Source organism: Pagrus major, chromosome 4, assembly GCF_040436345.1.
Source record: "Pagrus major chromosome 4, Pma_NU_1.0".
Lineage (NCBI taxonomy): Eukaryota > Metazoa > Chordata > Actinopteri > Spariformes > Sparidae > Pagrus > Pagrus major.
Genome location: NC_133218.1, coordinates 8392955 through 8537133, shown reverse-complemented (window position 1 = coordinate 8537133; position 144179 = coordinate 8392955). Strand labels below are relative to the sequence as shown.

Genomic DNA, 144179 nt, shown 5'->3' with positions numbered 1-144179 from the left:
CCAGGGGCTACAAGGGGGAAAAATGTTTACATTCACCTCTTCCTCGTTTTATACCGGCATTGATTATGTCAGCGGGAGAAACCAAGTCCAGGGGGGTGGTATGGTGTTAGTTAAGTTAATTATTTCTGATAAACCGGGTTAAGTTGTCGTTCTTTGGTAATGTCAGCTGAGTCGCAGTTGAGCTGAAAGTATATAAGATGAAATATGTGGATGTAATGAATGTTGTAAATTACTTACCTATTTGCAGGGAAGGCAGTGGTACCTGTTCATTGGGACAGCCTGTGTGGACTCTGGCTGCCCAGAGTGTATATAAGCAGTGTATATAAGCAGACTCTCTGAACCTGTGAACGAAAGAGTTTCTAAGTCTGTCAGTGGAGCAGGACTAGGACAGCAGTCATCCACTGAGCTCCTCTGCCTGGTGAAGGTGCCCTTCAGCTTGACATCTCACCATCTCACCAGGTGTGCATCCACCCTCATCTCTGTCAACTTGTCTCTCAGTTGGAGGGGTTGGATTGTGTGTTGTGTTGTGTTGCTGCCCTTCACTTGCAGCCTGTGATGGTTTTCATGCCATCCCAGACCTCCCTCAAGTTGTTCTGCTGAGGAGGTATAACTACACAGAAAAACACAATCTAACCACTGAACCAGTGAGGCTGCAATGTGGACTTCATGTTGATGAGATTCATCAGAATATCTGCGTCCCGTCCTCTACTTCTTAAGTAGATTATTAACCTAATATTCTGGTGAACATCACACATAACTCATAATTCAATTCATTTGTTAATAAGTATAAGTAAAAAGAATAATTAAATAAAAAGTCTAAATTAGCTCATATTGAGTAAAAATAAGGTGAGTCTCCTCAAAATGAAACCATGTGGAACTTTTGCACACTTTCATTTGTTTAATTATTCACAAGTTTGAATGAACGTTGTTTCCCCCTTCACAGATTTTATCACTTAGGCTTACATAAGTGTTACCTCTGAACAGGCCAACCTTTGATCTCTTTGAAATTGAGTAAGGCAGGGTAAAATGCTGCTCCAGTGTCCCCTGCAGATTCAATATTGACGAGCTGCAGCGTGGCTTCCTTGTCCTCCACACAGAGGTATTGTTGCATTCTGCTACCTTTCAGTGAGAATTTTACTCAGTTCAGTTTAAATTGATTTTGATTCAGTGTTGGGTGTCTAGTTTGTTATTGTGATCCTGTTTTTTCTCTTTTTTTTAAAGATGTGTTTTAGTTAAGTTACATCAATTCAGGTTTCTGTTGTGTCACTTTTTTAAAGATTTTATACCTGCTGTAGGTTCAGTTTATTTTGGTTTCATCTTATTTTAACCTGGTTTGCTTAAATGTATTTTTATTCACTTATCTTACCTATTGTTTAATTGTTTTTTGAGGTCCATCATGCAATTTTGAGAGGTCTAATTTGACTTAATTGAATAATAGAATAATAGCTGTGATTCTATGCTACTCCTTTACAGCTGTGGGAAGCCTATTTTGATATTATATGTTTCGAATATAATAATAATAATAATAATAATAATACATTTTATTTGTACAGCGCTTTTAAAAACTCTCAAAGACACTTTACAAGAATAGAATACATACAAGAATACATAAAATCAAGTGCATGGTGCATAAACTCAAGTGCATAGTGCGATAGAGGAGAAATATGTAGTAAAAAGAACAGTGTATGAGGATATGGATCTGTGTAGGTTTTTTGGGAGAACAGGTTGAGTACAGCAAACAGCTACAGGTGCAGATGAAAAGCGAGTTTGAAGAGGTGGGTTTTGAGTATATAGTGCTGGTCACCATTTTTTGTCTATATATTCAGTGTTTTGAGATGTAAAGTATCACAATATCAAAAGAGGAAACTTAGAAAGTCATTTTTATTTGTATTTTATTAGCTTCAAGTGATCATGTTTGCTGACATGAATTTAGACTCTCACCTCGGGAATTGTGACAAAAGAGCTGCATCATTGTCGCCCTGCATGTCCCTGTTGGTTGAACTGTTTGTTGGTTTAGCTGTTGGTTATCTTGTTGGAGGAAACATAATATAAGTCTTTCTTATATATTTACTATACATCTATTATTCATACACCTATCATCATTATATATTATGTAACAAACAGGTACCACATCTGATCAGAATTACTCCATCCACTTTGCAAGTATTGCCTTTATAGCTCTTCTTATGAATTTTGCTGTTCAGTAACAAAGGTCACATCGACTCATCTTCAGGAATGTGGACTTAATTTGACTTTACAGTAAGAGCTCTGAGTCAGCAGAGGCTACAGGCTGATTTGAGGAAGAGTGCTGCTCTTTAATTCACTGAAACTGTATTTTCTTAAGTGATTTAGAGGCATGGAAGAACTCAGAAATCTTGCTAACCCAGTGTAAACACTCTCACTCTTTACTGACACACTCTCACAGTTTGGTATTGGTGTCCCCCCTCTGTGTGAGCCTCACAGCATACGGGCAAAAAACCTTCTTCCCAATATATCAATTTTTGCCTCCATGGGACAGAAAAACAATAATTCTTTTAATTTTAAAGAAATGTATTTGTTACTTAAGCAACTTTAGTTTGCTTGAAGACGATGCATGCTTGCTTTTTGATAGCATCGTGTTCTTTGTAAAAGTTTAAAACCTTTCATGCACGTTTTTTAAATCACATTCGTAATGCTTTGCAATTTGTTATAACGTAATACATGTGACACACCCAAATGCTCATATGCTGAATGCAGATTGTGTTATAAAACCAGCCTTAAAGATCTAATAATAGAAATGTCACACGCTACACAGCAGAATGAGACATGACCGCAGCCTCCAGCCAGAGGCGGTGTCTGGCAAATAAGGCTAAAGCAATGTTTCTTCTAAGCTGATGAAATTGTGCCTTCGTATGCTCGCAGGACAATATGAAGACCGACTATTCTTTGGAGAGGGACACCACACAAGCAGTCTCTTTTGTAAGTCTTCAACAAACAGCAGTTTCCACTGAAAGTTCTGACCTCTTCACATGTTGCAGACATCTTTTCCTCTCCTATTGTTTCTCCAACATCCTGTGTTGTTCTTGTGAATGTGTTTGATCCACTTTTAGAGACTCTGAAGCTGGAATATTGAAGAAAGACACTCTCTCTGCCTCTCTGCCTGATTCTTCCGCTCTCTCTCTTTGTATCTATGACCCTGCAGGAACATGGTTTCAGATGGAGAACTGGATCTGAGGCCTCCAAGACAGAAGATACTAATTTGGATTTGGATGACCCGAGAACAAGCAAATCTTCCACATTCAGAAAATACCACCAGAGCCTTCAGACACTCAAACCCATCCGCTTCCCCTCATCACAGTCAGTGACACTAACGACACACAGCATGTTTATAGACAAATATTGTACTTGACCAGTAGTTGTGACATATTTTACCCATCTGAGAGCTTATGATGTTTCCCTGTCTAGGTCCCACCCTGTGGACAATGCAGGGTTCTTGTCATTTACAACTTTTGCCTGGATGACCCCGATGATGTGGGCCATGTTCAGGAATAGGCTGGACACGAGCTCCCTCAACCTGTCTGCTTTGGATAGAGCCGACACCAGTGGAAAAAGGTCGGTCACTCTCCACATTTCTCTCCCATCATGTGACAGTGCAGAACATTTCACTAATCGGACCAATTCAGGGCAGAGTAATACCAGGTTCTGGGAACGCCGGAGCTAATAGGAAGAAAAGGTGTTTTTTCCTATTAAGGTGTTTTACCGCTGGATTGGGGGCCAACTCAGGGCCGAGTGGAACCAAGTGGAGACAAGGGGTCTCTTAAGGTTATCACCGCTGGTTGGCTGCTTTTTTTCAGAATTTGTAGCGTAAACAAACTGAATTCACGGTGACGACCGGGTCTTAAGGATAAATATAAAGTGCACTGGGACGAGTGACAAGTAGAACAATGGGAGGTAAATCCAGCAAAAACCAGGAAGCTGGCGTAGGAAAGATTTCTTAACTTGTTTTAATGTTTTGTTTTAATGTATTTTAAATGCTTTTAATGTAATTTTTATGCGCCTGTAAAGCACTTTGAGTTGCCTTGTGTCTGAATTGTGCTATATAAATAAACTTGCCTTGCCTTGCCTTGCCTTGCCTAATGACAGGCCTAGTTGCTGAAATTCATATCTGCTAAAGGACAATGTTAGGAAAATTATGAAAACAGAGAATGTGTGTGTGTGTGTGTGTGTGTGTGTGTGTGTGTGTGTGTGTGTGTGTGTGTGTGTATTGTGAGTTTTTCCTGTTTTACTTCAGCAATTAGATAAGAAGGCTGGAAGTGTTGACTCTGATTGTGTGTGCTGTGCAGGCTGCAGAGACTCTGGGAGGAAGAAGTGGCGAAGGTGGGCCTGGAGAAGGCCTCTTTGACTCGAGTGATCCTTCGCTTTCAAAGAACCAGGCTGATTGTGTCCGTCATGGTTGGTATCATCGCAATGATATGCGTGTTCCTGGGCCCGGTAAGTTGATCTGAATTTTGATAAAAACAGCACCAGTGCTTCCTTTATCCTACAGATCCAAAGTTTGTCCCATCACGCTCCTGGTAAATGTGGTGGGAGAGGCTTTTAAAACTTTAGTTAAGTGTTACCAGCAGATTATACTTTAAGTATATTTTTAAGTGTAAAGCTTAAGGATAACAAGTATTCATTATGATGAAAAAGGGACTCCAAGATTGCAATATTCTAATTATTTGATTGTTATATTGATTCGTTAATGCTACTTTATACTGCATAACGTTAAATAGTTTAGTCCAAGGGGCCCAAACCCAACCTAGATAAATGTGGGGGTCATGAGATGATGATGAGCTGATGTGTTCATGTTTGGACTTCAAATCTTAGCTTTTTTGTGAAATACTTAAAGGGGCGCCATGTAGTTTTGGAGAAGAAATTCAATAAATACATTTCATTTATATTATATTTTTACAATATTAATGAGGTAATAATACAAACTCATAAATATATATCTTTTCCATAACTGAATAAACAAGCTGTTCTCAGAGCAAAATAAGGTCCCCAGGACACTGTTTGAAGCTAGAAAGGTGGCAGGGTCCGCCAGTTTATTCAGTCACGAAAACAAAGAGAGTTTGTTTATTTAGTCTGTTTAGGCAAAAAAAAAATCAGTCCATGAAGATTTTTCTCTTCTGATTAAAATGTCTTCCCCAAAACTACATAGTGCACCTTTAATAATAATTTGACCCTAAAACATTAATTTAAATAAAAACCATGTGACACATTTACAGGTCCCATTTGATGGACGTGCTAATAACTCATAGCCATCTGAAACATGAGAAAGAGCCACAACTGGGCACAGCTGTTTTGTTTAAGTGTCACCAGCCAAAAATGTTTAAAAACCACTGGCAGTGTATTTTGTGAGCTTTATTTTTTTACGCTAAAATCTTAAACCAATAAATAACTACAGTTCAAAGATCAACGTAGCAGAGGACAAAGAACAGTTTCCTCTGAACATAAAACTAAAAGTACAAGCGCATAAAAAACATATTGTACGTGAGTACACTGTATTAGTTAATGTATGACATTTTATAGCACTGTTGTAATACAAGTTGTGCTCTCTATATGCGTCATTGCTGAGGGGAATTGATGATGATTTAAGTGGAGGTTTGTTTTTGTTTTACAGATAATAAAACAGACTAGAGATACAAGCCTTGTGATATATGCAGGATATGGTTATAAAGAACAACACATTATTCATATATTTAGAAAAAGAATTGTCACCTATGAAATAACTTTTGTCAAATGTAAAATTATTTAAACCCAAGCAGTGTTTCCTACATTCACTGACATGATTTTTTGACAGCAAGCTACGAAATGCAACTCTTTATCTTGAAGTCTTTATGGGTATTGTCACAGAAGTTTTGCAAGCAACATAGAAAACTGTGGGTTATCCACAATCTACTGTAGCCTGAGACCACTGCCCTGAAAAGAGAATTGCAGTGTATAATCATTCACGCTCTTTCCTTTCAGGCTGTCCTGGTCTACCAGATCCTGAACTATGCTGATAACCCCGAGGAGTCCACAGTGACCCACGGCGTCGGACTGGCCTTCGCTTTGTTCTCCACAGAGTTTGGTAAAGCCTTCTTCATATCTTTGCTGTGGGCACTGAACCTGCGCACTGCAGTCAGACTCAAGGGAGCCTTCTCTGCAATGGCCTATCAGAAAGTGATCTCTTTGCGGGTGCACAGCGGCATTTCAATGGGAGAGGTAACCACTGTCTTACATTCATCAGGGTTAATGCTTATTTGTTGCAGTTACCTGCATTTCTCCCAGAGAGTTTTGCTGAATGGTCTTGAATCATAATATTATGAATAATCCAACAGAATCGCTTTGTTCAATATCTTGGTGGGCAGTAGAATGTAGTCCAAAGAATATAAGTATTTTTAATTGATCCTTTATTTACCAAATATGTCAAGAAACAAGAGTCATTTGTAATATGTCTTAGTTTATGACCTTCCATGATTGTGGGGAAATTCACGTGTTAAGACAGCTTTAGAGTCATAGGCAGAGGGAGAAGAACAACAGTGACTGAATTATAGATACAAATGTAAAACAGAACAAACAAGAATAGTAAGACTATATGCACTATACAGTCTTATTATTATTATTTATCTGTATTGCTTTCTTTATTTCTTTTGTGAGGTACTGTGTGACATCTGTTCTTGAAAGGTTCTACATACGTAAATGTAGTATTATTGTTTTATATTATTATAAACATTCTTTCTCTTCCTCTCTCCTGTCCAGATGATTAATGTCTTGACCAACGATGGCCACAGGCTATTTGAGGCAGTATTGTTTGGGAGCTTTTTGATTTCCGCCCCAGTCCTCTTCATTGTGTGTATCGTCTACTCCTGCTTCGTTCTGGGCTACACTGCACTGACCGGAGTCATCACCTACATCATCTTTGTCCCCGTACAGGTCTGTACATAACAATCTGCACAAACACACCTATTTTCATAAGCAGCATTTCAGCAAGAAATCCATAGAATTATTCATAAAGGTCCAATATAGATCATGATTTGTGTGGTATCTGGGATTATGCCTGACTATTACAGATTACTTTACTATATTTAACCATGTTATACCAGTCAACCAGTCTTTGTTGACTCTTATTCCTAATACTGACCTCTTTAATTACATTCTATTTAAAGCTAGACATATGACTGTAGCTTGTGGTAACAAGTACAGTATATCACAGTACAGTACAGTAGGTCTAGAGTATAGGGCCTAAGGACAGAGGTGGTGTATGCTCAACAGATGGTACAGCCCTTTAAAGGAGACCTGTTATGCTTTGCTCAGAGCAAACTGGGTATTCAGAAAAAGGGCCCTTAAAGAGACATGAGCAAAAACAGAGTGTTTCAGACAGAGGGGGAACACAGCGCTGCTGCAGTGGTCAGAAAATGAGAAAAATGATGTCTTGTTTGAGCGTTAAAGCATGTAAAAACCCCAGGAAGTTCGTCTCTAGTGTCTTTGGCCTGTTAATACTTTCACAATCTTTCTGACTTGTGAACCTTTGACAGTAGAAAGTCCTCTGCTACTCCCACAGGCCCAGCTCATACTCTCTGTGAACATTCCCAAAGAGTGAACAGCTTGTTTCTAGTTTTAGTACCTAATAAAAAAGGTATTTTCTTGCACTTATGAACCTTGAACAGACATTAAGTATCGTACACTTCATGAACTCTTCTGTTATATTTATGAGCAGGGCTTGGGTTCACTCAGCTTTACATGGTGCAGGATTCAGAATCATCAAACATGCGACCTACAGAATTTGCAGTTATCAATCATCGATGCCTCACCTTATTCTTTCTACATATTGAAATGCTACTTGTAGAAAGGTATTTAATGCTTTTTATGTTACATACAGGGTATTGTTTTGTCTGCTTTCAGTTTTTCCTAGCCAAGCTCATTAACAAGTTCAGATGGAAAGCCATGCTGATAACAGATAGCCGTGTTCGCACGGTGAATGAGATTCTCAACAGCATCAAACTTATCAAGATGTACGCCTGGGAGGATTCCTTTGAGAAGAAGATTGCAGGTAGGAAGCCAGGCTGCTGCGTGTTGACTTTGTCATGCAGTTTTTAATTCATTTTTGGACATCACATATGAGGCCGATCATTTATACCGTCTCCTTTCTGAAACACAAACACAATCTTGGAAGCCTTAAAAGTTGAAGGGGAAAATGTTTGCACCTGTACAGGAATATGGAGGTGGTGGAAACTGGCAACGCAGAAACAATATGTTTCAATTAGTTTTTCACACTCTCTACCTTCCACGCCATCTCGCTTACAGACTGTTCCCCCTAAATGCATTCAAAACAAGTATGAAGGGGTGAGCTCTGGTGTGCCGGAAACGGTGAACTTTGAGAACATCAGTTCTCACTTGTTTAACTGGCAGTTCAGCTGTGTTAAGTTCAGTGAGTGGGAGTCGGAGCTGCAGTCAGGCATCGTGCCAGTGAACGGTGGAACTTTCATTATGAGCACTGAACGTACTGCACAGTGAAGGTGAACCCTGAGTGAAACTGAGTTGGTCCAACCCGCCACTCTCCCTCTCCATTTCACCGTTAGGAAAAACATAAAGTTCTAAATATTTACATGGTGTATTTAAGGTCTTCTTGGTGTTTTTGAGCAGAAACTTATCCCTAGTTACTACAGTGAAGGTGCTTGGTGGACAAATATGGAAATCAGCAAAAAACATGTGCTCTCTCTTGTAGGCTTAAGGAAAAATGAGAAAAAACAACTACGGCTGGTCAGTTACATCCAGAATATGAACACCAGCATCACCAGCATCATCCCCACTATCGCTACAGTTCTCACCTTTATTGTCCACACTCTGCTGGGCTTGAGTCTCAACACGTCTGATGTGAGTACCACAGCACTACAACAACCTGAACCAACACGGCATCTGTGTGATTGAAGTGGTTAATAGGAAGTATGGCCTTGTCTGTGTTGTATGGTGTGAGGTAGTGTTTGATCATCCTTCTTTGTTATCACCAGGCCTTCACCACCATCGCCATCTTCAACTCCTTGAGGTTCTGCCTGGCTCTCATGCCAATGACTGTCAAGTCCCTGGCTGAGGCTGCTGTGTCAATAACAAGACTGAGGGTAAACTCTTCTCTTCTCTGCTCAGCAGTTATTGAAGTAGACCTATGATACCTTTCAGTTTTTCAGGGGCCTTAAAGAGACAGGAGCCAAAACAGTCAGAGGGGGGAATATAGTGCTGCAGCACCCAAAATAATGAACCTGAAAATGAGCACAGTATGTCTCCTTTAACATTATTATATTATGCATTACTACTCTGATCTTACATGATGATTATGTCATTCAACAATAGAAGCTGCAGGGTTATCTTACCTTCCATTGATGGATAGTGAATATGATTTTCCCCTCCAAAGCTTATAATCCACAGAATCACATAAAGTTTTTATTTGATCATTATTGTAAGCATAGCCTTGCTCCTGGGTCTATGATCCCGACGGAGTCCTCATAGATCCTGTTGGGGGCCTGCCAAAATATTGTTTGATAATATTTTGAAAGTTTTTATTCTCTATAGTCAACAATAATGTGACATAGCAAACGTATTATTGAAACATATTGGTAAGCTGAATGTTTTATTATCCCTAAGAGACTCTGGCATACCCTCCACCTCAGAAATGCACCTAATATTAGCCATTCAACAACTGCTGCCGACTTTTTTACACATGGCATTATTCATGTACTAGAGGGTCCCTGCTCCATCCTTGGCCTGTAACACATTGAAGACCCCTAGCCTAATTAACAGCTTGTATTGAGTTTTAATTCAAGCTTAGCTTTAATGCTTTAATGCACTTGTATTCAAAAGCAACTTCTTAAGATGGAAAATGCCATTTTTACTTCATTGTGCATCCATTTTTGTAGCAATCAGAGGAATATTGAAAAATATGAAAAATCTTAGAAATGTGATATGTGGCTGTTTCAGAAAGTATTGCTGATCCAGAATCCAGATCCCTACCTGGCGCAGAGGGGAGGTGGTGACTCGGCCATAGTGATGAAAAACGCAACACTGTCCTGGACCAAACCACACTCCTCACCCAGCTCAGCCAATGGGATGAACGCACACAAAGTGGATGAAATCTATGAGAATGAGAAAAGTGAAGCTTTGCCAACCCTGAGAAACATCTCCTTCACTCTGCCTAAGGTGTGATTTACCACTGATAAGAATATCCAGTTTATAAATATTATTGGCTTGTGTTAAGGGTAAACTTATCCACTTTGTGTTATTTCCTGAAGGGCAACCTGCTTGGTATCTGTGGGAATGTGGGGAGTGGAAAGACGTCACTGATTTCCAGCATTTTGGAGCAGGTTGGCTCCTCCTTTCTCGTTTTTTGTTGTTAATTCTCTTTTACCATCTCTGCAAGTCTGATCTAATATTTGGCATTTTTATTAGCTGTTTTTTTTTCTAGTTTTTCTTGTTAATTTTATTGTCCATCACTCTGTGATGCAAATCTAAGTGAAACTGATGCTCTCTATTTATTTATGTAACATACAGCACTTCTCATGGTTGTCTGTTCGTTCTCATTTTTCAGATGCACCTCCTGCAGGGCTCCATCACAGCTGATGGGACATTTGCCTACGTTTCCCAGCAGGCCTGGATATTCCACGGAACTGTTCAAGAAAACATCCTAATGGGGGAACCTTTTGACCAGGCCAAGTAATTGATCACTTTACCCATTGAATAATTGTCATTAGTAACTGCAGATAAATGTGACCTTACCCTGATCAAGGGTATTTCTATTGTCCTAACTAACAGGTTACTCTATTTGATGCTGTTAAAACAATGTTTGAATAGATCTTGTCAATGTTATCTCCCGTGACAAATGTTAACTGGGAGAAAATGTCTCTTATCTTTGTGAGTTTGCCTCTGGCAAGGTTGTCAAACAAGAGCAGAAATGTTAACCCTTAGCTCCAGAAAGATTCTCCGTGTTGTCAGAGATATTGAGAAGCCACTGTGATTCTGCTGACCCTGTGATGAGTTAGGCATCCAGCCGATATTTACGACTGTGGTTAAGCCTACAGTTGTGCTGTAACCATGTGCCATATAACTAGACCCTGCAGTTCCCGCGGTGCTGCAGAAATAGACAAGAAAGAGGCTGTAGTTTGTTCTCATTATTACTTCTCATAAATTCCCAGAAACAGTATGTCTGAGCAAACAATTTCAAGCATTGTTGCCATTGTAACTAGGCAGTCAACCTTTTTAATCACTAATTAGATTAAAGGATTGGTTTCAATAAAACATGGTTTAAGTATTTACAAACAATAGTGACTGCTGCTCATGATTACAGTATATTTGTGTTGTATATTAATAGTCATAAAACACTGCCTATATTCCCCATTTTTGTTGTTTTTCTGTTATATCTGAATAAAATTACCCAATCATGCCAACAAAATGGCTCTGCTAAATACATTGATACATCTGAAATCTTTTGTCCGTCTCCACAGATACGACAGAGTTGTGGATGTGTGTAGCCTCAGACCTGACCTGAAAATCCTCCCATTTGGGGATCAAACTGAGGTAGGAGCTTTTCAATGATTTCTTACAAGTGTAGTGGAACTTTTTCCAACACTGTGGACAGAAACCCCCTGTGGAAGTGTGGAAAAAATTCATTGATGAGAAGGACCACTAGCCTGTCAGTGGTCTGTGGCATCTTAGTTGTGTCTAGCTTAATTTCTTTGCAGATATATGAAAACCCACCTCTGCCAGCGTGATGAAATTAAAAGGATCCTGTGAGTTTTTAGAATAAAAAATTGTCTCTAAGTAATTACGTAGCCAAAAATAATGAGACTTTATCAAATAATGACTTACTTATCTCAAAATAATTATTTTGTTAAAAAAGTTAATAGAATAAATGAATAATGAGTGTGTGCGCCCTTTGCTGCATCTCTCTCTCTCTCTCCCTGTCACTCTTTGCCTGGCCTATCAAATAAAGCCATGAAAAGGCAAAAAATAATCACTTGAGAACAAAAAGACTTAGTGTCAGCAGTCATTGTTTGAGAAAGTTTGTCATTATTTTTGCAATATTAAATCATCCATTTGCGATACCGTGTCATTACTTTTAGATAGAGTCATTATTTTGTGATATGAAGTCATCATTCTGAGATACTAAGTCTTATAAGTCATGATAAAGTTTCTCATTAGAAGGACTTACAGGATATTTTTTCGTCAAATGGCGGAAATTACTTTCCATTCCATACAAGTATAATCTAGGCATCGTGACTTTTGGAAGAAAGAGATTTTAGGTAATTCTTCAGTAACTGTGGTGATACTACTAATCATTTAATTACACAGTGAATGAGTTTATTAAAGCTTGCGTTGAGTTTGTTTGACATAAAGACATGGTTTTGTGGAGTCGCGTGTTTCACCAATTTATGTGAAAATCAAAAACTCTCCATAACTCAGAAGCTTTACTGAACTTCTTTCTCCTGCAGGCTGATCATTAGTCTGTATTATTTAGTTTTTTCTTCTACTAAGTCACTGTGTACCTGTAAACATTAAGTATTACATAAAATACATCATGTTTTATCAGTCTGAGTCAAAACTAATTAATTACAAGTTGAATAGAAGTTAGAGTTTGGCATAACCAAATCAACTCAATTTAGCAAAATTAAAAAGTGGATTTTGAGATGCAGACGCTGATGCCAGTGTTCTAAGTAGCTTTCTGTTGTTTTGTTGGCAGATTGGAGAGCGAGGACTGAATCTGTCCGGTGGGCAGAAGCAGAGGATCAGCCTGGCCAGAGCTGTCTACTCCAATAAGGACATCTTCCTCCTGGACGATCCGCTATCTGCTGTCGACGCCCACGTGGGGAAACACATTTTTGAAGAATGCATTAAGAAGGAGCTCCAGGGAAAATCCATCATATTGGTTACACACCAGCTGCAGGTGGGAAGATAGACTCAGTTTTATTCTTTGGCAATACATTTTTCAAACTCGTACAAGTTTTAACAATCATAGTTACAGATTTAAAAATAAATTAGATGAGAGGATCTATACCATCACATTGTGGTTAACCCTAAACTAAAAGTAAATCACGCAACAGGAGGTGGTGTCTGATTGCTGCTATTAATCTTATCTTAATCATAAATGAGCAGTTTTTGCAAGTCACTATGAGTAAGAGTGTCTGCAAAGTGACATAAAATGTTTATGGACATGTGACTGCTGTTTAGACTGTGTTGGTTCAACCTTTGGCCACAGTGCTGGGGTGGTTTTGTTGACATGGCTGTCCGTCCTCATGTGTGTCTGTCAGTATCTGGAGTTCTGTGATGACATCTTGGTTTTGGAGGATGGCGAGGTGCTGGAGAACGGAGACCATCAGGCCCTAATGAACGCTAGCGGACGCTACGCTCAGCTCATCAGCAACTACCAGACGGAACAGTCCAAAGTAAAGAAACAAACCTACAGTACAAAACTCAGATGTTCTGTGACTCTGCGTTTTTTACCATGTGTCTCACCTTACTTTTTTACGAGCTGTAAAAGCTTTTCACCTGTTACCTACTGTTTTACTAGCTCAGAAACAATTAAAACAAAGTGTGTGATTCAAAGAACAGTGTGCCCTTAATGCCAGTTGTAAAAGAAACAGTTATATCATATACTGTAATAAAATGAGTTATTTCCAAATTCTTATCATTTACAGACTCAGAAAGAGGAGGAAGAGTCAACCCAAGACTTTGCCCAGCTGAAGGAGGTTGAGCTAGAAGATGAAACAGACACAGGGATAGTGAACCCAGGTATGGTCACCAGTAAAAAAAAAATGTTTGTCAGTGTAATTATCCAAGGTACATTATATGGCATCATTTATAATGCCTCAGTTCATCATTCCAGAGCGTGAATATGATTGAAAATAAGGCTGGAGTTCTTTATAGAGTTTAGTAGAAAGGCACGGCAGCAAGTCATGTAGTACACTCTGTAGTATCTAGTGGAAATGGATCCCTAAAAGCAGATACCCAGACATAGATACAGAGTAAAGTGTCATCTGTACAATGTGAGCCAATTTACTACAACCGGGAGGAGGCTAAAGGTAATGTCAGCAGTCCAGCTAGTCATTAAAGGGTGACTGAGTCATAAAAGATATTTTATATTATATCAATAATGTAAGACAACAGAGCTTTGTGAAACCATGCCAGAAAGGACAGCAAAGCCGAACTCCTACTGTCAATATGCTATGATTATGGTAATATTTCAGCATTTTTATGCCACAGTAGAGATGATAGGATTGATTTCAGTCATGTAATTTATATTTCCCCCCACTGTGTGTGCTTCCTTTCAGTGTTTGACATGTCAGATGAAATGGATGATGTTAGGGCAGCTGACCAAAAATGTAAGTCTACAAAACTCATGACATCACAACATTAAATTGTAATTCTGATGCTGGTGCAGGGTCAGTTCAAGCAGACCCTGCACCAGCAGTGCACATTGATTTGATTAGCAGACAAGAGGTGGTGCAAATTCAAACTAGAGAACCAATCAGAAACAATGTTCAAAATTTGATAGCCTAGTGCCCAATGAATGGAGCCTGTCTAGGCGTAGAGCCAGCTCCTCCTGAGCCATCCTAATATGAATTTAGTCAATTCTGCAGTACGTAAGCTTTTTACTGGTAAATATATATTTCAGATGTAACACCTATGTAATCACAAACATTTTGATAACTAATTTAATTACATTTTTTTCTTTAACTTTAGCAGATTACAATGACATCCAATTTGTAATTTCATTACATGTAACTAGTTACTCCCTAACACACTGTATAAACACTTTCTTTACATTGCATTTACACTATTGTAAATGTAGTGTGTCTGGGTCACTGGATCTTCAGTAAAACTACATTTACACCTATATCATTTATAAAAAAAACCTCACTCTAATCCTTTTCTTCTTCTTCAGCTGCTGGCGGTGATCAGCTGGTCAGTAAGGAGTCCACCACAGAAGGTGCTGTCTCCTGGAGAGTCTATCAGCGGTACTGCCAGGCAGCAGGAGGTCTGATACAACAAACACAAGCACACGCCTTGGCATGATTCTATGCAAAAGTACACAGTTCACACATGGCCAGTCCAGTTGATGATGTTTGCCGTGACTTTGTTGCTGCAGGCTACTTCATCACCTTCCTCGTCATCCTCAACATCGTCGTCATGATTGGATCCACAGCCTTCAGCAACTGGTGGCTCAGCTACTGGCTGGGGCAGGGTAATGGGGTGAGGACGATATCTCACACACACACACACACACACACACTTCTGTGTACCTACTGGTTTATACTATTCACAATAGTATAAAATTCATTAATCTTCTCTGTTTTCTCCCGCTCACCAAATAAGACTGATACCCAGGGCGACGTCTCACAAAACGAAAACCTGCACTTCTACCAGCTCATTTATGGCGTGGTGGTGATTATCACGATCATACTTGCCGTCATCAAGTGCTTCTTCTACACTGGGGTCACCTTGAATGCCGCCTGCAAATTCCACGACACCATGTTCAAAAATGTAAGGAGGAAAAGCCAACCGCAAGACTCCTTTAAACAAACATTCACACTTTACAGTTTTAATCCTGGGTACCCTGTGTTTTCATCAGTTTAGTGTTTGGATGATTCTTTCACACCTGATGATGACAGCTCTTTTGTTTTCTTCCACAGATCATTGACAGTCCCATGAGTTTCTTTGACACAACGCCGACCGGCCGCATTCTCAACCGCTTTGCCAAAGATCAAGAGGAGGTGGACACTGTGCTTCCCCTCCACATGGACCCTTTCTTGCAGTTTGTTCTGTTGATCACCTTCACCGTTGTCATCATCTCAGCTGTCTTCCCCCCCATGCTGGTGGCTGTGCTTATTATAGGAGCTTTGTTTACCCTCATTCTCTTGTGAGTCGATACCAGCAGCAATTGTACCAATTCATAATTTGGTATTGTTGATTTCATGTTTAGCGATTTTACTAACATTCATTTTGCATGAATATAACAATATAATAAAGAGGGAAACTGAATATCAGTTGTGATTCCTTTGCAGTATATTCCAGAGGAGCATCCGTCATATGAAAAGGATGGAGAACATCAGTCGCTCTCCCTGCATCTCTCACACCACATCTACCCTGCAGGGCCTGAGCACCATCCATGCCTACAACACAAGAGATAGCCACATAAAAGTGTGAGAGTTTTGCTCTTTTCTTTTCCTTCTCTGTGACATTCATGTAGTACAAAAGCATTAGGTAATGCTGCAGTGTCTCTGATCATTGGCTGCACTGTAAACACTGTTTATTGATTGATATTTGGAGTAAGGCTGTATTTTTCACAAAACCTGGCTTGTGCTTTGTCATCTTATAGGTTTAAAACACTGAATGACATCAACTCCAACCACTATTTACTGTTTCACTCGGGCACACGTTGGCTCTCCTTCTGGCTGGACTTCATGGCTGCGACCATGAGCTTGATGGTGGCTCTGTTTGTAGTGCTCAGTGATGATAAACTCATCAGTCCGTCTTTGAAAGGCCTGGCCATGTCCTACACCATACAGGTGAATTTGGACAGCAGGTGATCGAGACACAATAGACACATTGCAACGGCTGCGGCATGCGTGTTTACCGGCTGTGTTTATGTGTTATCCAGTTGACAGGCCTGCTTCAGTACACGGTGAGGCAGTCGACGGAGGTGGAGGCGAGGTTCAACTCAGTGGAGCGCCTGCAGGAATACATCACGGTCAGACTCTAAGCTTCTCTGCCTCAGAAAAATAATGACACAGGTCGCTTGGCTGCAACCACCAATCGACACTGTCCATTCAGCTACTCAAGAAGAGAACCTGCTAAAGCTATTTAAAAAGAGGCCAAAGAATGTCTTTGGCCTCTTTTTAAATAGCTTTAGCAGGTTCTCTTCTTCATCATGCATTAGCTATCACCTGACACCCCTCCTATCCACTCACTCTAAACAGTTGTTGTTTATTGTGTACAGGGTTGTAAGTCTGAGGCCCCCAGACACATAAAGGAGGCCAAAATCCCAGAGCACTGGCCAAAGTCTGGAGCCATCACCTTCCAGGACTATAAGATGAGGTACAGGGAGAACACACCCATCGTTCTGAACGGCCTCGATTTCAGCATTCGAGCTGGAGAGAAGCTGGGAATTGTGGGACGAACAGGCTCTGGTAAGTTAAGTGTGAATAGGCATTTTATTTTAAGAAAATGTCAAGTTAATTTAGACATATTAAAATGACTGATTGATTGAAGAAAATATTACTTATTATCATAGAGTTGAATGTTAAACGCGCACAGAACTCTGACATATGGTAACGACACTTGCAGTGAGATATTCAAATATGTCTTATTACATAATAAACATATGCGCTAAACCAATAGTCTATATTGTTGAAATGTGAATGTTATTTTCAGTAGGCAGTCAGAGGACCACCACAGGGGTTCTGGGTGGGGTCCTTGGGTCAGTGCAGTCCTGTACCTTAGGCAGACATTAAGCAGAATTAGCAGGACTGTACAGGGAGTTTGGATGTTGCAATAAACTGCAAGTTGAACGTATGTCCTGGACTGTGTATTATTTTGGGAAGGCTTGACATTATTATATTGGTGACGAGGATAAAGAATGGCCACATATGGAAAAATCAATGAGTTTGACCTAGATTCGGATGACTAGCAGCAGCATGTGAATGTCTGGACTTTGTGGCTAACAAAAATCACAGACAGAACAACAACAAGCCATCTTCCTGAGTGCTCTTGCTGATTGCCAATTCATAGATTCAGTTTGCCACAACTGCCGCAAGAGGGGGCACTTGGCCAGAAAATGCCACAGTGCCAGGCAGCCCAGACAGAGCCGGGGATATAAAAGAGGTGCAACACACAGGCTGGAGGACAATGAGAAAGAGGAGGAATATGCCCACATGCTGTACAAGCTGGATGATGAAGAGAGTGGAGCCATATAAAGAGCACGTCAGTGAATGGACATGACATTGAGTTTGAAACAGACACTGGGGCAGGCATGACAATCTTGAAGAAATTCACAACAACTGGGCATGTCTCAGGCCTACCAGCATCTCCCATTGGATGAAGAATGAAGAGGCATTTTCCAGCGCACCATTTGATAATGGGATAATCTACTACAAGGACTCTCCCAGGTAGTGTCTTCATGGCATCAGAGGTGGTGAACCCAAGCTACAAATGGATGGTGGGAAAACATCAGAGCCAGGCATTTGAGGCAGCCAAAAAATGTGCCTTCAGTCATCAGCTGGTGCACTCTGATGATGGGAAGCCCCTCTACTTGTCCTGTGATGCATCGCCAAACAGTGTCAGCGTGGTTTTATCCCACCCAGACGGCAAGGACAGACCAATCGGCTACATGTCACAATCGCTGTCATCAGCAGAGTGGGGCTGTTTCCAGCTCGAGAAGGAGGCGTTAGCCATTATTTTTCGGTCTCAAGAAAGTCCATCAGTATCTGTTTGACACACTGCACCATCATGACGGACCACAAAGCGCTTCTGAGCCTCTTGGGAGAGAGTGAGGGTATCCCACACCTGGTGGCAGCCAGAATGCAGTGACGGGCTTCAATTTTGGCAACTTATGAGTACAACTTGAAGTATAAGGAGGGATCCAAACATTGGAACACAGAGGCACTGAGCAGACTCCCATTGCCAACCACACCCATCACCACACCACATGAGGGAGAGGTGGTAATGCTTATGGAGCACATGAATGGCACATCATTACAGGTGAAACAGATCCGTGACTGGACTGATCCTGTACAGAGTACATCAGTGACTGCTGCAGGGATCCTGCCCCCCACTGTGTACCAATCCAGAAAAAGTTTGTTGTTTTACAAGGGAGACAACAACTCCCATGATCCCACGCTACGTCACAAAGTCATCAAACTACTTCTTTTGTTTTCATTGTTGATTGAGAAACCCCTAGCACCAGAAATGACTTACTGTGATTTAAATGTGTAAATATTAGAAATTACATTGTGTTATTTTGTTAAACCATGACTATACGACTGTGAGGGAAAGCCTCCTTCTGTAGACAATTAGGATTATTATTCATACTCTGCTAAACTCTGTGCTCTATGCTTTGTGTGTGTAGGTAAGTCCTCTTTAGGCGTGGCTCTCTTCAGGTTGGTGGAGCCAGCAGGAGGAACCATCTTGATAGATGGAGTGGATGTCATGTCGATTGGTCTGCAGGATCTGCGCAGCAAATTGTCCATCATCCCCCAGGATCCTGTTTTATTTATCGGCACCGTCAGGTAACCTTAGCTAACTTCATGTCTACACACACACACTGGGTTATTCACGGCTCAACCAACTGTGATAATGTGTGTGCGTTTGCCTGTAGGTACAACCTGGACCCCTTCAATAACTACACTGATGAGGAGATCTGGGCAGCGCTGGAAAAGACCTACATGAAGGACTCAGTATGTTAGCAGTACAATGTGGAGCACAGTGCATTACCAGTATCATTAAAGTGTGTGGTCATGTGTTTTACAGTTTTAATTGCTTCGAGAAGCAAAGGTTACTGTTGATGATACATATCTTGAATAGTAATGTTATCTGAGCCTCTCATTAGAAGTTGCAGCAGTAGTTCTGTTGGAGGATATTTCCCCACTTTGCCTCTCGTGCTTCCATATGGCTGGTTCAAGCTGCACAGATCTTTACACACAGATCTAAAATGCTGCTGCTTTTTTTCTACAGTGGGATCTTCATGCATTGTGTAGCTGTTTCATACTCTTCTCTTCTTGTGTATATATTCCTTTCCCTTATTTCACTGATATTGCATCCAAAAACATGTAGTAATGATATCAAAAACAGTGATCATTACAGAGCAGTCAGAACCCTTCTACCCAGGCACCACCCCTCACCCAAACCATGCAGAGTATTTCCAGCATGTGTGAACAAGCCAATGTGCAAAATATCCTGATCTGATTCTCTGGATATTGTCCACAGATCATATGTGAAAGGGGCTATAGTAGTGTTGCATTGTTGTTGTCAGTCTCGGTATTAGAAGTGCTAAAAGCAATTCTAACACCCTGATGAGCACGACACAGAGTCTCAACTGAGAACTCATCCCAATAGTACCCACAGTAAAGTCAATTAGGGTGCTTCACGTACCTCATTCCGCTCATCAAGGGTGTTAACAGCAGGATTTCTAGTAGCAACTCCTTTGTTTTTGTCTTTGGAAACATTGGCATTTCTCTAAACTCTCTGCTGTTCTCTCCTCTGTGATTGCCACCATTCCAATGAATTGGGAGGTGGTAAACTAATTAATTAAATATTTGGGGCTACCTGGTCACACAGGGAGGGATGTCTGCCGTCTTGTAGAAAATACAGGCAACTACAAGGGTTGAGCTGTCCACATTTAAACATAATTCTAGTAATCAAACAGCTACTTATGAAAAGGAAAATATGAATAGCAAAATAAACCCAAGAACTGAATAGCTGTAGAAAGTAATTTAAACTCAAACAAATCTAGTTTTTTAGCTAAAAGTATTGTTTTTGAATATTGTTGTTGTTTTCTCAGATCTCCAGACTAGAGGAGAAACTACAGGCACCAGTGCAGGAGAATGGAGAGAACTTCTCGGTAGGAGAAAGACAGCTGATATGTATGGCCAGAGCGCTACTCCGCAACTCCAAGGTCTGTACATGTTTCCACCTCTCTGATTTCTTTTGATCTGAATGCTCTCCACGTTCGCTGCTGCTGAACAGCCAGTGGATTACTGCTGCCACAAACTGTATATATACATATGTATGTGTTGCAACACCAGTCAAACAAGCTTGTGATCTTTTTATTCACTTTTGCATTAATTACCTCACCATGGCCGATATCTTTAGCCAGAATGATTACTTTCTTTTTCTTCATATCGTCACTATTTTAAGTTGTCTTGTTCAGTTCAGTTCTGCATATCAAACCCTCTCTAGTCTATGCCACCTTAACTCCCCCCCTTTCCCAGCACAGTTCCCAGAATATATTTTAACATTTCAGAAATATGGTCAACAAACTTTAAGGACTATAATTTCTAACATCAACATGCGCTTACCTACTTGTTAGTTTTTCTTTGTGCTGCTGCAACACTTGAATTTCCCCTCTGGGGATCAATAAAGGATTATCTTATCTTATCTTATCTTATCTTATCTTATCTTATCTTATCTTATCTTATCTTCATCAGAGTTCTGATGTAGATGCATGGTGTCAAAACTTTATTCCTTTAAAGGTGCAATATGTAAGAATTGGCACCCTTTCAAATTTATACTCTAAACAAATATGCATATCGTCAGAACAATCACTATGCTGCAAACTGTAGCTACCGTCAGCTAGCTAGCTCAGTTAGCCGTACAGTATAGACTGGAAGCTTGTAGCACCAGGGGAGTGTTGGTGTTTAAACTGCTAGCACAGGACCTTTGGAATGGGTCGGACGAGGCTAACTGGTTAGCATGCTGACTTCAGTAGATATCCCTACAATACATTAGATATCATAATGTCAAATCTGTTATAACTTCACATTCTGTTGATAATTTAAGTTGATGTTTGAAAGACTCTCAGCTCCTTGTGAAGCAGCTGAAGCATGTTAAACCTCTTCTGTCATCAATGTCCTCATTTTACCTTTCCACAAACCACCAATATGTTGAAACTCTACGTCCCAACTTTACATTTCTTTACGATTTAACTTTATGTGTCTATATGTTTCATATTTCAATTTTATGTAATGCTTGGTCTGGTTAGGTTTATACCCAAAACCACTTGGGTAGGTATATCGTGTTTTGACTTACTTGGTTCTGTCACCACAAACATGCTGAAAATGTCCCAACATCTTGTTAAAAATACCTGGGTATGTCCTGGTCGTTTTGCCATTTTGCCTCGGTATCATGTGACCGCCATCCTTTCCTCCTGATGAGAGAGACATCTCATTCACATGTAATCTGAACATAATGTGATAGTATTGTAGAAATGATACATATGAAATGTAGAAATTTAATGGGTCTGTGGTGCCAACTTGGCTGCTTTTCCAGCCAATCTCTTATCTATACTAACTGTCCCGTTTGTTGTCCCACAGATCATTCTTTTGGATGAGGCGACAGCATCCATCGATGCAGAGACAGACGCCCTGATACAGAACACAATCAAAGAAGCCTTCCACGACTGCACCATGCTCACCATTGCACATCGTATCAACACTGTGATGTACGCAGATCGTATCCTGGTCATGGACAATGGAGAGGTAACAAACAAATACAAATATGCAAAAAGAACATCTGTGTGTCCTGAACCCAGACTTACAGTAAGTTTTTTTTCTCCGACAGGCGGCAGAGTTAGACAGTCCAGCTGTGCTGATGCAAAGACCAGACTCCTTGTTCGCTTCACTCCTGACCGCTGCCAACACTGTCAACACCTGAACTGTAAACGCCACAGCACCACCACACAGTAATAGATGTAACAGAATACAAGATAATCATTTTACACAAGCATTTCTTCAACAATATCCACATATTGTAATCTGGACTACTTGTATCAAGTTAATATAACTGCAGGAAAGTTTTTAATGTTGGTAATGAGTGATGAGTTGCTGAAACAAATACGAGGACAATGTTCTCTCTTAAGGTTTTTCATAGGCATGAATATGAGTGGATATGATCGGTCATGTAAACTGTATTTAAAGAGTATTATTTATTGATTTTCTATGTCTTTGTTTGCTGCCACTTTACCAATTACTACATGTGAAGTTCTGATCTGTCGTTTTCTTATGCACTACATATGCAATACATTTTCAAATAATATTTTATCATGTTAAAGAAATGCATATGGAAAAATATAACTAATGTCACGTAACATGAATGGTAATAAATTATGGAAATTTTTACGTTTCATTTACACTGTGTGCTGTTTGCTTATTGTTACAGGCTACAGGGCTGCCTATTTTATATTAACAGTTGACTACTAACTAGTGAAATCTTTAAGTTGAAGGGGTGACTGTGGCTAATACTCAAGGTCTGTAAATTTGTGGGAGGAATCAGTTCATAGAGGAATTTTGCTGCTACAGTTGCTACATTTTAAAATAGAATTTCACACATACAGTATGGGCATTAAATCCAGCCAGTGTCTTATGAAGAAAAGGGTTTTCTGCTGTGAAATCCTGTTAAGGCATGACGTTCCGTTTAGCTGTGGTTATTGTGTTTAAGTCGTGAGGGCTCGTCCGCAGCCTGCTCTTTCAATCCCTCCTTATCTCTCCGCTCTGCATCCTCTCACCTTCCATTCATAATAAAAACGACGGGAGTACACAATATACATTAAGGCATACATCAAGGTATAAGGGGATGAGTCACCTTTATATAAGCATGTTAAGAGCGCTCCACACTCAAGCCTGACTTTTGGTGCATAGAAATTCAACTTAGAAAGAAGTTGAAAAATAACCTGACTTATAATTTTGTTTATTGCTCAGTTTCAAGTGTATTTAACTGAAATGAAGCAGAATGGATTTATATGAATCACAGCTGTATGGTTAAGAGAGTGACGCAAACTGAGTATGTGATAAAAAAGGAGTGACACATGAACTAATGTTTAACATTCACACACTGGCTTCCTCCCTATGGACATTATGGAAAATATAGTATACCACTATATCTACCTAAAACAAAATATTGCTCAATATTGGATGTGTTACATGTGATACGGACATCCATAATGTCAGTAAGATATTATGATGTCTTCTCCTCAGTGCAAAAAAAGATAAAACATCCAGAAACTGTCTCAGATATGGAAGAATCAAATAGCTACCCACTGCTCAGACAACCAGAGACCTGGCTAAAAATCATACAGGAATATAACAAATCAGGTTTCTTATGTTCCTTAGCTAATCCTGAATATGTTTACATCCAGGATACAACATAACAGCAACAGTATGCATGTACAAGTACTAAATAATATGACACAGCCCAAAGTTAAATTTAAAGTGAAATATTATAAGACGATTATAATTGAATAACTGGATGTCAGGTTGAGTATATTCAGTGCTCCAAATGAAATCAATACACTAGCATCAACAATGTGACGATTAAGAGAAATCAGAGCTGATCGGAGCAGATGGAACAGAACCCCTCTGGCTTTACAGTCTCAGTACAAACTGATACTTTCAGGTACACAACTCCTATCATTTAAAATGAAATGTTAACATGATGGCATAAAAATTATTTCACAGAATCACCTGTGTAGGCAGACTGATAGCAACAGATTTATATCTTGTTGTGTGTATTATAGGATTAATTTGTATCTATGTTGTGTTAGAAAAGAGCTGAAATGAGTGTAAACTTGGAGTTAGATTCAAGTTCCCCACCTTCAGTCTGTGGATACCACCAATATAACAGTCTTAAGTATCAAACCAAATTGTAAACATTATAAATTCAACCAATATGTCTTTGTTTAATGCTGGAAAGATGATGTTTGTAAAGGTTGTTTTTGTGCCTGATTGATCTGCATACCCCACAACTGTAACAGAAACAAAGACTAATTTTAGTTCTAATTTAATAATATTCACAGAGCTACAGATACCAGAAAGTTATTTGGGTCAAAGAGTTGTTTCCCTAGAAAAAATGGACAATCATCTCCAGTACCCCCGTGTCAAAATATAGCAGGTGCTGCTGCTGGATGGACCAAGTTGAGGCCATTGAAGGACAGCCGTCACTCTGCTACCAGCCTGCAGAGGGAGACAGAGTCAAACACACTAAAACTCACATATTGACATAACTGACTTTCAACTTGAGATTTATTTGCAGGAAAACAGAATTCTAGCCTTTGAAATTATAAAAGAAAAGAGTGAAACAAACATGATTAGTGGTTTAATCCATGTTAATTACATCTGTAATTTTGGTGTCATCTAACTCAGGGACGCATGGTGGCACCCAAGTTTTTCTTTTTCCTTGATGATGAATGGAATGATGACATGCCAACTTGAAATGTGATGATTTGGAGCAAGAATATTGTTTTTTTTATATAATCTGCCATATCAATTTATTTATTACATTTATTGACATTCATGTGCTCCTGTAAGGCTCATTCAAAGCTGTGGTCTCTATTACAGTCAGTATCAAAAGTTAGTGATAATCAAATACTGTGGAATCTCACCACACAGTCCCCGATTTCAGACATAAATTCAAGGTTAATGGAATAGGACTTGAGCCATAGAAAACCATTAATTGACCACTTTGTGGCATCGTTACTATATATTACATTTGACAATAATACCTGCCGAACATATCAGTCTCTAATTGCAATACTTAATTGCAATACCACATTTGTTGCAAAGGTTGTGATTCACAGCTGAAACAGAGCAGATGAAAAAACACTCTTCATCTCACTATCCCTTGTTGTTTGGCTTATAATGATGTGCGATCCTTTGACGGAGGAGCTACAGGAGAGAAGAAAGGCCTAGCTTGAAGGAAAACCTTTCTTCCTTACTTGTATCTTGTCATTATAGTTTCCAAGCATACACCCAACAGCTTACATTTCATATGAAGGAGAAATACCAGATATATCTGCCTCAGTGAAAAGCATTAGACACTTTTACAAAGTAAACAACAATAAAACAATGCCACTTTTTAAACATTTGCTGAAATCCTGCCCAAGGGGCTGTTTGTAATGTTATACAAGATGCTTTTGTTTTGAAATACTGCTCAAAATTCCAGGACTGCAAAATGATGCACAGCAGTACACATCATATAAACAAGAAGTCTATGTGAGGAAAATAAAAACAAAGAAAGTTGCTGGTTGTGCAAGAAAGAAACCAATGGCTGTAAGAGCTGATAGCACTGCAGCTCCAGTCGGTGGTGAGTTTCACTGAGTTGTGACCTTCATGGCTGGAGTACAATCTCATATGGAAGATATTCTTGAAGATTTCATGATATTCTAATAGGATAAGGAAGACAACGGTACATCCAAATGAGGGGCCAATGCACTTCAAATCTGAGCATAGCATAAAGTTGTCAGTTTATGTTTCTCCAGTAATCTGTTATGATAATACTACATTTGCTTTTTGTCCAGATATATTAAGGTTTGTTTGCTTGTTTGTTGGACTTTGAGGGTTTAACTATCGAGGTGGAAACAATCATGTCAAAACCTAGGATGGGATGCCAACAGATAATAATCATACAAATCAGCGGTGGACTCCCCTGCGGTTGTCTGAGGGGCAGGGGTGAAAAAGATTAAAAAAGCACCAGTGTACAGAAAGTCGTGATGCATTTATGATGAAACCGTTAAAATTCGAATTATTTTCTTATGCCAATCAGATTTATAGTATAACTACATGAGACGTGGACTCAAGTCATTGTGACTTGGACTCAAGCTGACTCAAGTTACTGTTTTGGCGACTTGCAACTTGACTTGACCGAAAATAAATTATTTGTGACTTGACTGAACTGAGACATAATGACTCGAATTACTTGTTTTTCTTTATTTTATGTTTTCAGTATAGTTTTTTTTGTCTGACTGTCAATATATCACTGTCTAAGAGGGAAAGGGAGAGAATATTATTTGACTGAAATTAAGAACTAAATAAGCTTTTTTGAAGTTATTTGTTTTGTTTGATTACGTTTATTTCACTTAAAGGGGCGCTATGTAGTTTTGGAGAATAAATTCAAAGTCAGAATGTTTATATTTACAACATTACTGAGGTAATAATACAAACTCAGAATTTTTTTTTTTTTCCATAACTGAATAAACAAGCTGTTCTCAGGAAAATCCCCAGAACACTGTTTGAAGCTAGAAAGGTGGCAGGGTCCACCAAATGTAAACATAGTAAAACAGTATGAGATTGTGTTGTCCTTTGTGGTCAGATTGTGTATTCAGTTTATTCAGTCATGAAAACAAAGAGATTTTGTTTGTTTAGTCAATGAAGATCTTTCTCTTCTGATTAAAAAATATTTTTAACCCTTAATATCAATAATTATACAAATTCAATTAACTGTCATACATACACATGTAACTTTTTGGACAGGTACTAATATCTCATCTTTTCTCTCTATAAAGACAGAATATTGCAGGAAAGACTGCAATATTTTGGTGGGGGGCTGACCTGGGAATTGACTTTACTTAATTAAGGACTTGCCCAAGAAGAAATAACTTGGGACTTGCTTGAGACTGGGATAAAATCACACAGGAACTATTAACCATTAAACATTTAGAGGCACACTGCATAACTACTTTAATAGCATGTAGGGCAGACTATATGGCACTGCATGCATTTTCTCCAGTGGAAGTGCACCCTGTACTGGCACTGCTGGGATTTATATTGTTTCCTTGCACATTGTGCCACTGTACAGGACACTAATTCTTTGTGTTCGAAACAATGTAAATAATGTTGCCTTTTATAATATTCATTCCAATGTGACATACAGTAGTCACTCATAACATCAACTCTCGAATGTATCACGGCACAAAAATGTCTTGTGGTTTCACCATGAAGTCTTTTCTACATTTCCAGATATATTATCAGCAGTGTTGTTGAGGGAGGGAGGGAGGATCGGATGCTCCCAGCGGTTCAGCTGGATCAGACATTTGAACCTGTGACCTTTCAGTCACAAGCTTCCTTCTTCTTCCTTCAGGCCAGAGCAGAAAATAATATCAATGGATCAGTTATTATACTGGGCTTGTGTTTGGGCTGACATGCTGTGCTGTATTTGCCAGCTGAAAAGTCTGTTATCAACACATTCTAGGTTTAAACTGTCCCTATTGCAATGCAGCATTAATACACCATGAATTCATCTGAATTATTAACACATTTAAAACATACAAGCAGCTATATTTAGTCAATAACTGAAAAACGTGCGTACATTTTCTTTACTACACTATAAAACATGAAAACACACTTGCATACACGCCTATCATAATAACACACTCCTCACACCCACACTGTGAGGGATGAGCCAAACACACGCGCGCGCAGACACTCTGGTGGGAGGAGCTAAAGCTCGCGCCGCTCTGAGTTTGTCAGTTTGTTAAACACAACGACCGAGAGTCAGTCCGTGTGTGTCTGCTGGAGACACTTTGACACAAAACTATCCGTATTTATTGAAGCACCGGGAGGGCTGACGGGTAAGTAGAGCCAACTCAGTTGTCTGAATGTGTTAGAAAGTGTGTTTACTGTCCATCTCCTCTGCTGTGGAGGCTGAGAGGGAGGGGAGCCACAAACGTACACTTCATAGTGTTGCCATAGTCTTCACGCTGGTCCGTTAGTTTCCCAAACAACCTAAAATAATGACAGCAAATGCTCTACAACTGCATGTAACACCGCCTCATGATTAGTTTTTTGTGTGATTTTGAGGCTAAGTAGCTTACAAGTGGGTACAGTACGTGTACTGTACATGTTGTGATAAGCCGAAGTGCTTTAATGGGGAGCTTTATAAAACTTTGATTAACCCTGCAACGCTGTAAGAAAGCCCCACCAACGATGTTTAACCAGTTAGCTGTTTTTAGCTGTATTAAGCTAGCTAGTTTTAGCATTTATTACAACTACATCCTGTCTGTCTGAATGCAATGTAACCTGCTGGCTCAAAAACAAAGTGTAGCTAGTATTTCCATGATATTCTCCAAGAGGGAACCAGCTAAAAAACAACGGTAATATAGTGAAGTGCATTACAGTTGAGCAGCACAGTCATAATGAAAGTCCCTGCAGTAATGTCACAGTACAGTGACCACATATAGCATTAAATAAATATACATTAAGGTAACTGTCTTACACCAGCTGCTGGTCCACCAAAACTTCATTTAGTGTCAATCAGCTGAACACAGAGTGCTTCAGTTAGGCCTATGTGAATTTAAAAAGTTTTAATCCAAAATGCTGACATTATAGTACCTCAGAAATACCAACCTTTTGTCCCCTCAAAGACCTGAAAGACTACATCCTGTAGGAGATCACTAACTGAAGCAGACTTAAGCATAAATTATAACACAAACATTAGTTTTACAAACATAAAATCAATTTGTCTTAAAATGATCATGTGAAAATTTGGATTAAGTAATCTGCTTTAAAGGACAGGTTCACATTTTTTTTTCAAGTCTGTCCTAATACCATTGTTACATGCCCACATATACAATGATCAGCTCATTATCAAGCTCTGCTGAAGCCTGATTACGAGCCATTCATTTGAATCAGGTGTGTTGGGGCAGGGGGCCTCCAGGACCAGAATTAAAAAAACACAGAAGTGAAGCTATTAAAAGCACTGTAACTTTGAAAATACCCACTCGATCACCTTACTTATTGTGGCCTGGTATTATTTTCAGCTGAACTTTTGAATATTTTTTTTTCACAGAATGAGGACTGTGTATTTGTGCCTCAATCTCTTACATTAAAGTTGCTTTAAGAAGGGATTACAAATGTTTGTTTATAAGGCCTATCTAGTTAACTCATTAAGATAAGCAATATGTATTGAGGCAGGAATTGAGGAGTGACTGAGCAGAGGTTCCAATACACTTTGTGCCTCAAGGCAAAAATAGTTTCAGCATTTCTGAATCTTAACCTCCAGTATAACTCAATAAATTGATGGCCCACAGAGCATCTTCCCCTGTCACAGAGCTGTTTTTAAAGGCAGCATGAAGATGGTCTAAGTTGGCAGGGCTTCTTGAAGAATGCTCCCTCTGAGCCTCACAGGTCTTAGTTCAGCAAGTACAGATTTTAGCAGGATGGGAGATGTTCTCCAACTTCTACTTTGAAAAAAAGAAAGAAAAGTTTCCAAAAATTGAATTCAAACAATCATGTTTAAAGAGATGTTTATTTTGGGCTGTTGCTTGCAGTTGACTGACAGGTATCTCAGGTTGTTGTGGTTAGTTGATAAACCCAAATCCACTTTTAAAAGAAGTCCCTTCAGAAGGTTATGGGTGACATCACTGATGCAGGATTAATGTTTTTTTTAATAGTCTATGCTGTAACTATGGAGCCAGGAGAAGCATGCTGCATTTTATCACTAAACTAATATTACAACACCCTTTTGTATTTGATGAACATGAGTAAAATGGAAAACTCAGACTTAGTGGGAATGTCTGTGGAAACGCCCCATTGTTTAAAAAGCTATTGTGTAGGCTGTAAGGAAGTTTAATTCACAGATCATCATTCGTCAGACCAATATTTAAAACGTGTGAGGTGTCAGGTCAATAGACAGAAACCGTGCTGCTCTGGAGCTCAGACCTTTTTGGTGCCCTGCTTGTCCCTGCTCTTTGTTTTCATATTTCATTAGCGGGGCTAGCAGCATGTAGCATCACCTTCAATTATCCTCCCTGTCAGCGGACTGACAGTGCCTGTCTGCTGGCTTTAGTGATTACAGGCTTCAGGGGACAGGTAATCAGGTCATGGTTACACTGTCACCCTGTCAGACTGCTGAGACCACAGGGAGCATATGCATGAAAGAGGTCTCCCATCTCCACACAGTTATCTCTTAGCAGACTTAGATATCTGGACACTGTCAAGTCTGGAGCATAAATATTGTTGTTTCTTGCAGCACAGTGTAGTGTGTTGATGTTTCTCTTCCTTTAGAGTTTAGCTAAATTATCATTTCAGTAGCTTAGGGATAATGGGTTTCTCTTGTGAGCCAGCAACACAGCCAGGGTTAGCATATTGGACACATGGAAACTTACTTTATGTAAAATGCTTTTGGCTTTTACTTAAAGAGGTCATATTATGCTTTTTGGGTTTTTTCCTTTCCTTTATTGTGTTATGTAGCATTTTTGTACATGCAAAAGGTCTGCAAAGTGAAAAAGCCCAAAGTCCACGCCAAAGGGAGTTATTCTCTCCCACAGAAAACACTGCTCCTGCACTGCCTGAAATTCCTGGTTTGAAGTCTGGCCTTTACTTCCGTAAGTTATGTGCGTCACTATGTAACAGGCGTTATATGAATATATATTTTTATATATGTAAAAATATACACTCCAGTCAATCAGAAGACATACAGATGCTACTGCTTTAGCGGTGGTATTTTAGATCACACTACCTTGCTCGGCATGACCAAACCCTACTATGACTCTGATTGGCTACATCCTGCTTGTTTAGTAATATGTAGCATGTGCAACTCTCACCAAAGATTGAACAGAGGCGAGATGTCTCACTCTGTAGCTAAAACGGAGCGTTCAAAACAGTGTGAAAAGGAATGCTGCAGCAATGCACCATATGAAAAATAATGCGTTTTTTGGAAATAAAAGTATGTAAACCTATTCTACTAGGACCCCCAAATAAAAGTATGAACCTGAAAATTAGCATAATATGACCTCTTTAGTTGGAATTAAATAACATATTTAAGTTTCTCTGCCATCTTATGATTATGAACTTAGCATCATTGTGAGCATGCTGACATGAGCATCAACGTCATTGGTACAAAACATGTCATATCATGTTCCCATTACATGTTTATGACCTAGAGTCATGATGAGACCTGGAGGGGATGGTAGTGGAGTTACAGGTGAGAAGGCTGCTAATTCAGCGACCGCCGTTTGAGACTGCGTTTCAACATTTGTGAGCGTGGATAACCTGGGTTTTCGACAAGAACTCAGGACTTAAGCCATGTTTGTGGTGACCAAAACAGACATTTTAAGCAAAAACATGACTTTTTCCTAACCCTAACCAAGTGTTTTTTTTTGCCTAAACCTGCCCAGACCATAAGGAAAACCTAAAGAATAAAGTTGCAACATAAAGATATGTGAAGTTTTTCAACATATCTGTGATTTGCAGAAATGCACAATGTCAGTATTCATTCTGGTGAATTGGCTGTGCCCACAAGTGGCCAAAAACTTTTCAAGACTGAAGGGCCTACAAGCTAATGTTCTTTCAGCCTTCTGTCCTCCGATACAGTAGATGACTTTATAGCTATCTAGATAATTTAATTGTCCTGGATTAAGAGTAAACCCATTGTGTGTTCTGAGGTTGAAAATTAAACTTTAATGGTTGCCAAGTCACATTTGCTTGATCAGATTAACTTTATGTGCCATGTACTGTACATTCTTTAAGGTACATGACATACATACTGTATATTACTGTGCAATTCACTGAGAACTGTTCATTGCACAATCTCGTGCATTATGGGTACATGCACATAATGTTCTGATTACTGCAAAACCTGGTAAATCTGATTAAGGTATTTCATATCTTTACATTTAAAAGAACATAACTTCCATCTTCCCTTAGGAAGTTAGGACAGCCTATTCACAAAAGGATGTGAGGCAAAGGGACCCAACCATTGGTCATCGCTGCATTAATCTACATGCACAAACCATTTACAAGATTGTGAGCATGTGGTGAAAATAGTGGAAAATATTTGAAACCTGCATTAATAGACATTGTATTCCTTCTGTCAAGATGGAACAGGACACCCTCCAAAGCTTGCAAAATCATACTCTACACTTCTCTGTGTTGTAATGTAATCAGGATGGTAACATTTCTCAGAACCCTGCCCATTTAATCAAATGCACTTTGTGTTTTTGCTCGAGAAATGTGATTCCATGAGTATAGATTTGATGCATACCATTTTGTTGCTGGTGAGTGGGTTGGTTCTGTTTTATGGCATTGTAGTTACTAGAGGACGACCGATAGTGGATTTTTAAAGGCTGATATAATAACGATAGTTGGGAGAAGGAATAAGCCGATAGCCGACTTTGTTGGTGAAAGCTTGACAGTTACAACATAGTCATCTTTATTCATATTTCAAATGTTTTTATTTCTTTTTTGAAATGTATCACTGTCGAAATTTAACAATCTTGGGTATTAACTTTATTGGAACTGTTGAACTGAACATTAGGGCCCCCTCTCTCTCCCCCTAGTCCCTCCCATCCTCTCCGTGATAATCATGATGATTGACTCAGCGTATACTCCATGAAAAATGGTGACGTACGCCTCTGTGCTGCGGTGGACGCTGCGCAGCCATCGGCAACTATCAGAGCAAAGTTCAGCCAATAACAATAGTCTGTAAAAGCACCAATTTATCGGTTTGTCAACCTCTAGTAGTTACTGAGAGGGCTGAGAGTTTATTTAGCATATGACCTCAGTATTAGAAGTAATTAATGGCAGTTAATGTCATGTTGGTTGGAAACTGTTTTTTTTTTGTGTTTACATTTTCATTGTTCCCACCATGCAAAGGCTAGTCCAACATCTGCCTCTTTTAGGTTCTTTGATTGCCTGAGATGGTTGCTTCTTCTTTACATCTGGTACAAGTGATTGTGTTGGTACCAGTATAGTATTAAAATTCACCATTGCCAAAGTTGAAATACATGCAAGGTAATAAAGACGTACAGCATACACTTCATGCGTTATGTATCTAAATAAAGTGGTAGAAAATACATCACCTCCTGTGTAGTGGCTGTGGTTTGAACAGACGTGATTTGCATTGTGACCTATAAAGGCAGGAGGCAGGTTCAACCAAGGTAACCATACCAGTCTCAACCGTGCCAGTCTAACAACACGGCAGCAAGAAAGAAAAAAACAGTGTGATTCAAATGCAATCATATCCAACCAGCCATGCAAGTCAACATTGCATCCATCAATGGTACTGCATCTTCAAGCACTATGTAGCTTTTTTCCGCTACAAGCCAAGGAGGTGCTGCTCATTCTCACTTTTCTTTGTTGATTTTTCTATGAAAGGTTCACCAAATCCTGGGTATTTATAACTGTAAATGTGATGATTGATTGATTGATTTTTTTAAGTAAAAGATATCACTTTTGTGCCACTTTTGTAAAATTAGACACATGCATATTGTGGAAATAAAACCTGGCAGTCCAGCCTGTCAGTTAGGTTCATTTGTGTGGCTGTATGGAGTCCATGTGTTCCCCAGTGGTATTTCCTTCCCCTCCTAGTTTCCCTAATGATAGAATATGTGGGGCCTTGTGGTAAACAGAAATAGCAACACTTCTGAAGGACAGGCTTCTCTCTTTGCACCACACGCTGAAGAAATAGAGGCTGCACTGTGTGTGTGTGTGTGTGTGTGTTTCATTGAGAGGCTATTTCAAGTCCTCCGTGACTGACTGACTGACTGACTTAGTTTTTTCTAGTCAATTACGTGGCCTGCTTTGGCCCAAGCTGATGCAGCCTGCTCCTGTGTGGACTAATGCATTTCTTATCCACTTTGATTAGCTGTGGCGATGCCTGGCTGAACCAGTGACATGTTGTATCTCACAGCAGAGAAGATGAGAGCTTTAGCTGACTCTTGTTGCTGTGGAGGCTTGTTGTGTGCTTGTTACCTGTCTGTGCTGATGCTAACATCAAGACTGATGTGATTATGGAACAGCACAAGCTCATTTAGTTCGGTCTATGGCACTTAAATCTTCTCGCTAAAGTTTTTATGAGCCACATGGAAAATCCCTCTTCTATTTGATGTGATTTTACAGACATCAGGCCTGTTTTGAAACTATGATTCTTGTATTTTCACTGATGGTTTCATTACATCCATTAACATGGCTTCATTCATCACAGATGGTCTTCACACAAACAGTTGAGTGCACACTTATATGTCATCTTACTCATTTGAAGAGAAAAGCAGTGTGTTCTCAATGAAAGAAGAAGTTCAATTACTGCTAATTTATCTCCAGAATAAGAGAACTGGAGCACTTACTTTCCCGCTTTGGCGCCAACACTGTAAAAACTTGAAATGTCTTGTCAAAAATATCCCAGTACACTAATATAGGCAGGCTAATATAATCACAGTCATAAAGAAAGTAGCATGTCAGTGAGATGGGGGTGAAATGGGACTTTTGAGACAATTTTCACTTGATCCATTGGCAGATTGTTTTTTGATCATTACTAGCAGGAACACCTTGTATTCATTGTATTTTACTTGATTTTGACATGGCATTTTTATACATTTACATTTCAAATTTTTACATTTGGTTTTCTTTCAGAATCTAAGAGCTACAGAAACAAATTGCTGCCTGTAATATCATCTCCGCTGTATCCATCCTCCAAGTTTGAAGCAATAGTGAGTTCCTCCTGCCAGAAGACACACCACACACTTTCAGGTAATATCTGATACCTCTTCTTAATTTTTTCTTTCTTAGATTTGTTACAACAGCTCTTGCTAACTCTAATGCAGGTGTCATTGTCAAAACAACTTTATTAATGGGTCATCCTTCTCTGGCTATACTTAGACCATATCAAATTCCTTGGGACAACTGTGACTAATAATCAAAGCCATTCATTTGGGTTTAGTGGTATAAAACCGTAGCTTTTTATTGTCATAGAAATATTTCCTGAAATGTTCAGTATTAGTGCATTATGCAACTCTGGCTCTCCAGATCTAAATTACTTGCAGACAGTGCTGAAGGGTCAGGGGAAATATAAAATGAGTTTTATGTGTATCTTTATATAGAAGTAAAAATGAAATCATGTTTACTGTGTTGAGGAGTCTCCTCTCCTCCCCTCCCCTCCCCTCCCCTTTCGCTGTGGTTTATGGAAAAGCTCCTAATCTATTGGACTTTAGAGCTCTTCCTGCAGGGGGGGTGGGGGTCCCCCTAGTAATCAGGCCTGAGCTGGTCCTTCCCAGCCAGCCAAACCTCTGGCTGCCTGCCGTCTGACCGCTGGGCCACACACCCGCACATTTGATGCTAAAAATGCCGCAGAGGAGCTCAGAAATTACACTCAATAAATACAGAAATCAAATAAAACAATTTCCAAATATTAGCCTTGCAATCTACTTTCCTGCAGACATATAAAACTGTCTTTGTTGCTCTCAGTAAATAGGTTTCCCTTGGCCCTGCCAACTTCAACAGTAATGTTGGGTCAATGGCAGCGTGGCTTGGCTTAATTAAACTCAGTGTTGATTTGCAGAGACAGGGTCCAGACCAGAGAGTGGTTTGGGTCTGCGCAGAGTCCTGACACTGTTCTAAATGGTGCCAACACCTCATTAATGCTGGCTGTACATGGGGACGCTATCACTCCTTGCTGAGTTGAGTGCTGGGTTATATCAGCAACGTCCAAAGGCTGTGTTCAAGAATTTGTTTAACTTAAAAAACTTCTGACAACTTAAATTAGGAAAGAGGGTAAGAATGAAAATATCCTTGTAAGGATCTTATATTTAGAACTACAGCAGCATCCCCACGATCAGGTAGTAGGACGCCTCAAATTTCCTCAAATATAATATTAGCCTAAAGGTAGTTCTGGTTGAATCTAGCTACTGGCTTCATATGCTCAATTTTGACATTATAATGATTTTGTACAACTTCACATATCTCAAGTGTGGTAGTGTTATTTTCACACTTGCTGTCTTCTAGAGAAAAACGTCTGAATGATATGTGCTTGGTAGCGCTTTATTAGCTTTCATTGTTTGTTGTTCTATTAAATTGATTTAGATGAGATTCAGATTATTTGTTTATTGAAAATCTGAGCATTATTTTAGGTCAGTAAGAATTCATAATGTCAATAATAATAAGAGTGACCAATTCTGTGACTACAATTTGAAGTCAGCTTGCCTCACTGTAGCCCTGCGATTCAGGCTGATGTTAATTTCCCACAGAAGCACCCAGTGTGATCTCACACGCAGCTTTCAGCAATTATACACCCCAATCCCAGGTGGCCTAGCTGATCCCAGCTGTAATATTTTTTCATGCCAGAAATTCAGTGAAATGCACACAGTTGTGCACAACTTTTAGCTTTATAATTCCTCCCCAGAATAGTCTGGAGTCAGTTTGCATGATGGACGAGCCGTACCAGCTGCTCACACATTCTGAAAGAAATGGAAAGGAAGTTTACATTATAATGAGGTTAGATGGTCAAACATGTCTTGTACTTTTATTGTCTTAAGGATAGGGCTGGGCAATGGGGTGTTAAATAATATTGCAGTATTTCTGGCGATATTGAGATACATGATAGACATCTAAATATTATGAAAGGTTCTGAAAAGCACTTAATAAATGTTAGGACAGGGCTACAGAATCATATATCACAATAGTTTTGATCAAGTATCTCAATATGGATATTGCAACAATATTCGAGGGATAACTTGGTACTTAAGAGCTTTGATAAATCGTAATCAATGTGGATATAATGAGTATGTAAAAGTCTGGTAAGTTCAGAAAATGACATCACTTTAATGCAACCTTTAAAACCAGGAAAAGACACTACTTATGCCAAATCACAGTATATAATATCCAAAATCTAAGACTATATACTGTATAGTCTCATATGAAAACAATATAATATCGATATATTGCCCAGCCCTAATTTAGGACCATTAATAATCAATTAAATGATTCTTAAACACAACTGTGGGCTTGAATAGTGGCTGTTTAAAATTAGTAGTTCAGTTCTTTGTGAAAAACAGGAGCTGTTCTGGAAATCATGTCTCTAGAAATGTATTGAACTGCTCCAGCAGCCCTACACTGTTCATCTGTATGCACAGTATGTTCTGAGCACCAACTTTCATTTCAGTCTTTCTGCCCAACTTAACAGGAGTGTGCTCTGGTTTACACAATGTAAGCACTCATTTCATACCCTTCTGTTGATCAGGAGACATGGTTATCTTAAGTGTCCAACTCTACAAATTCATGGCTGAACATAAAAATGTAAGAAGCAGCTCCACAGCATATGACTTTTCCAGCATTTGAAATGTATGCTTTGACACTGTCAGTTACTCATCTTGATAATCCACTCACACACCTAAAATGCTTTAGTGGCACACATACTGGAAATGCCACTTGGAAAGGAGCAATTTTTGATACTTGTGCACACACCAGTGATGTGAGATACAGGATGAATGCAAAAGGGAAAGATTTGCATGATGGCTCCAACTGAACTCTATTTGTCCCAAACACCGACTTGAAAAGAGTTCACTGTTTACCCAGTGATCTTAGAGAGAGAGAGATGGTAGTGTTGGAGTGTGTGCGTGTGTGTGTAGGGGGGTGGTTAGGGGTGGGAGGAATAGGAGATTGCATGAAGGACCCTCAGGATAGAGGCCTCAGATCTACTTACCATCTCTTCACAACGTTAAAAGGATGATATTACTTTGCTGAAACCACAGAATTTCAATGAGAGCAGGAACAAACATAAATGTTAAAGAATTCATTATAACATAATTTAGTAGATCAAAAGATTGGGCTGAGGCTAGAGATACTTCTTAGTGATGAAGGCATGTGGCGCTGCAAACTCATCTGCAGTGAGCATAGAGGTGTGCAGAGCTAAAATGTATACTGTATATTGTATGTGGTGTTTGTATGACTGTACTGTATGATTGGAGAGTGCTTTACTTTCTGACTCTGTTGATATTATAGTGTCCACCACCCTGAGCCTTTAGCATTGTTGTCAAGACACGTTTTTTCCTCGAGATGGATGTTCTTAAACTGTTATTCCCTTGGAGTCCAGTAGAGCACTGTTTCTCTGAGCTGTGGGGCTTGGACCCCCGGGGGGCAAAGAGACATCGCAGGGGGCCACACATGACTGGGGTAGAAAATGAGAAGTAGAACTAAAGCTGAATGGATCTGTTTCATTTTGAAACAATGAACAAACAAGTGTGAAAACGAGTGTTTTGCCAGTTCCCCCTTGTGGCAATTCAGAGAAAATCAGGAAATCACGTAACATAACATGAAGCCATGTAATTGGATGTTTCTTGAGTTGTACCCATGTTAAGTAAAGAGGATCTCTTACCTTTTGACTTTTTACCAAAAAAACAAGACATTTTTCCAGCTGTTAATCTTTTTGCACTGCTGCTTCAGAATTCTGTAGGAGTGCTCCAGCTGTGAGTCACGAAATATTGATGGAATAAATGAATGGGACATTTATGTTTGGAACGTCTCTCACTTTGCAAGTTTATACTGCCAAGATTTACTCACCAAGGTTTTTCAGAACACAAACGGAAATGCAAGTACAATAGACACATATGACACATTTGATTAATCTCGCTCTGTGGTTCACCCTCATAGGAGAACATTGTGTCTTTCATGTCTCAAAGCTGAGTGTTTCTTTTCCATTTCCCATGATGTTTTTATTGGTTGATAAAATCAAGTTGGTCACTGATTGATGCTGGAATAATATTCATATCTACTTTCTCAACTGATTATGTGCAGTGAAATGTGCTGTTTAGTCTCAGAATCAGTAAGATTGGTTGGTATCAGTTTCTTGATCAGGGTTACTTTCTTGAAAGGCAAATGTTAAATGGGCTGGAAACCTGGTAGAGTTCCTTCTACATATATGAGTGTGTTGGGGGGTCCAGGCATGGAATCTCTTTTGCTTGTTATACATATTATACTGTATGCTGCATGATTACAATTTGGAAATTAGACATTTAGCCAAGATAATTTCACTGCACCTCAGTCCAAGATCAACTCACCTCAGTATCATATCTTTGCATGGAAACGTGACCATGGCAGAGAATATAAAACGCACGTGTCAGTATTCAGCTGAAGAGACCAATTAGTGTATTTTATGAAAGGAACTGTGAGTATGGAGGCATAGTCATATTTTACAGGCAGCTTGTGTTTCAATCTTTGTTGCAGGCATGACATCAGTGTCTCTGTGTTGAGACAGGAAAATCTTATCCCTCTGCCACTGTCATAAAAGCAACACAATAATGAAATGACATCACAGTGGGCCGGTAATTAAATGAGCAGACTGCTGTCTTGGAGTTTTTACTAGGCTGGGAGATTGTGAGTAACAGTACGGCACGCTGGAGAATAGAGAGTGAGTGAAGGCAGCCCTGAAGCTATGGGCTTGTTGAGTGGGAAATTCACTCATTGATTATCATGTTTTTTGTTTGAACAAATTTTGTAATGTCTCATTATCATGCCATAACTTAAATATGTATATACACACTTGCATACTTTTCTATAACCTCCTTTAGTGACTCATACTTGACACAGTAACACAGCATATCAGCTTGCAGCTAACTGACTTTGGGAGTCGGGTGCTGTGGCAGCTGACAGTTTATGTCATCTAATCTGCCTGGCCTTCAGCCTGGCATTAAATGGCTGGGCTGCTGGTGGAGGGAGAAGAGTTTAATTATTACATTTCAGGATAAAAACTCATTAGCTCAGTGACCTGCCAAGCAGCAGAGGCAAGCGTCGATATTCAGGCTGCATGATACCAGAGGCTAGCCTGTCTCACTGTGGGTGATGAATTAATCACTGCCTGTGCTCCTGCCGTGCCTGGCAGCAGACAACAGCAGCAGCACTTGGTTTCCTTGCTCCTGTCTTGCTAGGGAAAGGCATGTTCCTGCCTCAATAAGCCACAGAAAAGGGCAAAGTGGAACATTTTACAATTGACTTTACTGAAGGTCGGGCATTCTCATTGGGCACATTTACAAGGAGAATCATTTGCAGCTGTCGTTGCTGGTCATAACGTGAGTGTTAACCACCGCTTATTCAAAGATTGTGTATTGTGCCCGAGCAACATTTGCATAAGAAAATGCAAATTTCATCGTTCATTCTTTTAAGTAGCTGCAAGTCTGTTATGTTTTTACATAAATTGTCATTCGTTTTCCCAACATCAAAGAAAACTCTATTCACATCTGGGCATGTGGGGAGGCTCGGCTCATTGAATGCTACTATAAACAGGGAAGTGTTAAACACTTCAGCCAGTAAACAAGCCTGCTGATCTTACTTCACCTCCCTCGGGGAGCAGGTCCACCACGAAGCCTGACTGTTTACCATGTATGAGTTCCCCCAAGAACTTCTATAAAAACTCCATTTATGAGAACTTCAAAGAATGTCCAGGCTTGCCGGCAGGGTAAGAATCTTCTATCAGTCCGCCTTGTTATGCCTTGAGCAAGAGCAAGAGAGCCTCTCTCCCTCCCTCCTGATGGATATGATGCAAATAAGCTGCTGGAGGAAGAAGGACAAGATTGCGCTAAAAAGGGGGAGAGGAGGAGAGCACGGAGATGGGCAAAGCTGCAGGGAAGGTAAAGGCATGAATAAGGAATGTGATCTGTGTCATCAGTCCCTAACACTTCTGCAAACAGTGATGAAACAGAAACTCTTTCATCCTCCAGCAAATGGCCATGAATCTCTAAAATGGCCCAACCAAAATTATGTTCACTCTTGCACATAATGGAGATAGTGGTTACTTTATTCTACGGGTTGCAGAAGATGGGGGGTTACCTAGTGGTGCATGCTGGGTAGCATCAGCTTGAAGCCTCATTGATTCACTGTTGGAGTGACTGGAGCAGAGGTCACGGTGGGGTCAACGTAATTAGAGATGAACCCATGGTCTTTAATGAGGAGGAGGGATGAAAGGGTTGCCAATTACTCTGTGCTGCTTTGTACTGAAAACAACCTGGTGCTGTTAAGACCCAGCATGATTAACCTTCTGCAGCTCTGACTTTGTTTATTCCTTACAAAAGAAGACATTAAAGGGCGGTGTGTTAATTAATGCTCATGATGATGCTAGAACAGTTTTTTTTTTAGCGTTTGCTATTTTCACACTTACTGTTGACCCCTTTTAGTGGGGTTTATTAGGGTCAAAGGGCCAGTGTTGGAGGCGCCCTGCAATGTTCTCTTGTAGACTGGATGCCAAAGGATGAAATGTTTACACACATGCAAATTTGGGGGATAGATGCAGAGGTTGCTTTAACTGAATATTTTCCATCATTGACTGATTTTTCTAACAATGATGGAAAGATCTAAAGAAACTGGGAAATAACACTGGGAACGTTCTACTTTAACGTTAGTAATTCACCTGCAACACTGTCATTAACCACATGAAGACTACCTGCTGTAGCACCTACCCCCACCCCCTCAAATCTGGGTGCTGGCAGCACGTTGAAGAGCTACGGACTGGAGGTCATTGAGCGCATGCTGTGGGATTTCCTCCCACTGAAGCTTACGGGACTTCAAAACTCTGGCTGTGGCGCTGGTAATACCAGTTTCCGCCGCAGCAGAGCATGGGTTCAGGGCAAAATTCAAACTAGGAGTTGTCTTCCCGAGGCAAAGACACAAAACCTAATGACAATCGCCTCTGCAGGAATCTCCCTTGATGCATTTGATTACACTTAAGCAGCAGCACTCAGTTAATGTCTATGCCGACCAGGAGGAAGGTTTGAGTTCAGGCTAGGTTACAATTGAGGTCAATTGAGTTCAATTACATTTTTTGTAGATGGTTTGTAATTGTAATTGTCTTATTCTGTAAAATTGCATCATTAATATTTGCCTATTTAGGCACAATTGCCACTGTGTTTTAGTGTCCTCCACTGTCACTGAAAAAAATAAAAATAAATCAGTCATCTATTTTGTGTGGTGTTGACATGAAAAATGACCACACGGTTGGTGTCTCTGTTCATCTTTTCTCTCCATGCCCTTTTAAGTGCATAATCTGTAAATTTGTTCTGTATATTAAATGTTATTGTGATTGAATAGAAAATTAAATGCTATTACATAGATATAAATCTCAATCTATCTATCTATCTAATCTTTAATTAAATTAAAATGATGGATAGTGATATGTCGGAACTGTAATGATCCTCTCAAAATGTTGAACTTTTCTTTTAAATGCTACAGACATGTCTATTGGTTGCTTGTTTGTATTGTGTAGAAAGCAAAGCTTATCCTGCAGTTTGCACTCTGTACTTAATGAGAAAGATGTGGGAGGAGGTGCTTGGGTGGGGGAATTCATCTTATTTTCCCTCATTGTCAGACAGGTCATGAAACAGGAAGTAGTTTGTCATAGCTATCAGGATGTTGGCAGTGTGGAGGAGTTTTTCTCTGTGTTATGTCCAGTCTGCTGTCATCATTCTGTGGTAATGAATAATTTTCTGTTGCTTGAACATGTGGTGATTTTAAGTCAGGGTGTGTGAACTTGTCCAAGCCTCAAAAGCTTCCCACCATATCTGTGCTGACAAGAACACAATGAACACCACTGGTAACCAAAGGTTGGTCATCTTTGTTAATCTTAGATCTGTATTTACACGTTTAATGACAGAGCTAGCTGAGATTTTGAGATAGTGGTTGAATGTCCTAGTAAGTCCAAAATGTTTTTGATTGACTAGGATGTTGTTAGTTCGACAGATGGTTTAACCAAGATTTTTTTTTTGTGAACCATGGAATTATTCAGCAACAGCCTGTTTCAACCTCCCACTCAGTACACTTCACATTTCCGTGAAGCGTGAGCGTGGGATTTCGGAGTAGTATGGGGCTAGGTGCCTTGCTCAAATGCATTTTAATGGTTGTTATTAGGGGGTCCTGCAAATTAATCGACAATCAGACAATTTTCAATATTATTATCAATTTACCAATTAGTCACAAGATTCAAATTTAGGAGTTCTTTTAAAGGAATAGTTAGGACATTTTGGGAAATTTGCTTAATCAGGCCATATTTCAAGGTAAAACAACATATTTGATAACCCATCAGCTTCTGTTAGACAACAGCAGATGTTACAGGCTGGACACACTGGATGCCTGTGTAGTTGCGTGGTTGCTGAGCTGCTGCTGCTTGCTCGCGTGTTTGTGTTCACATAGGCTGTGTGGCAGCTGCGTTGCTGCTGCAGCGCGGCTCCTGTCTGCCCTATCTGTTTGAAACACTGGTATGATGTGGATATGACTGGCTACAGGTCGTTTTCAGGCCTATTTTTGCTGAGAACAATGTGTGTGAGAAGCACGTCTCATGCATCCAGTGTGAACGATCTAACCTGTTGACATGGACGCTGAAATGAAAAGCAAGATGTAATGCCACGCAGCAGCGCTGCACATGCATCCAGTGTGTCCAGTCTGTTAGCATTTAACCAATTCCTAGCTAACATTGTTGTTTGATAGTGTTACACAATACGATAGGAAAGGAGTCATTTAATTCTCAAATATCAACTCACATCTTGTACACATTTATGTAAACCTTGAAGAATACATTGACTTTAACGAAACTGTAATGTTAGGTAAGAAATTGTTGAATGCTAACATTAGCTAATGGGTTATCAAATACATAAATTTACCTTGAAATATGGCCTGATGTCCCTCCAGATTTTTACTATCCATCATCTTTTCAGTTGCTGATCAATCAGAAAGCAGTGAAAGGTTAGCAACATGATTCCCTACGTTTATACGACTTGCAACCTGGAACACAGCACACCATTATGTCAGCACTTGAGCTTCCCACCCTGAGTGTGATGTCAGAGGAAAATGGCCACCATGTGAATATGATCTATCGCTTTCTTGCAAAGAGTTAGCCAAGTGTTAGCTTAGTTTAGCCTCACTAGAAAGAGAGGGAAAGAAATCTGCCTACCAGTACCTCTTAAGCTCACTATTTAACATGTTATATCTCATTGGTTTAATATATGTAGTGTAAATTGACAATGAAGACTTTATTACCTTTGGTCAGAGTTAGGCTAGCTGTTTCCCTCTGTTTCCAGCCTTTATGATAAGCTAAACTAACCATCTCATGGCTCTATCTTACATTTGAGATTACAGATGCATACAGTAAAAGCCTGTGAGTGGTTTTGATCAAATCTAACTCTCAGCAAGAAAGCAAAAAAGCATATTTTCCAAAATTTCAAACTTTTTCTTTAAGCGTGCCATGCCTTGGGTCCATGCCAGGAGGAGCTTGCTGTGTATAGTAACTTTTCAAAATGTAGAGAGGAGGTAAAGTGAAATTGTTGACAGCTACTGTATATAAGCAATCTGAAATACTGTTTTCAGCAAACAGAGAAGTAAAGATTTTTTATTTTCTGTTCACTATGCAGTCAGACTGTACAACATTCAGTATACTTATATGTGTTGAAAAATGTTAGATGGAAACCCCTTGGCAACATTTACCAAAACAACAATAAGTGACATTCTGCTAATGTATCAGCATAACAGATATACAATCCAGTGCAATCCAACCTTGGAAAAGTATGTTTCACAGCCTCACAAAGCATGGTCACGCTTTGATCCACAGGAATTGGATTTCATGGGTGAGATAAAGAGAAGAGCGTTTGGCAGTGAGGAGGTTTGCTCGGGGGGCTTAGCACTTCTTGTTAAGGATGCATCCTTGGAGGAGACGGGGGGTTTGAAGTTAAAGAGAGGTGTTGAGAAGGTCAAAGCAAGTATAGATTAGAAAAGTAGCATTTTTTCAGGCCATTGGAAATTATTAAAACACATAAAGAAGTTATATTACAAAATGCTAAATGCATTAATACTATTATTTAAAAGTGATGAAGGAGAGCTGAAGAGCAAAGATACCATGAACATACACCCCATTCTAATCAAAGGAAATTCATGTGGGAATCATACAGATTCATGCAGTATGTTACTCACATGTAGGTTGTGTTTCAGGATTTTGAGTTCAGTGTGAAACTGTATGACCAATCGTTTTATTCTGCATGCTACAAATCCATTTTAATAAATCATCTGAAGACACTTGAAATAGCCAGAGGGTATTAACTATTCAAAAACATACGAAGAGTCACGTGGATTCTGTGCTAAATTATCAGAAAAATGTTTTCAAGCTGTGCTGCTCATCGTAGTAGATTAGGTGAGACTAATGCAATTAAATTACAATGTATAGCTTACATTGTAATTTACAGGGGTACATGTTTGTATGAGTGCTGGTTGCTGCAGCTTGTTGGCTCATCCTGGTGGTTGTATTGATTTTTGACATCTGCCAGATAGAGTTTCTACCACAGTAACATATTACATCTACATTGATCAGGACAACTTGTCTTGGAAACACAAGAGATGTAGAACAGGCTTAGTTGTTGCTCCACAGACTTGGCAGCCCGAGACAAAGATTTATTTTCACAAAGGGAGAAAATTGTAAGCAGTGACAGGACACAAGATATATTTTCAGCGAAAATGATCCTTAATCAGAACTACAACCATGTATCAGGACAAATCTTACACCTAGAAATGACATTTATATTATACTAATTTGCAACAGCAAGAAATTGTAAGAAATGTAATGCCACCAAGATCAACATAATGATATAAATAAATTAACGTGCAAAGCCACAAAATGTTGATACTGAAAGTATCAGTAAAATGTGCACCGACAACATGTTTTGTTTACATTATCAGATCATACAATACAATATCCACTTTAACAACTCCAGCATTTTAAAACGTTTCCATTTCTATGTTAAGGCAGTCACAGAATTTGTTTAAGGTAAGCACAAGATCTTCTCTTGGTTTAATATTAACCAACTTAAAGCACGGAGCAGACAGGACTCGGGATGGAAATTCCAAAACGTAATCTCAGTCCTGCACGCTGTATTTGCACCATCTGCCCAAATCACTGTAGTTTGTGTTCCTACACTGGAATATAATCCAAGCAACAAGTATGTTTCCTTACAAAACTTAGTTGTGAACAAAGTGTATACAGGGTTGATTAGGGATATGAATTGTTTGCTTTATAACAATTTGATTAACTTCAATTTGTCAAGTTGGCAATTCAGTTCAATAGTGATTATTGAGTGTCTTTCTCAATTTAATTTAGATTGATTGTAGAAACCCCTTTTTCTATTTTAGTAATGATTAGTCAGAACAGCAATAATGTGAAACTTTTCGTAATTTACAAAAACAAGACAAAGCAAGGGATGTTTATTTTGCAGTATTTCACCACATAATACTTCACAAGATATATAAAACCAAGTGCCGAAGACTTGAGACTTTGTCAAGATTTAATGTCCTCAAAAAACAAACTGAAGTACAGCTGCAAGCAGCAATTTCAGGTTCAATGCCTCTTTGCGGTCAAGGGCAGGAAACTGCTCCGATGATCCAAAATCAAAGCGGCAAGCAGCATAGAACAGGCTTCAGACTTCGCGAAGCTGCTCTAAGTGTCATTCTGTCTCAGAAGGGAGTGAGACCAAGCACATACTTGTTTAATCACTACACTGTATGCAGCATGTCAATTGTTGAACACTGAAAGTGCCGCCGTTTGCCCCTACTTTAATTGGATGAGATCAAAACTGTGTGTGTACGTTCAGGACAGAGGGAGGGATTTTGCAGTTGAGTTAAGTCAGGTTTGTCCCATCCTTGGCGAAACTTCTTTGATTGATGGTGTATCTCAGTCCAGCAAGGCTGTATATCAAATTTGGTGTTAATAGAATAAAAATCCAAAAATGTCTATTTATATTACTGTTTTTAACATGGTACCATTTGCAAGAAAATCCAACGTGCTGGACTTTTATGTTCCAATTCGCTCTTTAGTAGAGCACATTGAGCTAAGCTTGTGTGTCCAATTTCAAGTCAATGGGACCCATTGTAGGAGGGGTGTGACCTTTCCAAAATTGTGTTTTGGGGCATTAATTGTAACCGCACCATCTGGATGATTGCAGTCATATTTCTTTGGAAGCATTTGTATCTCATTTCCAATTATTGGGCCAAGATTCATGTTACAAGCTCATTTTAGCTCACAGCATTTTGAGATGAGGCATAAGATGACAAATAATAACATAAAAGGGCACAAACTCACTAGGGTTCTTCCCCTTCAAGGTTTGAACCCTAACTAATTGATTGTGACATGCGCAGAAGTTGTCGCTGACAATATTGGCCCTATCATTAATGTCGCTAAAGTGCTACAAAGATCCTTCTGCTTTTCAAGGACTTTCCTAACTAGATCAGAACACTATAAAGTGACTTAACACTGCCTCAAGGGTTTAGCTGATCCAAACCTAGCAATCTAACATAGCAATTAAATTCAGCCATCAGCTCAAGAACACATGCTGAAAGAAATGTTTGTTATCTCTTTTCTCATGGAAATAGCTGCTTGGGAGATTGGTGGAAATTATTCTTTTTCTCTATTCAAAATATTTTTGTCTTGCCATCAAATCATCCAGATTGTAAAACAAACAAATCCTTGTGACCTTTAAATCCCAAATATACAAGTAGTCTTTGTCTGTTACAGCGTGTACCCTGAACTGACCTTGGATCTGTGCTGGTGGTGAACATGGATAGGTTAGAGGACAGCGTGCAGTGTCTTGCAAATCAATTGCCATTATCTACAACTTAGCTCTGAAATGTTCAGGACAAAAAAAACAGGGTGACAGTGATTTTTAAATAGGAAGCTCCACAATACTGTTAAAAGACTTTAGGAAGGTTTTAAAAGCATTTTAAATCAACAAAGGATTTTCTATTTAATTTTGTTTGTCCTTCATTTATCTGTTGTCCAGGTCATTTAAGTGACTCGCACTCAATAATATTATCTTTCCTTAATTGCAGAGGTAATTTAGATCAACAAATAATGACCAATACATTTCCACTGGTGCATGGCAAATGCACTTGTCCGTGCCCCAACCCTGTGAACTGGGTCTACAGTGGGGGTTATGGTGGCTCAGCTCTGGGATCCACATGCTGCAGTAATCCAGAGAGGGTTAGGATAAAGCCTGGCTTCGCCTCACTCTCTGCCTCCTCCCAGATCAGATGAGATTAGGAGAGAGCTAAGGAGCTCTGGAGGAAGGCAGGGCTCAGAAACACTGAGGCTGAGGAGAGGAGGGACACAGCGAGGCAGGTGGGCAGAGGAGAAAGTGGGAGAGTAGAGGCAAGTTCACTTAAGACTCTCAAGACTATGGGCTGGAGGTTCATGTTGGCGCACATGGAGTAGCGTTGCGGTCGAAGAGAGTTTGGAGGTGTGCAATGAGGTAGATATGCTATAATTCTCTTTGTCTTTCTCAGTTAATGTGAAGGTCCGTGCAGTCAGCTGAAAAAAGGCAGTGGATTGGAATTGGCATTGACAAAGATTGCAGTGCAGCTGAATGGTAACACTAAACTGAGGAGGACACTGGAAAAAGAAAGCCTGAAGACTCATTGCAGGATCCACAAGATCTTGACAAGTGACTCAGAAAACTGTGTTATAGTTGGTTGCACAGTAATCTTTGTACAGAATCATTTCAAAAAGTGGGTAGAAAATGTCTCCAGAAAACCCCACTGATAGATGTATCATTCAACAAGGACGGTCTCTGTTGTTTAGTCCACCCCAGAGTCCAAGTTCTGACTTGGATTTCTTGGTATAAGCTTCTGTCTCGGTGCACTGTATGATTTGTGCAAGTTTTGAATGCCTTTGCTGAATATGAATTGTTTGTTGAGCTGTTCATACTTGAAATAGCTGAATGACATTTGGATTAAGTTGACATACTATCGCTCTCTTTTTCAGTGAGCCATGCCAAACTGATACTGGAGTAACAGAGCTGACAGTGGCGCCATGTATTAAGGACTGACTGTTGAACTCTGAACTACCTGGAGCCCACTGATATTCTTCTTTGGCTGTCAGAGGAAGTTGTTTTGGCAATGGGGAGGAAGAAGATCCAGATCACTCGGATTGTAGACGAGAGGAACCGCCAGGTCAGTGTCTTCTTCTTCTGTCATCTCATTTTATATCTCAGCGATTTTGTTGTATTGGTATTCAAAGCCCCTTAGAGTACAGCATCATAACTCATCCAGTATCGTTGCCTCGATACACCCATTGCATTGATATAGGTGCTGTAAAAAGTGGCAGAATAAGGTGTTCTTGGGATAAGGAGTGAATACTTTATAGAATAATTATTTGAAATTCCTTCTCCCTGACACTTCTATATTGAATATTTCCTCAGTGTTCTGTGTCATAATCTGTATCCATAGAAAAGCATATTGTATATCCCTGCTGTGCTAAACAACATCTTGAGGTGGTTTTTGGAATTCTTTGGTTGTTATGTTTGGTTTTCATGATATCTGTTACGTTGATGCTTGGCTCCTGCATTCTGCCAAGAGCCCACTCTAACAAGTAGGGATTCATTGCATCCAAGATCCAAAGGATCAAGTCGGAGTTGACAACCTTATACATTTTCCTACAGAAAGACCAAATATTATGCAAGTATTGACAGGTTCATGAAAACTGTACGAAGGGATGCCTCAAGGAGCCTTCTGTGGATCCTCTATGGTTTCAATCCAAAGAACTCCAAAGATTCCTCTAAGCCGTTTTACTTTTGAGAGTGCAGTGGTCACAGCTGGTGGCGAGGGCAGTAATTTGGGGTTAGCTAGGTCCGGACGGCACCCTGTCATTAGCAGGGTGGGTCAGTGTTAGGGACACACAGTGGCCTTCTCTCCTCACCGTCTCCTCGTGCAGCCACACTGCTGCCCACTGGAATCCCTCTCTGTCTGTCTCCTCTATATATATCACCCCCAACAGCACAACAAATACCAGTCTGTCTGGACGGAAGGCACAGGCTCTGGAAATAGGGATGTGGCTGGAAAATAAATATCTGGGATGATGTTTATATTTGATGTTTGGTTGTCTTGGCCAGAGCATTTTTAGATAGACACTGCTTTAGCTGTCGGGTTTGCATCACTGGAGCCTGCTGTATATTTAGGTTCTTGTACTCTATTTTGGGAAGTTGGTTTGTATTCTCGTTTTATCTGTCAAGTGTTTTTGGCTGGTTTTACTCTTCTTTTCAATCTTTCACTCTATTGCACTATGCAGAATACACTGTATCGTAATGACATTGGAGTCATAGAAAGATGCACCAGCAGTTAAATATCTAAAAGAACAGAAATCATAGAAATCTATTTGCAAGTAATACTTCAGAAATAATGAATATAATTGTAAACATCATTTAAGAGGTCACTCTAAAAAATAAAAATCAAAACAAAAAACGTTAACTGCCCTTGGAATCACAGTGAGAACTGTGGCGTCCATTTTACCACTATCATCTAATCTAATTACTGTAATGAGATACAACATTTATTCACTACTGTTCGAAATGTTTTTGGCATTAGTGCAAATGTTCAGCTTGGTTGAACATGAACTTGGTTGGCCATCTGATGCAGTCTATGCTCCCGAGCTGGAACATTATATCTTTCCAATTGGGTAAATTTTAAAATAAAAAATAATATACTTATGACTTAAATAGAAGACTAAATCACTTGTTAACAGCACATGCCTGTCTCTATCTGGCGTTCTGTGGTATAAATTATTTAAAAGGCAACAGTGCTATCATGCATATTATGGTACTCCCTTCAGTTCCCTGGGTAAAAGCCTCCAAGTGGGGCTGGAAGTGGAGAGCGACTAACAACTGACTCCCTTTGACTCAAGATGGTTATGGTTTTCAATCTGCATATGTCAGTTAACTGACTTCCAGTGAGGCCCACATTGAAGGAAACATCATTTCTGGCAAGGTTACAGAAGAAGTTACAGCAGATTGAGGGGATATTACTGTGACCAGTGAATTCCCAGTGATGGTGAGGATGTGCTATGGAAAGTAATAAGTAAGATGCCCTTTTCTTCATTTCAGGAGAAAGTAAGAGCAAGAGGAGCAGTAAAGTATGGGAGAGCAGTGGGTTGTTTTTTTACTGAACAGATTAAATATCTCTCTGAAATGCACACACACTTGCTTGAAACATCATTGTAGGAAACTGCCAGTTTAGGAGATTCCTGTACTTCCACACCCCTCTTCCATGTGTATTTGATAATTTAGACTTACCCTCGGTGACTTGCAACTTTTGGCAGAACACCAGTTTGTTACCTTTGAGAGAAAATGGAAACTGAGAAAACTGCTTTTTGTCAGTAAACTGTGGATGGAATATATATCTACTAAGGTTGCAAATGACTGTGGTCTGCCTCCACCTGTCTGTAATAGTTTTTGGAGAATTTGTTTACAGGAGAAAATCTAGTCCATGTTAGTATTTATATTTCATGTTAATATTAAATAAATAAGACACTTCATTAAAAACCTGTGATTCTGTGCCTTTGAGCAACTACCTGAACTGCTGCTCAGGCAACAGAAAAAGAAATGCGAGCGCATGGAGCAGGCTGACAAGGACCAATACACCTGATACTCGGCATTGCGGGAAAACTTTGATGTGTGTGAAGGAGGAGTGAGTGTCAAAAGCAGCCTCTAGATATGTGAAGACATGAGTCAAGATCCCAGAAGCCATGATGGAAGGAAGATGTAGCAAGATAAACACAGTGACTCACTGCAGGGAGTTAGCTGCACACCAGAAACAGGGATGAGAGAGGATGATCCATGTATGACCTGTGGGTAGTGTGTGGGTTTAATGCAAGCTGAAAATGGTCCACTCCAAACGTTTCATTTGAACCTCATGCTAGAGGTGCATTTTATGATGTAGGGGAACATGGAGGTTTCAATAATGATTGTTGTCACCTCAGATTTTACGGTACAATATAACATTGTATTCTTGATTTCTTTTTTTTATTATTTAGTCAGATATCTCTAAGGAAGGTTTGTGACAGCAAATGGACTTTCAAGGCTGAACACCTTGATAGTAATCATCAAGGGACGTGAAACATTACTCAATTGCCTTCCCCAACCATGTTTCCCATCCATTCAATCAGAGGCTTTCTAGTAGAAGCCAGTTTACAGGTTACTGTCACCCAGTTTTAGGAATTCAGTGTCAGATCTTCCATGGGAACCTCCCTCCTTCCACCTCCTCCTGACCTCCTTCCTGTGTGATATTGAATCACATTTCTTGTCCCTCCAGACTAGACAACTTCTGTCAGGGACTGACTGTGTATTTGGTGTGTCAGTAGCTCATGCTAATGCTGTTTTAAGTTTCTCTGGGTAAGAGCAGTCCCAAAATACCTGAAATAAGACAGCTAATGAGTGTTATTGTCTCTATTAATGCACCACACCTTAACAATGCACTCCATATCCCTCAGGCTGCAGTTGAATGCACATTGGGTTACCTGTCCTGCTGCCATTGGATGGTTTGTATGATTTTGGATGATGGCACAGATTTAATGTCCCTAAAACATTTAAAAGTCAAGTTTTCTGCTTAACAAATAAACTTTTCACCCACTTAATAGCAAATGTTGTTTGTTTTTTTCATTTAAACCATGTTGGCTTTCACCTCCCCTGCACAATTCCATGTTGCATTATTATTATGCTGTATGTGTTCTACCGTACAAAACCCAACCATACCAATTACGGAGTCTGCTTGTGTCAAGGACCAGAATATGCTTCAGGCAAAAGAAAATGAAGTGAAATAGGGGAAGAAAATGCAGATGAGCTTTCAAAATAAAAATTACAAAGTAGTTGTTAAACTACAGTTTTGCACTGTCTGAGGCATCCATTTATTCTACCTGCATTGTCACCAAAATGTGTTTTTGAACAAGGACTGAATAATATGGAGCTCCTAGATTCCCAACTTGTCTAAGCCAAATTCTCTTTGTAGTTCATCCCTCATCCATTGACGTCAGGGGACAGGAGCGGAATTCTGAAGAAAACAAAACTGATCCCTAGTCTTCGTCTTTCTAGGTGACTTTCATGAAGAGGAAGTTTGGTCTGATGAAGAAGGCCTATGAGTTGAGCGTTCTGTGTGACTGTGAAATCGCCCTCATCATCTTCAACAGCTCCAACAAGCTGTTCCAGTATGCCAGCACCGACATGGACAAAGTTCTTCTGAAATACACCGAGTACAACGAGCCACATGAGAGCAGAACCAACTCTGACATTGTAGAGGTGAGTAAAATAGTGATCTCCATCTCATATCAAAATGTCAGTGCAAATGGTGGCATCGCGTAGCTTTGACATTCAAACTTATTTATGTCTGGTCTATGTTTTAGGGAAATGTGAACTTTCTTTTTCCTCTTTAATTTTAGTGGGTGGTGAAACCTGTGATGCTGTTGCACAGTGTAATGTAAAGTGTGAATGCCTGACAGTCTATTTTGCATTCACAAAATGGTGGAAAAGATATGATATTTGATGGTTTTTGTCATGTGATTGTTCAGAAGAATGCATTTATCCCTGGAGAATTGATATGTGACTCAGGACATTTTCCATCCACAGAGCAATGTACAGAGAAACAACAAGAAGTGGAGAGTGAGAGATACCTTGACGTTGTAAAACATAATTCTTTGCTGTACTATCAGAGTTGAAAATCCTTCAATACTACTTCTGAAGGCTCTGATTCTGTTTGCATTCATTTAGAGGATTAAGGAAGGAAATAATTGCAGTCTGATGTTTTCTTCATTTTAATGACTAAACATGCCAGGCTTGTGTGTTGAGTAGGTGAAAAAACACAAACATCAACGTCGGAAATGACTGTAATGGGGAACATCTGCCATGTCAGTGTATCTAGTTTTGTCTACTCGGGAAGTAACACATCAAAATATTGTTATGTCATAAATTTGCATAAAATGAACAAAAACTAAGTAGTGACTGCTGTCAGGCTTTCCACTATTGCAAATCATCTGTGTGACTGTTTACTATGAGCATTAATAAACAGCACTCGAGGCTGACCTGCTGGAGACAGAGATGTTTTTGGTGATATGATCCAGCTGCTTTGTGGGGTCCTGCTGTGTCATCAGGGTGCTGACACTGGTGCTGTTGCATCATGGTCCCTGAGCAGCACTGTCCTGTCTCTCTCAGCACGTACTCATTGCTGCTGCCATTAAAAATGAATGGTCATCGTGACTCACGTTCTTTCTGTTTATGTAAGCTTCTAATGTGTGTTTGCCTCACTGAGGGCCTGAATTTACTGCCTCGGCACACACGCACACACACACACACACACACGCACGCACGCACACGCGCGCACACACACACACACATAGCAGTGCTGTACCAAATGAAACCATCTACTGAAAAAAAGGCTAAACTTCCCAAAGTAACTGTGTTTATTTTCAAAAGTGCTTCGTCTTCCTTCCAGAAGTTCAAATCAGTGTTCAAGTTTGTTTCAGGAGAGTTCAGGCATGTTTTCCAGCTGCTTTCTGTCAGTGTCCACCTATCCATCCATTTTTTTCCCTCTCGAGGTTGGGTCGAGATGGCAGCGGGGAAAGCAGGGTATTCTAGACGTCCTTCTCCCCCAGCAGCATTTTCCAGCTCCTTCTTTTTTTAAGATAGTGATTTTTATTTATTTTCAGAGGATTTTTTGTTATATTTGTTGAAAGTCTCTTAACATCCTGGCAATAATCAATAAGTGAAATGCTCTGACAAAATGAAAGAGAAAATGCTGATGTCTGGCTTACACAGGCCCCTGATAAGCCCATCAAATGATTTAATTCAGCCCGAATAAACAGGAACATGATTATGAAGCAGTAAAGCTTCACTGAACACTACAACTGTTGAATGTTTATTTCATCCTCTAAGATGTAGCAAAAGTAGTGGCAGAGGTTGTTGATATGCATCATTAATAGTGACCATCATGATTCTAAATAGTGTAATCCTGTCTATTCTACATTCACACCTGTGTTAGCTCTATATGCCATTAGCCAGGCTTGATTTGCCTGCTTTGCTCCCTAATTTGTTTTTCCCGCAAATGTCACGCAGACTGCCAAGCTAGTTAAAACAAAGCCTGGAAAGTGAGAGGTTGATCTTTTACATATCGGTCAGACCATTTGCAACATTAAAGCATGAAATTTGACTACTTGTAAAATTATACCCCACTGGCAACAGACTTTCCATGTCAGGAAGGACCGGCGTAACGCTTCTTTGGATTCATTGTTGTTTCTAGATGGAACTTGTTTGCTGATGATTATTTCTCTACCACAAAAACACATACAGCTCAGACATGTTCTTTGTCACACAGTCTGGTTATGAGTATTAACACACCCAGCACAGACTATGTCTGTCTCTGTACTTTGTTTGATAGTTTAAATATCCTTTAAAGTTTAAATGAATTGAAATAAATGGAGCTCTTTTCCTCAGGATAAATACATTTTTGGGCATATTGTACAAACAATAAATGGACTGTTCCCATGGTATTGCTGCATCTTAGCTACTTAGCTGTCGTGTTGTGTTACCAGAGAATTGTCATACTGTATAGCTTGAAAATGTATGTTCAAAGCATTTTGCCACCTTTTCAGCAACCCCCCATAGAGTTAGCTGTCCACCATTAGTGTTGTAAAGAAAATAAATAATTCCATATTTGGGGAAATACGTTTAGTCGCTTACTAGCTGAGATTTAGATGAGAATCTTAATACCACTCTCATGTCTGTTTATTCGCAGCCACTCCAGCACATAACTCCCATAAAACTATTAAAACCCACAGCAGGTAAAATGTTAATGGGTTTTAGAGGTGCTGGAAGACAGATTTGGTTACCTTTTGGACAGAGCCAGGCTCGCTACTGTAGGATTACTCTTGTACCAAGTCTTGATTTGTGCCAAGCTAAACTAACAGGCTGCTCGCTAGATTTGGCAACTTTTAAGACCCCTCTAGTAGTTTTTTTTTTTTTTATACCTCGCGACAAATCTAGGATTTTTTGGGCACACCTGAACTCCTCTCCCTCAAGTATAGTCACACATTTTTCAGTCAAAATGAATTATCCCCATATTTTGTCCAGGAAAACAACGATCAATCTTCTCATGTAATTCTCAACAAGAAAGCAAACGTCAAACTGTTCCTTTCCTTAACTTTACAACATTCAACATTTGGCAGTGCCCTTTGTGTTGTTAAGTTTGTATTCCACTCATAAAAACAAAAATACCAAGGTAGACGAACTAGCTTACATGCAGGTAGGGGAAGCTAGTAAGCTCAGCTAGCCATTGTTGGCACTGCTTCATGTTACTTCCCGCTCAGTGTTGTGTTTTTGCCACATCATACAAAACTAGGAGTTTAACTAGCACTAGCCATCTTACTTTCATGGTTCAGGTTGTGGTAACGACACATAACCAGACTGTCAAAACACACAGAAACAAGTTATAACCTGAGCACTCTGATCCAAATTCTGACATGAATTAAAATTCATAAATACTGATTTCATACCAAAGCTGAATTTTTAAAAACATTTTTTTTTTACTTCAAACTATAGATCTTTTGAATTTCAATCTACACATCTGTTTCCCTATGGAGGAGCTAGAAGTGTAATGTCATCCTAACATGAAGATGGAAGCCAGGAAGACTAATTCTTTTTTCAACAATGATGGTTTGCCAGCTAAAACTACAAAGTTCTGACTGGTCAGCTAATCTTACTGACAGATTACCTTTGTCATAATAATAAGACAGTTTTGTGTGCAGCAGAGTTGAATTTCAACAAAAACAGAGCAGCTGTCCAAGGTATGCAGAGCAATAATTTCAGCCTACAGGAGCCAGAGATGAATGAGAACAGAAAGGGAAAACTACAATACACTGATAACTGACACTGTGGCATACAACGGAGCGGTTGATTTAGTTTACTTCAAGTCAAGTAGGACAGGATGCTTCATAAAAAAATGGCCTTTGAAAGTGTGTGAGCTGAACTTATCTGCCAGAGATGTGTCATATCACATCTCAAACACTGCCCTATTCTTAGCCTATAGGGCAATCTCCCAACTGGAAAAGACTCTCTCCAGGGAAAGAGGGGGCCTTATTTTATCTTTTTGAAGCAGCCCCAACAGCAACAAGACATCAACCTCACATGTTAAGATGCTTATCGTAGCAGCTTGTGCCTCATGGTGGCAATGATCCACATGCCTTTGGAGATCCACTAAAGCCCACTTTGACATTTGAGATGATAAGCAGACTCACACCCTCAGATCCTCTAACAGACACTTTAAGATAGTCAGCAGTGCCCAGACATGATGTAGTGGTTTAAATCAGCATTTGTGGAGCCACATATAGCTGACTGCGTCTTGGACCAAATCCCACTAGACCCTCCTCTCCTGGGTCTTCTCTGTGTCCCTCTGTGCCCTTAAACTGTCCACTGTCCATTCTCTGAAGACTGAACCCTCTTTCATAGCTGGAACTGTCACCCCATAAAGATAAACTGTAAAGCTACGCGAGAATGGTGTGAAACATTTAAAGAAGTAACTGGAGTGATCACATGATTAATAACAGCTGTCAGTAAGGTCAAGCAGAGTTTACACCTGAATCAGAGAGTGATTGAGGAGTAACAAACTCCTGATCCTGAGCAAATAATAACTTTCCATTCATCATAGTGTGGCTCATTTTTCCTCACATCATTAATAATGACTGAAGAATGAGTCATTATACACTGAATTTGATTGCTTGAATGCAGCATTTTGCTCTGGAGTTGTGCCAACCTACTGTAATAATTACGATGTACTCGCAGGGCTTACATATACCTTCTATGCAGGTATTTTACAGGATTACACAGACTCATTCCCGTGATAGCAGATGTTTATGTGACATCTTAATGCAGTTTGTTTATCACAGTTCTTCCCTACAGTAGCGTGTTAAAAAACTGATACTTGATGCAGTGATTTGATGTGGCAATTTTGTGAATAAGAAAAATCAGTGAATAAGGTAAAGGTGAAGTTGACAGTTTTTGGAGAAAGGTAGTTGATTTCTGAGTCTCATTCTCAGGTTTTTAAAAACTCTACTCAGAGGCATCTGTATTTGATGGATTGGGGAGAAGTCTCAACAATCAACTACCTTTCTCCAGAAATTGCCAACTTCAGTATCACACCTGATAACCCAAAACTGTCAATCATTCCTCTCAATTCATTATTTGTTAGTTTTTTACCAGCAAACCTAAAGAAAAATGTCCAGCCACCTGTCATTTTTGACTAATAACATAATTGCTGGCACTGCTGCATGGTCACTCACATAATATAGTATTGTGTGTCATCCCATAATTAGACAAACTGGCATACTTGTCAAACAAAGGGTCCACCAAACGAACTGGAAATTTAAACTGGCATCTTGATGTTTACTGTAGTGTGGAAACAGTCAGTCATTGTGTTGAGCAGGAATTGAGCGTGTGATTTCTTAAGTGGTCACCAGTTGTTAAATTGTAGCTTCAGGCCTGTGGTGAAAATAGACTTGTGAGTGTGTGTTTAAAGCTCCTAGTAACTACCAGTGTCTGGGAATGTAGAGGACATGTGGTGGACAGACAGTCAGCTGGCTGCTGTGTTCGTCTTTCAGTCCGTCCTTTTCATGCCATGACGTGTAATATAATGAGGAGCAGAGATGAGATGATGGATACCGGTGAAGTGATGTCATCATCCAGGCTTACATGATGTCGGTATGATTAGATTTTTCACAATGACTCCTCTACCAAAGTCCAGGTGCTGTAAATTAACATCCATCATTTCATCTGTCCGTGATCTAAACAAATGATCTAAACCTAATCTTTCTAAACCACCTGAACAATGCCAAGTCCTTGCTTACCTTCATTTTAATTCATAATGGGAGTTATGTTTTTTAATATATATGATGCATTAGACAATGTGTTCAGGGATGCATTAGATAACTGACTTTGATTATCCTGTCGCCACCATAAACACCCAACCAAATCCAAAGTTGTTTCAGTCTTGATATAAAATATCTGCCTGCTCCAATCCAATATGTTTAAAAGGCTGGTGTGAATATAGATGAGTAAGTCAGTGATGTGAAGCTGCGTGTGTCTAGAGGAAGACTACTGTTAATCTCTTCGCTACTCAGACCAGTTTACTGTCTGTCACGCTACTTCACAGCTCATAAAGACAAACAAGCTGTCAGACACTCAAGAATAGAATAATGCACGCTCTGTATAGACAGATGATATTTGGCTAAAGCATGAATGCAGCGGCTAGGCTGCTTTTCATGCAAAACATGAATGCATTTCTCGAAGTAGACACATTCAACATTGAATTAGTAAGTGGAGGCCGTCATTAATGTGATTCACACAATATTGAATAGGACTGTCCTCAGATCAGTACCTCCCAGAGAATAATCAGGTAGATGGTTTAGTGTCTTGCTTAACAACCCTATTTAGACTTAACCTGATTGTAAGTCTGACCTCATGTAGTTCAAGGTCTACTCATTACTGTGTTGGTACAGTTAGCCAGAGAGGAGATTGACTCATAGACTCAGAGTAAACTGAGGAAGCAAGCCTGACATTTTACAGATGTTTTGTTTCTCACTTGTTTGTAGTCAAAACTGTTGATGAACATTTGTGATTAAAAATGTGGTTAAAACACCTCCTGTGTAGACACACCATTAGAGTCTACAGCCATGGTAGTTGCTCTGTGAGGCCGTACTATGCTAAATGCAAAAGTCAGGATACTAACATTGGAATGTCCTTTCAGTCATGTCAGTGCAGGTACTGAACAAATTAAAGATCTGATCCGTCAATGGCGCTAGATGAAGGTTCAGAGGATCAGTAAAGTCCATCCTGAGGGGGACATGAATGTCTGAACCAAATTTCATGGCACTCCATGAAATAATAGTTGTTCAGATAATTCAGTCTAGAATAAGGTACCAACTGACTGGCGGACTTAACTAAAACTAAAATTATATAATTAACATACTTTATTTTCTAGATTACAAAATCTCTGTTTCAGTCTTTTGGTCTGTGACTGTTTTTAATGAATTCCCTAGAGAGACGTTCAGATATTAAAAAGCTTAAAACATGTGACTTAAACCAACAATTGGTACATATAAAACAAATCGACAAACAGTCAGATGGAAACGGCTTCCTGTTTGAGAAGTCCTTGTAAACATTTTTCTTCATTCTTCATTTAAAAAAAAAAAAGCATAAATAATGTGTGATAAACCAAACACTAACACCTTCTTTAATGTGTATGCAAAGAGATTAATGCATTAGATGCAATGTGCAATGTGTTTCCTTGCTCTGTTAGCAGAATAAGAGTAAAGAACTCACCAGGACAGACTTTCAGAAATGTAAATATGGCCTCAGTGTTGGGGAAGTGTCTGTATACTGTGAACCTCTCGAAATCAGATCTGGTTTCTGGTCTTGTCAGTTGTTGGCTGTCCTTCCTGTTCTTAAACCATATATTAGATAGGGAGCAACCAGAACCATACACATCCTGTGTTCTGCTATACCTCAGCCTGTGACATGGAAAAATGTTATTATTAATATGTTTTAGGTTAAACTCAATCAGTCTCAGCTGGACTCTTTTTACATTTTGAAGAGCTTATGAAATTTTGTTGCTTTGATGTTTGTTTGTTTTATATTATCTATATGTCTGGCTGATTTCTGGACTGATGTGTTTTAAAGCTGGGTTTTATTATATTTTAGACTTTTTCCATCAGAAAGAATTCATAAAAAATCTAAAACATTTTTTTTTGTGTGACTTGCGAAGTGCCCTCTGCTCTCAGTGGTCAGTTTACTCCTCTCTCCATTGTGGATTTATTGTGGATGGCAAGGCCATTGTAAGCTGTGCCAAAAATCTGTTAATGTTGCTGCAATTTTTGCTTGTTACCAATTGTTTTTTTAAATTTTTTTTATCAATCTCTCTAAATGTAATGCCTTCCCCCTGTGTTTATTTCACCTACAGGCCCTGAACAAGAAGGAGCACAGAGGCTGCGACAGCCCAGATGCTGATGCCTCCTACGTCCTCACACCCAATACTGAGGAGAAGTACAAGAAAATCAATGAGGAGTTTGACAACATGATGAAGAGTCATAAAATTGTAAGTTGCATTGTAGTTTATTGCACCGTAATTATTCACATTGATACAGTTATACCAATACCCAATGTGCAATTAAATGCCCCTGTTGAAATAGCCAAACTAAGGCCTTGTTTTATAATGTCTTTAGTGTGTCAGGAGACTCTAACCCATTGACTTTTCCCAACCACATTTCCTCAGCAGGGACTGGAACAAAAAACTTCCAATCAGTATGTCTGCCAAGCATTGTTAATTTTTTGGCATCCTCCCTACTGGCTCTGATCTAATATTGGTTTGGGATTTTTCTTCCCTGTCTTTTTGTTTCTGTGGCCCAACATGTGTGGAAAAACGTCACATTTATGTCAGTCAGTCAGTTGATGATCACATGCTTTATTGGTCAGACAAACACAGACACAAAGAACACAACAGGGCAAACAAAGGGACACAAATTATTATAAATATTGTATTCTGGTATTTATCAAGCTTTATCTGTCACTTTCTCTCCAGTCCACAGGCCATCCACAGCAGAACTTCATGCACGCAGCACCAGGCGGCATGTCGTACAGCTCCGGTGCAGGAGGAGGAGGAGGAGCAACATCACAAGCTCTAGCTGCAGCCACAGCAGCTCTGGCCGACAGTGGGATCCTCTCCTCACCTCACACACACCTCCACAGAAACATAAACTCTCCTCAAAGACCTCCCAGCACTGGAAACACAGGTGTGTCCGTGTGTGTGTACCAAGGGGGAAAGCTGATAGAACATTTTTTGTCTTGCCCTTTTATAACAGTCAGTGACGAGAAATACAACACCTTGTGCATGTAAATGTAGAGATTCACCTTTTGTATGGTTGGAACTTAAAATTATGGGAGGAACAGCAACTGTGTCAAAAAACAGGCAAATAGGAGAAAACAAAGACCAGCAAAACCAGTTATGTTTCATACATGTCAGTGGCCACAGAACAAAAACTGGTTGAAAAAGAAGTCAAAAACAATCTGTATGTGTGTTTCTATTTGTTTGTGTTTATCCTCAGGTGGCCTGCAGGGCAGTTCTGATCTGGCTCTACAAAATGGGTCTGGACCAGTCGGTATGTATCTCTCAGGAGTCACACAAACACACTCTGACACTCGACAGATCCCCTTGTTCTAAAGGCCAAAACTTAACCTTTGAGCCACACCATCACCATAAGTACATAAATATGTAAGTCAAATGAATGTGAACCAGGAAAGTTGTAAACGTAACACAATTATTCATAGAAAAATTGTAATTCAGTAGTTCAAACAAATAATTTTTTTCATCTACATTTTACATCTAAAATAAAGAAGAATAAACCACCTATAGTAATGATATGTATCCTCTCCCAGAAAAAAATCAAGAAGTAGTCACACTTGTGTTATTTGCAATCTGTAGTTCAGATGTCTATGATTGCAGGGTGGAGGACTATTTTCTCTGTATTTCTTGCAGTTAAGCAGATCTACGTGATGTTATGAAACAGCAGGTGAAATGCTCTACATAACTAAAACCCTGGACTTGTTACGTTTATACAGTCAGACCAGACAGTGAGTTGGATAAAGTTGGATTAACTTTAAATATATATGTGAATAAAGTTATCATGTTCATTTTGAGACTAAAGCAACAAATAATTACCTGAAGTTTGTTGTAACATTTCAAACATGTAGAGCGGTGCTTACCAACCTTTTTTGCTCATGACCCCTTAAAACAAAGCAATGCCCTCTTGACACCCCTCATCAACAATTGCGTATGTCTACATGTTCGGACTAGTTCAATGTGATTTTCTTAATTTATTCTATTTTTACAAGCCAGAAGAAGTGAAAGGTTATTGAATAATTTAAAACAGAAAAAGGCCAGAAATGAGAGGAAACTGAAGACAATTCTATGTTTGTCGGCTTTCCTGTCAATCATCTCAGCTCTCACATTTATTTTGTGACCCCTTGTGGGGACCATAGTCCAGGTTGGAAAACCATCTCTACAAACTGTCCTCCTTGCAGACTATCCTTCCTGTCATCTTTGCTCTCCCTCCCAGAACAGCATGTCTCATATGAACATTGCCATTATGTAATGTCAAGAGCAAGAAAGGATCAATTATTCATTATTATCTCTTGTATAATATATAGCTGTACTTTCTCCGTTCTAACCTCATAACCTCCCCCCTTTTTTTAACACACGTTCCAAATCTTCAGATAGGTACATTGTGCTTTCCACTGAAAAGGAAAGTCTGTAAAAGGCTCTCAGAATATCCCTGGCAAAATGTTTATTTGACAAGATGGCACATATGGGACTCCTCTTGGTCCATGTAGGAAACCTGATGTTCGTCAACCTATCCATCAGCTCTGAGGGGGAAGTTCACTTGTAAAATGTCTTTGTATTTCTACATTTCTGTGTTCAGTGAACGGTTATGTGGGCTCACCTGGTGGAGGCAGCTTGGGGAAGATCATAACGTCCAAATCTCCTCCTCTTCCACCTCCTGGGAACAGCCTGGTCCCCAACAGCCGCAAGACAGACCTCCGAGTGGTCGTCCCTCAGTCCAAAGGAATGATGCAAGCACTTGTAAGTTTGTGTGTGTGGTAAACAACAACATGATAAGAAACTGACAGATGCACAGCCACTGCCTTAGAACCAGCTTATGAAAATGTTTAGGTCTACAACTAACAATTATTTTCATTATAGATTAATCTGTTGATTATTTTCTTGAATAATTGATCAGTTGTTTGGTCTATGAAATGTCAGAAAAGGGTGAAAAATGTCAAATGGTGTTTCCCAAGGACAAAGATGACATCCTCCTCAAATATCCACAACCCAAAGATATTTAGTTTTTTTGTCATAGAGGAGTAAAAGAACAAGAAATTATTCACATTTTTTGCTTTTTTGCACTTCTTAGCTGCTTGTGTACGACTCAAAAGGCCATATAGCTTTCAGTGCCTGACTTTATTAGGAACCAGAGCAGACAAGCTCAGGGTAAATAGATGATGCAGCTTACCACAGAGTTGGTCAGCAATTTTTCAGAACAATTTGTTTGACACCATCTGGGCCAGATGGTTGGTGAGTTTGCAAATGAAATCATTGTTCTTTTAAAGAGGAGGAGACTGAATACTCCACACATCGATACTTGCAAAGAATGGCTTTTCTAATTTCAAAAAGAATTGTCTTCGCGGCATGAGTTGTCAGTGACATGACCAGTATTTCTCTTCATGTGCTGTAGTGCCTTTCAGTCTCCAGTTATTAATTTTTAAATGTAAACTAAGATTTTCATTTATGCTCAGTGTTTCTCACGCCAATGCATTGTGTGCTTTAAGGCCTTACAAACAGATTGAATGCATCTCATATCTTAGCATGAAAGTTTGAGCACGTTCCTACCCTTCACAACAACAAACTGACAATATGTGTGTCATAAGCCAGTGTCCGTGTGTTATAAGACAGGATCCAAATAAGTGAGAGACCTGCCCATGAAAATGATGCACTAGGGGCTTAGAATCTCCTCTAGAAACCATCACTGTAATGATCCTTTTCAATTTCTTTTATCAGTCAACAATTCTGTCCCTGCTCAAAAATGCTTGCTTTCCTCCTCTCTTTCCTCTTATTATAGTATTTATGTGATATGTGTTGTTATGAGGGAAACACTTAATAGCTTTACATTAAACAATAGTTTTCATCATAGAAATCAACATAATAACTGATGTCGCTTTATATAATGCTCACAGCACTGGAGTGGAATTTCTTCTAAACATTAGCACAAAAGAGATCTTCTATTTTTATAACTCTAGCTGTGGCATTTGAAAAACGTGTTTTGGTAGACTGTGAAGCCAGCAAAGGTTGAGGTCACCACTGGTAATCACAATGATGTTTTGTGTCTTTTATACTATGGAAGACTTCCTTCTGAAGTACCTAAAGGCCTTCAGCTATTTCAAGTAGTCTGCCAAGTCATCCACTTTGTTGGGAAGGGAGTGCAGGTTCTCTGTAGAAGCTTGAGTCAGATTTAGACACAGCATCACTACAACTCAAATGCAGAAATATGCTGTTACATTCTACTCACATCTCAAACTTTGGCACAAGTAAGACCCCAGCAAGTGCACACTATAACAGGTTTGGGTGATTAGATGCATGATAACGGAGATTGTGGTTTGGGGAAGTGACTCCCTGCTCTGCAGAGTGTAGAGGGAGTCTTAAGAGCTTTTCGATTCAGTCTTTCCCTCAGATTGTACAGTCAGCATCTGTGCTGGGTAATTCAAGTTATTGATTTGCTCTTAACTCCCTTGATCTAGCTCTCCCCTCCAACACTATGCTCAAACATGATATAACGATTAGCAAACAATGGAAACTGAGATGTTTTCCCCTGTTTTTAATGTTGACCAGGCGGCTCCAGTATTCAGCTGTTGTGGGATCCAGTAGATTTTGCAGTGTTCCATGAGAAAAAGGATAGCATTTTATATTTCTCTTGATATGGACATAAATGTGGAAGTGCAGCCTTCCAGGAGATGTGGTTGAATTGTTTTGGATATTATTCAAAAGGGTTCAAAAAACGACAACAACAAAAACCCTAATGGACAGTTTTTTGTGAATAAGTAGAGGATTTTGTCAAATTTTTGAGAATTTACAGACAAGTTAGAAAATGAACTACAAATTGAAAGCACTTCATGGGTTACCTTCAAATTCATTTAGGCAGATTCATTGGTATAATTAGTAAAATACCGTGACTACAATTTCGGTGGAGAAATGACAAACGATCCCACATGTAGAAGTCAACACTGCTTCTCCAGAAATGAGTTAATCACTATAATGCTGCATCATTCTGGTTTCTGAGATGTTTTTCATTGAACATTGGAGGCCAGACAATCAGCAAGTCAAGGATATTCAGTCAAAGTTTCCAGCATGTAACTTCCTGACATGATATTTGCTGATTACTGAATGACAATTGATTGTCTTCATGTTTGTAGTTTGCAGTTAATATGTTCTTGTTCAGTGGTCTGAGAGTGTTAAATGGCAGCTTTTATGTGTTGACAGTGGCATGCAGTTGAAGCATGCAACAAAACCACAAACAATAGCATACTAATATTTCCACCATGTTTAAACCAGCAGATGGTAGCTGCCCAGATGACGACATGTTTCTGCTTTTCACTCACTACAGTAAAAGATGTTGAGTTGTGGTCAGACAGCAGCTCGTCTGTTTGATCATTTTGAAACTGCCTTTCACTTCCTCCTCTGTGCATGTGTGCACTGTTTGATTTGGATAAACAGCCAAAAACAGCTCTTGCAATCTCTCAGAATTTGCAGATTTTTAAAATTTTGGTCATTGAGTTTCTTTAAAGAAATATCCATAAAGAACTGAGCAGGTCTGCCTTTCTTCGTTGGCTGCATCATCACCACAGATAACACAGGGAAAGAGGAAGGAAACACTATGCGATGCTTCACGCAGTCTCACAGGGTTAGCGCTGATGACATTTTAGCTCTTGGCATGGATTGGTTGGTTAACCCACTGTTTGCGTGAGTGTTTGTGTCTTTTTTTTTTGTGTGTGTGTGTAAGTGTGTGTGCACATTTAGGATTGAATGACTTCATTCAGGGTGATGTCATTGCTGACATTATCAAGCTGGAATGCCAACACCCAGAAAGGAACAACACCAAACATTTAATTACTGTTAGAAATGTGTTAAGTTACAGAGTTTTGATTACCGGGCAGATATAAAGTGTGCCAAACCAACTTGAAGAATTATTGCCCTGCTGGTATTTAGTGGTTTTCTAATTAATTGTTAAAACTCTCACTCAAGTAAATTAGCATCAAGGTTGTAGCAGTAGGCCTGATTGTGTGAGACTGCTACCAGTTTAAATGCAAGACACTTAAATCTCACAAAATAGCTCAAAATGTATCCACGAAATACAGAGGTTAAGAACTACTTTAATTTCAAGGATAGTTTTACAAACTAGGCCTTCAGTGTTTTGAAATACTGATTGACAATCAGATCTTTGTTTTAAAAATGGATTAACACATTGATGTTTAGAGATGAACTAAGGACACTGACAGGTTGGTGAATTTCTGGTTGACTTTCAAACATCCATCAACTGTTCAGTTTTTTCTTGAGCAGGTTGCTGAACCTCAACAACTTCAGGCACACGCTCTGGAAGTTGGAGGGTTCTGGGAATTGTACAAAATTAGTAAGTTAAGCATGAGTAAGGACACACTAGAAGGTACAGTTTACATCATGCTTACATATTTGGGGTTTTCTTTTAGAGAGAATTTGTTCTCCCTGTTGAAATACTCCATGGAAACATGTGTTTATACTGACACTATGTGGTTGAAATGGGGCATCACAAGTTATGTTCAGGTGTTTAAGTGTTCAGTGTAACTGGTCTGAGGATATAGGAGGACAGGTTGTATGGAGGCCCAGCCACTGGGGGCACTGCCTTGGAATAGTTTTAGGAATACAATTCACTGCTTGTATTTCTCTGTGTGGGCTTCCAGAGAATAACATCCACAGGAAACAAGCACAGAAAACCAACAGAGGGGACAGATTTAAGATTAAAATGTAAAGAATAAACTAAGTGACTGTGTCTGTTTTTCTTTTCAGAGTAACCAGAGGCTGAGCAGCAGTCAGTCCAGCCAGCCTCTTTCCACCCCAGTGGTCTCCATCACCACACCCAGTCTGCCCCACCAGAGTCTGGTCTACTCTGGCATCAGCTCCGCCTACAATAACGGTACCTGATGGTTATTTGGATTTGTCCTGCAGCACTGTCATTTGCATAACCCCGAGGAGCCAATATGGCTAAAATAGACAATGAAATGTTGCTTTTATTTTTCTTTTTTTTCTGCATAAATGGATAGCTTACATCCATTTATTATTTATGTGCAGATACATTTCAAATGAGAGAGCAGGACAAACATTGTAACACATACATAACCCTAAGGGACTCTGAGGTCAGATTTTCAGACATTCTCAGCATTACACTACATATGGAAGGCAGCTCTTACGGACATTTTGTCAGGGTAAGGCTATATCTGTGTTTTGAAATAATACAAAGATATGAAAGATGTAAAAAGCATCATCAGCATATTTAAATCTGATGATTTTTATCCAAAATGATCACCAAATGCCAATATTTATGCATCGTCAGACCAGCACCAGGGAATGTGAGCAAAGAAGAAGCTTTATAGACTGATATGGAAGTTGACTCCATGTACCAGTCTAATGCTTTTTGTATGCTATGATGTCATCTCTCTCTTTGTCAGATTACTCCCTGAACAGTGCAGAGTTGTCAGGCTTTAGCTCCCCTGCAGGCTCCTCCTTGGGCTCCATGGCAGCGTGGCAGCAACAACAGCTGAGCTCACTTGGGTAAATATCTGACATTTAACTTTTGTATCTTCATGAGTGATCACAGGTTTTACCGTTGATCAATTTTGGTAGTTGACATATTTATTTACACTACTTTAAAAATCACCTGAGATGTACAGTGTACAGAAGAGGTCGAAAATATGTACGGGAGAGGACAGAAGCAATCAGGAGTTTTTCAGAAATTGTAATTGTTTTTGATTTGACTTGGTAATAAAGAGCTATGTCAACGACTTAACAGTGTAGGATTTGCAGATTGCACCAACTGAATACCCTTCATCTCACCCTCCGCTGTGGTGGTTGCTAAAAGTGAAAACCCAAAAAGCCATCACTAGAACCATTGTTTGGTTTGTCTGTTCTGGGTTACTGTAGAAACATGGCGGGACAACATGGCGAACTTAATGGAGGAGGACCTGCTCCCTCTGTAGATCTAAAAAGGCTAATTCAACACAACAACACAACAATTCTTAGTTTCAGGAGATTACACACTAATAAAACATGATTATGAATATTTTGTCTTCTGCCAATAGGTCCTCCTAAATCCTACACACTGAAACTTTGGGTAATAAGCAGGACATTGTAGGAAAAGTATTTCTACTTTGTAACTTGTGCTGAGAAGCTTCACAAGCTGTGGCCACAAATGACAGTTGCAGGATAATGGAAAAAATGCTAAAACATAGTGATAGCAGCGCTATCACGAAGACAACTTGATTTTTTCCGTTTTCCTCATAGTAGCAACAAACAAAAACAAAAGTTTATTTATTCATTTACTGTATAATGGAGGCGTGAAAGCAGATAGACATAGTGCCAGGCTGCCAGGCCTCATTGTCCTGGAAGATTTCGTGCCCGTTGACAGAAAAAATTGTGAAGTGAAGGGGAGGTTCATAGGGAACAATCCAAACACCACTGGTGTCATTATTCTATGTCCATTACATTGTACAATCAGTATGTATTTCAGAATATGTTAAAGCAAAAAACGTGTCTGTTGCCATTTTTAAGTAAAAATATGCATTATTAGAAAACGTATGTACTTAAAGTATCTAAAGTAAACAGTGCCTCCTCTGAGTGTTTTACTATTAAATATTACATTATGAGATCATGTTTGCTAATACAATAATGTGCAGGTGGCTTTTTATTGTTGTATCAGGATAAATTGGAGCTAATTTACACTAAATCTGTTCTTAAATCTCTAAAATACAACATGCTTTATAATCTCATTATACAGTATGTTTTATATGTAAAATGTTAGTTTGACTCATAACTCATGTTCTCCAATAAATGAAGTGGATTAAAAAGTACAATATGTGCCTCTTAATAGTGTAAAAGTGGAAGCATAAAGCATCATGAAATGAAAAAGCTCGAATAAAGTACAAGTAGCTCAAATACGTACTTAATTTCAGTACTTGAGTAAATGTACTAAATGTACTACCACAGGACAGGTTTCAGTATTGGCCAACCACAGAGAAATCATCTTTTCTGTCTGTGGACCTGTTAAGTTTCACCACTAGGTGGCGCCTCCACTCCACAGTCACAGTCCGTAAAACACCCTCCTCCTCTGTCCCTTTCTCTGTAGGTCAGCTAGCTCCAATCTCTCCATCAACACCAACCACAACATCAACATCAAAGCTGAGCCGATCTCTCCGCCCCGTGACCACCTCAGCCAATCAGGGTACATAACCCAGGCTCATGCCCCTCCTCCTCACCATCACTCCTCCACCTCCTCATCCACCAGAGCAGAGATGGGGAGGTCCCCTGCAGACAGCATCAGCTCCTCCTGCAGCTCCCACGAGGGTGGCAGCGACCGGGAGGAGCATCAGCGGGCGGACTTCCATTTGCTCCCCGTGACTCGGTCAGAGAGTCCAACGGTCAAACGAATGCGAATGGACAGCTGGGTGACATAAAGCCTGCAGTCACATGATGACACAATACCAGGGCAAACACAGGAAGGACACTGTTATGCAAATGAAATGTGGATTTTATTGATGTGTTATTTTTAATTATGATATTTCTAGTTGTTTTATGTGTTGGTCAGACTTTTGAAAAAGGGTTGAAAATCTGTCAGATTCATCTCATCACCTTTCAGACAATCTTCAGTGGTACTTAAAACACAACACGGCATCTTTTCACAATATATTTCATGTAAGCATCACAGACTGAAAATGTGGGTCCAATTGCAGTACAATCTGTCATTTTCTTACCCAGTGGGATGCACTACAGTACACAGAAGAATGAAGAAAAGGTGACATTAATGTTGTCTGTCAGTTTCTGTCTTCATGATTTGGTTAGTACAGGTGTGAAGTGCTTCTGCATGTCTCCCACTGGGTGTCACCCATTTCATTTCTGATCTTCTCAGGGTTTGAAACATTGAATGAGTCCAAAATGAAAGCAATACTCCCTCCACATCATCCCTGCCCTTCCTCTTTATAAAAACACTTATTTATATCAGCCAAAGCAGTATGCTGTTCTTATGTTGTTTGTGTGTGTTTTTATATTGTGCACAGAATATGACAATATTTCATCAAAATTTCAAACAGAAAGCCATGGACACTTGTTCTGTATGTACTGCAGAAGTATGCCATTAATGTTTTGTATATACTATCTTTAATATATATCACTTTTGGTGTAACTATATATTGTTGATTTGTTGTATCTGCTCGGGTAAAACATGACACCTCCACCATATTTTACAAAAGGATATTTTTATGGGTGATTTCCAGAATTACAAGGCACTGTCCTATCTGTTTTGTGAAGGGCACTATGTTGCACAGTCTTAAAACCAGGTCTTTTAAAATATGAGCCTTTCAGAAATTAAGACAAAGATGCTAATAGAGAAGAAAAGGAACTCTGATTTTGCTTGATATCCCTAGCAGGGATAAATCAAACTGATTAAGAAGAGAATACATGGGCTCATATGGGATGAGATGAAATCTGCTTTATAAAGTGCATAGGGAAACTCATATAGGGTCACATTAACCACAGAAAAAATACACACCTAATAACTACAAATGTTGTACTGACATTGTGTGTGTGGTTGTGCATTTGTACATAAGGTAACTTCCTCTAGTGTGTGTTTAAAGGCATAATGAAGGAATTAGATTTAAGGAAGCAGACAGACAATAAATCTGAACAGAAGTTCATACCCTGTTGAATATTTACAAGGTTAGAAGGTATATTCTTCTGAGTTATTACATTTTTTTTATTTAATAAAAAGTGTACACATAAATACACATACATCTTATGCACACAACACTGATAGCAAGTCAGTGAATCAGTTTAAATTTAAAGAGTTTTTGAGTGCAAGGTTGGAGTAATTAAGTCTTCTGAGGTTGGAGATGGGAATTTACTCAACGGTTGTGTTAGTGAGCAGTGAAATGAGTATTGTGAAGAAAATGAAACATGTGGTGAGAGGTGCAAAAGCTGCAAGAGTAACCACAGGGGTTCCACTGAATGACACAGTAGCGTGGATGGGAAACATATCATCATCGGGGGCTTAAAGGAAAGAGACTAAAGAGTTTTGTACGCTTTTTAAAGAAGAAAGAAAACATTTTGGGATTATAAACTGTCCTCAGAATAATCCAAAAGCACTGCTGCATTTTTATGATACCAGCCTCATAAAAAAATATCTTGTATCTGGATATCACAGATGTAGAGGTGACCATATGTAAGATACAGTGACGGTCAAAATCACAATAATGGTGTTTGGTTCATGGGAATGTTGGAATGAGACCGGAAAAGGGAAAAAAATGCTGTTTAAAACACAGAAAAGGCCGACAATGATAGCATCAGTATGTGCTGGTTTGGACTATTATGATAATTAGACTTCTCAGGAACTATGTAGTTCACAGAGGATGCACTCAGTAAGTCACATGTAGTCTTTATAAAGCAGTGCAGGCTTAAACTGTCATGTGTTAGAGAACCGACAGAAGAATTAAATGAGTATGACCCATCAGGAGGTAAAATATGAATGAAGTGGAGGAAGTTGAGGATGTAGAACAGATGGCTGATGATGATCTATAGTGTGAAAATATATTAGTGTGTAGAGGTTACTGGTAAGGAGAAAAGGTCACATGTGGTTTTGTCTTAAAGTGGTACCACTGATTAAAATAAAGAGTCCTATATTATTTGATACCATCTCACGTCAGTTATAAATGCGGTTAGGGAGCAAAACATAAATGCTAATGGAAAAATGTTTAATGTTAGGATCACTTTGTTGATTAACTACATACTCTTAATCAAATGAGCAGCTCAAGGTACAGTTAAACAAAATACAATAACGTATCACAGTAATCATATGAAAAGTGTGTATGCTTGTAGGGAAGAGTGGTGCAACAGGATTTAAGTTCAGATAAAGAGAATACCACATAGATCAAGGTCTCACTCTTACTCACCCAATGCACTGAGGTGGAGAAATGGAGGGTGGAGGGATTAAATGCACCAAGGTTAATGGAAATGGTGAGAGCAAACAGCTGTTTGAGAAAAGGATTAGGTTTATGTGAGCCACAAAAGACTGCTCTAGCAATAAGTATAGCAAATAAAAGGAGGGTTTTTCTTTTCTTTTTTGTAAATAATTCTGGTGGACATGTTAATGGAGGTCAAAATATCCTCACACAGGCCTAATAGATTTGCACGATTACACAGCTGACCCCTACTTTGTGTTACACAATGTGATTAGATTTGTGTTGATTAAATTAACTTCAGGTAAAAGTGCACCACGGTAGCTTCTGCTCAGCCACCGCTACACATCACCACTGGACCTGCAACATTTTGTGTAGGCCAATAAAACGTTTTAGTCATAAATGTGTGTAGTCCAAAGTGCACATCAATCTGACAACTACATTTCCCACCTTAATTTAAGTGAAGTCAGATGGGGGAAAATGTCTTTGAAATATCTTTTGGTCAGTGACTGGAATTAAATGACTCAAAACACAACATAGGGGTTTGACTTTGAGATGAGGCAAATAAGCGTCTATCAGACATACTGATCAATTCTCCCATTACAGTCAAGCTAGCTGCAGTGATAACCTATACCGGAAATGTAGTTTTAATTGTTGTTTTAAAATAAACTAAAGTTGGAAGTGTTGAGTTGAACAAACATGTATTAAACACACAGTTGATTAAAACCATATAATTATGATAATTATGTTTGTTAAACATGTGTTCAGGCTATTTTACTACAAAAAATACAAAAAAAACCATTTGTATTTTTTTTTTAAATAGCCCCATTAAAGCCTAATCGTAGATATACTTCTTAAGGACGTGCCTAAATACTTTGATTTCGCCTGTTTTATTATCTTTTCTACATTTTCTGGACTTTTCTTGGGTTTTATTTGTTGCACGCGCTCGCCGACAGAGCTTTTATTGTGAAAGTCCTCTTCTAACAGCGGCTCTGATGTGTCTGCCTTCATATCTGATGCTCACACGGGGAGGAGGAAGTCCCGTCTGAGGATCAACGTATTACGGTCGATGTCCTGAGCTGCTGCTGGCGGATTTTTTTCCATCTCCTATGTTCATTAGCCATGAGGTGAATGAGAAACACGCGTCGGAGGTTTTCAACAGCGGGAAAAGGTAAAAAATGAACTCACTTTTTCCTTTTCTAGGGAGCAGCAGAGCGTGACGAAGTTTAGCTAAGTCTACCTGTGGGGGTCTGTGAGGTGGGGCTGGTCAGGTGAGCCTCTTTCCTGCCCGGAAACATTTCCCCTGGCGGACAGATGAGAGGTCTGAACAGCTCACGTTTGAACTTCAGTTCAGGCCTACTTACTTTTAACTCCGTGGGAATATCTCATCATATACATGTTGTCTACATGTGTGTGTGGAAGGACGCTGGGTCAACTCCGACCAAAACATCTGGCAATACTTTGTTTGTAATCCACAGATTTACATACTGTGTGCAGCACGATTAAAAAAAAGTTCCCATGTCGAGTTTAGCAAACAACCAGAAGTTGTTCCAGTAAAAATGCTGTCGAGTCTTGTTCACCCAGCAGTCATCTACTTATACAGTCTGTGGTCCTGTCGCAAGACATACTCCTGGATACAGAAGTTGCCACTGTTGCCAAAGTTTTGTGTCATGTTTAAACATTTGGTGTGTGGTGGCCACTATTTGCTATGTGCCGAATGAAAGGGCAGCCCCCCATATCCACCCAGTGAAGGATTTGAGAGACAATAATATGATTAAACATTTCATATAAACGAGATGATATTATTTGGCATTATTATTATTAGGAGATTGGTGTGACTTTTTCTTAGATAGCAGTCAGTCACTTTTAGGCAATCTCTTTGCAGAGGGTGGAGTGTCACTGTTCTGTTTTTTTAATGACTTCATGCATGACTTTGGAGAAGTAGCGTTTATTGTATTTATTATTATACACTAATATTGATAGCCTGAGCTAATAGCTTACTTTCACTAACTCTGGATGCCAATTTATACCTCTTGAGCTCATACTTAGAGCCTGAGATGAACAGAACTTTCAGCATATTGTTGGCTTGGGGTTTGTTTATGTGGTCGCAGCATGCAAAAAGCTTGTAACCACTTGAACTGTCTGCTAAAGTTAGAGATCCACTGCCACTGCAGTTTTTGTTCATGCATGATATATTTTAGCTGTTTGTTGTGTGTTTACAGTAGTAAGCTTTAGTCTGGCCCCATATCAAACTGTGAAGTAGTTTCAGGAAATAGCCTCATGTCTTGTTCAGACAGGACTGTTAGGCAGTTGCACAACTTGGCCCGACGACTGAGAAAAAGCATAAAAGCTACATCAAGTCATAGTGACTGTTACCATTTTAATAGCTTATAAAACATACAGTAATATTAGAAGATAACTGTGCAGTTGGTATTTAAAAACGAGCACATGTTTCCATATGATGTACAGTTAATGATTATCTGGTATCTGCTGTCACAGTGAGAATTACTGCAGACTTAATTTCTGATTTTTTAAAAAGTGTGTTTTCATTACATCTTTATCATTCAGATCTCTGCAGTTTAGAGGACCCGACATGCAAAAGGGCTTTTATGTTTAACAACGGATTAACCCAGTATCATTTTAAAACGCTATCATCCCTTATTTGTATTCTATCAGGCATTATGTAAAATCAGTGTCTTTTGTTTGGCTCAAACGGTGATGACCTCATTTCGGACTAACAGTAAAAATACTGTATATGCATGACAGTCATCAGTACATCAGACAGACATTTCCGACAGTCATCAGTACATGCATCAGCCTGCTCCAGTGCCTAGTAAACAAACAAACAGAATTTGCATAATTTATGTTTACAGCAGTTGACTATTAGCATGTTATGTTACTACTGTTACATACTCTGACTGTACTGTGACACAACTTGACCTCACTCATATTGTTACAGCTCGCCTCACACAAAATCTATGGAAAGTGGAGAAATATCATGAGAAGGAAAACATGCCCGAATAGAGCATTTATTAGCCAGTTATGAAACAGGTGTATTTTGTACACATCCTCCCAGTCATTAAAGCCTACTCATGTGTGTCAACACAATCCTGCATGTATTTTTTCCTGTTAGTCATCGTAGAGCATTGTATAATAGTAAAATCATGAGATATCAAGGTTCAGTCATTGCCATTTTACAACACAGACTTGAACAATTAATTGTTGGCCTGGGAGATATGGCCTTTAAGTTATATTGCAGTATTCATGGATATATCGGGATACACAGTATATATCTGGATGTTTTTGAAATCTCTTCAGAAACACTTAATAAATGCTAGGACTGGATGAACCCATATGTATGTATGTATGTATGTGTATATGTACACATACATACATACATATATATATGTATATATATATATAAACATTTCATATGTCACTCAAAATGTACATTGTCATAATAAAGCTGCAATAGCAAGATAAATATTGTGATACAAATTTGGTTGGAGCTAGTGTGACCTGATTGGTGCACGTGGGTCAACCAACTTATTTAAGATCGTCTCTCCTTTTGTCTGTGTACTGAAACACTGTTGTCACATTTTTCCTAATAACAAGCTTGGAGGACAGTGTGCAGGAGTTTTTGTTTGGATTTTGTTGACTTTGGTCTTCTCCTGCACACCTGTTGATCGACAGGTGTACAAATGTTTTGTTGGTGATAATTCTCACTTTGACAAAATATTAACACAATAATATTTTGATGAGTAATCATCTGTAATGTGGTTATAACAAATAAGTGGCTAAAGGCAAGTATTAGCACAAGTCGCAGAGTCTGGTAAGTTGAGAAAAAAAACATCACTTTGCTGTAATGCGGCCTTTGAAACCCGTAACAGACGACACATGCACTATATCATGATACAGTAATATCCAGAATAAAAGATAATGTATCATTATGTATAACAATGATATAATATCAACAGATTGCCCAGCCTTAATGAATTATTCTATGCAAGTGTGCTACACTTACAATATAACAATGTATTTTTGTATTATTTGTAAAATCATCAGATTTGTATTCACATTCGATATATGTCATATAAGTATGAGTATTTTGATGATGATTTTTTTTTTTATGTTAAATAGAATAATGGACTTTTTATGTAATTACATTTTTAGAGCCACAGGTTCTGAGGGTAAACCTGCCCTACATGCTCCCATATTATTTAGTTATAATTAACTGTCACTCTCCATTATCAACATACACTTATTTACACAATTCAGAGCATTTATAGTCTTGGTAATTTTGTGTTTTCCTGGTATTGTTCATCATCTGTTATTCGACCTCTGCACTTTTGGTTGCTTGTTTTTATCATGATCTAGAAGGAGACAAATCCTGTTTTTCTTGGCCATCTCACTGAATTTGTCTTTATGTAAGAGAGCCAGATAAATGACTAAAAATGTGATGCAAGTGATAGTTTACTGAACAAGGTTGTCTGCAGTGCCTCCTTGAACTCTGGCTTTGTGCCTTCAGCCTTCATGTGTCCACAGATTGGGCTGGCACCAGGGATGAACTGTAAACGGGACTTAATTTGCATTTTAAACATGCACAGACATATATATTTTTAAAACCAAGCTTTAATGAAAGTGTATTTCTTCCCATTAAGAAATGGGAACGTGACCATACCTGGCCAGCTGTGCAGTCAGTTCAGTTAAGTTACATTTGTTTAGTCCAGGTTAAGTCTGGCTGACCTCACTAGCTCGACTGGCAGTTGAAATTAATGTCATGGCCCACTCAGCTGTGTGGCCACATGGTTGTATATCTCAGTTACATGATTACACCAGTGCCCTGTACAGAGCAATGGACCACTTTTAATTTTTTGGGACCACACTTAGAGTAATTTACACCTCACTTATTTTATAGTCAAATCAATGGTGCTGTGTCCTGCCTAGTTACACTTCAGTAGTACTGTGCACATGGTTATTGTGATCATCATTTTGAGCTCCCATGATGCTCTCTGTAAATCCCTTTCACTGGTGTTGTGGATCATAACTGGACTTTTAAGGTAATTGTTCAGAGCTAATTATTGAGGTTAAAGGCTGCAAAGTGCAGTAAGAAAAAGCTCAGGTCCATCGAAGCACTGCAGTTTGTTCTCAGTCAGGGGTGTTTGAGAATAACTCTGTCATGTAGATGTTGGGTAGAACTGACTATGCACAAGATTATTTGGCTAAAACAGCTGTCAAATTATTCTAAAATATAAAACATTTTTTTCCATGTAGCTTCATTTTAGGACTTTTTTCATGGACTTTCAGGAGTCATAGACATATATAGTATGTGTTACTATTTATTTCCTTTGATGTTTGACCTAATTTCTTTTGGTTTCCTATAAAGTTGTTCATTCTAGAATTGAAGTTAATTGTAAGAGACATAGTCATAAGTCTATGTAGTTAAACACCTAACAATGAGATGCGGTGACGACAAAAGGGATACAGGCTATTAGCCCATGCAGGTGAACTGGTTTGTCTGCCATGACCAGTACCACAGCAATGGCAGGTAAAAGACACTCCAGTTTCCAGTTTTCAGACTGATTGAGGCTCACTGCAGGGCTCTTTCTCTGGATTACCAAGTCAAATGTAACACAGTCATGAACGTTTCAGTAGAAATGTATATTTAAAGTATCTGGAGTAATGAGGTCGGCTGTGTCAAGCTTGATCTTTCTGTAGAGAAACAGTTTGATCTTTAGCTTAGATTGTCTGATCTTGATAGTTTTTTGCTTTTAACATCAAAATTGAACGATTTCTTTTTACTGTAGTACTATGTACTGTAGTTGCTGGTGGGCAGCCCGTGCACAGTGGGTATTTGGAGCTTTTTTGCTAGCAACAGCTTCCTCTTGCGGCTGAAACAGAACCGATGTGCTGAATGATGCTAAAACACTCCATAGCTCTGAGAGGAATGGCTTGGATTTGGTGATAACTTGTTGTGGGTTTGTCACTGTGAGCAACCGCTTTCACTTAACACTGTCATTCAATCCACTGAAGCCAGTATTTGTGTATTTTAACAGTTTGCGACTCCAGCAGTAGTACCAAAAAAGACACTGGCAGCAAGAATGCACTCGGCTACAACCCCACCAGCCTTTTATCTGACTCAGGGCCAAGACATTGGCCAACAGTCTGCCGTAGACCAATGTCTGGCCGTTGGTGAGCGTCTGTAGCTTTTAGAATTGTCTGTGTGTACAGACCCATGCCACTCATCGGCCTTTTTCTGCAGCTTTTCGACTGACTAAGCAATGTTGAATTGGCGGCGGTGAGAGAAATCACTTTGATTGGCTGTTTAGCCGAATGAATCAGTGCAAAAAAATGGAATAAGAAAGGAAAAGCCCAATTGAGCCTTTTACTGTAGAATCCATGATTTCAGCAGTTTAATGCAGTTTCTTCTTATTTTCCACCTCTGGCTGTTCCCCAGTGCCATTTGCAACACTTTTATCAGACATATTCTCGTCTCCCTCGTCACTAGTCCTTTGATGTCGGCTGTGTTTGTCTGGCCCTCAGGGGACACTAAAAGATAAATGAGCTGAAAGCAAAACATTGACTTCCCTGATTTTGTTCCACAAACAAAATCACATGTAATTACTGTAATTTGAAAGATGCTATAATCATGACAGTTTCCACATAGTGGATATAAAGACTAAAGTGAAGGGGAAGTTGAGTGTCTCTAGCTTCTGTAATGAGGCGTGGCCAGGTTTACTTACAAGAAGCATTATAATTAAATCAGTCAGATGTGATTGGAATCACAAAAGCAGGTGTGGTTTAGCAAATACAGTGCAATAGTAGTAGAGAGACACAGAGGACTGTTGGCCTCCACTGACACCACCCTCGCCTGTGTTGTTAGTTCAGAAGGAGAAGTATCAAATTAATAAAGTCAGACCTCAAACACATTGTTTGGAAATGTAAAAGTTTTTCTCAGCTGAAATATTAAATACACACAAAATTGTTCTGCTAGCTATCTCCCAGCTCAAGTACATTTTAATACAATGGGTGGGGTTAGCTTTGTTAAACTCAAAATCACATTTGAGTTGATGTTTTATGTAACCAGCCCCAAGATGAGTCACCAAAAATAGTTGAATGTTTTGTAGGAAAAGAAAAGAGACATATTTAGCATTTACAGTACAGTAACCAGTGTACATGACACAAAGACACAGGATTGTGAAATGTGTTTTTCATTTCATTGTGACTTTCACATTTTAGTCATTTTGTAACCATTTCAACACAAATCATGTTGAAACAGGAACGACTGGTAGATCATGATAAAATTGTTTACTCAGAAAAACTATTCCTTTCAATCAGTCTTCACTTGAATTATAGACAGACATGCAGTCAGACCACAGTCAGGCCTTTCAGAGGACATCATCCTTTTCCTCTGCTGTCTCTCTCTCACTTTTTCAGTCATCCACCATCTAATCCTTGTATTTGGGTCAGGCTAGAGAATTATGAATCTGGGCTACAGATATCTCAGTCATTGGTTCACTCATTTTCTCTAAACAAGGTGTAGTGAAAAGAGGTTGTAGACTGACTAATTGCTGGAAAAACCACTTCAGCTCACCCATAACTGTTCATACTATTATCCTGTTTGAAAATTTTAATTCTTAATAATCTAAAAATATTCTGTTATCAACGTGTGAAATTAGGCGTGACTTTTTAAAATGCCTTGTCTTTAATCTCAAACTGTATTTTCAATTTCACCCTTTTAACATCTGTTCTGTAAACACCCGCTCTTGTCTTGTTCCGTGGTCCCCCCCCGTCTTCCTCCACTTCCCCTCAACAGCTGATAACAAGGCAGGTCATCAGACATAGTTAATGACAATACAAGGTCTGAGGCCACTGCTAAGAGGCTTATGGGACTATGAAAATCAGGTTCTACAAATTCAGGTTTTGTCAGAAGCAGCAGCAGCAGCAGCACCTCTGGGCAGGTACTGCTGCTGTTTGAAATGCAGTGATCATTCAGAGAGATGACAGCTTAAAGCATTAGTGACGCATCACAACATGCACCGACTGCTTTGTCTTCTCATGGTTTGTTCATTTCATTTTGAAATTGAGAGATCATGTTTTAAATGATAAGAGTAACTGTGCAGTGGGTAAGCTAGATTGCATAATAGATGACTCAGCCACAAACACACACACAAACACACACACACATCAGGACAGGCCATTAAGCAGTGGCTCCATAAATGAGATTAGACCTCAATCACACCATGTATTTACTGATGATTACATTAAGCAAACTGAGAAGAGGGGAACATAGCTGTACATTATAATGCAGAAGTGCCCAAACTGAAACTTCATCATTGGCCAGAAACTAACACCTATTGTATTGTAGTGGGAAGATGCAAAATGGCACCGGGATAAGAAGTTCTCATAATCTACTGACTTACTGTGCAAAGTATCACTCTACTAGGGATAGACTGATTATCTGCTTGGCCTTTGATAATGATTAGTAAAGATGTGATTTTCCTTGACCTTCATTGAAAGAGAGAGTGAGCAAGGGAAGGAGAGAAAGAAAAACGGAGTAGGGTTGTCACAATACCGGAATTTCTAACTTCAATACAATACCTTGAAAATATCAATATTCTATACCATGTTTGATACCATGGGGAAAAATGTACACAACATTGAGGGCATAATATTTTAGATTTTTATTAAAAGATAAATATAACAAGGTTATCTGCTGTGTGTTAAGCACAACAGCACAGAGAGAGCGAGAAAAGAGCGAGTAAAATGCTGGTATGATGTCTATATGACTGACCATAGATTGTTTTCAGGTCTATTTTAACTGAGAGCCACGCACATGTTGCCGTATATGCTGTTTACATGGGCGCTGAAATGAAAAGCAAGACGTTCCCGCCACGCACACAGAGGAATTTGTTTCCCACCCTTAGACTAAATTTTTACTGCAAATGTCCACTGGTTCTAAATATCAGTCATCAATCTCCTTGATTACTAATAATGAGTGTTGGTATCGACCCTGAGAAAAACATTGGTTGATCCCTAAAGAGCATTTTTCCCTCACAAAAAAAAAATAAAACTGCATGAACAGCAGTTTATATTACAAGTCTTTAAATAATTGTTTCACTAACAAGGCCAAATCGAACCTTCTAGTGGGCCAACTTTGGCCAGCGGGCCCCACTTTGGCATTTTGTGGATGGCCAAATGAAGCAACACTGATATTTTACATTGGATCTTAAATAGCCAGAGTACATACTTTATATAGATGTATTTTGTATTTTAGTATTTTGTATTTTAGCCCTAAATCATATAATACAATGTATATGTAAGATTAAGATTAATGAAGATTAAGAAGAGTAAGTCTCTAGTTTCTCCTCCATGTTTTATCATTATACTAGTGTTGCCAGTGTAAATTACTATTATGAAGCATAACAAAGGCTTAACTGCATAAGCAAGTCAGCGTAATGTGCTGCATTAGTGTAAATACCATTTACAACACAGTCAAAGACGATGTGATGTGGTTGAATGATTGTAGGAGCAGGTGGGAGGAGCTTTACATTACTCAACCAAAAGTCATAAAATAACTTCCATACTCTGAGTAATTTCTGAAGAAAAAACGTTGTCATTGTGTCATACACACATTGTCCCATTCATGTTCACCAGGCAGTTTCCACAAAACTACAGTCCATGTCATAATTTATGATTACTACACCTATAGTACAACACATGCTAAGCTTGGTTGTGGCGTTCAGGGTGCTATGACCATCCTCCTTGACGTGTCATTTCATTTCCATGTAGTGTGTCTACATATTGGCTTATGTTAAAGAAGGGTCCAGTACATGGTCTTTTGTTGCTGCTCTCATATTGATTGAATTATCCTCTTCAAGGTTACATACAGTGGGATGAAAAATCATTTAGCGTCACATGTGAAAGATGCAGATAATGTTCAGGCATTTGCAGTCTTAGATAGATCGAAAGATTAGATTGAAAAATGGATTGTTTTTTGTGTTGCTTGTTGAGTATTATATCTGCTGTTTATAGATCCTGCAGCAGATCAACTGAAGAGTCAACTGTGATTAAACAGCTGCATCCAAATCATAAATCTGATATAAATAAATAAATATTAATAATTATTCGAATTTACTTTTTTATGGTTGATAGAAAGGGACAGTAGTCTACACATATCAATTTATATAATAACATTTTAAAATGACACAGTAGGTGTACAATACCAGAGTTTCAATACTGTTGTGCATGCTGTCTCACTGTTGCAATTATCTAGACACAATACACAATAATAGTGACACCTGTGCTTTTCCTAGTAAAAATGTCTTCTAAATTCTTATAGATTAGACCTGGTTACATTATCAAAGTTAATACAGTTATTAATTTCAAAATGTTCAGCTGGTTGCCCCAGTTTATTGCATGTGCTTTATCTCTATAGTTATTCTTTGTTTCTCACAGGTAGTACATAGTGCAGTCGTAACAAGTAAAATAATGTATGCTTTGAGAACATGAGTTCTTCTTCCCTCTTTTGATTCTATTACAAGAGCTGATAATGTGATATCTGTTAATATGCAATAGTTTCTGACATTACAGCTGACATCACATTTTTAAATATCACACTTTTGAATCATTTGTCATTGAAGCACCTGCTCCTGAGTTGAGAGCAGGTGGAGATATTTTCTGTAAATACACTGTGAGAGCTGACTCTAGACTAAATGTCACCACTGAGAATGAAGGTGATTGTGGTTGATCACATGTTTTAGGAATTACGTAAAAAGCATTAAAGGACTTAAGAAAAGATATGGATCTTCACATCTAACTCTTCACCAAAGTGGCAAGTGTATTTCCCAAAATGTATGACTATTTCTTTGTGGTTTTGTTATGTTAAATCTGAAGCTACAGCTAGCAGAGTGTTAGTTTTCCAACACATCCTCTGAATAGGTCAAAAGTCAGCATCTCCCAAAACAACATGACCATTGCAGAGTAACAGTGCCACACGTTCCCAACCAGTTGTGAATGTCTGGAATTGTGAGAATGTGACAGTGACATTATTTATTTGCAGCTCACTTTCACTGATAGTTGTGGACAATAAGTGAGTCCTCTTTGTGTCTGTTTTTCACTCTAGCTGTCAGTGATGTCCAGATTTTAGACACAGTCTAAACCTCTCCAATCATGGACTCCAAGAAGCCAGGCGTGCTGCGGAATCTCCGCCAGAAGATGCTGCCGCACCTCCTGCGAGGCAAGAAGAGCCCAAGCAAGTCTCCTGTCCATCTCGAACACACCATGGACCATCGGATGAGTTCCTCGGTTCCAGACATAAGGTACATGAGGCAGGAGTATGCTCACGTCTGTGCCAGTCCACCGCTTCAACAGTACAATGCCCCCAGCTACAGCAGCCCCTCCTCACCATTTGTGAAGCCTGCTAGAGGCCTGGGAGGAGGGGGGAGTGGCCTGAAGATGGAAGCTGTCGGTGGAGGATCTGGGAGGAGTGAACACAGACTGAGTGTGCCTGTAGACAGCACAGACTGGGCTTCCTCCCAGGAGTCTCTGTGTGAGGAGGAGAAGAGCTCCCCGGAGACAATCTACCGACCTGTCGGGGGCATGGAGCCTGAAGAGCTGGCCCTGCCTGAGATGATCACCGTCTACAGCCCAGAGCCTCCCTCTGGCGGGGTCTCCCAGGACAGCTCACAGGTAACAACACTACATTTGACATGTTGAATCAGCCTAAATAAAGGACACATCAGTCTTCCAAACATAAGCAAAGGGCTTTGTTTAATGTAATCAAGGTTAAACTTCTTTATTTTCTGATTATTGGCCTCCTACTTTGGATTACTTTATCCATTTCATATAAAATAATATTGTAGAATCATTAACAGTGAGCATACTGTATTTTGTTTGTAACACAGGTAAAGAGAAAGTGTACTTCTAAAGAATTGGTGTCAGGTGTCTGGTGTATTTGCACAGGATGTTCAAAGTTTAACTTGGAGGAGTTAGATGAAGCTGTAATTGGAGGAACTTACAAAATCAATAGTCTACAGAAGCACTTGGCAAACTCTGTGTGTTTTTATACTGCCAAGGCATATATTTAATAAGTCACGCTGCCACACTGTCACACTTTAAACAGGGACAAGGATGTGGATTTGAATGTGCGTGCCATGATGGCATGGTCACATTCAGACACCTTAGTCTTAGAGAATAATAGATCATTTACTGTACTATGAAGAGTAAATCAAAAGATCATTAAGACATTAGACATTTTTTAAAGGTTGTATCTAAAATATGTAATCTGATATTTTGGTGAGTTACTGCTATTACTTTATCTTGTCAATACGTTTTTATATTTTTTATTGTAGGCTTATTTTATGTCCTTTAAATTTAACTTGTGCACATACAGTGTTTTATGCTTCAAAGGTCAAAGACAAGGATGGTCACAGTTTTGTCCCAACTAAGAAATCATATTTGCATAAGAAAAGACACGACAAAGGTGTAAACATGTTGTGTCACATAATATTTCCTATAGCATTATATCTACTAGTATTACGTTTTTATTTATTAGTGCATTTTTTTAAGTTCTCTCGGTCTGGATAGGATATAGTTATTAGGCTGTTTGTGAGTGAGTAGTAATCAATAAAGATTTACAAACAGCTGAAACAGCATGTCAAAAAATGGTTCCTTGGGTTTGTAACATGACATCTAGCTCAAATTAATGAACAGCATTGGTAAATTATTAAAATTTTGTCTAAAGATCATGCTGAATTGCCTTGTAGTTTTGTGGGGTTGATGTCTAGCAGGTTGTTTTTGCTTCTTGAGAGTTGACAAAGTATTTACTCAGATGCATTTTCTGGATTCTTTTGCAAGTCAAGTTGCCAATGCATTCCTCATAGTCACTGGGTGGACCCAAACTAATGCAGAGGCAATTACTCCCACACTGAGGCATAAAACCTCGATACACCTTTATTTGATCAGATAATCTACTTGAGATTAAGATATCTTTAGCAAGAGAGACCTGAGTACAGCAGAAAGGAAACAGGCAGACATTTCATTATAAAAGGAAAAATGCATACAAAGAACATAGTACATACGTAACATAAGAAATAGATTAAAAGACATGCATCAATGGCAGGAAATGTTTGAGGTGAACTTTCACCAAGTATTTAATGTGTGAAGCATCGTCTGTGAATACTTTTGCCGTAATGTCTTTAAATAAAAATCACAGAAGTATACATTTCCCATGTCATTAGACAAAACTGGACAAAAGGATTGAATGGACTGCCAAAGTCAGGGTCTATAAACCTTTTGTGATGTAATATTGCCTTTGTGTACATACAGAACAAAGTCTAGAGACACATGTGGAATCATAGTCCTGTCTTTTGACAGTCATGTTTGCTCTCAAGGGTGAACATTTGACATGAAGCTCATAGTTCAGTAAATACCTTCTTCAATGGATAATACTATGAACAAAGAAAATGATACTCCCATGTAATCTCCACCTACATTACATTCCACTCAGTTGCTGTCAGAGCAGTTGCTTTCTCTTCAGATGAAAGGTGCTGCTGCTGAGTTGCATTCAGAGGTTTCATTTGAAAGTTTGAGAAAACATTTTATTTTTGGATTCTTTTCCTCTAAAAATGCTTTTATTTTCTTAATCCCTCAAATATTTTTTGCATGGTTTCATTGTGGATGATGATTTGGGAGGTGGCAAGAGGAGACATTGACACATTGGTTCTTCAGAGATAAAAATGAAGATGTGCTGATAAACAATGACAGCAAATAGTGAATGTTGTCTTACGATGGTGCACCACACCCTCAATGGTCTTACTGTGATGACATGGCATTTGGCATAGTCAGCTCTTAAGTTATGTCAATAAGCTTCTGAAACTATTTTTCCAAAATCAAAGAAAGTGAAAGTTAAACCGTCATCACTTATCCGGTGAAAATATTCTAAAAACTTTTTATCTTGCATCCTTTTATTAGTTCAAATTTGTTTTTTTGTTTTTTTTTCCTTTTGGATACTTTGATTTATGATCAATCTCCTGTTAAAACTGCTGACAATGTCATCAGGTTCAGCGCTAATGTTAACATGCTAACACAATAAGTTAAGATGATGAACACAGTAAACATTCTACCTGCTTAACATCAGCATGTTTACATTGCCATCATGAGCATGTTAGCATGCTGAGGTTATCATGTTCTACCACGGTGGCTCACAGAGCTGCTAGCAAGGCTGTATACTCAAAATCTCTTATTATAAATCTTAATACTGTGCTTAAATGGTCTATATTCCTAATTAACAGCTTACTACAACCAGTGCTTTCGCACCATAGCAATACTGTAGGCTAGTCAGGTCAAATAAAATTGACCTCACAGTACAGTACACAATGGTCAGTGTATAGTACACATTGTGGAAACCAGGGGGGTTAACAGGGGCACAGCAGTTCCTTTTCTCCCTGTGGCTGCAGAGCAGGTTAATCCGGTCACAGTCGCTTAAACTCGGTGCCTTTTGAGAATTAAAAAAAAACATACGGCACACAACAAACCAGAAAATCACCCTTGTTGACTTTATTTGTGAAACACTGTCTTTTGTAAATCCACATTTTATGGCCAAAAACAGATGCACTTTCTCCCTGTCATGTGACCAGTCCACATTGTACATTAGGATCCAAAAGAAGAGGATTAAGTAGTGTAAAATATTATGGAAAATGCTCAGTCCCTCATGGTTTGAAGTCTACAAGGAGGTTAATGCTAAGAATTGTGGATACTTTGATGTGAACAAAAGGGCAGAAAGAGGGCAGATTTCTCTTTTCCAGAACCAGTGTATGTCCCGTGGTTTAATGCTGTTCAGTCCCCAGGATGCAGGAATTTTTAATAAATGCTCAGAGGATTTGTGCTGGTGGTGGAAATACCAAAGAGAGATCAGTTCCTGAACCTTTAACTGATCAGCAGGCTGAAACGTTCCTCTTTTCATTATGGGACTTTTCTCTTTCTCTTCAGATATTACATGATAGATTTTTAAATGAATTTATGTTTGCCTCCGCAGTATGATAATCATGATTTCAACGGTCACGTGTTAAAAGACGGGGACAACCAAAATGTAAGTGCTGCTATCCAGTTTGGGCATTTAATTATTGGTATGGGGATTCAGTGTTGTGGAACTGATGTCATTTTAATATCATTTACCATGCTACCATGATGAAAAGGTGGGTGCAGGTGGTGTTTTTGTCTGTGGTTAAAAAGACTGTTTCTGTCAAGTGGCTGTGATCGTGTTTTGTGTTTTAAGCGTCATGCAGAAAGCAGCATTGTGTTTTGGCTGACACACACTTGTGTCAAAGTTTAAGTCCAGATTATTGTGTTGTGTTCAGGTCATGATGGGACAGTAGGCAATGTGTGTGGTTCAGCAATCACTGTCTTTTATCCTGGCTTTTTAGGCCGGGCATGGTTGGGGATGCTGAGCAGGGTGATTCCAGGCTGCTGGGGTTTATTCTCTCAAAGATGCTTGGTTTGGAGTAGAGGCTTCATGGTGATTAAATAATCCATTGCATGGACAGGAAGCATAGATGTCATATAAAGGCAGAAAGCCATTCATAGACTGTGCTTTTTGTATTCCATCAAAAACATCATCGTTGTCAAATGGACAACGCGCAACAAAAAAAATGCAACATTAGGAGTAAGGGACATAATAAGTACGTTCCAGTATGTGTAGAGCATGGGACTTGAAAGTAGAACAAAACTTTCCAGTCATATGTCACGATGATGAGAAAAGCCCCTGATGACTTTCTTTTTTGGGGACTAGATTGTGTTGTGATTGGGACAATGTGGACTCAACAAGATGTTGACCAAAATGTGCCTGTGGTGCTGACTCTATAAAGGTCTTCTAATCTTATTTTTGATCAGAAAATTTCAGATCAAAATCTAAATTCTCTATATCTAGATTTTTCAATTTATTTTTTTTTAGTAAAAATGAGTTTTGTAGAAAAACATGTCTAGGTGGAGGCATAATGTGGTATCTAAAAAAAAAGTATGCGGAACAATAATAACTTGTTAATATGTGGTAGCTTTATAGTTAAATATGTTTTAGTTAATAGCTATTTTATTGTTAACAAACAATTAAATGCTTTATTAACCATTTATTAAATAATTATTTCTTTTAAATTTGCAACTGGTATTTATAATACTTTATAAATGGCTGATAATTACTGTGTAGTTTATCTGTAAACATTATTTATATGGCTATTATAAGTCGCAACTGATGTTTATAAACCTTTACATGGCTTAATTAATGGTTTATAAAGTATTTCATTGTCTGTTAACAGTGAAACAGCTATGAACTAAAGTTTAACTAACTATAAATTTACCATTTATTAGTGATGGTTATTATAAAGTGTTTCCAATGCAGCTGTAGACCTGCTCAGAAAGTCTAGATGTAATCAGATGTGCTATAGCAGTAATACGTTAAATAATGATGATGTATTGATGTGTGTGTCCAGAGTGAGATGGGCAATGAGACTCCCGCTGTGGCAGAGAACTCCAGCTTTTCTCTGAGGTCTTTCCTGCTCACCATCAACCTGAAGGAAGGACGCAATCTGGTCATCAGGGACCGCTGTGGTAAGAACCTCATCTTACACTGCTACTACACACACACATGCTGCGTGATACTACAGGACAACAAGGAAGTGTAAAAAGGGATGCGTGTCATTTTACATATGAACAATAGACCGTAAAATAATAGTGTGTGCAGTAGATCTCTCTATGTGTATTCATGTACTGTTGTTTTGCATGCAGAAGGTGGCAGCTGTACAGTATGGAGCACCTTAGTGTAGGTAGAATGGTTAACCGTGAGGTGAGGAATAAGGAAGCTGTGTAGATTCAAGAGCAAAATTGTCCAATGAAGTTTCTAATCACTTTACTTTCCTGTCCTAAAAATCTAAAAATCAGTGTGTGGTGAGAATTTCTAGTTCTTCCCTGCTAGTCACTCAACTTTTTCTGTCCATATGATTTCTCTGCCTGAATGTTTAATGAGCTCTACGGCTAATAATGCATATAGTATATCCAAAGCTGCATTCATGCCATCTTATTTAGATCTGACACTATGTCCTCTGTAGTATATACTGTGTGCTGGTGTTTTTTCATGTACTGTGGGTCTTATATTCCTGTTACTTCTGACACATGGTTTAACAGTTTGTCACCTATGTCATCATTTAACGTGTGCGTGTGCATTTCTGTCCCAGTGAGTAAGTGCTGCTATTGCTACTTATTTATTCTTCCACTTGTGTTCGCGCCCTCATTTTCATTTGTAATCTTTAATGTGCTGTATGACTTCACACAGAGGTTCCTGAGGTAGTGTCAGATCTCATCTTTTCTTACCTGTTTTTAGTTTCCTGAACTCACCTCAAGTTAGCATTTGTGCCCAGACAAGTATGCTCATGTAAAGCTGAGTCCTCTGTCTGTGTGTGTTTTAACTTGGACTGTCCTCGGTTTGTGTGTTTAGCCTTGGTTCGACGGCGAGGAGCGTATGTTTGGTTACACACTGTGTTATTGGTTCCATGGACACCACAGACAGCCAGAGCAGGATTCCTCACAGCATATTAGAACCTGTCTGAGCCACACCCAGCATTCATGACGCCAGGCCTTTCATTCTGGGCATGTGCTTGGATTACATATTCTCTCTCATGTGGCTTCATATTTACACAACCAGGCGGTGGGTACAGATAATGCAGGGAAAGAAAGCGGAGGAACAAGAGGCGGGAGGATTTGGTTTCACTGCATTATTGTTGAGGCCATACATCTTTTAAAAAGCAGTGCATAAACAATGCTTAATTTCTTCTGTTGGTTCAGACTATAAACACTGCAGGCGTAGCATATGTTGACAGCTGTTTTCTGATTGACAGCAGTGGTTTGTTGTGTAAAAGGGTTGTAATGTAATGCCTCTATTGCTACAGCAAAAAGCACGACATAGATGCAGAGAAGCTGATGGTCTACAAACTGTGTTGGGTAGCCTGCTGCCCTCAGCCGGGCAACTGACACAATAGATAGAATTCACAAGCTGTACCTCTTTTACCTTGGCGTGAAAATTATTTTACATAGCAGCAACAAATATGAGATATTAAAGGGTAAAAACACTTAAAGAAAGCTAATAGTATAAAAGGAATTCAGTAGTCTTTACAGTTGCCTTCACCTGTTCTATCCACATGTGATAAAGTGGTCATATAACACAACTAAACACACAGAAAGAAAGTTGTCAGCTGCCGTCACCTTCCACGCTCAAAGCCGAAATCTGATTGGCCTTTAATTCAGGAAGCTGTGGTCTCATCGGCTGCGGAGGGGAAAAAAACCCACTTCCTCTGTTCACACACATGAGAGATGACACTATGAACAGACCGGTCCTCATGAACAGAAACCAGTGAGTTTCCCTAGAAATTAAGAAACAAAGGGTGAATGGCTATTTAGAAACCTAGTTTGGAAATTAGAAGCACAGTTATTTCATTAGTATTCATTACAGTCAGTCACAATGAGTCAACTCTACTTTTGAAAGATGGAGTCAAATGAGGAAGAGTGATGTGCTCAAAGAAATGTCCTGCCACCGCTTCAAGAGGAATGTTTTTGTGGCTTAAAACAAATATTTTGGCCATCACTTAATTCAAGTCAAATCCTCTCACCTTATTCTCAGGCAAAATTAACACCTGTGTTATGGTTTTATGTTGAATCTGAGTAGCAGAAAGTATCTCTATCAACAGCTGTGTTTACTGGAACCCCCCACCAGTCTGATCCCTGTGAGGAACATCTGCAAGATGAGTCAGTTACTGATCTAAACTACAATGTTTCATGTTGTATATCATTTTCAGGTACCAGCGACCCTTATGTGAAATTCAAATTGGATGGGAAAACTTTCTACAAAAGCAAAGTGGTTTATAAAGACCTCAACCCCACATGGAATGAGACCTTCTCCTTACCTGTGAAGGATCTGAACCAGAAACTGTACATCAAGGTAACTCACCTACGAGTTCAATGCGTTATTTGCTGGAAAGTTTATTGTTATTTTATATTTTATATGTCATTATTTTATCGTGGGACAGTATCAAACAAACATAGGAGGAGCACTGCGGTAAAGGCTTTAATGTGTTAGATTTGTCATGTGGTGTGTTTGGTGATTGCACCTCAGGTGATGCAGCCCCAGAGCCATGCCGGTGGGCAGTGTAATTAACAGCTGTATGGCTGTAAGTCCACACATGAATTAAATGTTTTATTCAACAACTCTTGTACTTTGAATTTGCTACCACAGCACTTCACCTCAACTCAACTGTTGTTTCAGCCACTTACCCCTCAAGCTGAACATTCATCAGTGAATAAAGTCAACTATGAAACTTTGTATGGTAATGATGTTATGGAAATCCACAGCTGATCAGTTCCTGCACACCATTCACAGAAACAAATAACTGATAATGGTGTATGGGCTCCACAGACAGTGGACAGTGTGTCCATGATGCCCTCTGTGTCAACTGTGTGTTGGTGTTTGACATGAAACAGGTATACGACCGTGATCTGACGACTGATGACTTCATGGGCTCCACCAGTGTCACCCTGAGTGATCTGGAGATTGACAAGTGAGTGCAGTATGTGTTGGAGGCAGCTTGAATATGCATATGTGTAACTTGTATACTTGATCTTTGGGAGCAGTACTGATACTGATATTTGATAGTTCTGAAGCTGATGACAATAAATTGTATTATATCCTTCAAATGTCTCTTCTTCTGCTTCTTCTTCTTCTTTTAAAGAATTGAGAGCATGATATGTACTGAGTTGGATGGTTTGCGGTTGGAAATTAAACTCGTCAGTGCTCTCTGGTGGACAAACTGTGTAATGGGGACACACTTCATTATTACATCAGACATATCTTTGGTATTTCTTTACAGACATTTCTTGTTACTTATTGGCTGATTATCAACCTCACAGTTTATCTCATGTACAGCTGTTCAAAATGAGGTGTCGCTAAGAGGAAAGTTTTCTCCATTACATTTACTAAGTTATTTTATGTCATATGCACAGCAACTACAGTAAATCAGTTGCTGGGAATTAAATTAGTCATAGTCAACAATAGTCATACAAAATATAAAAACGAAAATTAAATAAGTAAAATGAGAGATGATAAAGGGGGTCTTAGTTGTAGACATGAATAATGCAGAAGTTTACAAATATAAATAAAATACAATAAAAATAAACAAATTACAAATCACCACACACTGATTTTTAAATTAATTTCAGTTTGTTCTAAACCAGTTGTTCCCAGCCCTCTTTGTGTGTTCACCCTTAAAATTAAACTTTATCTTCTTGTGACCCCATGCACATTGTTTGGTGAGCACTTCAATCAAAGATTCAAATTTTTTATTTTCGTCTAAAGGTAAAAAATTATTCAGAATCTCACAAGCAAAAGTCAAAGATAACCAAAAAAGAACAAAAAAATCATTATTTTGAGAAGCAGATATGTTATTCTGCTTTCCTGTCCTGGTATTCGTCTCTCAAACCCTCAGGATACAAATGTCAAATGACAAATCTCTGACCTCAACCTGTTTAATCTTTTAGATTGAAGCTGATATTTGCTTTTCTTTTTTTTCCAGAGTCAACGAGCTGTCTTTGCCTTTGGACGACCCAAATAGCCTGGAGGATGACATGGGGGTCGTGCTGGTGGACATGAGTTTGTCACGCAGAGACGGAGACAGCAAAAAAGGCCCTGTATGGCAAGCTCCCATATGTGTATATGTACTGCATGTTATCTAGCAGTAGGGATTCTTGTGATGCATGTACAGTATTTATTACACATTTATGTTTTCATCCATTGTTTCTGTCTATGTCCTACTAACCACAGTGTCATTTTGTTTTGCACCTAACATGCATGCTCCTGTTGGCAGCGGTGGCCCCAAAAACGAAAACGAAGTGTTAGGGTAAGGCATGATGGAGGGAACACACTGAACAGACACGAAGTAACATTTACTTTGGTCAGATATCTATAAGATGTAAATAAGAGAATTCATCAAATCCAGGCTAAAATAATATAGTGAAATATAGGAAGGGAAATATAGAGCCTCCATTAACATCTAAATGAATGAGTCTGTGTTAACATCCCATCATGCTCAGGGTACGACCTTTTTCACCACATTTCAGAGTAATCAAACAGCTGCAGTGTCTGCTGGTAGACCTACATTGTATTAAGATCATTGTTTCTACCTGTACTTAGGTTGATCTGAGTCATTTTTGTTTCATTGCACAAGAGGGCAGCACATCACCACATTCTTTTAAAAATAAATTGTGTGTCTTAATTAGGAATAAAATCTGGCAAAGTATCAGGCACACCTACCTAATACCTAATAATTCACTTTTTGCCTACCAAAACAGCAGCAGGTTTTTGAGGTATACATTTAACAAAGTCCTTTCTTCACTGCCGACTCAATACACAACATGATTTGAGTATCTGTGGCCTTATGTTACCTCATAGGATAAGTCTGCTGATAAAGTATATTCCAAATATTGTCAGCAAATCTCATGAAAAGACCAAAACCAACAATGAATTGATTCTTCTAATGAGTATTGTTGGTGTATTAAAATATGTTAACGTCCCTGAAATATGCTGATGAAGGTTCTCAGTCATCCAGGTCATGGTAATGTTGTGCTATATCGTAGGAACAAGCTTGAAATACCTAGGTCCTCTGTGCCATAGAGCTCAATTATTATCTTAAAGCTGTAAACTCAATAGACATGGGCACTGTAGTCTATTCTGAACTGGTCCCACATACATGGTGGTTTTTTTATAGAGATTATAATGGAAAAAGTTTCTAGGGATAATTTATAATTGTTAAATTCCCAGTGCACTTATCTTGTTCAGTGCACTGCTGTACTGTTTAGATGATAACGTTTATTGTTAAACTGTATCCTGCCTTCCTTATATATCTTTGTCATGACTGTTTAATAACCACATTTGAGGAACCGTTGCAAAAACTGTCGGTATATTGGCTGAAATTGATATCAGAATCTTTTACTTCCTAATATTAATATCAGGATCAGCCCCAAGTATACAGTCTTGGTCAGGTGTTAATAGTAATATCTATCTCAAGTATTCTAACAGTATTAAACTTCTTGTAACCCCCCTCTTTTTTTTTTTTTTTAAAGATTTTTGTTATTAATGGGAACCAATGGGCCACAGAGTAGGGACTTTGAGAAGTAGAGGGTCAAAATAACTCACATTTGGTTTAATTTTTTGGGGGGTTTATTCAGTCGATTTGTTGGCAATAACAAAAATAACAAACACTATTCCAGTTTTATCTATTAAATGAGTCTGATCATTGTGTTCTGACCCCTCACTGACGAAATGTTTTCATACACAGATCAGCTGCTAAATGCATGCTTTTTTTTTTTTTTTTTTGCTTATTATGTCATTTTCTGTACACTCTCTCCTCTATAGTGCATGAGCATGAGTTGGGCAACTCTTTCTGAGATGCTTGAACCACCACATCTGGCATCTTTGCTCACTCCTATGATTAGTCAAAAAAACCCTTTTGTATTCGTCTGCATGTTAATGGATGGAGTTCCACATGATTCTGTGGTTGGAGGTTGTTTGCATTACTGAGCGGGTGTACCTTTTATAAAGGGGCCGCTGAGTGAACCTTCCCCTGTTGCTTCAGATACTTACTGTTCTCTGCCCAGTGCTTTCACTGCAGCCTGTTAATTAAAACTGGATTTTGCGCCCATGCATGCAGCAGAACGAAGTCAGACAGGACATCAGTGACAGCTTCGTCTACATTAATTGAATCTGGGTTAAATGCATCTCCCTACAGCGCTGTGTCTTCATGTAAGCTCAGCTAATTATCTGAGAATATGGCTCCCTATTATATATGGAAGAGAGGCACTGCTCTGCATTGTAGCTACTGCAGGCTTTACCTAATCTCTCAGTGAAATGAAATGAACAATTTCAGTCTCTTTTCACTGAACAAGAGACATAATATGGTCTCATTCAGCCATCTTGCAGTTGTGCTTTTTGTAATATCCACAGCACTGATTTGCTGCTTGTTGACATCTTATTTAAGCTTTATATCATTTAGTATAGGTGTCAATGTTTAGGTCAAATCCCCCTCTCGTCATGGTACTGTTTTATTTTATTTCTTTTCTGTATCAGCTCGATGCATGTATGTTGGAAAAGAGAGATGAGTGGTAAAAAAGTAAAAATAATTTGACATGAAGTATTAAATATCTTAATATCGCATGCAAGTTTTCTGTTTGTATTCCAAAGCTCTCTTTTCCGCCTTACCCCTTCTCTCCTTTGTTTCCAATCCCTCTCCTGCAGGCGGGAGGCAGTTCTCCGAGCTTTCGTCTGTCAGAGTCACTGAGGAAAAGTCAGCTGTGGACCTCTGTTGTGTCAGTGACTCTGGTCGAGGGTCAGGAGCTGCCGCTGGACTCTCAGGGAGGTCAGCTCTTTGTTCGCTTCAGACTGGGAGAGCAGACATACAAAAGCAAGGTACTGGATGGAGGACTAATGCTTTTCATCTCCTGCACTCCCCTCCTCCTCTTCCTCTTGAATTGTCTTTGTTACTCTTAATTCCTCTTCTCCCCTCCACTCCTTCTTCTACTCTTTTCTTCTCATCACACTCCCCTTCCTCTGTTCCTTTTTTCTTCTTCGCGACAATCATAACATTTTAAAAAATATATATATAATTTAACCCCTTTCTTTAATCCCTAAACTCATGTTTTTCTTCTCTTTTCTTGTCATTTCACCTCTCCTTTTGCAAGCGTTTTTTGCAAAATAAAAGAAGTGTTTCTCTAAAACTAGACATTTTTTGTTTCAAGTATTATCATGTATACTGTGTCGACAGTGACTTACAATTAATATAACAGTACTATAATCTATCCGGAAGTGCAAATGTTAGGCCCGAATGTCCTTATGGATGGATAACCAGTATCTGCCATGAAATGGCTGAGCTGTAATCACTGCTCATCCTGGCAGCTGCATGATGTCTACAGTGATGCTCTCTTTCTTGCGCTGCTGGCTCTGCGGCTACTGTCATTGATGATTATCTCGCTATTCTGCAAACTCATCCATTGCACATCAAAGCTGCAACCTAATGAACAGCGTTTCTTCTTTTCTTTTTCTTTCCCTATATGCAGCTTCAAAGTGACAGTAACCACTTCTTATGCCTTCATGTGTGATGGGAATTTCTGACACTGATTTCTGAAGCTGCTTAAACAACAAACAATTCACACACTTGTCTGTTGGAAAATTAAATTCAACAAATGTTAAAAAAAAACCTAGACATATTGCAACTGGTTAATTTCCTAAAAAATAGCTGAGAAGTTCCATTGAAATAACCACAAACATGTTATAAAAGTCTATGTTTTCTGACATTCGACTGACAGAAAAGATAATGACCATTGTGATGTGACAGGAAAAATAAATAAGTAAAGTTTGGAACCTTTCATAGAGTAAGGTCACGAAGTGCTTCACAAGAGTAAGCATTGGTGAATATAAAAACATTAAAATATACAAACAATTAAAGATAAATAACAACAGCCTTAAAAAAATCTCACAGATTTACTAAATTTTACAATGCAAAAGCCAGTTTGAATAAATGAGTCTTTATCTGCCTTTTAAAGGTGTCAACAGAGACGTATATAGGAACAATGTTTCACACTTTTGGAGCCACCACCAAAGGCTTGATCACCTTTAGTTTTTAGTCAAATGTGAGGGACAACCTGTGAGTCCTGGTCAGAAATCCAACTAGTTAGTTCCTTCTGGTGATGTGAGGATGGAGCAGGTCACAAATGGGAAGAGGCAAATGACGCAAATGTTTTGGGGAATATGGCCACTCATGTTGGCACATTTTGCACTGAAACTATAAACCCCATAAAACCTCCCATAAAGGCACTATACTGTGCACCTCAAAGTACTATATGTGTTGATGATCACTGGCCTCATGATGTTGGTTGTTTACAATGTAACAGCGTTTAAGTTGTTACATCGTTACACATAGCGATTAATTTAGGTTTTAATTGTTATTGTTATATTAAAAAAATTACAATAATGTGAACATTGAAAATGGAAAACAAGGATTTTGTACATTTTTTGTTGGTGTCAGATTATTTAAAAGTTAATGGTGATGAATGCAGGTCGGAGGGCCCCCTGGGAACTTTTGCCTTGGGCCCAAACAAACAGAAATATATATGTGAGGCAAGATGTTTAGGATATAAATGCTTTCTGTCATCTGAATTTGAATTTGCTACTCTCAGTGTCCTTGTACATAAACATGAATTTCTAAGTATTCTCTCCAACTCTTCTCTAAGTATTTTTTATGTTAATTTTCTATCCTCATTCCCGATTCAGAATCACTGCAAAGTGTCCAAACCTCAGTGGAGAGAGAGGTTCACACTGAACCAGTTCTTGGACGGTCATAACATCCTGGAGGTGGAGCTCTGGTCCAAGGAAGGACGAAGGAGCGAGGAGTGTTTGGGGACGTGAGTCTACATTAAGAACCTGTGTGTTTGTATGTGTATGTGTGTACTTGCCCTTCAAAGCCAGTGTGTGGGACAAGTCTCAAAATGAATCATTCACCTTGCTCCAAAACACCTGAACCCAGTGAACAAAAAACAGACCTCGAGAAAAGCCTGGATTTTTTTCACTTAACAATTTGAAAGCAAAGACCAATGTCAGCCCAGTGAGAGGTGTGTTTGTACAGTCAGGTGAAGAAACGGTTCTTGTAAGTGAACCATCAGTTGTTAAGTATATGGCCTTCAAACTGTTGCTCCATCTTAAAGATGTCCATGCATGGTGTCTATCTTGTGATAGTGGTTGTGTGTGCACGTGTATACTTCAGAGCTGCAACGATTCAGCTTTTAAAAAATTTGTCAACTCTTAAATTAATTGTCAACTATTTTGATCATTCTCTGATTCCAGCTTCTTAAATGGGAATATTTTATGGTTTCTTTACTCCTATGACGGTAAATGGTTGTGGAAAAAACAAGACATTTAAGGGTGACATCTCAGGCTTTGGGAAATGCTGGTTGACATTTTTCACCGTGTTCCAACATTTTATAAACCAAACAACTGATCTGTTTATCCAAAAAATAATCAAAAGATAAATATACAATGAAAATATTTGTTAGTAACTGCCCTAGTATACTTGCTCTTATGTCCGTATGTGCGGATGCTATTGTCTGTGTGCGATGTATGTACATTTTATGTTTGCATGACTGCAACTGTATACCTGCATGTGCTTGCCTGCATTAGCATACAGTTTGTGAAGGCCTTTGTATGCATGTGTTTGTTTGCACAGGTGTGAAGTTGACCTGTCCAGGGTCCCTGTCAATCAGAGGCAGCTGTTCACAAAGGCCCTGGTCGAGGGGAGAGGACACTTGGTCTTCCTGCTCACAGTGAACACATGCAGTGGCGTCTCCATCTCTGACCTCTGTGCCGCACCACTTGACGAACCGCATGAAAAACAGAACCAGCTGGAGAACTACGTCAGTACCCGTACTGTTATATTCTATCTGTACTGTATGGCTGCATCACGTCGACTTGATGTGTCAGTATATTTAACACTTTCATCGGTAGTTATCAGTCAACCCTTAAACTTAATTATGAAATGTAAAAGCAGCAGGTGATGAAGAGATGTCAGTCTAAAGTTTGATAATTAAGGCAATTAAAAGCCCATTACAGCAGGCTAATTATAAAGAGAAAAGCATGTATGGTGGTCTCACTGATTATCAAGTGAGCATTCAATCCAAACTTGGTTGTAGTCAGAATATGTTAAAACACGTCTAGATTTAAGTGGCAATTAAGGGTTCAAGATTTGATTTTGTGTGAGTCATTAACAAAGATTTCCGCTTTATCATATTATTTTGACATACTTGATGATGTACAGAGGGGGAGGCTCTAAATATTTAGGACTGTGCTGGAGATACAGTTGCTTTACAGTCTAATTTAAATATTGTTATCGAAAGCTTCACTTTTCATGTTTAGTCTAACTGATAATTAATTAACATAACATCATTAATGTTTTACCATCAACAATTTTCTAAAGCAAAATGTAAGTTTTTCGATCCATCCATCCTGTTCTCACAATGGTGTCATTATCATTTCATACTTATCATGCAGCTCATGCCACAAAACTTGCAGTGACTTGAAACTTAAAATGAGTAATCTATCATGGTTGGATTAAGCGTCAGAGCTACATTAGTGAATTCGGTGGCAATGCTATTGCAAGCACAGACTTGTTGGCAATCTGAAGTTCTTTTGAAAAATACAGAAATGAGACGTACGAGTCAGCTGCTGCAGAGAGACCGTTTTAATGCAGAATGAAAAATGTCACCTCCACCTTGATTAAGAATATTACAAGAGAGAAGATAGCATGCAGTAGTCATTTCTTGTCTAGTCAATTTTTTTCTCCAACAAGATACTATAGCTTGTGGAAGCACTGCCATTTGGTGACTGTCTCTGAAATCTAAGATGTCACAGCTTTTCCACAAATGTATTTCAATGTCTTTACAACATTTACTTTAATTTCTTGAAACTCACCTCTTCTGAGTTGGGAAACATTTGAATATACAGATCTGCACAGGTCTGCTGCACATGCTGTGGATTTATTTATTTTCTAAGGTGCAAATAATATGGATGACCTGGTTATTTTATACACATTTATAACATGATGGGAATCTGACATTTAATTAATATGAAATTTTATGGAGAACTGGGTCAATCATAACATGATAAGTTCTTAGAGCAGATTTTTTGATCTGAGTTTTTTTTTCAGTGTGAGATGGAACATGTTTGGACATTTTAAAAATCTTTTTATACTTTTACCGTAAAAGAAAAAGTCTCATGTACCCCATGATAGTCTCTCACTAAGTGTATCTTGATGTAGATCCATAGCCATCTTAAAAACAGACATGAATGGCTCTCAGTAGGGCGCATACCTCCACCAAGGCTCAACAGTCCCCTTTTGTACTTACTCATAGATACCAGCCACCTAAATATCCCAGATTTTTTTCATCAGGATCCATGCATTATTCCCTGAGAAATTTATGAAAATATAGAAAAAAAATCTCATAATGATCGATTTCCTGGATCTGTCCATTTATCCGGATCCATATCAAAAGTTAATGGGGTCTATTCTGGGCTGAGACCCATCCTCCATCAAAGTTTCGTGGAAATCTGTTCAGTAGTTTTTGTGTAATCATGCACACAAACCAACAAGCAAACAGACACCGTTGACTGTTTTATAATTGAAATCTCTCCATATCCTCATGCTTCCTGTCCTTACTGTCCCAACAGAGTGTGAAAAGGTCCCTGAAAAACCTCCGTGATGTTGGTTTCCTTCAAGTCAAAGTAATCAAGGCTGCAGATCTGCTGGCTGCTGATTTGAATGGTACGGTCACACATTTGGATTTAAGTTCTTTCTTCATTCTGTCACACTGGAAAGAGCGAGCCCAGTGTGAAAGTGTTTTTATTATTGTGTTCTGCAGGCAAGAGTGATCCCTTCTGTGTGTTGGAACTGGGGAACGACAGACTGCAGACCCACACAGTCTACAAGAGCCTCCACCCGGAGTGGAGCAAAGTCTTTACACTGTCAGTTTGACTCTTTTTTTCTAATTAATGTTACATTATGTATGTTGAACCACATGTTGTATGCTGTATGACAACATACTGGGACATGCAGTTAAGCCGTTTTGTGGGCTGATTTTTGAGTATCTAACCTCTGTGTTTGTCTCTGCAGCCCTGTCAAAGACGTTCATGATGTTCTGGTGGTGACTGTCTTTGATGAGGATGGAGACAAGGCGCCAGACTTCCTGGGAAAAGTTGCCATTCCCCTGCTTTCGGTACACACTACCTCACTCAGAGTCTGTCATGCAGACAATAGACTCATCTATTTACACTCTGTGTCTAAATTAAAGTGAAGAAGGCGATAACACTCCAGCGGGGGTTGAAGACTTGCTAAGATGTAATCCAGCATGACTGATGGTCAGGTTCATCGCTGAGTTCAGCACCTGATGCCCTTTCTGTCCTGCAGATCCGCAGGGGACAGCAGATCACCTTCCCGCTCAAGAAGGAAGACTTAGGTGGGCTGTCGAAAGGGAGCATCACTCTGGAGCTGGAGGTTATTTTTAACCCTGTAAGTAAAAGTTAAGCCTGTAAAGAGGACATGAGTGCATGATTGCAATGGAAGGCCTAGTCCACACGTACACAGGTACAAAAACGATCTTTTAGCATTCCTTTAGAAATCTCTTTTCATAGTCATTTTACTTGAAAACCAACCAATATTCAAGTGTTAAAGTACCATTAATGTACACTGGGCATGAACGTGCCGGTATACACTCGCAGGAAATACTGTAATAAAATGTCTTACGTTACAATTTTTACTTATCTTTACATTCTTGACTTATTTTTACTTTTAGTTTCTATTATATATGTTACAGGTAGCAGGGCTGGTACTGAAGCATTTTTTCTTTAAACAGGACATAAATAATGAGGCACAGAAACATGACTGCTCTTCACAGAATCCTTCTGAATAATGCTATTTTTTAATACATTGTCAGCAGTCATGTTTGACTTCTTTTTCATCATTATATTTTCAATGTCAGGGTTGTGTCTCTCTAATTAAAGACTATGTAACCATGTATCCATTTACAAACTCAAATACCCAATCAGGAAGTGAAAGTAACATCATTTTCAAAAATCTCAGTTTATACCCGTCAAGGTGTAAATACTAAACGTAAAAGAGTTTCCTTATATTTTCACCCTGGAAGTTTTCCAAAAAACTGTTTTCAGTTACCTAAAATGTTGTTTATGTGCACGAAAGGCCGAAATGCACTGAAAAGTTATGTTTTAAGAAATAATCGTTATGTGTAGACAGGACCTTAAATATTGGGCCCCTTCTAATGTCCTCATGACTTGTTTTTCCTCTCAGGTCCGAGCGAGTATAAGAACCTTCCAACCAAGAGAGAGAAGATTCATGGAGGATAACCCCAAATTTTCCAAAAAGGTTTGACACAGTTTGACTCTTTTACTGTATAATCCAGGGTTTGGGAATCATCATTTTGTATTCATTAAAAAACACTTTGTAACACACATTTTACATAAGATTTGAATTGTAGTTGTAGCAGCATCAGCTTACATATGAAGGGTGGAATACCTTTCATCTCCATCAGAGCTGAATTAATGAGTACATAAATGATTTAGTTCATAGACAGAAAATTAATCAGCAGATTTGCTGCTGTACTTTGCCTTCTGCGATAGAAACTGAATGTCTTTGGGTTGGGTAGAGACTGTTGGTAGGATAAAACAGTCTATTTGAAGACTTTAGATTTAGGATATTGTGATAAAAAATTTTTTTTTAAATTTTCTATTGACATTTTAAAAAACAAATAATACCACCCATCCATCCAATTTTTATAACCGCTTATCCTTTGAGGCTCCTGGAAGGCTGGAACTGATCTTATTATGATAATTGTCTAATCAACAAAATTATTGGCAGATTAAACAATGATGAAATGATAGTTAAACACCATAACATTAAATGTTACAAGCAACCTTCAATAAAGAGGGCAGGGGTCAGAGGTCACCGCACTTTGACAATTTTTCCTCTGATGCATGGATAATTGAAATTTCCAAGAAAAGAAGCTAAGAGAAAGAGAGATAGAAGAGAAGTTGTACAAATGTTGCAGTGTTTATCATCAGTCGGCTCTTTATGAACTGAACATGAGCAGTTTTAACTTTGCTTTTCTCTCGAAAGCAACAACCTCAAAAGCAAAGACTTTGCTTCGCCTGAATTAGTTGAATCGAGCTTTAATTGACCCCAACTGTGACTGAGTTCTTGTCCACTCTTCTGCTACATTAGTTTGATATACAGTGTGCAAGACAGGGTGCGAGACAGGGTGCCTGACTGTCTGTACTTCCCACAAAGACCCATTGTTGTTAGACAATACAATGCTCTCGTACGCCAAAATTGGCTTACACACTGACGACTGGGATCGTAACGTGCACGGTTTCCTTCTGTTTTAATATTGAAAGTCTCGCTTGACAAAATCAGGTCAGATTACTGACATTTTTTGCCCCCTGACCGCACTGGCTCATTCCAAAACATACCAGCTACTCGCACTAATTCACTGGCTGACTGGTCGTTTCCTGTTTGGTTTGATTGAAAGTCTTTCGAAATTCAACCTATTTACAATGAAAACATTTTAAGAGCATGTTTGTCCATATTTTAAACACAACTATTCTAATATTAATGTGTTTTCTTATGTTTGTAATGTGTTTGTTTCAGGCTCTGGCCAGGAACGTGCTGCGTGTTCAGACACTGTACAGGGCTATCATGTCGACTCTGCAGTACATCAAAAGCTGCTTCCAGTGGGAGAGCGTTCAGAGGAGCCTGCTAGCCTTCCTGGTGAAGTGCTTTAACTGCTTATCAACACACTATCTGCATTTCCCTCTGTTTTCCCTCCGAGCTGCGGAAGACAACCGCAGTCTGGCCAGCCCCTACTTGAACTCTCCCAGCGAGAATTTTAATCAATGCGCTGTTGGGCTCAGCAGAAACGCAGGCTTGGCCCCGGCTCTGTGTTGGAGTGGACGCATTCAGTGCTGCGTGTCTCGCGAATGCAGAGTTAAGCCTCAGCTGGAGAGAGTAGAGTCCCAGTGGAGTCGAGATAGAGTCTATTTTTGTTCTACTTCCCTGACAACTCATTAACCCTCTGTCCAATCTGTGCTTGGTTTGAGTTAGACCCCATTATGCAGACAGAAGTCCAATTAAAAGGCTCTTCAGAGATAAGGCTTGTTCTTCATCCTGCCATTGTTGAATACAAGTGTAAAGCAAGTGTGAAGACAGAAACACAGGAGAAGCCTCTCAGACTCGTCTTTAAACTGCAAAGTGGAGTGGGTGCTGATCTTTTTGACGTTATTCTCTCCCAGATCTCGCTCGATTGAAATGGCACACAGCAAGTTGCGCATTAACTATGCAGGCAAGCAAGGTCATATAAAGTTCCTTTTGTTTTTGCCGCTGGTGTCCTGTAGATGGCACTAAAGTTTTGCTCAGCATCCAAAGAATTTCTCAAGAGACTGGTAAAGAGATACTGTTCGCCAGCCAATAGTGCAGTTTGTTCAATTTGCTGTGAAATTGGAGCTGCAGCACAGAGCTGTTATCTGAACAGAAACCACACTTTAGTTTTGAGTCCTGCGTTTAATCTCGTGATTCAGAACCCAAAAAGTGTGTTGTCCAAGATGTGGTCAGGGGTCAGTGCACTTTCATCAGAAACAGCTTGCAATGAAAATATTTAATAATAAATGCACAGGTCCTCATGATGGTACGCTACTATTGGATTGCAACAGATTCTTAGTAATTTTTTCTGAAGAATACCTCCTTGTGTTAATTATTAGGGATAATATTGCTGTTTTGCCTGACAGTTCGGACGCACACACTTCAGCACAAATCATACAAGCATGAACAAGCACACAACACATAGACACACATCCTCCCACTGCATCTCAGTGTTTGAAAGACAGTACCATCTGTACTCATGTTTTCACACTAACACTCGCCGCCTTTTCAAGCCTCAGTGAGAAGAAATAAATGCCTGCTTAATATGGCCATATGAGAGGAGTGATTCAAAGCTTCACTCTGCAGGACAGGATAGAGTGATCAACTACCAAACTAACGTCTGCCGACTGCCAGACTTCCTCCTGCACCTTTTGTAAAAGGTGGTGAAACTTGTTAAACTTATTTATGACTTGCACATTTTTATTTTGATATATAACATGAGTACTGTAAAAACAGCTTATTTTCAAATCCAGCTCCAATTTTCTATCTCGCACCACTCCAAGAAACAAGAGGGGTCACTAGTAATACAAGGTGGCTTGCTTAGAAATAAAGCAAAAAAAAATTAAAAATTAAAGAAGATACCAAAGCATCTCCCACAAGAAAAAAAATCAATGTCATCAACTCCTTTCATTATAAATGAAATATACAGTATGTGACCCATTTGAGGAAATATTTTTTCCTTTCATACCATATGACAGTTCTTCATAGGCAGCGACGGCTTTGGACTCCTTTACCTTGAAAGGAGGCTTCTGAGAATAATTCACTGTCCAATCCTTATTGCCTTCAATGATCATGGCAGATCATAAAACACCTCCGGAAATCTAAAGTTTGGGACAAAATAAAAACTGCAATTAACTGAATACGTTTAAGTTGGTGTTAAGTGTGTTTTAGTTTGTCCACAATCCATCCTCATCAATTTTTCGATTCACTGATGTGAGGATTATCCTAATTCCCATTTATCTGGATAATAGAAATGTATCACAATCAACTTATAGGGAGTGTTTTTGTTTTTTTATTGCAATCTGCCATATAATCTTTAATTGTCCTATCCCTAGTAACCATGTAGGATTTTAGATTGTACAACTGCTGTATATATAATTGGAAAAAAAACCCCACTTTAATTAAATTGTTATGGTCCACAGAAACAGGAGGTCTTGTATTTGACAGGGGTGCCCAGACTGAAAGTTAATAGTACGCCATAAGCCAGAGAATGTTAAAAAAATACAGTAACATCAGAATAAAATACAAAAACGCAATAGAGATAAAATGAGTAAATGCTGACATCAGTGCCTAATAGAATAAAATGGTACTATGATCCTTGACTTCTTGTGCAAAGTGTCCTCTGCCCAGTGTGCTCAGATTATGAAAAATAATGTATTATTAGGAATCATGCTATACATATTTAAATAGCATTTTTACCCCACCAAAATAAAACAGCATAAACTCTCATATAACTCTTAATATAATTTTTATTTATTTATTTATTTTTTGCTAAAAACATCTTGAGGTCCAAATTGAACCTAATGGCTGGGCCAACTTTGGGGCATGGTCCACATTTTGGGAACTCTTGTCATATTAAAATAACAACTCCTCGATCCTCACACTGCTTAAAAAGTTATGCAGTATCAGGTTAATGTAAGCTGAGGTACACGTCAACAAAAAAAATCTGCCAGCTAACTTTTAGTCTGAATACAAACATAATGTAAAAAACTCAATAATTATTCCTGTATCAACCAAAAATATGAATTCGAAAGCAACAAAAATCAGCATCATTGCTCATTCAACACATTAAGTGGTTTTGTTGCTACAGCCATGCTTTGTCTATGGCCATTAGCTTATGGTGGCTAATGTTTGCTAATCTTAGCAAACTTTGTGTAGATATTTTGGTCCATGGACTTCATGACTCTTCTCCACTTGTGCTACTGTTAAACTACATTTAAGCATTAAGCATTATTCTATAATTGTAACTTGTGACCGCAGTAGCTGCTGTTCAGCAAAGTTACATAATTACATCACTTTTAAACAATGAGTGGAGTAAATGATGTCAGTGGTGTCTATGCTCTTGGATTACCGCTGTGCCATGTAAACCCTTCCGCGAGCATTTGTGTTGAAATCCTGCTGCATTCTGAAAATGTGCGACCCTCCAGTTCAGTAGCTCTCCTAACATTAGGTAGCCTTTCATTTTTTCTCCCTCTCTGATCTGGATTGTATTTCCAGAGTCCCTTTTTGCTGTCGAAGACTGTGTAATGCCTCTCAAGCTGAAATGGGCTGCAATTATCACAATCTTTATGGCCGAGTATACATTTCCACCAAAGCGTGACTTGGCTTTCTCCCCGTCTCGGCTCTCCCAGTCATTACAAAGTCCTCACTAATAAAACATAACCCTTTCAGTGAGGAATTGGTTTCATCTCCTCTCCCAGGCCCTGTTTTGGCTTGTGATAACACAGACAAGAGCATGCTTGGCTTTTTGCACATTAAAGCTGTTGGGGTGGGGAGGAATGGGGGTTCTGTCATCTTTTATGTCAGTTGGTGCCTCAGAGGAGAGTGATGTCTTTACCAGATGTTCACTTCTATTTTTATTAGCATATAAAACCTGTAAAACCATCCCCACGCCTTGTGGCTCGCTGCCATATTGGCCGGCGCTGCCTCTGACAGGATTATTTTATACTTCCGTTTAGCCGGTGCAAGTGAGACATTATAAGCCATATTTCTTTATCCGCTCATCCTTTTTACCTGGACCACGCACGGGTGGAACGTGCATCACAAGTGCCATTATGGATGTTAATGACATATTCACACACAGGCTCCCTGTGGCTGCAGTAAATCACACGGCCGGCTTTAATGTACTCAAGATGAGAGAGGCAGAGCAATTAGACTTACGTGGTTAATGTCAATGCATGTGCAGGGGATGGAGGGAGATTCAGTCCAGCGGAGCGGAGTGGTCGCCCGCATAGCGTATGCAGAATAACTGTACGTAGGAAGCAAGGCTCTGATAATGGCAGGGTAGCCTTCACCAGCTTGACCAGTGCTTATATAATCAATACCTTTGTGGCCCTCTGCCTGCAGGTGTTCATGGTGACAGTGTGGTACTGGGAGTTCTACATGCTGCCCTTCTTCCTGGTCCTGCTCATCTCGTGGAACTACCTCCAGATCCGCTCCGGTCGTGTCAGTCAGGACGTGGTGAGTCCAGAGCAGCTTCGTCCGTCTCCTTCTCCTTCAGCCCAGTGACCTGCTGGCTCCTATTCACACTCTGCAAAATACAGAACGGCTATCTCAGCCACATTTTGTAAAAGCTGGTTTGTTTCCATAGCAACCAGCTGCACCTAGCTACATAATACATAATAATAAAATAACACATAATAAATAAGCATAGAAAACTCACTGAATAGCCTTAATGCAGCATATGATAATAGCCAAAGCTAATTTGCTGTGCTTGTCCCTCAGTAACATGGCTTGATTTTTTTCAGTCTGCTTCTAGTTATTGTCCTGAATCCTGCCTCTTCATCACTGTAATTGGTCTGTTGCCCTCTTCTTGTTGTGACTGGTCAAATTAAGGAAAGATTTAAGGCTTCTGCTCTGAAAAGGTCACAATTCACACTGTTTTTTTCCTACTGTGAAAACTGTTTCACAGAAAAAAGTATGTTCTCTGTGCTCAGTGTGGAGTAGCAGCTGTATTTACTGACTGCAGTAATGGTAGTTTAACACAGACTGTAGGTTATAGCAAATTACATACACAGAACTCTCTTCAGACGACAATGTACTTAATTATAATGTGAGATCAGTGCTGATTTACAACCATGTAGCAACTAACCATACTGTCAGTTAATTAATTTTTTTTAGACCATACATGTCAGTGAAATGTTTAAAAGAAAACTGCCATTTACTGGTTCTCAGTGCCCGAGGTGACGTCATCCAACTGTCTAACACACAAAGATATTAAATTTACCATGATACAAAACCATGATAAATAACTTGACCATCAATCAGTTATCAAAAAAGTTAGCGGTTACATTTGTCAGTCAATAAAACCATTATTTAACTAGTGTTTATGCACCAGACAATTTAAAATAACGCAACCAGATTCACACTGCTCCAGCATGTGACACTGAAACTTTTTTACATGCCTGGCAGGTGATTTGATTTGATTTTAAATATTAAGAACTGAATATGCAATAACCAAAAATAAAATTTGTTTAGAAAAAATGGTAGGTCTTATTTATTAAGAGTTAATGTGCTACTCACTGCAAACCAGAAAATTCAAAAAATACAGAAAGGACTGAAATAAAAGGTTTTTAAGGGCCTTCGATATCTGATGTGTCACAATTTATATTTAAATGTAAAATAACAGATTTTTGGGTATTTGTGGCAGCAGAAGCAAGCAGTGAACATGACATATCATCACTCTTTAAGATGATTTGGTGAACTTTTGAGCAAACTGCTTCCTGTTTGCATATCAAGCAGTTACTGAGCAACATTGTCATTCATTTGGAGCTGTGTCAATTCAATATTCACTCTTGGGGCTGGGCAATATCGCCTTAAAATTATATTGTGATATCTTTAGACTATATGGTGAAACACAATATATATCTCAGTATTTCCAATGTCATGATATTTGGTATTATATTATTATTTTTGTAAGGGTAATAACAATAACAATACAATAGTAACACAATGAGATTTTTGATAAAAAAGCATCAGTAATGTGGATATAATTACTTAGTGGGTAAAGGTAAGTATGAGAACAAGTAGAACAGTCTGGAAAGTTCAGATCTAAGACGATATTTAGTCTCATATAATGATATAATCTTGATATATTACCAGGCCCTGTTCACTCTCCCTTCAGCTGTGTTTTTATTGTCGATCAACTCCTGCAATAACATACCTCTTAGCTACTAAATGAGCTACTATGTTCACCAGCTATTTGCCAACTTTTTCTGTTTGGTGCTGAGCATTTAGTGTTAACTGGGTTTTTAGTGTCCTTTTTGCTGAAAATAGCTGCCTGCCACAAGCAAAAACAACTCTGAGAGCAGTGAGAGGGAACCAAAACAGTACATTTTTGCAAATGCTTATTGGAGCTGAGGAGAGATAATTCTCAGTGGGTTTGTCACTTTGAGCAACTCCTTTCACATACAAGTAATATTGATTACTGATGCTTTAACGTATTCTGGTATAGATCTTCAGTTGCCTTGGCTTGTTATGAAAAAAGCCAACATGACCTGTCAGTCATCTGTCCTGCAGTGCTGAGTGGTTTTAGAGGCTGACCTCAGGGTCACCGCTGATCCCTGCACTTTGTTAGATGACGACCCAGTGAGCACGCTGGAGTTCAGACAGAGTCCCAGTGTCAAAATGAGACAGTTTATAACATAAAAACTCACTAAAATTTCACCTTTTTTTTACAGGCTAATATGGATCTGGCAGATGAGGATGAGGATGATGAGAAGGTATGTACCTGTGGTGTTTTTTTTGTTGTTTTTTTTTTCAGTTCATTGTTGACTGAGTATCAGTATTTCTATATGCTGATGAATAGAAAAGAAGTTAGCCTACATGTTGACAAAGATGATCTATGATTTTCTGTTGTTAAGCTCTTTATTCAGCGCTAAGTCTTCTAATGCATTTTGATTCCTGCCAACCACGACTTGTATCTTTTTGTAAACTTGTGGTTACCAAAAGACATTTGGGCTTAATGAAGACCTCACCAGCCCGCTCCCACATGTCACAACACATTCATATGCTAATAGAGGGGTGGGGAAAGAGGTTGTGCTCCATTTGGGAAAGTCCCTGAGCTTAACACACCATATAATACCATCAATATGGAACTAATGACAGCACTTAGACATGCCTCTTTCAAAGCTCATTCTGAAAGTTTGTGTTGAAAGTGTTACAATGCTTTTAGCCGGTGAAATATGTCTTCAGGACGACAGCAGTTTATTGTAGACATTTTGAATGGCCTGCGTCTGCCTGATGTAAAGTAGTGCTCATACTGGTTCTAGTGGGAACATGACCCTGAAATGGCTGAAGTGGTTTAGTGCATAATGGATATTCGACTGAGGAGAACTTAAATTGTCTTACATGTGGTTTTTGAGACCGGTAGTCACTGTGCATCTGGACTATCCCAGATTTGATCCCCTCTGCAGCTCTTTTTCCCAGGCTTGTCCCCAACGTCTGGATGGCACTGAGCCAGCAATCGGTCAGCGTTTCCAAGCGTAAGCAAACATATATCACATAGTGACGAAGACCATGACTTTGGCCAATAAACAGTACCCCTATAACCACTCCTCTCTTCAGTCTCCCTGTGTTTGATGTGGACATGTGGCCAAGCCTCTGTCTGAAGTCTGGCTCTCCCTTCAGAGAACTTCAGAGAGTCTGGTCTCCTCTGTTTACTTTAAAGCCGTCCGTCCCTCCAGGGATCTGGACTAGCCTGAGAATGGTACCTTGTCTCTTTCATAATGTGAAGTCCAGTCCCATTCTGAAGAGCTTTCTCTTCAAAAAGCCATTTAAACTTGCTCTTAAAGTATTTGCCTGTTGTCTTTCTCAGAGACACTTGGATAGTCATTATTATAAAATCTTGTAGTGATCAAACCTGTGGCCTTGAGATGTCTCAGATATATATCGCCCGGATAAAGCTTAAAAAGATCTGTTATTGCATAGTTGAGTGGAATCATTTTCAGAGTTCTCTTAAACATTTTTTTAAGGGTATAAACTCAAATTTTTGTATTCAGATTTCATTTACTTCAGAGTAGCTCTGCTTTGATGTAATACATGTCATGTTTTAATTTAAAGCTACTACATGGAACAGGGAAAAACTCAGTTTTTGTTGATTGTGGTTGGTTGATTCTGACCGGACAAAAGATGAAGATGGTGGAACAAAGGTTTGGTGCCGTACCACCAGACTGCAGAGCAGCTTGTTTCCCCGGGCTGTGAGACACTCCGCCATAAAAAAAGTAGTTTAAATTTTAAAACTTGTCCAACCAGGATAGGTCAGAATCCAACCTGGTGATGGGCATTAAGAAAAAAAATAGCCATATAGATTTAGCCAATTTTCTTGCTGATGGTCTTGTTTTCTTGTGGAGATTATATAGAGACATCAGTATTAAACTGAGACTGTTTCATAACCTGTTAAAAGTTCCTTGTAGGACGTGTAACTTTTCTTTAAAATGTGTAAAATGGTTGATGCAAAGCCACACGAGGACACACACACATGTAGCACATTAAGCAAAGAGCAAACAACAACATTTATTTGAAGTATGAGTAAAGCACAAATTTGTTTTTGTGATCCTCTAATTGTTTATAGTTGTATTAGAGTCTCAGCTTATTTTCCAATATGTATTTAATCTGTATTATTTATTATGTGATGATAGTACTTTTAAGTGTTGAGAATAATTTAATGAGCTGCATGTCTGACAACCCGTCACTCGCTATAAAAGCAACCATCATTTTCAACCAGTACAAACCGCCTTTTATTAGATTCATGAAGGCAGTCTTACAGTTATAGTCTTGTACTTTTTTAAATTAGTACTTGAAATTCTTCTCCAATTAGCTGCTGAAAATGATTTACTTTCCTCTCAAATAAAATTCCCCACCAACACTTTAGTTATTTTCTATTTTGGTAAGTCAACCTGGAGTCTGTTCTTTTTGTTTTCTGCTGCAGGAGTCAGAGAGAAGAGGGCTGATGGAGAAAATCCACATGGTCCAAGATACCATCATTACCCTTCAAAACCTGCTGGATGAGATCGCCTGTTTTGGGGAGAGAATTAAAAAGTAAGAATTAAACATCCATCCATCTGATCCCAGTATTAAATGGATTATAATTAACACATTCTTGAAATGTACTTTGTCCTGAAGATTTAAACAAATAATTTTAATTGTCATGTCTTGTACTGATATTCATGATCTTGATTTGTCAGCACTTTCAACTGGTCGGTGCCGTTCCTGTCGGGCCTGGCTTTCCTGGTCTTTGCCATTGTAACGATCCTAACATACTACATTCCTGTACGCTACATAGTTTTAATATGGGGTGAGTCTCTAACACTGTTTATTATGTAAACTGTTTTATGTTTGTGTTTTATGCCTCCATTTTAGCTGAGTTGCTCATCACCCTGTTAAATCCCTGTCCATCAAACTATTCCACTCTTTGTATTTTCTTTCCTAGCGTCTCTCTATTATCACTGAGATTTACAAGGTCACAGGAGTATTGTGCTCCACTATTTCCCAGCTGCTGCAACTTCTTCCACTTTATCTGTTATAATTTAACATGCTTATAATGTCAGTGATGTAGAAATTGAAGCATGTCCAGTTGTTAAAAGATTATTGTCTGAATGACTTGAGTGTAAAATGTTGCAGCTCTTCCAGCCTGAAAAGTGGCAGTAAAAACAATAAACTGCACAAAATGTTGTACTCCAGGCAATATTTCTTGGTCAGCATGCGTCTCCTCTGCAGGTTTTTGTTTGTGTGGAAACAAAGAGCGCAGCCACCAGAGACTACTGCTAATGATATGTTGGTGTGAATTTCTGTTTTAGGTATCAATAAATTCACGAAGAAATTACGGAACCCGTACAGCATTGACAACAATGAGGTGCTTGATTTCCTGACGAGGGTGCCTTCAGATGTGCAGAAGGTAAGCCCCGCTGGATCAGCCGGCCAGGAAGCCCAAAATCCCAGAGCCCACTAGCTTTGCATTTTACTAAAACAACTCCCAGGCATTCAGCACTCTTGTCTGTATAATTAGCTTCATCTGTATAATTATGTAGCCCCGTATAATTTCTGTTGTGTTTTGGTCATGATACATCCCTGGTGGAGGTCTGCTGCTTAGCAGCTTTGCAGCGCAGGCTGTTCCCAGGCTGAGACAGGAGACGCTGCTGCGGCTGGTGTCTCCTGGATGAACTCACCAGCCTCAGCAGGAGCAAAATATCAGTCAGCACACTGAATCTCACTGCACCAAAACAAGACAAAATAAGTGGTTTTGTAGAGTCATTTACATCATTTACTAATAGTTACAATAACCACGCTATTTCTATAAAAGCCATCATCAAGGTTGCAGGATTTTGCATTGATGGTGCTAAATGGCAGCCTTGTGTCCATAAACCAGACACATTTTTTGAGTGTTAACTTTCAGGACAAATCTATTATTTTCATCTCCCTCCTCCTTTTCCATATGTGTTCTGTGTGTACCGACTTCTCCTCTTCGTTTACTCCGTCTCTCCTCTCTGTCTCTCTTTTCACTCGACGTCGCCTCTCCTTCTCACCCTCTCTGTCTCTGTCCTTTTCTCTCAAAGCTATTTGACCCCATTTGCCTCCTCCCACTCCCGCTTCCCCTCCGATGCCCTTGGGCCTCTGGATTTAGTGACGATGACTCTCTCTGGTTTCTGCACTGACCACTCTTATTTTCTCCATACGACGACTATGGCCATTTGCTCAGTAGTGGCCGTAATTTATTGCACACATGCCTCCATGTAAATGTTATTTTATCTCCAGTAGTACTTGAATAAAGCAGTACAAAATGAATAAGAGTAATGCATCGGTGGTAAAAAGACTAGTAGCTTCACACTTGGTTCTTGTTTTGTCCACAGGTTCAGTACAGTGAGATCAGAGGCAGCAGGAAGAAGAAAATCTCATAGAACGTAGGAGGAAGGTATGTAAACTGGACCTGATGCTGCTGTTTGTGGGCTTCCTTCCTAAAGACTGTTTCCAGACCATCTGAAGACTCTCACTTTATGTTGGTTTTAGGGTGAGTGGTAGGTTTGAATTTAAATCTGCCGTGCTGATGCTCAGTTCTTCACCACTCACTTTAACCAGCACCTAAATAACCGTTCAACCAAAGACGTTCACACTGAGCACCCTGCAGAGATGACTTTACCACATTTTGTAACAAATGTCTACCCGTACGCTTCTGGAACAATTTGTCATATTTCCAAAGATTGTTGGTGTTTTATTGTATGTACAGTTTATTCTCATTAATTAGAAGCTGCTTTATTTTATATTCCTGGCCCCAGGTTGTGTCCTCCTGAAACCAGCTGTAATATCATTTTGTATTGTACTGAATGTATTATGTTTGTAATGTGACATGTATATGTATATTTTTACAAGATTTACATTAACAGATGTGAAGACTTTAATTCAGAAATGGATTATCCACCATTTGTAAAATGGGTAACTTTAAAAGAATGAGTCGTCATAGAAGATAGTTCTATTTTTATGTACAAGGTCTTTTTGGTTTTAAATATTAATGATGGATGTCAGGTATCAATTTATTTTCCAAATACAGCCTTTTATATCTCCTTCTACAGCAGCATATCACAAAAAGAAGCACATATTATGCATGAAATTCCTTTGTTTCCTATATTTACCTTTGAAATGGCTAAAGAGCTATGTGCAAACATATTGAATGACTGATTTCACTCAAATGCGACAGTGTGGACTTGTACATGCAATCAGAAGTGCCTACATTTTAGTTTTTATTTTCATTCATCCTACATAGAGGATGTGACTGTACTTGTGAGTGGAATGGGGACAGATCTGTACTCTGTACTGTAAATTTATTTATTGATGGCAATCACAGATGAAGACTTTGTGTCTCATTTCTAACAGTAATAAATGCACAAACAATCACACACTTATGTGCTGTCTCTGTGTCTGAGCTCTGTGCTGCATCTCTTTGAATTCCCCTGCACGCCGTGCTCATCCTCTCCGTGCACCCGTGCTGCAGGATTGTGGGCGTCTAACAGCACGGTTTCCGAGCCCCTCTCTTCATTAGGCTTTCATGAAGCGAGGCAAGGCTGTGTGAGACCTCGCCGGCACCCGGGCTCCCTGCTGTGTTGATGGCCCTTGGGCGTCGCCACGAGCAGGAGGACCTCTGCGACCTCCTCTCAGCTGCTGTGACGAGATGCCTGCAGCCAGCATCCTATCAAGCACAGCAGCCAGACAAACCTCCGGTACCGGGTTGCACACTGCTCAGGAGCAGGAGGAGGATTTTAAAACCAGCCACAAGCAACAACAGCCGCACCAATTTAGGGATTGGAGAATCGGAGTAGTTAAGATGTTGGCGTTCAGAGTAATACCCTGGGATTTATGGCTTTTAAGTCAGAGCGCGTGGGCTCTCAGTCAGCAGCTTTTTAAATGAGAAATGAGTAAAATTAGAGGAAAACTGCTCTCATGAAACGCAATAAAAATCCCATCATTTTTGTATGAAATGCAATGAAAGAATTTGACGATTTAACTGATTAGATACTTAAGATGTCAGTATTTCAAATAGAGTCAAATAGATGTCTATTGCAAAAACACCACCTCTGGAGAAATAAACCAAACATCCTTTAACGGCTCAGTGCAACGCACACATTACATCCTACACAATGATCCACCATATGGAATAATTTGATGATTTGTCTAATCGTCTCGAGGACAGAGGATGAGGAGAACGTGGCAGACGATGACCTGTGTATCTCTTCATCTAGTTATAATGTTGACTTTGGTATCAATATTAATAACCCGCTGTCAAGGACACTGGAAGGACATCTCAATCTGACACTTATAGGATAGCATGAATATGTATAGGCGGCAAGACCCTTCAAAATTACCAAGTAAAATCACGGTTCACACGTGGGGACTAATGTGATGTGGCACATGCATTCTGATGAGGCACAAATACAGCGGCTGATCGGTCTCAAAAGACTTGTTATAACTCAATATCAGACCTGAGACTGTTCAGCTGTGTGTGTCTCTCTCTCTCTCTCTCTCTGTGTGTGTGTGTGTGTGTGTGTGTGTGTGTGTGTGTGTGTGTGTGTGTGTGTGTGCAGACAGAGGTGCTGCCTATAAAGCTCTGCAGAGGGTGGGAATGTCCATTATTAGCCATCAACAGTTTTTATTAAGACATTAATAACTATAGACTGTTTGAGTGTGGAGATGGGATGGAGGGTAACATAGTATTTAACTGGTTCACTATATAAAACATTACTAGTGAGCAACGGGAGCAGGAAGGGTTTTCACACTGACAGCAGGCTCACTTTGTGTCTATTTCTATGGCACTTCACCTTCAAACTCCAGCTGCTGGGAGAAACTGTATGGCCGCTGAATTCAGAGTATGATTGTATGCTATATTTCATGGACAAAGGGTACAGAACATGTTAACCTTCACACTGAAAGCTGATTGGTTCCGATCAAAACACTGTCAAGATCACGTTGAGGAGCAGAGTCAGGTTTTCAATTTGCTTGCAGAAGGTACGGATGGTATCTGTTCACATCTCTCTGTTTCCAAATATCCCCACTCATCATAAGAGATGTATAATTATCGTCAAATTGTTCAGTTAATGAGAATCATTATCATTACCGTCATTGCTGTTAACCTCTCGCTTGCAACTGTGAAACTGCTAATGTGTTTTAATAAAGTAGGGTTTTCAGACTGCTGGGTGGAATGAGAGTGATCTTCTCCTCTAACTCTCCACAAGAATGAAGCCAAAAATGTCTGACTATTCCTTTAAAAGAGTTTAGTCAACTAAATGTGTCCTGCAGTACCAGCTTATCTGTGATCAACCTTTCTGTCCTAAGTTTTATTTTTGGAAAATGTTGGACCTCTCACAACTGTTTTTATCCTCATTCAACAATCATTTCTTTCACTAATGAGCTTGATTCTGGCCATGTGGACAGTTCACATGCCCCTCCACCACTCCCCATAGTGTTAACAATCCTTCAGGGAGTCTGGGTCCAGGTAAATCACAGGCGCAGTGTGTACGAGCTGGGCTGCTGCCCAGAGGCTGTGGGGCGACTGTGTTGTCCCGGAGCAAGCCAACATCAAAGCCCCTGATCCAGAAGAGCCCGAGGCTGCAAACAGCCGACAGCTCTGATTGACAGAGGAGATGCAAAGTGATTTTTATTAGAGACCAACACACTGGTATTAAGTGGGGCCTTTGCTTGATGTTTTGTTTTACTTTCTCTTTGAACCTACAGCACTAGAGTGTCCTAGCTGTAAAAGACCTAAATATATATTTTTTTGCTGTTTTATCTTAAAGGATAAGGCCGGTAAAAATATATATATTTGGTTATTATAAACCTACCAAAATTGCCTGTGGCACTGTCTGAGTTCTGTAATTTGGTGGTAAACATTAACAAGGCCTAAATACCTAAATATAGGCAATCACATTTATTTGGGATTATTTTCAGCTCTGGATAAATGCATCTGGTCCTATAGGTGCAGTAATTCTGACCCAAATTTGTTCAGTTGAAATTAATAAACAGTGGTTATAAAAAAGGATACTGTAAGCCCACAGCATTATTCTGAACTGCTTTGGTTTGGTCACATCAGTATTCAGCTACCTCTTAGAGTGACTGAAGACACTGCGACCAGTAGACTAATCTATTACTTTGTGCTAAATCATTTATCTAATTATTTTTGGCTAACTATTTTAACCATTTATCCATCCATTAGGCCTACTTTTAACTTTCTATTTCAACTATTATCTACTGCTATTATGTTTAACTAAGTATTTCTACCATTTATCACTAGTTTTTAGGGTTTTGTTTTAACCATTTATCATACTTTTAGTGTATTATTCAACCAATTATCCATGACTTTTAGCTAACTATTGCTACCATTTAGCCTGTCACTACTTTCACTAACTACTTCTACCATTTATCACTAGTTTAGCGATCTATTTTAACCATTTATCATCACTTTTAGTGAATTATTTAACCAATTATCTATGACTTTTAGCTAACTATTGCTACCATTTAGCCTGTCACTACTTTTAGCTAACTACCCTATTCAACCATTTATCTAGACTGTTACTTTAAGCTATTACAACCATTTATCACTACTTTTAGCTAACTAGCCAACATTTGTCATTTTTAGCTATTTCAACCATCTATTCAGTACATTACTTTAAACTATCTATTGAGCCATTTAGGCTATCCATTTCTGCTTGCTAACTTTTTCAACCATTTCGCCCGAACTAGATAACTGTTTTAACTTCTCTGCATGCGAATAGTTTTCACACACTCTTAACTGCAGTGCGTGATGTCCAGGTGTTAAAGCTGACAGTACACTGTATGGGGATATATTTTTTGAAATCCAATTCTTATTTCTATTTTGTCACAATAGAAAGCTGAAGGTAGAGGGTATACCCAATTGGCAAATCACTGACCTAGTATTCACGGCAGTGGGATGGTGTATGTCTATGTGGGACTGACTTAAAATAAACTAGTGTCCATGTTCAAGGAACCTTGTACAACGTCACGGCTCACTGATGTGTTTTATTAGTTTTTGAACAACAGTGGAGGTCTATGACGGAAGAGCAAGCTCACGGGGGTATAATGAGAACTACATAAAGCAATTGAGGCAGGGCTCTGTCCATTTCTGTGGGAGTTCTCGGTTGTGCACGAAGCAAAATAATATCTTCTGCGTTGCTGCACTGTGCGCCCAAAGAGCATGAGCACTTGAGACTTTACTGACCGAGTGGGCTGACTCCTGGTTTAGCTTGAATGGGAATGTTGTACGGCTCTAATACTTTCTAAATGTTAGTAACATACGCATTAGCAACATGTTCTACAAGAAGACACAGATAAATAAGCAACAGGAACAAAAGTTTAACACATGCTTCCATTTTATTACATACAGTATCAGTTTTCATCAAGTTTTCACATATTCATTGACTTCATCCAACAGTATGTTTTGCTGTCTGCTTATATTAAAGAATATTGTAACAGAAACTTGTTTTCCTAAATGAAAACTGGATCTGAAGCATTATTATCAGCAGCCGTAGAGCAGGTTGATCCTCATGATGTCCCAGTAGGACATGCCCTGCCTCTGGCCGATCTGCGCGTTGGCGTTGGGGATGGGGGTGATGGAGTCCCTGCCGTGCTGGATGGAGAAGGCTGTTCTTCCATAGTGCATGATGGAGGAGTAGTCGTAGGGGGTGTTCAGGTTGTTGGTGTTCTGCTTGTAGAAGTTGTAGGCCATGTTGGGGTCGATGTTCTCCCAGTTGATCCTGACGTAGTAGTCGCGGTCGCTCCTGGTCTGTTCGTGCTGGAAGCCCAGAGCGTGGTTGATCTCGTGCTGGATGATGCCGTGGTAGAGGCAGCCCTGCCTGTTGAGAGAGAGCACCTGTCTGCCTCCCGTTCTGCCCAGAGCGGAGAAACATCCGCCTTTGTTCTCCACGCTGATGTAGTCGTACTCGTTCTGACGGGGGACGAAGCGGATGCAGGTACTGCTGTGGAAGGCCTTCATGGCGTTGTCGATCTTCTGCCTCTCCCAGCCGCTGAACTCACCGCTCATGGTGAAGGGGATCATCACCATGCCGTTGGAAGCTTTCCTCCACTGGCAGCTCTGGTACCAGCACGTCATGGCGTTTCTGGTTGTGGGAGCCAGCAGGTCTCCTTCCAGCAGGAACTCATCGGTGGCGTTGTTGGAGGTCAGAATCCTGGTGGTGATGTCCATGCTGTCTGGGACTTCTTCTTCTTCTTGGCCTCCTTCCTCTTGGAGAGGATGTGCCTGACAGAGGCCGAGCAGGAGCAGCAGCAGCAGGCTGGCAGAGGGAGTCATCTTCAGGGTCGGTCTGGAGGCTGTGGAGCTTCTGTGGAGAGCTGCTGTGGAGAGACTCTGTGAAGCTTGATGTATGACTCAGTTCAGTCCAGGCTCTTTATACTCTCCTCTACAGGTGTGTCTGCAGGAGGATTATGGGTTGGGGTCCTCACTGCTAGGCCTAAATAAACCTCTGAGGGGAGGACTCCACAGACAAACCTACTTTTTAAACATATCTAATCCACCAGAAGTGTCTCTGCCCATTTTGTGCTGTTTGTGAGCCACACTGCTCCTTAGATACACGAACCCTGGCTGGTTTTATTTTTCAGTAACCTCTTCCAAAAGACTATATGTTGAAATTAAATTTGTGTGACCCAAATACTGCTTCTTCACTCTCTGATGACCTGCGTAATTGAAATCCCCTGAGCGCCTTTTATGACAAGCTGTTAAAGTTGTAGCAAAAGCTGCGTGTCCCTCTGTGAGGATGATAGACGGCCTATTGAAACTCTTGCATATGTAGAGGATGTTAATAGGTTCCTGTGGGACGTGTTGCTGTGGCCGTGCCCGAGACAGCTCTCTAGTCAAAAAAATGAATACTAAATTGTATGAAACAGTCCAATCTATTGTAGAGAACCATCATGTCTGTGTGTCCATCAGGGACACTCAGAAGGTACGCCAGCAACATTAGTTTACTGATGCGTGCAGGCACATTTTTTGGGGGGGATTTTCATTGAATTTCTTTTTTTTTTTTGCAGTTTGATGAATTTTTCTCCTTTTCTTCTCTTTATGTTTTCTTTGTTTACAACAGAATTGGCAAACTCAAATAAATGTTTTTTCTTTTCACTTCGGAGTCCTCCAGCCTTTGAAAACATAATCAACTTTATTGGAATTTAACTGTGCTGCGCTGTTGTCTCGTGAAAATATAGACTTTAATTTGTTCAATTTAATTATCACATGTAAACCTACTACACCTCCCTTGAATCCTGGCCTCATATAAAGTGTAAAGATGAATTGTGAAAAGAATGTGTGTTTTCTCTCAAATGCTCCCCCCTCCCTCCCCCCCAATCTCATCAGCCACCGTGATTAAGGTTTGGCATTGGGGATTGTGCTGTCTTTTTGGAGAGATATTTCAGCTGCATTTCTGACACTCTGAAAGGAGAGGAAGATAAAGGAGGCGTCGGGGAAAAAACTCCTTCCCGTTGTGTGAGTCCTAGAGAGGGCCTTGAACCCTGCCATTCACGCCTTTCTCTCCATCAGCTGAGTCTAATTGCCAGAGAGGACAGGAGACCCCAGGCCCGATCGTTCCTTATCCTCTTTAGCGCTTTCAGGCGAGTGAAAGGCGAGCTTCTGCTTTTGATCTTTTCTCTGATTCGCTTTTTCTTCTCTGTCATCCCTACCATCCTCTCCTCAGGAGTGACACCAGCTCCTTTCACTGCCTGCCCCCGTCTCCATCTGCCCAAAATAATGACCAAGGCCCAGGCATTATTAAACAGAGGTGGAGAAGGGAGGTCAGCACTGGGAGAGGGAGAGGGAGGTCTGGATGGGGACTCCAAACTCGTCTAAGGAGGGGTGCCCCTATTCCAAATCTACTCCGTAGCCTCTCTGTGTTCTCCCAGATTCATCCCTTACAGTTTTCATGGCCTGAGCCTGGAGAAAGCCCATTCTTTAACAGGCCACGGACGTGAAGGCTTGTCCTTTCCCAGAGACGCTGCTACAATAAGACCCCAGGCTGCTTGAGACAATGGGGCCTGTGTGATCTCTCAGCCAGACTCAGGATGAGACGATGCCTTGCTTGCCAGTCCCATGGGAGGGTAGACCCAGTGGTCATTGTTGACAGCTAATGGACAGCATCTTTCCACTGGCAGGCCCCCCTGCAGACTGTGTCATTTTAGGTTGCTTAATAACAACACTCAGGCTGGACCGGCGGAGGAATTCTATCAAGAACAGCAGTTTGTTTGCAGATGAAAATCATTCCCCTCACAAATCTCAAAAGCTAACACTGGGGGGTGATTGGATGAATGCAGATGGCGAGCAAAGGCAGCATTCAGCGGGGGGAAATTCAATATAACTTATGAAAAGAGAAACTGGTCATATGTCTGAAAAGACCAGAATTAGAATCACTTCATTCAGCCGGAACAATAAAATTACAGGAATTTGTTTTTCTTAAGCCAGAGCTGAGACGTCCTGACAGCGCAGAAAAGAGCCATACATGCTGACATACAAGGTGCAGAACAATGCACGACATCAGGGAGAAAAGACTCGGCACATCACTCTCATTGCTCTACGATTACATGTTCAACACATATAGCAGTTGTAAATGCAGACCTTGTGTTTGCCGTGAGTCAGATCGGTGTTAGAGACGGCTGAACAGCTGCTGCTCCAGGCTCCCATAGGGATACGGTACATGCTGTCCCACTGAATATATATTATGTAAAGATATATGTATATATGTGTGTGTGACAGACAGACACACAGACAGACACAGATATAAATTCACGTTTGTACATTTCAATATTTTTTTTATTTATACGCATGTTCACTCTCACAGTACAAGTGCAGTTTTAAAGCTATTGAAGCCACAGTGAGGGACACAACAGTGTAGTGGACTGTGTTGTTGTCCTTGGTGGACCTTTCAGACTGTTCATCATTAACACTGAGGGGTGTGCGCTGAAAAGGACACATAACAAGACTGAAGGGCAGATACGTGGCATCGTTTTTATTTTATGTAGCCAAAATCCCAATAAAACATAAAATAGCCATACTCGTCAGCATATATTGTACAAGGGGTGCTCGGGCTACATGAATGTTTTCATCGTCTGCATGAAATCACGAGGCACGCTCTTTGATTTTACACCGGGCAGAAAATCTGATCTGTAAACAGCTTTACATCTGTCCCTATATCTATTTCACTGTGCCACACTGGTGGTCTGAGAGTAAGCCATATTGTGAAAATGCGTGCAAAACTCCCAAAAGTAATTCTCACAATTCCTCTTCTGTTTCTGAAGCCGCGTACAGCATCACATTGAAACAGTTGTGCTTTGGCTCGTAAAGGTGCCTGTGAAGTTTTCTTGTATAGAAAGTTTATGTTTATATACAGACTCACCAAAATCCTCGAGGCCTAACAGATGTGTTGAAAGAATCACTTCCACAAAACATATTTGCAAAACCCTTTTTGTAAAATATCAAATTGCAAAATGTTTTCTTCCTCACTACCTTGGTGAATGTACTGTTGTTATTTATTTTATTATTGACTGTATTATTGCTGCAAACTGTCGATCAGTGAAATGGTGTGAAACCAGCAGTAGGAACAGAGCGCTGCAGAGATGACTTATTTTTGTAGGCTAACCTGGAAGACAGCATTGCCCTGGTTCCCTCGGCAAAAAGCCTACGGGAGTTGGATTTTGGATTATTGCTGAAAATAAACTCTGTGGCAAACACAAGCTTATGATACAAGTTTTGATCAGCAAGGTAATCTTTACAGATGAACACCACTTTGATGATTTTTAGCGGCCATTGCAGTCGTATGACTTCAGTGTCACCACATTATATTATATACACTTAACTGTACATGAATCAGTTTACAAGTTGTAAAGTTAGAGTTAGAAAAGTTAAAGACGGATTAGTGTGTAGACGACTCTCTGTGTTCGGCATACTTTCCAGTGTGGCAACGTTCAACACAACCTCAGTAGTCTCATTTAGCCACTTGTTAACAACTACCTATGTTAAATGCTGTACAGTTCAAACGTGGGGTTTTAAGTATTTCATGTAGTAGGGCGAAATGTGGAAATCTCCTCAGCTTGTGTAAACCACAGACTTTATTATTACTTATTATTATTCCTGCAGCACTCCATATATATCACACCACCCCACTGGCTCCCGTATAGCCTTATATTAACAAAACAGGGACTCCTCAGAAAGACATTATCCAAGAACGCTGCTGATGGTCAGAAACTCCACAGGGTAGTTTTAGCTGTCTGTTTATATCATAATCTAATTTTCTTGAATGAACATGAGTTTAAAATTCTCCCAGAAACTAAAACAAAGTACTATCCTGAGGTTTGCTGCCGGGGTCGTACTGATTACAATCTTGCATTCTAATGTTTAAAGGTCATTGATAACATTTTTATTTAGACAAATGTAAAAATAAAATACATCTACAGAGCTGGTAGAAAGGCGCAGAATAAAAGTATTTCCTTTCCTTAATGACATTGATTTTGTATCAATAATTTTAAAATGTTTGTCGAGTCCAAAATGAGTTTTGTTTGTCTCTGTGTAAGAATTCTGACAGTTGGTTGCAGCTCCTAGCGACCTTTGTCCTTCAATAGCATAACAGCATTGGTGTCAACAGTCTTGGTAGTTGCCAGTTTGTGGAAAAAACATAAGAGTGGCTGAGTGCTGGGCGCATACTATACTGCTCTAATGATGGCTAGTTAGCATTAGCAATGTTAATGTTGGTTAGCTAGCTTTAGCAACATTAGCTAACGTTTGCGTGCTAACGTTAGCAGTGTTAGCCAGTGCACAATCTGGCAGCCACTTGAGGGGGCAGATGATTCAAACAGTGGCGTTGTTTGTGTCTGCAATGACAGATTAAATGTTGGCCATGTCCAACATCTTAAGCATACATACTTTAGCATGCTAGCATGCTAACATTTGCCACTAGTCCTGATGATGGCACTAGTCGAGGATCAACAGTGTTATTACTATTTCTCCTGATATTAACCTGAATGTGTAAACCAAATTTCATGACAATCCATCCAAAAAGTTGTTTCACATGTCACACTTGTCAACTTCCTGATTTCTTTTATTTTTGTGTCCTGCCCAACCCTCGTGGGTTTACAAGATCCAAAGGTTGTAGCAGTCAAACATTTCATTACAAAATCACAGATTATTTTGCAGCTCGGTCACAAGATGTCCTTCTCTCAATTAAAGTTCTTCATAACCATCCAGTCAAAAGAAAGCAGCATGAATGGAGGACATTTTAGTAAAGTACATTACTGACATCCTTGTGGACGGTGCAGCAAAACAAAGGAAAAAAATTGAGCTATCGGAAAAATGAGCTAATCACCAAAGTAGGATTCATGTCGTTGGGACCATGAATGTCTTAATAACATTTAATGGCAAGCCATCCAATGGATGTTGAGATATTTCAGATTGAGTGACAGGCCAATATTGCCATACTTAGAGCAGGGCCCCGAGCTAAAAAGAAAACCTTCTTAAGAACACATTCTGTTCACAAGTGACAGTCAAATAAGAGATGAATTGTGTGATAATTTTGTTCTTTAATAATCCCTCTTTTGGAAATTCTTTTTTTAAATGAGCATGATATGAGTTAAATGTCCCTGTCTGGATTTAAACACATCATGGCTACATAGTAGATAATATGTTAGCTGACTAAAGCACTGGGATGCCCTGGAAATACCTCCTGGAAATGTCTCTCTGAGCTGAGAAAGAGAGACTTAGAGCAGGCTTATCTAAATTACTGTCAAGTGCTGGAGGCAGGAAAGTGTTTATTTTCATGTGCTGTCTGCTGGAGAGGAAAAACTTGTATTTTTTTTTTTTTTTTTGCCGTATTGTCTGTGTTTTTGTTTTCCCCTTTTATTCTTTTTTTTTTTTTTTGTAATGTGTAGCAGTGAGCATCTCAGACCAGAGTGTGATGGATCCTGGAGTGCAGCAGGAGGAGAGGAGCTGGAGGGAGGGAGGGAGGAAAAGGGCAGAGTGTTAGGTCAGCCTGATAGAGATGTCAGCACTGCTTCAGTAATCTTGTGACGCCTAAGAGAGCGGCAAAAAAAAAAAAAAGCAAAGAAGGGAGCAGGATGGCTGAAAGACCAGCGGCTTGGTGACAGCAGAAGCAGAGACCACCCCAACAACAGCAGCAGGGGATGCTGGGAGGGGAGGGAGGGCTGGGGAGGGGGGAGGGGGGGGGTGCAGCGGGAGGGGAAGGGGAGGTGGGTGTGTGAGGAGCGAAGCCGGAGGGGGAAGCTGATCTTCAGTTACACATTATAGCTGATAGTTAACCCTCCTCCTCACAGCAGCGTGTTAGAAAAGAGGGAGAGTGGTGAGCCAGTTATCAACGCAGTGGAGGATTTAAGCCTTGTCCACCTCATTTAACATCTCCAACAGGCTGCAGTTGTTTCTTGTAGTGCTCAATGCAATGTACCTAATGGGAAACACCAGCGCACACACTGGTAGAGGCTCCACAGGAGATCCTTAAAAATAAGTGGACAGTAATGAAGCTTTTTCTTGTAGACTGCCTTTCTGATTTTGAGATATTCTTACTATCTCTATATTGAATTTAAACATGTTTCATTGGGCAAATACTTTACTACACCTGCTTAAACACGGCCTTTCTTTCCTAATATACACAAATCACTCTGTTGCCTATGTCATGTGCACTAAACATTACATCTACCAACAGACACAATGCCATGTTGAGTATCAGGCTGTGAAAGTGGAGCTTTTGGACTCCCCCGTTCTGTTGTAAAGGGTGACCCAGTAATGAAATGTGATTCAGGTGGTAGATGGATATCTGCAGTGAAATATCTCTCCCCGCTCACTGGCTGCAGCCCAGACGTCGCCTTCTGCTCGCTCCTGCTGTAAAGTGTGATTTGCCGTGTTTGGCCTTTTGTCTGGGACAATTATGTTCACCATTAACAAGCTTTCTTCTGTTATTGTTCATATCAATTAGAGGTGGATGGTAATTCGAGCTGATGGTGGAGACGGTGCTGAGAGATTCAGTGGTGATTTTCCAGGGGGGCGTATGGGGGGCGATTAATGCCACAAAGACTTTGGACACTGTTGACTCTTTCTCTTAGTATTTCTTTCTTTTATGGCAGCATGTGGAGTGCAGCAACATTCTTCCATTTGTTGTTTCTCTCTACGCTGGACCGACTGCGTCAGTCCAACAGTTCTCAGGCAGCATTTCAGCAATATAGAGGACACAAAAGTAGACCCTGTCTTAACTTTTTTTGAAAAGTGACACAGTGTCAAATAAGCTCTATTCTTGCTGTGTAACCTTGTAACTTAAAGGACAAGTTTGCCCAAAAATGAAAATTCAGTAATTATGTACTCACCCCCATCCCAATGTCAATTCGGGTGAAGTTTGGTAACATTTCTGGATTTTAACAGCAAAACAGCATTGCAGCATTCTCCTAAACAACTAAAGTAGATGGGGACTTGTTTTTTTTCCTGCATTTAATTGTGTTCATCTAAAAAATGACACAGTATGATGACAATTTTACTGTGTTCTCATAAAAACAATTGTAGTATTTGGTAAAAACATAATATGCTACACCATTTACTAATGCTCTTTGACAGAGACCTGATAGTTTATGCTAAATAACATGTTTTTAATATTTACAACACAGAGCATTGTTCTTCACTGCATTCCCTTGGTTGTTCAATTCTAGCGTTTATTTATTTACAGTAACTACAAACTAAAATTTTACTAAATTCTGTTACCCAGAAAACAAGCAGAGTAGATGGAAGTACTTCTGCATATGGCCGCACCAAGAGGATAGGGAAGCCAGAGACGCGATAGTTAGCAAAACACTCATGAAGCTTAATGCTATGAGGCCACAGTGTAATTGAAAGCCACTCAGATGAGTGTGTCAGCAAGATTTTTTAAGTGCCCCAATCCCAAGTAGTAATTATATGTTTTTATTAAATACAGTGCTAATTTCAATCTGAACACCCATTTATGACAGCCATAGTACCCCTGCTGCGCCGTGGCATGAACAACATCTCATACATGGGCAGCATTCCAGCACTAAAACCTGCTCCATCCTCTTTGTCTGAGCTGCAGAGAGGGCTGCAGGATGCCCATCAGTGGCATGGCTCAGATAATGGCTTATTGATAGGAGAGGATGCTGGGTGCCCCGTGCATATTAGCATGACGCCAGCTGGTCGCAGTGCTGCTGCTTCACCACCCAGAGCATCGCTAATGCAATTACCTGTACAGGGCCTCATTTCAGATCTCTGTTTGTACATCTTAATCCTACCATGCCGGCACTGATCATTTTTATCACAGCGTGTTTTTGTTTTTTTTGTAACTATATAGCAGCCCAGGACGGTGTAATTTTGTAATGTAATAATCAGGCACAAATAGATTAATTAGTTCTTAGTGGTGGTTAAATGTTGGTAGTGTCAAGAAAGCTTGACTATGTGGAACAAAGGTGTAACAATTGGGTGTAGTGGAAGAGAAATAAATGATGATTCAAGTATTTTGTAAATGTACTCAAGGGAACAAAACAACAAACAGATATTTAGGAAAAACACAACACAACACAACACAACACAGTGTTATACTGTTTTACTTTGTTTATATTTGGCAGACCCTGCCACCTTTCTAGCTTCAAACAGTGTTCTGGGGAACTTATTTTCCTCTGAGAACAGCTTATTTATTCACTTGTGGAAAAAATACATTTTTCTGAGCTGGTATTATTAACTCATTAATATTGTTAATATTTACATCTCCAGAACTACATAGTGCCCCTTTAATAACACAGATGTTCTGTGGAATATTCATTATTAAATGGCAAATGTATAGTTAATTAAACTGTGATTCAAAGTTATTTCACTGTTAACAAATAATGAAGTGTTTTATTTATTAAGCAAATGTAAATGTTTATAAACATAACAACAGGCTTACAACGTTACAATTTTATAATGACATCCAACTAATGTTTATAGATTAACTACACAGTATTTATTAAACATTTACAAAGTATTATAAACATCAGTTGCAACTTTACAATAAAAAATAATTAAATAAATAAATAATTTAATTAATAAAGTTTATAAAGTGTTTCATTGTTTGTTAACAGTCAAAGAACTATTAACTAAAGTGTAATTAACTATAAATGTAACATTTATCAATGATGGTTATTATGAAGTGTTCCCTAATGAACAAACTGTGAAGAAACAGTTAGATAACAAAAGTGTTTGCAGAACATAATAAACGATATGGATCTGGGATATGTTCTTGAAAATGCTGTGATATAGTGATGCAGTTATGGAAAGGGTACAAATAATGAGCGACATGAAGTACAGCAATGTTATTATAGTGGAGTTATAGTGGATAGCCCACTGCATAAGCAATTCAGCCTCACAGCCTATGTTGTTTGCACTGACTACAGAAAAGGTTCTGGGTCTTATAGTAATAGATGTAATCTAGTCAAATCTAAGTATAATCAAAACAAATGCCTTTTCCTTCAACAATAAGTCTGGTGTCCATCTGACAAAAGCTGCTATAGGGAAATGAATGTTAAAGAGGAGGACCTGGAGCAGCTTTCGTGTATCAGTCACATTATGATTACAATAAACAATAAAGAACCTAAAATAAACATTGTAGTTCTGCTCAATGTATAATGTAATTAATTTGTCCTTGTCACTTAAATGTCCAGGTACTCTCCTGTCCCCCGGGCAAAATGTCACCTTCTGTTCTGACACATCAATCAACCTACTTAAACTGTAAGGCCAATAAAAGAGCATCTCATCTTGTCTGACGAGAACATATAAAATATATTTTATACAAGAATACGGTACACAGTGAATAATAACTCCAAACTAACGTGTTATTATGATATTCTGTGTCTTTGTGTGCAGAGGAGACATCATGGGAACGTTTTACAGCCGGTCCCTCAGCAGTGCAGCCAAAATGTACAGACCTGCTCATCTGATGTCTGTAGACTGACAACATGTTGTCATCTGGTCAGTGTGAGAGACTCATTTTATTATAATTGATTTATTATATAAGGATCACAAATCAAAAATATATAATTAAAGGTACAGTGATGCATCTGCAACAGATATATAAATACAATCATACTTTTTAATATATTTATTTACATGCATTTGTATGTATACATCTTAAATATAGTTTAAAGATACTTTTCTCTTTTCTCTCTCACACAATAACACACAATGAGAAAACTAACAAAAGCAAACAGTGATGCTAAGCAGTGGAGGGTTCCCACATGTTACCCAGTTGACATCCTTGTATACGGAGATGAAAAACATTTCTAACAGGGCCAAAGAAATAATTCTGGCGTATCAAGGGAGCTTGGGTGAGGGGAGGGAGGGGAGATGGTTGCTAGATTCCCAGCGTGTCCACATATGACAGTCCTTCGCCCAGGGCTGGCCGGCGCAGCGACATTGTGCGCCTGTCATAGCTGCCCTTCAACAGCAGATGAAGCTGTCAGCAGGACGATGACTTTATTCTGACAGCCGCTCCACCCTCTCTCTTCAGAGCGTCGCAAATAAATATGTTGGGTTTCAAAGCTGCCAAGGCAGACGTTGGACAGTGGGTCAGGGGGCCAAACGTGGAGCAAAAGCATTCCCTTCCCCTCGTAACCTGTTCTCAATGAGCCTGGTCACCTCGCCAGGGCACCCATTCAGCTTGAGCCATCCAAAGGGCCCCAGGGCCCCAGATCTCACACACTGCCTGCCGGGGGAGTTCTGTGATTCTCTCTCTCCCTCTGACAGCCATCACTCTCTCTCCCTCTCCCTCTTTCTCTGTGCAGCACTGTGTTCGCCACGTTGGAGAGCCAAAAATATCTTCAGCAAGAGAGAAGCAGCGAGAACACCAAACAGTTCAAACCGTGTATGACAGAATGTGATTCAATGTGATGAGGAAGAAATGACCTCTCCCCACTGACTCAGTGTGAAAAGAGATATTTATTCATGAAGATTCTGTGGATGATGAAGTCAAAATTTCATCATCAGAGCAGCATGCAGGTGAAAGAAACAGCACCGGTTTGTATTCTGCTGTTTGAATGGAGCTGACAGACCATCTGCAGTGTGAGAGCTTCTCTTCCTTCTCCTCTCACCTCCTTTTTTTTCACTGTTGTGTAAGACACAAAATCAGGACTCTCTTCTCACTCACTTCATCTTCATGTTGCTAACTAACAAATCCTAATACAAAAAAGTGTCAGTGTTGATGAACTGTTAAATGACGGGTTTCACATATAATTACAGTAATTCATACAAAGTGATTCCAGAAATGATCTGCAACTTTTCTACAACCATGTTCGGATAAAAGTGATGATTAGTAGTAACCAACAACAATTTTGGTAATTAATACAATAATTTATTGAGCCATTAATGGAACAATTTTGATGGTATGATATATGTTGGATGGTCAACTGAATATCAGTTTTGGACATTGAGCATTCATTTTGGACATTTTGAAGACTAAAAGATTAATCCCAAAAAATGATGTCAGATTAATCAACAACAGGGATGCCCAAACGTTTCCCCTTGGAGGGCCGAAACCAAAATGTTGGTGATCCATTTTTCTGTGATCTAAATCTTTTTTCTCTCCTGTGTTTATATTTTAAGAAATATGTGAAAAAATAATAATTATAATATTTATTTTTTTCATTTGCCACTCAGGGCTTCCGTAGTACTAAAATCCCATGTTCCCTGAATTGACTGACTTCCTGCACAAAGTCTTACTCTGCCTGTTGTGCTCAGATTATGAAAACTAATTCATAATGAGGGATCCATTTAAAGAGCATCTACCCCCAAAAAATAAAACAGCAGATTCATATTACAATTTTCATTTTATTAATTGTTTATTTTTATTTCCACTAGAAACATCTTGCGTGCCAAATCAAAACTCATGGCGGCCAACTTTGGCCAGTGGGCCCCATATTGAGCAACCCTGATCAAAACAATGAAAATGGTCATTAGTTTCAGCCCTCTATGAGAGTAACATTGATGTTGGTTTATTCCTAAAATATGTTAAACTGATAACTTTTATACCAACAGTCTTATCTTTTTTCTTTTTAGGAAACAGCCTCTGTATACAAGAGTTGCAAGACATTCAAAATAGCAGTAGAAGAAATAATTGTAGTGTGATCATCACTGAGGTCCAATAAACAGTAAGGCACTTATCACATTATCTGTCAATAATGCACTGCCTGTTCATGCATTAATTGGACTCCATGCTGCGTCCTGTATGTGTAAGAAGCTGAAAAGGAATGAATGACACTGATGCAAGAAAACAAAAGTGAAAAGTACATTATATTCCTCATGAGGCAAATATTAAATCAGGTTGTCTGACAACATATTTCAGTCTTTTGATCGACAGCTGTGATCAATCCAAACCACAATGTCCAACTATATTAGGCCAACCTTGTCATATTCTGTTTTTTAAGCCCATTTTCCCCCTCTCGTAGAAATTAATTAATGCCTACATTTTTTTTTATTTGTGTGCATTTAATGATATATTAAATTATGTATTGAGCCATTTATACATGTCTTTATTTCTGTTTTTGGCAGGTTCAGTCCTACATACAGTAGAGAAGTAAAGAACGAGGTATGTGAGGGTCTAATGCACAGAGCAGTGGGTAAAAAAATGTATTTCTAAAAATCTGAAGCAAGATTCTTTTTGCCTTTAACAACTTTTTTTCCCCTGACAATTGATTTTATTTTTGCCGCATGTTTACCTTTAATTGAAAGCAACAACATTGTGTGGATTGTGTAAAAACATCTGTGACCCGTGTCTCACCCCGTGTCCTCTGTTGCCCTGGAAGCTGAAACCAGACGGTAAAGGGTTAATTAAGCTTGTGTAAGCAATATTTCATTTTAAGTTTAGTTTTCGGTATCCTACAGATGTTAGAGAGAACAAACAATTCTGGCTGTGAGATAAAGACAAATCCTGGGACCCACCAATTTAAGTACAGTGCATTTCACTTACTCTGTTATTATATAACAGATTACAGCCTCCCATTACATAACACATCCAATGGAGGGACTCTCTTTGCACGCAACCAAATGCAAAACAGCTAGTTTTTGGATTAAGACTCATTTCCTCCATTTGTTTGACATCACAGACGTTGTCGGGACTTTTTGACAATAGTATTAATACGTTGTATTTACATTTTAAGTATGCCTTTGTGTTAGCTAAAGATAGAAACTGAGACATAGCCACTCAGAGACTACTTTAAACACTATCTATTGATACAATGTTTTAATGTTGCATTAAACAGACAATAACCCTGACCTCCACCTGTTATCAAGATTGGGCTGACAACACTCTAAATACCAAGATAATGTAATGTATGTAAACTAATGTAATGAATAGCTAATGCCTGAGTTTGCACTCAGACACATCTGGAGATGCAAAGTTTGAGTTTTACGTTGATTTACCTCCCAAGTTACATTCCCTCTTGACGCTGCAATAAACAAGAATTTCCCCTGAAAATCCATGAATAAGATGCTGCAGCAGCAGACAGGACAGTTCCATCACCAATAAAACCCTGTAGATCCGCTTTAACCTAATAACAGTCTGATATCAGTGTGGTTAGTAGTGGTGAAACCTCTCTACATATCAAGTGATGACTTAAGATTTACTGGAGAAAACCAGTATCATATGGGCAGGTTTGGCTTATTTGCATATTTTAATGTTTGGTGTACAAGTTCGTAATTGTTTAAAAGGCATGAGCATTTTATTACATTTTACACTGCTTCTTAAATTAAAATGTATGCTGACAAACTTAGACAGAAATGCAACTGTTTACGTGCTGATACCTTAAAGCTGCAGTGAAACTTTAAAATAACCATCATTAATAAACAGTAAATTTAGGTAATAGTTATTTGACTGTTAACAAACGATGAAACAATTGTTTATCGTAAAGTTGCAACTGATGTTTATAAAACTTTGTAAATGTTTAATAAATACTGTGTAGTACAACTATAAACAGTGTTTTGATAGTCATTATAAAGCTTCAGCTGATGTTTGTAAACCTTTACAGTTGCTTAAAAAATGCTTTATAAAGCATTTCATTTTTGGTTAACAGTCAAATAACTATTAACTTAAGTATAATTAGCTATAAATTTACCATTTATAAATGTTGGTTATTAGTGTTACCAAAGCTGCTACAAGGAACTGTCATGTTTTAATTGATTCTGGCGGCCTCTGTGGACAAAGTGAAACTTGGTAAACTTTGTTTTAGTGCTGTATCACTAGACTACAGAGCTGCTTCGTTCTATAGGCTGTGAGACGTCTCAATTCCTTCTCAGAACTCTGCCATAAAAAAATGTGAAATAACTTGATAGCAAACAACGTTTGTGATTTATGAAATGTTTCGTCTACATTTAACAGACCTTGTTCATCCAACCCGACCCTGAAATCTTCTCCAATGACACTTTTCAGACACAATGAAGTGATGATAAAATTGGGAAGTGTGACTCAAAAAAATAATGCGTGATTGATGCTCTACGAGAATGAATAACTATGAATGACTTGCTGTGAAAGGAGGAATTTTATTTTTGACCATGCTGACTGCTTGTCAGGAAAAATGTAAAGCAAAGTCAAAATAGAACAGTGGGAATCCTTTATGATCAACATTCAAAAGAGTGAATCGGATTCACTGTTGTGTTATGTCTATTGACTTTTTTATAAAGCCTTTGACTGAGGTTTTGGGACTTTACTGTCAAAAAGTTGTCTTTTTTTTTTTTTTTTGAAAATTCAAGCTTTATCTATTCTCTGCAGTTTTAGGCATATATATGACCTATGGCCTAAAGATCAACATGTTTTCAGCTTGCTGCTTGGGGCTCCATGCACCCAACCCCCACCCCACATGTCTCCGAGGCATAGTTCAGAAAAAAAGAGAGTAAACTAACTCAAACTGACATCTTTTACGTAATTCAAGCAGAACTTGAGGAATTTCAATGATTCCCTGATCTGCTGTCACCCAGTATCCTCCATCAGCGAGATAACAAACAAGCGGTAGTCAGGAGATCAGGAGGTCAAAGGTCACAGCACACGGACAATATTCCTGTGACCCGTGAATGATCATTGATGATTAAGAAGTGCTAAGAAGGAAATCAAAGTCTTTCCGTCTTTGTTAGGAACAATGTTGCACAATAGGCAACAACAAACACAGGGGGAACAAGTACACTAGAAATGGGCTGTGCTATCACTGCCCACAGACGTCTACATGTATCATCGTCCCCTGTCAATGAGATGCTCATTTGATAGTTTCAACAGTCCCCCCAGATATCTGAGGTTTATTCTTATAACAGCAATTGACTTCTGTCTTCCTCAGAGGTCCTTGAGACCAAAACAGAAAATCACATAAAAGGACATAATTTTACCAGGGTGAAGGAATCTGTGTGAAGAAAAGAGACAGTGTTTGGTCAGAATGGCAATTTACAGCATAAATACAGCTGATATTATATGATATTATAGGATATTATAAGATGTTATAAGATATTATAGGATATTATAAGATGTTATAAGATATGGGTGTGACAGCTTTAAACAGCCATAGGCATCACATGCAAAGGGTCAACATTTAGGACATTTCTGTCTTGTTTGTGTGATTATTTAATCATTTCAAACATTTAGTTATTCTCAAGTTTTTTTCTTTATGAATTTTAACCATATACTGTTAAATTCAGTATACCACATAACACTGAAGGACTGTATTAGATCCTGTTGTACTAAAGATAATTTCCCCCCGATCCCCTGAACCCTTTCACTCCATCCCAATCACCATTCTCCCTGATTGAGGGATTATTATATCTATATGGATATTATTATATCTATATTACATTGTTAGATTGTTGATACTGAAGCATTAATCCATATGAAGCATTAAACTGTTGTAGCTGGTCGAGGTGGGGCCAGCTGTAATCACTTTATTGCATATATACAGTTATGTTAGTCTATAGGTTCCTAACATGGGTTGAGCCCATTCTGAGAGTCAAGTGATGAGTCTGAGGGGTTGTGAGATGATTAATGGAGCAGGAGAGAAGAAAACACTAAGGTCTAATCTCCAATCTATACTGTGTTTTGGACTTTTTTAAAAATTATTTTTAACATCGCATGTTACACAAATAGTACTTGAGTAAAAGTTTGGGTCGATCGATCGGACTATCAGATCTGATATTCAGCATTTTTCTGATTATCTGAATCATTGCTTTTTAAATCTGATTGCCTATAAAATAAATTCATTTAAAAATGTGCTACTTTTTTTTTGATGCAGCATGTAATCTGCAGAGTAACTAGCAATGAAAGAAATCAAATAAATGTAGTGGAGTAAAAAGTCCAATATTTGTCCTCAAAATGTAGTGGAGTGGAAGTATAAAGTAGCAGAAAATTGAAATACTCAATTAAAGTACAAGTACCTCAAAATTGTACTCAAGTGCAGTACTTGAGTAAATGTACTTAGTTATATTCCCTCACTACTCACAGTTAAAAGTGACAATGTTCACTATGAATGAAAAACATGAAAAAGGTCCACACTGTAGCACCTTTAAGTGCAATTTAGTGACATTTCTTCAGACTGGAGGCCACTGCTGCTTGTAAAGAGCCACAAGCAAAAGGAGTAGTATGAAATATTCAAATAAGATACAAGTATCTCAAAATTGTACAGAAGTTAAACACATGCGCCTGGTTCCTTTCCACCTCAGAAGAAAGTATCAACAACAAACTCTCGCAGTGATATTGATATTCCAGGAACTTTTCCGTGTAGAGGTGGTTTAGTTTTCAATCAGTGAGCTATCTGTGATGACAGCTCTGATCACTTTAACACGTTGACAGTCTGACTGTATCTTGGACATTTTGAGTGACTGACATTTGATGTGATACTTTAATATTTACTACACCCACAGAGACTTCACTTGGCCTACTTGTGTCTCTGGTCTGATCTGACTTTGCCATCATGTCTGATTTAAGTGCTGGCATGATTTTCTTCATCCCAGTATGATTTTCCCTTTTGCCCCAGTTGCCTTTTCATAAAAATAAATAAATAAATAAATGAATTTTAAAAAAAAACTTTTCAAAAGGGTAGATTTGCATCTTAATGGATCATAGCAACAGCGGAGGCCCTCTCACCACTGTGCTTTTCAGAGTCACGTGCACTGCTGCGACAAACAAACAAAAAATACTATTTCACATGTCAGATTAAAAGCCGTTCCAGAAAGCTTGTTTCGATCGTGTTGTAAAAACAGATCACTGATAGCAATGTATTAGAGGGGGATTAACATGACTTTCGCCCTGCTTTCTGTGCACAATAAAGCTTTAATCTAGGCTCTGACTGGGAGGCCGGGCTGCCGGAGCCGCGGCCAATGATGTGCCTCGGCGTCTGTAGCATATCCCCGCCCATGGGTGTCTGCTGTGGTGGTGGCGCGGCTGGGCCTGGCAGCAGAAGCAGTGACAGACGCGCCCCTGGGATTCCACCTGTCAGCCACAAACGCACTAATCGACAGGCCTCGTATAAACTGAACTCTCTGTCACCTCTCTGTCAAATCTTCATCCTCTCATTCCACTGACAGATTCCCTCTGCCCGCCCCCGCCTCCTTCTTATCCATCCCAAACTCCGCCCCTCCGCACGCCTGCTTAAAACGCACCAACGTCAAACCCTCATGTCTGCTTCGACCGAGCCAGATTCATTCTCTTGTGAAAAAAAGGAATGAAAATCGGTTTGTTTTTGCTTTCGGGAATAATCCGAAGTCTTCTGTGCAGCTTCTTACCACTACTAAAACAAACCCCCGCCCCCCCTCCACCTCACTGCCTTTCAGCTTTAATGTGAGAGAGGTGGGCTTTAATGTTCTGTAGTAATTGGGTAGGAGAGGGAGAGATTGTTTGGGAGGAGGAGGAGGAGGAGGAAGGGTCATGGTCAGGTTTCTCATGGAGGTTATTCTGCATCTGTCTCTTAGCAACCGCAGACCGCTCTTTGTACAGTCCTTGAGTTGATTGGTGCGTTTTTTCTCTCTCCCCTCCTTGGTCGCTGAAATGTTTTGCGAGGGGGCTCCTCGGCAGACAGGATTCCTCCCACATTCACTGCTTTTAAGAATTTGTTTCCATGAGCATCAGATGGGCTCACTGAGGCGTGGCACTCGCTGTAGCTGAGTCTCCCTTAGTGTTAAATGTGCATTATTCACAAAATGACAGAAAACAAAAAGCCAAGTTTAAAACACTGAAATTGAATCTTGTCAGGGAGCATTTGAAATGGATGTTCCTTTAAAGACAACTGCACTGTCATTAGCAATCACCTTATCACTCTGAAGTTTTAGTAAATGACATTAAATCAAACGAATTTGACAGCTTGAGGCTTACAGCTCGTCACCTCTGAGCATCTCACCACCATCATATCCCCCCGTCTCCTGAGCCAGTGTCAGGGAAAGGGCAGCCCCGGAGGTCAAAGGTCACTGAGAGGAGCCAAAGGAACCTCTTGATTCACACCGTCAGCTTGAAGACATCTGAGCCAGGAGCCAGAGTGGCGTGATGTCAGTCCGACACAACGAACAGGATTAAAAGGGCAATTTGGGGACAAGGAAGGGAGAGAAATAAAGGAGGAAGACAAGAGCTTGTTCTGTTTTCCCAGCGAAAAGAAAATCCTGCTAGATAGATACATAGACAGACAGACAGACAGACAGACAGATAGACAGATAGATAGATAGATAGACAGACAGACAGACAGACAGACAGACAGATAGATAGATAGATAGATAGATAGATAGACAGACAGACAGACAGATAGACAGATAGATAGATAGATAGATAGATAGATAGATAGATAGATAGATAGATAGATAGATAGACAGACAGACAGACAGATAGACAGATAGATAGATAGATAGATAGATAGATAGATAGATAGATAGATAGATAGATGATCTTACCTCATTTACAGATCAGAGTGAAAAACACATAATGGATGAAGTCTGGACAAACACAATCTAATGTATTTCCAATATGGACTCAGTAATTATCAAGTGGAGCCACTGATCACCTGTTCAAGATTAAAGAAGACTTTTCTTTGATCTGATGAGGTTTCCGTGTAAAATGTGTCCCAGACTGATTGCTTTTGAACAGGCTCTCTGCACAAAAACGTGAAATTGGTTCTCAGATGTTTTAGCCTGCAGGTCCATTTAATGCCAGCTTCCAGACAGATGGAGCTTCATTCCAGCAATGAAAGCGCTTTTAATTTCCCTGAATGTACAATATGCCACAATAAAACCACATTTCAAATCAGCGAAGTCGCTCAGGGACATCAGAGCAACTGCACTTTTATTCATTTGCACAATATTTAATGTGGTTCTTCTGTAAGCTGGCGCACGGAGTCTAGTAGTAAAAACCTCTCGGCAGGACTTGATGTGTTTTTGAGAAAAGAGGATTCTGGTTGTTTTTAGCTTCAGACTCAGGTCTGATTAAAGGCGTGAAGTTAAGCCACTGTACAGTATGTGTTATTATGTGCAACTACTCCCTGAATATGGGACAAAGTTCAGGACTGTGACACCTTATAACCTTTACGTTCGTCACAATAAATGCACAATAACAAACACCTTAGAAATTAAGGAGAGTAAAGAAAGTTAAAAAATAAATAGATAATTAAATAAATGTGAAGAGATCCAAGATTGTATATAAAAAATAAAGACTATAAGACACATTAAAAAGAGGAAAAAAATGTGTCTTAAAGTATCATTTTAGTATCAGCTCTTTTTTAGTCATTGGATGACTGTAGGAATATTTGTTGTAGTTTTCTACTGTGTTGTTCCCACTCTTCAACTAATGCTGCATTTTTATAATAATACCCAACATTATGCTTTACAGTTACAGTAATAGTTAGTGACTATACATCTAGCCTACTGAATTATACTTTTAATGCACTTTCAATGCGTTTCACATATGAAAACTTTTTTTCCCCTTCAGATTTGCCTTCCACTGTAGAAACTTGAGACAAACTTGTTTAAAAAAAGACTCATGCATTTAAAAAAGGAATGTTGCTTTTTCGATGGAGGATGAAGCTGTTTATGTAGAATCTGTCGGAACTGGAGGTTTATGACAGTGTTTCTGCTGAAACCTTGAAAGAAAGGAACCCAAAAAATAGAAGTGACCTCAGTATATTAAGGTGTAACATAAACTGACTCTAAGTTATCAAATATTAATCAGACTGTATATTTCAGACATTCAACAGTTTATTCAGGAGCGGGATTATTATTATTATTACTACTATATTTTGACTAAAATATAAAATAAAAGGAGCAGCGCTGATTCTTAAAGCCTGCAGGCGTTTCATCCCGTTAGACTCCCCTGACAGCCTCCATGTTAAAGAGCAGCAGGAACAGGAACACAGAGGAAATGAACGAACACTGCGGAGTTTTCTCAGTTATCGACAGCTTTAAAGAAAAGTTCTGCTGCGACAACAAACGTTTTTTCTTTTTTTTTTTTCTCTCGACTTTTTCCGACTGTATCTGCGTCGTCGCCGGACACGAGGCACCGCCAAGTCAAGTCACTTTTATTTATATGTCCCAAAGTCACAATCCCGTTGCTTCAGTGGACTTTACAATATGTAGACCCTCGATTAGAGGAAAGAAAAACTCCCCAGAAAAAAACAAACAAACGAAAATTGAATATCTTACTGTGTGAAAGTTTCTTTTATTTCTTGATGAGTAGAACTGAGCCGCTGTCTGTTCCCCGTTTGACTTCAGTCCAATAATTAAACAGCCCAAACCTCTTTTAGGACTTTAAAAAATCTTCTGGACTCATTTTGTTACAGTAAAATTATTGTCAAAAAATGATTCCTAAACATTAAAATGAAAAAAGACACACAGTTAACATAGTGGTGCTGATATTAGATTTTTGGGGGAGGATTGTGAGCCGGCCCGGCATCATTACAGACTCTCACAGTGATAATTATCGCTTTAAAGCGGTTTCAGCAGCTACAGTCAGCAGTTACTTCACATCACAAATAAAGTACAGTAATGCAGCCACGTCCCTCTAACCACACTGAACATTCAGTTGTGATTGTTGTAATTATGGCTGATTTTTTATTTCACAACTCTGCTATAAAAGCTCAAGCTGGATTTTTTTAATTTATTTTTTTAAAGCCACGTGGGTCCAATTTGGTCCCTGCTCTCCTTTACAGTGAACACGGACCAGAGGAAAGCGATACGGCTGTACGTCAAAATAAATAACGGCAACGCACTCACAGGTGACCTCGTTCTGCTTCAATCCTAAAATATTTTAAATAAAAAAAACGGATAAAATTAATATGACTTGTTTTTACCACCGTTTTCAAGAATGATCCAGAAGCTTCTGCACCATAAAACAAGTTTAAAATAATTCTGCATTAAATTTTAGTGACTTACTCAAGTAATATGGACAGAAGTCTGATTTGCATCATAAACTAAACACATTTCATCAATCCACAAAAAATACTGAAGAAAAATATATATAACACATTTAGTAACTGGTTTCTATCACTTTAAAAATCTGATAATATTCTGATATCACAGCTGGAGCCTCTGTAGGTTGAATCTTTAGTCATCACTGTATATTTAAAGAATGACCTGATTGGCTACAGGCTTCACTCTCGGAAGCTGATTGGCTGAGTCCAAACCGAGCTGTGTAACGACTGATCCAGCTTCAGTCGGCCACAAACAGCGGAGATGCTCTCTTTTTTATGACTCTGACCAATCTCAGAAAAGTGACGTAAATACGGAAGCAAATAAAAATAAATCCATTGCAGCCACAGAGCTGTTAATTCTCTGAGCCTGGACTGCACTGATTCTCCTCCACTGCTCCATACTCCTTGGCATTTTCTTCTTTTTTGGACCTGTACGTGTGTGGGAAAATGCTCCATTGTTTTATGTTGGCCCTTTGGCCCAGAACACCCAGGGGCCGTCGAGCGCCCAGCTTCATCCTCCTCAGGGTAAACTGTTGTGACAGAGCACTCAGGGGCCCCTCATTAGCTCTCTGTCCACTAAGAAGCAAAGAAGCTGCTTTAATCCTCTCTGTCCTCCTCAATCTGGCAACACAGACACGATTATAATTCCATTTTCATTCGGCTCTCTTGTCTTGTGCGGAGTTAACCCACCTTTATGAATTAATAGAATCCTTGATAGTAAAAAAACATGTTCGTTAAGTTTGTGTTAAGCAGTAATATTAAGTATTAGTTAAATTGGTTTAACTTAGGAGGAAACAGACATGTACGGCACTCTCTACCCGGGTGTTATTATTGATGTTTGCATAACATGTTAATTTTTGAGTGTTGTGATTCTTGTTTAACTGTTTTTAAATACTGATTAATATGCAACAAATTAATTCAGTACAATAATTGTGGGAAAAAAGCACAAAATCCAGGACCTGCATCTGCTTTAAAATAATAATAATAAAAAACAAAAAAACAGGGTGAGCAACAGTGTGTGTGCTCTTTTTATCAACGATTTAAAAATGTTCCGGTCGGTTAACTTCCTGATCAAGCCCATTGTAGCATAACTGCAGGAGCAAAGTTACATGCTTTCCTGCTGCAGGTCTTCATATAAGCCAACTTTGAATAAATCTCGACATACAGATAGGGCCTGTTGACGGGAGGCAATAAGTTTGATTAAAATATCTGATTACTGACAATATCACAGTCAAGCAGGCTCTGGAGCTGCAGACAGCTCTGCTTGGTGTTCATTTTCTCACTCACTAAACTAATGTGCTCGCTCACACACAAACATATAAACACACACTTTTTTCTTTTTTTTTGGGAGTCATAAACGACATGAATTTGAAATGGCAAAATAAACCAAATACACTTTATTTATAAATCTTGAGTTATAATTTAATACGGTACCAATATGTTAACCAATATGCTTTCACAGTACATCAGAGTGGTTGTCAAAAAAGAAGTAAACACAAATACACACTCATACACACACACATACACCACAACAGACGCATGCACGCAGGCACATACACACACACACTTTCAGTTCAGCAATACCCTGCAGTGGTCTATTGTGCCATTAAGCGGCCTGGGCTCATAAATGCATGAATTCTAATGAAATAGATTTATTACTTGACCTGGGAGGTTGTGTACAGCTCATTTGTCCCATTAAGAATCTGTAGTTAGAGTATACATCAGGCCCAGTGCTCTTAAAATCTCTCTGAGACGGTCAGTGGTAAAGACCTGGAAACAAACATGGATCAGAAGTGTTTTGGTAATGCATTAATCCAGTAAAGTAATGTCATTACTTTTCCCTGTAACAAGTTACCAGTCAAAAGATTTTGACTTTGACCCCTCTACATATAAAAATATCAGGTTTACGTACAGCTACCTCACATTCAGCCTTCTCCTTAACCTTTAGCCTTTTCATCATCTCTGTTTAGATGAGAAATAATATAGAAATTTAATTTCTGAGTGGCAAAATTCACAAATTTGATGAGAAATAAACATGATGCTCTGGTCATTCAAAAAAGAAAAAAACTGTTTTAAAATGTTGGTTTTAGATGGCAAAAGGAGCAGAAATGAGGCGTTACGGCAACAGGAAATAATTAAGTCTGCCAGGAAGTATTCCTAAAATATTTGTGTAAGAAAGTAATGATATTACCTATGAAAGGAGTAATGCATTACTTGGCGCAACCGGACCCTGATCACGAGAAGTGCATTTTCCAAACATTTTTTTTTTTTGCTCTTTTTCTTCTCATTCGTCGTATGTCGATAATGCAAATAGAATAAGAATCCAAAGTCAG

General features: G+C 39.2%; 4 protein-coding genes across 9 annotated transcripts; 3 read left to right on the top strand and 1 right to left on the bottom strand.

The window, feature by feature from the left end:
• Positions 1-386: 386 nt before the first annotated feature.
• On the top strand, positions 387-22891 carry abcc12 (ATP-binding cassette, sub-family C (CFTR/MRP), member 12). Of its 2 annotated transcripts, none has more exons than XM_073464476.1 (31): positions 387-459; positions 2902-2958; positions 3182-3336; positions 3445-3591; positions 4323-4470; positions 5992-6228; positions 6766-6939; positions 7909-8056; positions 8732-8880; positions 9015-9122; positions 9976-10194; positions 10287-10358; positions 10583-10707; positions 11496-11568; positions 12731-12934; positions 13299-13433; positions 13686-13779; positions 14319-14369; positions 14933-15025; positions 15137-15240; positions 15364-15531; positions 15681-15907; positions 16053-16190; positions 16367-16556; positions 16649-16738; positions 16988-17177; positions 19115-19274; positions 19364-19442; positions 20546-20659; positions 22077-22241; positions 22324-22891. In XM_073464476.1, exons 2-31 carry the CDS (start codon positions 2908-2910, stop codon positions 22414-22416), a joined length of 4101 nt encoding a protein of 1366 aa, XP_073320577.1. In that variant the 5' UTR covers positions 387-459; positions 2902-2907; the 3' UTR covers positions 22417-22891. The 2 variants fall into 2 exon arrangements, with proteins under 2 accessions (XP_073320577.1, XP_073320576.1); XM_073464475.1 differs by lacking the exon at positions 387-459 and adding an exon at positions 1072-1099.
• Positions 22892-27999: 5108 nt separating this feature from the next.
• LOC140995124 (myocyte-specific enhancer factor 2A-like) lies at positions 28000-71096 on the top strand. Of its 2 annotated transcripts, XM_073465057.1 has the most exons (11): positions 28000-28102; positions 34881-34997; positions 49018-49205; positions 53114-53317; positions 61020-61154; positions 61638-61848; positions 62161-62214; positions 63535-63695; positions 67707-67833; positions 68366-68468; positions 70039-71096. In XM_073465057.1, exons 3-11 carry the CDS (start codon positions 49152-49154, stop codon positions 70364-70366), a joined length of 1377 nt encoding a protein of 458 aa, XP_073321158.1. In that variant the 5' UTR covers positions 28000-28102; positions 34881-34997; positions 49018-49151; the 3' UTR covers positions 70367-71096. The 2 variants fall into 2 exon arrangements, with proteins under 2 accessions (XP_073321158.1, XP_073321159.1); XM_073465058.1 differs by lacking the exons at positions 28000-28102; positions 49018-49205 and having other exon boundaries at positions 34930-34997; positions 70039-70464.
• A 2789-nt stretch (positions 71097-73885) lies between these two features.
• Positions 73886-115811, top strand: LOC140994402 (multiple C2 and transmembrane domain-containing protein 2-like). 4 transcript variants are annotated; one of them, XM_073464005.1, is made up of 23 exons: positions 73947-74030; positions 83985-84550; positions 87897-87950; positions 89344-89461; positions 91699-91841; positions 92381-92457; positions 93469-93583; positions 93760-93792; positions 96186-96356; positions 98217-98347; positions 99166-99352; positions 101163-101256; positions 101354-101456; positions 101605-101707; positions 101899-102000; positions 102796-102870; positions 104152-104271; positions 108265-108378; positions 110598-110639; positions 112847-112956; positions 113103-113212; positions 113715-113812; positions 114765-114895. In XM_073464005.1, exons 2-23 carry the CDS (start codon positions 84032-84034, stop codon positions 114810-114812), a joined length of 2667 nt encoding a protein of 888 aa, XP_073320106.1. In that variant the 5' UTR covers positions 73947-74030; positions 83985-84031; the 3' UTR covers positions 114813-114895. The 4 variants fall into 4 exon arrangements, with proteins under 4 accessions (XP_073320109.1, XP_073320108.1, XP_073320106.1 ...); XM_073464007.1 differs by lacking the exon at positions 87897-87950 and having other exon boundaries at positions 73922-74030; positions 114765-115811; XM_073464006.1 differs by lacking the exon at positions 93760-93792.
• A 4121-nt stretch (positions 115812-119932) lies between these two features.
• LOC140994709 (high choriolytic enzyme 1-like) lies at positions 119933-120724 on the bottom strand. Its single transcript, XM_073464464.1, has one exon. The coding sequence runs from the start codon at positions 120722-120724 to the stop codon at positions 119933-119935; it is 792 nt and encodes a 263-aa protein (XP_073320565.1).
• Between the last annotated feature and the right edge of the window lie 23455 nt (positions 120725-144179).

What these genes read in the sequence shown, in the direction of transcription:
- abcc12 (XM_073464476.1), top strand. Translation starts at nt 2,908, where the DNA reads ATGAAGACCGACTATTCTTTGGAGAGGGACACCACACAAGCAGTCTCT. An exon ending in TGAGTCTCAACACGTCTGAT is followed by an intron (nt 8,881 to 9,014) that starts GTGAGTACCACA and finishes TGTTATCACCAG; the next exon opens with GCCTTCACCACCATCGCCAT. An exon ending in ACGACACCATGTTCAAAAAT is followed by an intron (nt 15,532 to 15,680) that starts GTAAGGAGGAAA and finishes TTTCTTCCACAG; the next exon opens with ATCATTGACAGTCCCATGAG.
- LOC140995124 (XM_073465057.1), top strand. Translation starts at nt 49,152, where the DNA reads ATGGGGAGGAAGAAGATCCAGATCACTCGGATTGTAGACGAGAGGAAC. An exon ending in CCAACTCTGACATTGTAGAG is followed by an intron (nt 53,318 to 61,019) that starts GTGAGTAAAATA and finishes TTTCACCTACAG; the next exon opens with GCCCTGAACAAGAAGGAGCA. An exon ending in AAGGAATGATGCAAGCACTT is followed by an intron (nt 63,696 to 67,706) that starts GTAAGTTTGTGT and finishes TTTTCTTTTCAG; the next exon opens with AGTAACCAGAGGCTGAGCAG.
- LOC140994402 (XM_073464005.1), top strand. Translation starts at nt 84,032, where the DNA reads ATGGACTCCAAGAAGCCAGGCGTGCTGCGGAATCTCCGCCAGAAGATG. An exon ending in AACGAAAACGAAGTGTTAGG is followed by an intron (nt 93,793 to 96,185) that starts GTAAGGCATGAT and finishes CCTCTCCTGCAG; the next exon opens with GCGGGAGGCAGTTCTCCGAG. An exon ending in TGGAGGTTATTTTTAACCCT is followed by an intron (nt 102,001 to 102,795) that starts GTAAGTAAAAGT and finishes TTTTCCTCTCAG; the next exon opens with GTCCGAGCGAGTATAAGAAC.
- LOC140994709 (XM_073464464.1), bottom strand. Translation starts at nt 120,724, where the DNA reads ATGACTCCCTCTGCCAGCCTGCTGCTGCTGCTCCTGCTCGGCCTCTGT.